Source organism: Molossus molossus, unplaced genomic scaffold, assembly GCF_014108415.1.
Source record: "Molossus molossus isolate mMolMol1 unplaced genomic scaffold, mMolMol1.p scaffold_m16_p_18, whole genome shotgun sequence".
Lineage (NCBI taxonomy): Eukaryota > Metazoa > Chordata > Mammalia > Chiroptera > Molossidae > Molossus > Molossus molossus.
The window spans coordinates 52,600,433-52,705,254 of record NW_023425353.1 but is presented as its reverse complement, the minus strand read 5'-3'; the positions used below and the strand labels follow the sequence as shown (position 1 = coordinate 52,705,254).

Sequence of the window (104,822 nt, the reverse complement as noted above, 5' to 3'; positions counted from 1 at the left end):
CCGAGCCGTCGCTGGGGTGAGCCTCCTGGGATGGTGTGTGGGTGCACATGTGTGCCAAGAGCACCTACTTCATTGAAGCATTAACTTACATACACTGAAACGTCCAAACAGGGAGCAGCTCCATTAACTTTTCTTATGTGTCTATCCCTGTGTAGCCACCACCCGGATCAACAAATAGAACATGCCGATACCCCCAAATGTTCCCCGGTTCTCCTTTTTAGGCTACCTTCCTTCACTGCGCTCCATTTTCCTCCAAGCCTCAGGCAACCAAGATAGTCTGCTTTTTTCACTGTGGTTTTGCCAATTCAATACCAACAGGGTGCAGTGAAGAAGGAAACTTTATTCAATACAAACAGCTCAACCACGATACAGCAGCTCAGTTGTGATACAGCACAGCTGTGGAACAGATCACTGGTGTCACAGCTCAATTAGAAAGCGGCAAGGATGTGAACGGCATGGCTGTTTGGATGCCGAGGTGAGACAGCTCTACTCTATTCTATGCTGCTCGCCCTGTTGTGGTCCCAGAGGTCTTTGGTGCTCCATCTTTGTTTCAGCTCCAGCCAAGGAAAGGCAGGCTTCAGCAGAAAGGGAAAGTATGCTCTCAGAGCAAGCAGGGAGCTGACTTGTATAGACAGAAGTCCCCAACCCTGGTCCCTGATTGGTCCATCATGATGGACTTTATTTTAACTTATCTGTATTGTTGAATGTATTACAGATGTCCCCCCTTCTTCTCTATTCACCCCCTCCTCCCCAATCCCACCCCCCTCCAGCCTTCCCCACACTATTGTAGGTGTCCATTGTTTATGCATATATGCATAGAAGTTCTTTGGTTTATCTCATCCTGCCCTCCCCCCCTTCCCTTTGAGGTTCATCAGTCTAACAAACAATTTGTTTTTTTAAATCCTCACCAGAGGACATTTTTGCATTTATCTTCAAATAGAGCGGGAGGGAGAGAGGAAGGAAGAGAGGAAGGGAGAGAGAAAGAGAGAAACATTGACGCAAGAGAGACACACCGACTGGTTGCCACCCACACAACCCCAACCAGGGCCGGGGACAAACTGCAACCGAGGTACGTGTCCTTAGCAGGAACTGAACCCAGGTCTCTCTGGTCCACGGGCGGATGCTCTAAATGCTAAGCCAAACCGGCCAGGGCCAATTTGTAGTTCTTAATTTCTTCATCTTTTTCACCCATCCCCCTAGCCCCCACCCATTTGGCAAGCAACAAAAGTTCTTAGTATCTGTTTCTGCTTGCTCATTTTGTTTGTAGATTCAATTGTTGATAGATATGTATTAATTGCCATTTTATTGTTCATACTTTTGTTCTTCTCCTTCAAAAAGACCCTTCAACATTTCATATAATAGTGGTTTGGTGGTGATCAACTCCTTTAGCTTTTTCTTGTCTGGGAAACTCTTGATATGTCCATCGATTCTAAATGAAAGCTTTGCAGGATAGAGTAGTCTTGGTTATAGGTCGTTGCTTTTCATCACCTTGAATATCTCTTGCCACTCCTTTCTGGCCTGCAAAGTTTCTTTTGAGAAATCAGCTGAAAGTCTTATGGGAGCTTTTTTGTAGGTTATAGACTGCTTTTCTCTTGCTGCTTTTAAGATTCTTTGTCTTTAACCTTTGGCATTTTGATGATGATGTGTCTTGGTGTGATCCTTTGGGTTCATCTTGTTTGGGACTCTGTGTTTCCTGGACTTGTATGTCTGTTTCCTTCACCAAGTTAGGGAAGTTTTCTGTCATTATTGTTTCAAATATGATTTCAATTTCTTGTTCTTTCTCTTCTTCTTCTGGCACCCCTATGATGTAAATGTTGGCACGCCTAAATTTGTCTCAGAGGCTCCTTATACTATCCTCATTTTTTGGGATTCTTTTTTCTTCATGCTGTTCTGATTGGGTGTTTTTTGCTTCCTTATATTCCAAATCGATGGTTTGCTTCTTGGCTTTACCGACTCTACTGTTGATTCCCTGTAAATTATTCGGTATTTCAGTTAGTGCATCCTTCATTTCTGACTGGTCCTTTTTAATGTTGTTGATGTTCTCACTAAGTTCCTTGGAAGTCTCCTTAAGTTCCTTGAAGGTCTCACTAAGTTCCTTGAGCAATCTTATAACCTGTTTTCTGAACTGTGTATCTGATTGATTTCTTATCTACATTTTGCTTAATTCTTTTCCTGGAGTTTTGTTTTCTTTCATTTGGGTCATGTTTTTTTGTCCCCTCATTTTGGCTGCTTCCCTGTGTTTGTTTGTTTCCATGTACTAGGTAGAGTTGCTATGTCTTCTAGGATTGTAAGGTGGCCTATTGTTGTAGGTGTCCTGTAGGATCCAGTGGCACAGCCTCCCTCATCACCCTAGCTGGGCCCTCAAGGTGCACCCCTAGTGTGGACTGTATGCCTTTCTGTTGTAATTGAGTCTTTTTTTTTTTTTTTTTTGGTATGTGCCCCTAGGGGAACCGAACCCAGGATTCTCTGGTCCACAGGCCGATGCTCCAACCGCTGAGCCAAATTGGCCAGGGCATGTAATCTTGATTGCTGTTGGCACATCAATGGGAGGGATTTACTCAGGTTGATCAGCTGCAAGGACTGGCTGTGCCCACTGACCTCTGGCCTCTGACTACCTTGGAGGATCAGCTGTGGAGGGACCCACCACACAGAGCAAGATTTACTTCATCAAGGCTCTGGTACCCACTGAGTCCACTCATTGAGTGTGTCACTTGTGGAGGTGGTTGGGTGGTGGTGTTTCGATGTGGTCTGGAGTTGTCCACTGGGTGTGCTGGCCCTGGGGCAAGGTCAGCCACTGCCTGTGTTCTATCTGGGGCCACCAGGCTTAAGCTACAAAGTGATCTGCTGATGGCTGCTTCTTGTGCTGGGCTTGAAGGTACCCAAGATAAACCAAGTTGTGAACCAAAGCTGGCTGCTTCTAGTGCCAGGCCTGGGGCCATTTAACAAGAAGTATGGGGCTTGCTGAGACCAGATGCTGCTTGTTTGAGAGATTTTAGGAAACTCTGAAGCAGGATCCCAGACAGGCCAATCCTATGGTAAAGCCTTTGGAAACAGCTTGGGTGGGCCCGAAAGTTGAGTGGGGGCGGGGGGCAACAGTGTGAGCCAGGTTGCTGGAGTCCAGATATGGCGGCCATCTGCTTCCCCAGGGAAGGGCTTACCAAAGGAACATCAGCCTCTGCCAGCACGTCTGTCCAGGAGAAAGCTGCCTCTCCAGCCCTCGTCCTGAGGCCAAACAGCTCAGTTCTTTCCTGTATGTCTCTGGCGCCCCTCAAGCTGCCTCCCCTCCAAGCTTACAGGGAGCACATCTGAGTAAGTCCATGTGCGGGCCCTTTAAGAGGAGCCGCCTGGGGCTCCAGCAGCCACAGCCTCCCTCAGCCTCATTTCCCATTGGTTTTTCCAGCCTGAAGTTATGGGGATTCTCTTCCTGGCACTGGAACCCTGAGCTGGGCGCCTGATGTGGGACAGGGACCCCTCAGTCCTCAGGGAGGACCTTCCCAGTCAAGGTATCTCCTGATTTTTATCCGCCACACGTGGGTGTGGGACCAGCCCGTCGCGCCTCCGCCCCTCCTACCAGTCTCGATGTGGCTGCTTCTGCTTCTTTAATTTCGTAGTTGTAGGACCTCCATTCAGTTAGATGTCAGGCAGTTCTGAATGATGGTTGTGTTGTAGTTTAGTTGTAATTTTGATGTGGTTGGGGGAGGAGGCAATACAGCGTTTACCTACCTGCCGTCTTGACCCAAAGACCCATCATGATGGACTTTAAATGAGAACTTTAAATCCTCACAGTTTGATTGGTCCAAATGAAGCCATTCTGATTGGTCAGTGAAGATGCTGATGCTGAAAGCCTCAGACCTATTGGTGGAAATACAATTCCAGGAACTCCTTTATAAGGGCTGGCTCAGATGGCAAGAACACAGTATAGGAAGGCAGGCAGTTCAATGCAAGCTTCTCCCTGAAATATGGTTTGCGTGAGAGGCCCCTGTGTAGACTGGTAAGCTCTGTGTACTTGTTTTTGTTTTTTAATTTGAGTCCAGTTAGCTCCCAGGAGCCCTTCAGAGGGTCCACAATATACTTGAAATAATACACAATAATCTCATTTGTGTCTGGCTACTTTCATGCAACACAGTGCATTTGAGATTCATCCTGTTGTACCCAATAAAGTTGTGATGAACATTCTGGTAAGATTTTTCGGTGGACATAAACTCTCATGTTTTGGGGGTAAATACCAATGAGTAGATTTACTGGGACACAAGGTGAACATTAGAAGCTGTCAAGCAGTTATTCAAGGAACATACTGTGTTGCATTCCTTCTGGGTTATTTCTTAAATGAAGACAGGTCCGAACAGGGCCAGCACAATGAGATACATCATCAGTGTTCTTTCTGAGCAGAGTGTCCCTGTGGCAAAACTTTATTTGGAGATAAACTTTAAAAATCTCCTTTCCGAGATTATTGGATGCCAGAGCTGTTCTGTCACCAGAAGACTGTCGTCAATGTGGCTGTCTTGATCATTCTAGAAGGTGGAGATATTAATGCAACCTCTGTTTTGACAAGACTCCCAGCAATTCCAGTAGTTTGAGAACTAGTCATTGCCAAAGTTGAGACATTGTTAGTTTTCATGACTAAAAAAAAAAGTATCTGTCTTCTTTTTAGACAGCAGCACCACAGTGCCTGGCACATCCATTTCTTTCTCTGTAAAACACATACTTTCACGTAGGGGCTGTTGTGACAATGCAATAGACATTTCCAGCTCTCTGCCCCCAGGCATGAAGTTGGCATTGTGGATCATTTTTCGTGTAGATTTACATTGTTACTCATGTACTTGTCCCAGGCTTTAAAATCCTACAATGGAGATGACAGGGAGTCTTTGTTGAACTGAAGGCTTCAGGGAAGCGGAAAAGCCAAGCACTGGATGATTTTGACTCCTCTGACCGACCTTCATCCAATTCTAAATCAGTGATTTTCAGTGTGCGCTCCCCACACCAGAAGCACCTGGGAGCTTGTGGCAAATGCAAATTCTTGGGCCCCCACCCAGACCTGCTGAGTCAGAAACGCTGGGCATTGGGCTCAGCCATGTGTTTTGATGAGCCGTTCCCCCACCTCCCACGTGATTCTGATGAACGTCGGAGTTTGAGAACCACTATCATTTCCTGATCCCACTAGAGTTGAGACTTTGCTGGGTTTCTCCGACTGCTGTTGGCCAGTGTGCCACCAGCTCAGAGAGGAAAGAATGGCAGGTGATGGCCACTCCGTGTTGATTACTTAATCACGTGCACTTAAGAGCTTGAGCACGATGCTTGGCAGTAAGGGGCCATGTGCTGGCCTGGTGTTCAAAAAAAGTCTCCACAGATCAGACCTGCTGCCAAGTACACTGAGGTGTCTATACTGGTGTGATGGATGCCTTTTTGGTGTGAGGGGCTGCCCCTTGGGGGAGCAAGGGCTTAGGCAGAGAATTTCATAGCCCCCCTTTCAAAGATTTCATACTCAAAGAGAGAATAAGCCAGATGAGTGGTCTCTGAGTAGCTGGTGAGAATTCAAGAATTTTCAAGTTCTTCTTCATCCCTCTACCCTTGGGGGTGCACGTTCCAAGGCTTCAATTAACGTGTCACTGTCTGACTGCAACTCACACCAATGCGATTATGATGATGTAGCTGGTCAGATATAATAAAAAATAATAAAATGAGAGTTGACTCTGGGTTAGGCATAGCTTTTGGTTGCAAACGACAGAAACTAAACTCAAGCAAAAAGAATTCATTGGTTTGTGTAACTGGTATGCAGACATGCACCTATTCAGACACAGTCGGATCCAGGTGTTCAAATCAGGCAGTCAGGACCTGTGTCTCCTGGTTCCACACTCCTCTGTGTTTGCTTTACTGTTAGGCAGGCTCTCATGACCTCTGGTAGTATATGTTTCCTGCAGCTAATAATCCCACCTCTTTACAGAGCACCTCTTTCCCAGGGGCTCTGGCGCAGTATTAACCTGCTTAAGGTGTGACAAGCTACCAGTCTATCTGCACGTGGAGCTGGGGGTTGGTGGTTCTCCGGAACCACGGGAACTGAGTGAGGGAGGGGTGATTTCCCAAAGAAAAACCACGGTGCAGGTCCCAGAAAGGGGAATGAGTATTTGGCAGTGTTATGGATTGAATATGTACCCCCCCCCCCAATTAAAAAGTTGAGGCCCTAACCTCTAATGTATTGTATTTGGAGATGAGGCCTTTGGGAGGTAATTAAGGTTAGATAAGGTCATGAGGGTAAAGTCCTTATAATGACATCAGTGCCCTTATAAGCCATACCAGATCTCTCTGATTATGAATCTATTTCCTGCTCATTATAGAAAATTGGGGGAGGTTTAGAAAAACAAAGAAAACAAAAATCACCCCATGATCCCATCACTCTTTACAATTGGGTTTGCTCTGCCTTTTGTAAACTCCAAGTTATACCATAGACGTTTCCTATTAAAAATTCCTCACAGTTATCAGGGGCAGCATTGATTGTGTGTGTGTGTGTGTGTGTGTGTGTGTGTGTGCGTGTACAACTTACTTTTCTCCATTACGTATTTTTAGAAAGATGGCATTTGAACAGCTGATCTTCCATTTAATCACCAGTGTTGCAACCGAGGTTCAGCACAGCTTGAGAAGTGTGTTCAGAACAGAAAGTTAAATCATTAATGATGGTGCTAAGTGATTCTGATTCTGAATAAACTTGGGAGGGGGTGCGTTGTAGTGCATTAATTTCTAAAGTCTTGCTCAATGGATTTAATTACTTAAACATTCTCCTACTGTGAGGGTTTTAGGCTGATTTTCCCCCTTATACATGGGGGGGGGAAGACCAGGATTATAACCTTTGTGCATGAATCTTAGACTCCTAAAAAAGGCATCCCCAAGTCCAAGGGAATGGACTTTTTTAAAAAAGAGATTTCCTTTATTGGTTTTAGAGAGAGAGGAAGGGAGAGGGAGAGAGAGATAGAAACATACATGAGAGAGAACATCCATTGACCGCCTCCTGCATGCCCCCCACTGGGGATCTGGCCCACAACCTGGGCATGTGCCCTGACCGGGAATAGAACCGGCATCCTCTTGGTGCATGGGTTGATGCTCAACCATTGAGCTACATAGGCTGGATGGGAATGAATCCTTTTAAAGGCTCTTCATATATATTGCCAAATAGATTTCCAGAAATCTTCACTGCAGCAGATATTTATTGAACACATACTATGTCCCACACACTGGGCTGAGCTCCAGAAGATGGAAATGAAAATCCACCATCCCAACTCTCCAAAAGGTCAGAAACCAGATGGGAGACAGGTGGCAATAACCAATCCCACACCATAGCAAGCAGAATAAAGGCTGTAATGGACATTTTAAAATATGCTACCTTTTTTTCCCCTTTAAAAATCAACTTTTATTGTCTGGCCAGTGTGGCTCAGTGGTTGAGTGTCGACCCATGCACTAAGATAGTGGTTCTCAACCTTCCTAACGCTGCAACCCTTTAATACAGTTCCTCACGTTGTGGTGACCCCCAACCATAAAATACTTCTTAACTGTAATTTTGCTACTGTTATATCTTAGGCGACCCCTGTGAAGGGGCTGCAACCCACAGGTTGAGAACCGCTAAACTAAGAGGTCGCCAGTTCGGCCCTGGCCGGTTTGGCTCAGCGGTTAGAGCATTGGCCTGTGGTCCTGAGAGACCTGGGTTCGGTTCCCGCTAAGGGCGCGTGCCTCGGTTGCAGTTTGTCCCCGGCCCTGGTCGGTTGTGCGGGTGGCAACCACTTGATGTGTTCCTTTCACGTCGATGTTTCTCTCTCTCTCTCTGTTCCTCTCTCTCCCTCCCACTCTACCTGAACAAAGAAAGGAGGAATGTCCTCTGGTGAGGATAAAAAAAAAAAAAAAAAAAATAAGAGGTCGCCAGTTCGATTCCCGATCAGGGCACATGCCCAGGTTGTGGGCCCGATCCCCAGTGTGGGGCATGCAGGAGACAGCCAATCCAGGTTCTCTCTCATCGATGTTTCTATCTTTCTCTCCCTCTCCCTTCCTCTCTCTAAAATAAATAAAGAAAAAAAAATCAACTTTATCAAAGTATAATTTACATAAAGTGAAATACACCCGCTTTAAGGAAACAGTTTGTGAATTTTGACAGATGTACAAGCATAATCAAGATGTTGACTGGTTCTTTCAGTTCAGAACGTTCACGGTGCCCCTTTCCAGCCAGTCCCTTCCACCTCGACCTCAGGCAACCACCAGTCAGCTTCCTGTCACTATGGCTTTGTGTTACCTTTTCGTGAACTTCATATAAATAAAATCAGACATATTTTTGGTCTGTCCTGTTTCATTCAATATAATATTTTGGTGATTCATCCACATTGTTGCATGTATCCACGGTTTGCTCTTTTTATTGTTCAGTAGTATTCCATTGTACAAATGCATCACAATTTGAACATTCACCCTTTGATAGTCATTTGGGTTGTTTTTAGTTTTGGCCAGTTATGAATACAGCTGCTCTGCGTATTCTTGTATTCTTGCATAAGACTTTTTGTGGACAAATTTCTCTTGGTTAAATATCTATGAATGGAATTGCAGACTCATAAATGTTATCTTATTAAACATGAAATTGTTTATTTAAATTGCACCGTTTGACAGTCCCCTCAGCAATGTATGAGAATTCCAGACGGTCCACAACCTAGCCAACACTTGGTATTGTAGTCTTTTCAATTTTAGCCATTCTAGAAGGTGTAGCAGAACATCTCATTATAGTTGTAATTTGAAAAAACATCCCACCTTTGATTTATTTCTAAGCTCTTTTTATTCTGTTAGGCGTTTAGGTTTAATCCTCACTTTGATAGGCTCAATGTTCTTTGGCACGTAACGTCCAGTTCACTTCCAGAGAGGGGAGCCACTTTTCAAAAGTGACTCTTTGTCTTTCAGACCCAAGATGTTCTCATTAAATTCCAATGGTTGGAGGCCAGGTTGTTTTATGTTCCTACAGCAATGGCCAAAGTCAGGTCGTGAAAACTCCTTTGGGAACCCATCCTCCCCGTGGCTTCTTTCTAGGAGCTCCCCGTGCTATCACCACCCTCAAACAGCCTCGGGAAGGCCTGGGTCACTCTCTCAAGTGCGCTCTCAAACTTTCCTTTTTCTACCCTACTGATAATGAGCACGGTGCTAACGCTGATCTGTCCCATCATTGCTGCCAGCGGCCTGAGGCCCTGCGGTGGCTTACTGTGAGAAAGTAAATCAGAACCAGGGCTGCATGCCGTTGCTTGAGAGCCATCTGCCAGGATGCCCTGCGGATGGGTTAGGAGGCATACTGCTGCAAGTAACAGAAATTAGTTTAAGCAAAGTGGATATAGTTGCCCATGTACTTGCAAAGCCCAGAGTGTGCCAGCATTCAGGGTTGAATTAATTCAGTGGCCCAATGATGTAATCATGATGAAGTAGCATCTTCCTTTTTCTTCCATTTTCCGCCTGTGACTGGCTCCTCCTTGTGGCCACAATAAAGTTTTTGCCAACAATTTGCTGCCTACATATGTCCTCAGAATTTCTCTTCCGGAACGCCTGAGCAATCCTTGGGTCACATCCCATCCTTGAACCAGTCAGTGTGGCCAGGGGATGGAATTACGTGGGCAGAACCACATGTTCCTAGAATCACAGTGCAGTTGGCTTCCCCGAAATAGCTGGGGAGTTAAGTGGGTGGTGTGGATACTGAATAGTAACGAGGGTAGTGAGATAACAGGAGGAGGGAGAACAGATGTGAGTGAGCAGTGGCTAGGGCTGCTACGTTCTCAGTTTAGCTTTTCTGAATATTCTATTTTTTTTCTTTTCTTTTTTAATCCTCACCCAAGGACATTTTTGCATGTATCTTCAGATAGAGTGGGAGGGAGAGGGGCAGAAGAGACAGAGAGAAACATCAATGTGAGAGAGACACATTAAGTAGTTGCCACCCACACGACCCCAACCAGGGCCGGGAACAAACCGCAACCGAGGTACGTGCCCTTAGTGGGAACTGAACCCGGGATTCTCCGGTCCACGGGCTGATGCTCTAACCACTGAATCAAACTGGCCAGGGCTGAATATTCTATGTCAAAGATCTGCCACTGACATGGGTATTTTCTCACTACGTACCTTCTAAATGAATGTCTCCTCGGGCAGCAACTTTCTGGCCACTCACCATTCCGAACTGTCATCATCTGAGTCGCCAGGCTCTTGCCCCCAAACCCTGTCCTCCTTTAAACAGACACCAAACACCTCCGAGTACTTCCTCCCTAACGTGGAGCTACGTCGTGGAACCTGCCCTGTTGTCCGGTCATCCACACTGGCACGCTGAGCTCACTTTCCCCCACGGCTGTCTGCTTCCAGTTCACATGGGCAGAACTTTGCCAGCAGAACTTCCATGAGGCCACGTTAACAAACGCTTCTTCGGGTGCCACCTTTCTGTGCCTGTCGTGCACCTCGCTCAATATTTATTTTGGGGGGCTGTGCTTTGGAAATAGCAATGGAGAGATGAATTGCCTAAAGCATTTCTTTGCTTGGCCACGAGTGGGTAAATACATCAAATTAAAAACCCAGCCAAGCCCGGCTGGTGTGGCTCATTGACCCATGCAGCAAGAGGTCACCGGTTCAATTCCTGGTCAGGGCACATGCCCAGGTCATGGGCCAAATCCCCGGGGGGGCATGCAGGAGGCGGCCAATCGATGTTCTCTCATCGATTTTTCTCTCTCTCTCCCTCTCCCTTCCTCTCTCGCAATAAACGTGCTGCTTTCAAAAGGGCTGAGGGTGCATGCAGATGGCGCTCACTGATGGCAGAGAGGAATTTAAACGCTCTGTATACCATTCCTGTTATATTTTTTAAACCCTGTAAACCTATTCTTCTTGTTATGTTGACTGTGGTGTCAACTCTCTTATGCGCTGCATGTGGCTTTGTTTCTGTATTTTCCTTCTTTCTTAGGAGAAAAATTAATGCAAACCCAGTTTAACATGTACAGCTTCATCTGAGTAGAGACTCGTTTTGTTGTCTAAAAACCTGCACTTAAAAATTATTCTCTGAACAAAGTCTCTCGGTAGTCAAAAGAGGAAATAATAATTTCCTTTCAGTTAAAAATAAATGCTGTTTTTTGTTTTGTGTTGTGTTTTGGTGAACTCTCAGGGCAACACAAAGGATCATGCTTGTGAAAAACCACCAATAAGGACGAGACAGCAAGGACCCTGCATGGACAGGCAAGTCATTGTTCTCTTGGAACAGGTCTGTTTGGTGCTACCGGTTCAAGAAAGACCTACAGTTGTAGTCTATTTGGAAGATATTCCAAAGTGGTTTATGGAACTTTTTACCCCAGAAGTTACTTCCTATTAATGCAGGCATGATTACAGGAATCACACACGCATGTGGGGGAAGTGAGGGAGAGAGTGAGAGAGAGAGACAGACAGACAAACATAAAAGCAGGCTTCTTTCCTTTTTTTAATCCTCACCCGAGGATATTTTTCTGTTTATATTCTGAAAAAGTAGGAGGGAGGGAGAGAGAGACAGACAGAGAGAAACATCGATGTGATAGAGCCACATCGGCTGGTTGCCTCCTGCACGACCCCAACCAGGGCCGGGGACGAACCACAACCGAGGTACGTGCCCTTGACCATAACTGAACCTGTGACTCACTGGCCCGAAGGCCGACGCTCTAACCACTGAGCACACTGGCCAGGGCCAGGCTTCTTTCTTTATGACTGTTCCAGAAACAGATCTCTGTAAGTAATAGATAGATTTTCTGCCTTTGTGGACTTGACTGCAGTGTAAAGTACTTAAAAAACCCCCCAGAGCACATGGCAGATGAACACGCCTCTGGAGTGTGAGGAGCAGAGCAGAACACACACACTCTGCTGAGTTATTTCAGCTTTTCCTGCAAAATGAGCGAGCCAGAGGCTGTCCCGGGGTGACCGGGAACAAGCTCCAGAAAGATCGCAGCCCAGTCACGTCGCTCCAGCCCAACTTGCACCACTTGCTAAATGTTGGATTCAGAGTGACCTCCTGTGTCCCCAACACCCACCCACTCCCACACATCTGAACCCTGCACCACCTCTCGTTTGCAGCGCTCCCTGCCCACAACCTCCCTGGACCCACAACTCCAGAGCATTCTTCACTGTTTCCTTCAAAGGTCTGGGTGGGTGTTACTAGACACCAAAGCAACCCCACTCTCCTCCCGAGGGTGAACAGAAGATAGGGGATTCGGATCCGATAAACAGGAGGGCCAACACAACACACAACAGGAAGAAACAGCTCTGTGAGTCAGGAGCAGAGGTCACGGGGGTCACGTCTTCAGGGTGAGAATGCAGCTGAAACTTCACTGCCATCAACTCGACTAACGTTTCTGTGGTTTTTTGTTTTTCAAAAGAAGCTCACGTTGAAAAGTCACCCGAGATACACTGCTGTGCAAGAACCGCCCTGCCTGAAAACACTTCCCCTAAGTGCACATCTGCCTCGGACTGCATTCTTCCCGCCGTCCGGTAGTACCTAGTGACAGTGTGGCAAGGGATTAGTGCTGGAGCTGGACGCTGCAGGGGTCTGGTCCGGTATTTCCCACAAAATATGGTACACGTGTCACTGTGGTCAGCCAGATGATTTTAAGGTAAACATGCAACTATTTAGTCTTTTAATGGTTATGCACTGATTTTAATATGTATTAGAAAAAAAAAAATACCATGAGTACATCAGTCATTGGACTCCAGCACCACTTAGGACAAACTCAGTACCAAACTCCAAGACTAGTGTCTCATGAGATGCTCTCTGGGCCTACTGATTAGCATGTGAGAATCACGGACGTCACTGACCCCCCGAGTTGGGGAGATGGATCTCTCCTACACCCTGGCCTGGTGGCCATGGACAAGTGTCCCCTAGCAGTATCATACCTGGACAGTCCTGAGAGGATGAAGGACAGCACCCCACCTCGGGTTTCAGCCATAGGTCTTCCTCAAATCAATACAACATTATCCAAGGTTTTTGAAACATTTAATCAAAAAACAAAATCTGACATTTTCAAAGTTAGGTTTACAAACTTGACACATTCTTAATATTAGCATTTTATCCATTTATACATTGTCTAAGAAAATAATAATAAGGTCTATCAAGACATTAACAAGATCTTTAAGAGCTGTCATTATAACCTGTAACAAGTATCCCGTTTAATTGTAACAAACCACTGTGAGCAAAATTTAACTAAGTATATAAAAACATTAGTTAAATACAATTCTCTGGAAATATACATTATACCTACAGCTGTTTTTACAGTGAGATTCTCCCCCCAACCCCAATAATTCTCAAAACGGCTAATCACTGTGCGGTCCTGGATCTCCAAGCTATAAAACTGAAATATGTGTTCCCAGCATAGCAGATGGTGACCAGGAAGGCGAAGAACTGGAGAAACAAAGCACAATAGAAATGGGGTTCAGGGCACATTCTAATCAGCGACAGCTCTCACTTCACCTGCGCTGACTCGTGTGCTCACAGTGGCCCTAGACGCTGTCTCATCTGAAGCTGCTTTATTGGTTCAATTACCTTCCTTCGGAAACGATTTCTGGCTCTCTTTCATTTTTTGGAGCATCGCTGGGAAGTCTATAGTTTAGCTCGAATAACCCGGGGGTATTCACTTCAGGGGTGAACATGGTTGTGTGCATCTGAGAAAAGCACGTATATTTCTAACTTAGTACAGTAGTTCCCCCTTGTCTGCAGGGGATACATTCCAAGATCCCCAATGGGCACCTGAAACCTATATTGGGATGGTACCAAACCCAATATATACTGTGTTCTTTCCTATACCGACATACCTATGATAAAGTTTAATTTATAAATTAGGCACAGTAAGAGATTAATAATAACTAATAATAAAATAGGACAGTTATAACAAAATACTGTAATACAAGTTACGTGAATGTGGTCTCTCTCTGATACCCTAACTGATAACCAAGAAGGCTACTAAGTGCTAAGGGACGGGGAGCCTATACTTAGATACGAGGGGCAAAGGGATGATTCACGGCCCAGGCAGGAGCGGTGCAAGAGTTCATCATGATACTCAGAATGTATGCAATTTAAAACTTACGAATTGTTTATTTCTAGAATTTTCCATTTAATGTTTTTTGGACCTCGGTTTACCGCAGGTAACAAACTTCAGAAAGCAAAACCACAGAGAATGGGGACTACGGTGTAGGCAATTTTAGACCAGGGCTTAACCTCACATTGCTACAGGGCCAGTTAACATAAATGAGTCAGATGGGCAGGGGGAAGCGCTGAGCCCGTCTGGGGTGTGGGGTGTGAATGGTGAGCTGGAAAACACAGGCCCCTCCTATGGAGCAACCGCCACCCAGTCCAGCTGATGCTTGCTGTGCTGAACTTGAGCCCAGCGCTGCCAAAGCTTGGGGTTCTAAATCTCGTGCACCCCCATGCTCTCTACCTTTCTTTACACAGTGGTTTTGAAATATAAGTAAAGAATATAATGAATCCCCATGCGCCATCGGTCAGCCTTAACATCATCGCTCCGGCATTCCTGTCTGACTGCTCCCTCACCCCTTACCCAACACTTCTTTTGCAGATGGAATCTTTTAGACAAACTTTTAAAATTTGTGTTTGTTTTTTTAATGAGAAAAACAATACATGCTTATGGTTTACACATGCGAAGGTACAGGAGCATAGTAATTAAAAAGGAGAAGGCCCTCCTTCCACACTCATCGTCTCCTCAGAGGCCCTGGAAGGAACCCTCTGGGGGGGTTTCCTGAGCACACTCAGTGCATCCACACACATTCCCCTCAAACACACGAACAGAACCCACGTGCGCTCCTTGTCTGCGGCTCGCCCACCTACACTGCAGCCGGGACAACTGTTCTTAGAAGGCCTCACGTTCATTTCCTCCTCAAACCCTCCCTCAAACCCTTCGCCGGCCACCGCCCGCTCTGGAGCTCCGCCTGCCGCCTCCCTGCGCTCGGCCACCAGAGGCGCACCGGTGAGCCTCCAGCCGATGCCCCGACGGCCACTGTCCTAGCGCAGGTGGCGCTTTCTCTGCGGGACGGCTTCGCCCTGCCCCGTCCCCAGAGGGCCTGGGCGGAAGGAGGGGACCGTGGGGTGAGGGGCTCACTCACCGAGGAGGCTGCCCAGCTGTTGAAGTTGTGGCTGTCTCTCTCTGGGGACACGGAGGACGCGTCCACAATCGCGGCCGAGAGGTACAAGACGAAGGCACTGCCGTTAAAGCACAGCCCCTGGGGAGACACGGGCCGGGGTTTAGGCAGCGTGGGGAGGTCTGCGCACCCCGGAACCTCAGAACGGGGCAGAGCTGTACCCTGGGTGTGGTAAGAAGCTCCTCTGGACGCTTTGGGGAGGGCAGGGGACAAGGGCTCTGAGAAGGCAGCCACCCTGTTTGGGGCGGAGGGGGCTTTTGTGCCATCTCAGCCACCGCACACCCAGGCACCCCTACTTCTCCCCCCCACACCCAGCCCCTCCTTTCCCTCCATTTGCTCTCGATCCCTGTTTCCTCCAGTGTCAGCCTTGGTGGCACACTGGCTGAGGAAGGAAGACTGCGGAGGTGCCACCAGGGAGAAGCGCCTCAGCCGGGCCCCCGGGGCTGCACCTTCGGCACCCGCCCTGGCAGAGAGCTGGAGCCAGCTTCCCCAGAGCAGCCCCCCGATTCCTGACCCCCCACTGTAGGCAGGGAGGGGCACTTCGGTAAGTCCTCCTGCACTGGATTCTTAACAGTGAGAAGGAGATTATACACATTAACAGAGCCCTTCGGGAACTAATCTCATCCATGGCTTCACCTTATTCCTATTCTTAGAGACGGGAGACAGGTCAATCCAAGTAGGTGTCTGGTTTTCGGTTACATTTAAGCTCTAGGAAACCATCATCTGAAATGTGCAAAGCTTGGTCTTTTCTGAACAAGAGTGGGGGGAGGGGCAAAATCAATGCTTCAGGCAAGTTAGAAGGGGGGTGATTCTCCAGGAGTAGGCCCCCTAAGGTCTAACATCTGTCCCTCAGTAATTCAGACACAGGGATGCATAGGGAAAAGGGGAGGAGGCAGTATCTTATTCTTCTCAGAGAAAAAAAAGGCACACAGAATTTTCCAGAGCCAGGCGCAGCACTGAGATGGGCAGCGTGTCCCCGTTCCCACCTCTGCGCTTTGCTCACGCTGTTCCTGGGTTAGGGTGACCCGCCTGTAAGAGGAGGTCAGTCCCAGGGTTCAGGCCACCCAGGATGCTCATCTGCCATTAGAAAAGGGGCCCCAGAAAGCTCTGATTTCTCTGGATGACTCAGTAGCTTGTGGGTTGTGGGTATTTTTTGGGGGGTGGGGTGGGGTCCAGGAACACATGTGTGCATTTTTTAAAAGCTTTACTTTAAAAGAAAAATTGCACATTACCTCTTGAGTTTTACTCATTTGCTATGTGCCAAGTAAAGGACTCCCCACCGTCTTTAAGATGCAGGACCAGTTACATGTGGTTCCCTCTCAGGAATGGAAAACGTTAGTTTTCATTTTGCACCCTTTTACAGGTGGGGGTTAAACTTATTTTTCCTTTTTTCTTTTTATCCTCACCCGAGGACATTTTTCCATTTTTTGTTCAGATAAAGTGGGAGGGAGAGAGAGGAAGAGAGAAAGAGAGAAAGAAACATTGACGTGAAAGGGACACATCGAGTGGCTGCCTCCTACGTGACCCAACCAGGGCCAGGGACAAACTGCAATGGTGGTATGTGCCCTTAGTGAGAACCGAACCTGGGTCTCTCTGGACCGCAGGCCGACGCTCTAACTGCTGAGCCAAACCGGCCAAGGCAACTTATTTTTTCTTTAGTAAAATAGTCATATATTACTTTTGAGACATTAAAATACTTAAAAAAAAAAAAAAAAGTAATGAATGTTCCTTGTGCCCCCCCAAAATCCAGTTCTAGGCAGACCAATGTGGAGTAAAAAGCCAGTACCTCTCTGTCTACCTCAACCCTGCCTCTGAGGTACAGGCAAACACTCACTTTCACAAAAACGGAGCCATATAGTTATGCAACCTTTTTTCTCTTTTTTTCATTTAAAAAGATACCAAGGGCATCTTTCATGTCAGTCCAGACAGACTGACCTCATTTCTTGTCACGGCACTAACACCTCAGAGTGTAACTTTCCCCCATGGACAGGCATTCTGGTGTTCCTAGTGTTTCCAGGATGATAAACACTACTGTAAGGAACATCTCCGGACATGTACTTTGGGGCACCATGCATGTCCCGTCCCCGTAAAAGGAATCAGGATGAACGAGAGAACATCAAAGAGAGCTCCACCTGGCCAGAATGCCTTGACATATCGACACAGGTCGTGGGTCTTGTCCCTGTAGCCACATGGGTGAAGGGGCCAAAGAGAAAATGGGAGAAGACTCCCCAAGGATATGACTTGTGAACTCCCGGAGAATATGACCCTGTCTCTTATTAACCGTGGCCCAATCCAGTTTTCTAAGGGAATGAGAAACTCCGATTTCCCTCAGAGCAAAGTGGGGTAAGGGGGGGTAGAGAGGTAAGTCAGAGGTAGAGGCCTTCTCCATACACCACCCCACTGGAGGCCGTGATGGTTTATCTCGTCCAGTCAGTGGAAGACCTGGGTAGAACAAAAAAGTGGACCCTCCTGTGAGTCAAGAGGGAACTGCTCCTGCTTGAATGCTCTGAGCTGGGACATCAGTCTTTTTTCCTGACCTTGAACTTGAAAGGAAACATTGGGTCTTCTTGAGTCTTGAGCCTTCCAGCTTTTGGACTAGTTTACTTACACCATCAGCTCTTCTGGGTCTCCAGATCTTGGGACTTCTCCGACTCCATAGTCATATGAACCAGTTCTTTATAATAAATCTCTCTGTATACTATATACACAGCCCGTGACTTTTGCTTGCTTAGAGAACCCTGACTACTACAGCGTTTGGTACCATGAGTGGGGTAGAAAGATTTTGGAACCAGGAGTGGAGTGCAACTGTGATAAATACCAAAACCGCTCTGGCCTGTTTGCTCAGTGGTTAGAGCATTGGCCTGCAGACCGAAGGGTCTCGGGTTTGATTCCTGGTCAAGGGCACATATCTGGGCTGCAGGTTCAACCCCCGGCCCCAGTCGCGGTCATGCGGAAGGCAACCAGTCGATGTGTCTCTCTCTCTCTCTCTCTCTCTCTCTCTCTCTCCCTCCCTCTCTTCCACTCTATCTAAAAACCGATGGAAAAATATATACTTAGGTGAGGATTAACAACAACAACAACAAAAATATATAGATATAAATAAACACCCCAAACTATGGAATGGCTTTGGGGCAGAGAATGGGAGAGGTGCATGATGGGAACGTGAACACTAACAGCGCGTCTGGTGAGGTCGAAACAAAGACAGGAAAGCTGGAGAGAGAGCTCCCATCTTCTTAGAAAACACACAAACAGTCAGAAACAGAATGTTGGTGAAAACACGGGTGTGCAAGGTGACTCTGCCGAGGGCCCAGACAGAAGTGAGGGACATGTTCCCAGAGCCTGGAGGAAAGGTATTCCTCGTAATAAAGTGGAAAAGGACTTGCCAAACGGTGTTCTAGTGTTTCATGGAAAGTAGAACTTGCAAGCTATGAATGTGGATCTTTAACAGAGGAATTTTTAAATTGAACTTATTGGGGTGACACTGATTAATAAAATCATAGAGGTTTCAGGTGTACAATGCTATAGTACATCATCTTTATCTTGTATTGGGTGGTCACCACCCCAATCAAGTCTCCTTCCATCACTGTTAATCCCCTATTACCTTATAGCACAGGACATTAAAACTTTTTTTTCTTTTCTTTTTCTTTATCGATTTGAGAGAGAGAGGAAGGCAGAGGAAGAGAGAAATAGAAACATCGATGAGAGAGAACATCGACCAGCCGCCTCCTGCATGCCCCCCACTGGGGATCTGGTCCACAGCCTGGTCATGTGCCCTGACTAGAAATGCAACTGGCGACTTCTTGGTGCATGGGTCGTCGCTCAACCACTGAGCCACACTGGCCGGGCTAGCACAGGAAATTTTTTTTTTTTTTTTTTTCTTTTTTTTTTTTTTTTTTTTTTTTTTTTTTATAGAGTGGGAGGGAGAGGGAGGAAGGGAGAGAGAGAGAGAAACATCGACATGAAGGGACACATCGAGTGGCTGCCACCCGCACGACCAACCAGGGCCGGGGACAAACTGCAACCGAAGTACGTGCCCTTAGCGGGAACCGAACCCGGGTCTCTCAGGACCGCAGGCCGATGCTCTAACCGCTGAGCCAAACCGGCCAGGGCGGAAATTTTTTTTTTTTATCCTCACCCGAGGACATTTTTTTCCATTTTTTGCACAGATAGAGTGGGAGGGAGAGAGAGGAAGAGAGAGAGAGAGAGAAACATCGATGTGAAAGGGACACATCGAGTGGCTGCCACCCGCACGACCAACCAGGGCCGGGGACAAACTGCAACCGAGGTACATGCCCTTAGCGGGAACCGAACCCAGGTCTCTCCGGACCGCAGGCCGACGCTCTAACCGCGGAGCCAAACCGGCCAGGGCTAGCACAGGAAATTTTTAAGTAAAATGTTGGAGTGGCTTGGTTCCTGCTGACTGTTTCCAGTGAAATGAAAAGTTGACCAGAGGACTAAGTTGCACCCTACCTAGTGGGCAGTGGACAAGAAGAACGCCGGCCCCCTTACCACGGTTGTCCAGGGCACCTGGGGTATCCTGGTGTAGGTCATTGTAATGTAGAGGATGAGGAAGAAGACGGTGAGGACCCAGTAAAACACAGCTACAAACATGACCCAGCCGAATGCAGGGACCCGGAAGTATTCGGTTCCAGCGATCAGTGTCCATACCAGCAGTCCCAGAATCTGCGAAATGACCGAGGTCGTGGAAAGGGGGATGGAGGAGAAAGTAAAAGAAAGAAGAGGACAGAGAAAAAAATAATTGCATAGTCAATTACACCTTTCCCCCATAGTCACACATATTCATGACTTACAGACATCAGGGGGACAAACGGACATGCCTACAAAAGCCAGGAGGGTGCAACAGGTGAGCCCAGCAGGCCGGGCAGAGACCACGGCAAACGAGAACGGTGTCTTGTCTTAGGGGCAGTCTCTGCTCCGCTCCAGCCAATTGTGGTGGTTGGTTTTGCTTTTTTTTTCCCCCCAGGAGAACACGGAAACTCAAGTTGCTATATGACAATCTTACTTTTTAAGTGTTGGCACTAATAAGAGTTTTGAAACATCACGAAGGGAAAACAACACACCTCCGCGGCTAGAATTTGCTCACAGCCTGCAGCCGGTCCAGGGAACAAGGCTCAGGGCCCCTGGAGGTGGTCCCTGGGCCGCTCTGCTCCCAGGGCTGAACCCCGAGGGTTCCGCACCTGCCAAGGCGCGCTCCTCACAGGCGGCCTGGGAGCTCTCAGAAGGCAGGATGAGCAGGGGCCCAGCCCAGACAGGGCGCCCAGAGTTTTAACGTAAGCCACACGTTGATCCAGCGACAGTCATCACCGCTTCATCACGGCTGATGAGCAAGGCCAAACCCAAAGCCACATCAGTGTCACCACTGACTAAAGAGAAAAGAAACGGATCTAAATCCTAGACATGTTTAGTCCTGAACAAAGAAGACCCGAGCAAGGCGCATCTCACGTTCTAGCACCTTTCAAGGACCAGACGACTTTATTCCTAAGCCATGAACAGGTTAGACAAAATGAAAGACACATACACCCCGAAAAAATAATACAAAGGAAAAAGTTAGTATCTAAATGATACCCCCAAGAGACAGCATCAGGGGTCCAGGGTGGGTTCTGGTCTCAAGGTCTAGCCTGCAGTGTGACTCAGGACAAATCATTTCTTTCTGTCTTAGCTCCTTTCATGGTATAGGGAGCAATTTTAATCACAAAGCCAGGAGGGTCGCCGTCATCCATTTGTCAGTGACTGAGAGCACCTGAAATGTGACAGCTTCCTGCTGTCAGGCCCAAGGACACAATGGGGCACAAGCACAACTTACAGTCTGGTGGGGAGAGGTGTGTGAATAAATACAGCTATGAAAACAATGCTATAAAGGGAAATGAAGGGTGTGACAAGGGACGATTCCAGGGAGGGTGACCTTATTGGCAGGCATGGGGAGTGTCAGGGAAGGGCACGCTGAAGAGTAAGCTGAAGTCGGAGGGGAGACACATTCTACTAGGCGAAGAACAGCACAAGCAAGTTCTGGAGGAGGGAAGGGGCTTCCGCCTTCTAGACCATGTAAGAGAGTGTAGTAAGTAAGGACATCGGTGCGAAACGTTAGAAAGGTTGGGGAGGGTCAGATGATGTGGGCCCAGGGTGCCGAAGGAGATCCTAAGGGAAGTGGGGAGGTTTTGAGTAAGACACTGATGAGATCGAGTTAAGTTTTCACGCGACCACGCTGGCTGCATGGTGACAAACACACACGGGGGGGGGGGGGTAGGTGTGAGGGTGTCACGATAATCCACGTGAGGGAAGGTAATACACAGTCGGCCATCTGTATCCAAGGTTCCACATCTGCGGATTCCACTGACCGGGGATTGAAAATATTCGGGGGGAAAAGTTTTGTTGATGCTGACGTGTACTCTGTAATTGGACCTATGATGGTTGTGTCTGTACTGAACACGTACAGACTTTTTTCCTTGTCATCGTCCCCAAGCAATCCAGCATAACAACTATTTGCACAGCGTTTACATTGTATTAGGGATCATAAGTAACCTAGACGTGACAAAGTATACGGGAGGATTGTGTAGGTTTTATGTAAATACTGCACAATTTTCTATAAGGCATTTGAGCATCCTTGGATTGTTCTCTCTTCGGGGATCCTGGAACCAGTCCCCTGCAGGTATCAAGGACAGTTGTATCCAAGACCACTGCGATGGCAGTGAATACTGAGAAGTGAGCGAGTTCAAGACAAACTTCAGAAGCAGACAGGACTTTAATCGATTAGATTAGGATACAGCGGAATGGCCCCCAGGTCTCTAGAAAGATTTAGAAAATGGATGAGCACGTCATCTCCTCAACAGGGAGAATAAAACAGGAACAAGTGAAGGGTTGGTCTGAACAACGGTTCACGAGCTCAGTTTGCAACCCACCCAGTCCAAGGTAGCCGGGCCCTCCGGAGAGGGATCAGGGGAGGTGGTGGCTGTAAGGAGATTAGTTCAGGCCCCTGTTGAGGAAGGAAGACGTACTGGGAAGATCAATAAGCCCCCAGACAGGTTTCCAAGGGAAAACGGAGACCGCTCCTGGGGAGAAGCCCACTTCCCTGTCACAGTTTGGCTCTCTGTGCTGGGGAGCAGGGAACAGACTCAAATGTTGGCATTTCCCTCTCTAGAGTCCAAACTGGACATGCTTTCATCTGCTTGATATTGCATATGCATTCCAAAGAATGCTCAGTGAAGGTGTGTTTTTGTGCTTACATCTGTAGCAACAGAATTGACGGGAAGTAAAAATGCACAAAATGGAACAGAACCCCAGAAAGCGCCAAGCCTCACACCTAACGGTTCACCCTCACTGACAGGTATTCTATTCACGTACAGTTGACATGCACTGGATCAGGAAGACGGGGAAGAGACGGAACCCAGCATGGCAGGGTCTGAAACAGCATCGCAGGCTTCTCCATGCAAACAGAAGGGGTCAGCGCAGCCCTTCACTGACGGTCCACACAGCAAAGGTAACCGCTCAGCAAGACGCACTGCAAACGGGGCCAGGGCGTCTCCAGGGGCTGCAAGTGTCTAAGAGCTTCCAGCACAAATTCGTGTCCAGCTAAACAGGCTCAGCTACCAGCTCTTGGCTCCGGGAGAACGTTTTCCATTGTGGTTTTGTTTTGTTTTGTTTTGTTTTTTATCCTCACCAGAGGACATTTTTCCATTTTTTGTTCAGATAGAGTAGGAGGAAGAGAGATAGAGAGAGAGAAAGAGAGAGAAATATCATGTGAAAGGGACACACTGAGTAGTTGCCACCAGCACAACCCAACCAGGGCCGGGGACAAACTGCAACCAAAGTACGTGCCCTTAGTGGGAACCGAACCTGGGTCTCTCTGGACCGCAGGCCGATGCTCTAACTGCTGAGCCAAACCGGCCAGGGCACGTTTTCCATTGTTTTTTGTTTTGTTTTTTACCCTCATCCGAGGACATTTTTCGATATTTTGTTCAGACAGAGTGGGAGGGAGGGAGAGAGAGAAACATCGACGTGAAAGGGGACACATCGAGTGGCTGCCACCCACACGACCAACCAGGGCCGGGGACAAACTGCAACCGACGTACGTGCCCCTAGCTGGAACCGAACCTGGGTCTCTCCAGACCACAGGCCGACGCTCTAACCGCTGAGCCAAACCAGCTAGGGCACGTTTTCCATTGTTAAAAGCAAGCCGGGTCCACTGTCTAGAGATGCTGGTCTAAGGTGCTGGCAGTGGTCACCTACACACAGGGACAAGCTCGTTGAAGAGCCATCTCTCAGGGAGCAGGACCCATGACCCACCAGCAAACACAGCACAAAGAATGCCCCTGTCAAGAAAAGAAATGTTCTACCCAAGTGAATTTCCGAGGTAACCGAAATATCTCAGAAGCATCCTTTCGTCTCTCACTGTAACCGACACTGAGGAAAACCACTCCACCCAAGTGTTATTCACCTCCTGCTTCGTGTGTGTGTTTAAGACAAACTCTAGATCTTAGTTTGCTTGCACTACAAAAATGCTGTTTGTTTTGTTCACCAATAAGTATTTTCTTAGGCTAAGATTCTTCTGAATGGCAAAGCGAAGACGGAAACTTTCCAAAGTGATAAATGCAGGTAAAAATAAACACAGAAGAACATAACATGTATATAAAGTAAGCAAAGAAATGACAACCGCCCTCCACCAGCTGTAAATTCTCAAGAGAAATCAATATACACATTTTATTTCTACCTTAGCTTCTTTCCCTTGCACGTATACCTACCACCTGCACATGCTTTTCTTTCTGCCTTAAAAGCATGGCCACACTGCCCAGGGTGCCCCAAACTTGCTTTCGGTCAGCAATGCCACGGAGGGCTTCCTTCCACGTGGCCACATGCAGATCTGTGCCGATGTTAACAGCTGCTCCTAATTTAACAGTTTTCCACAATTCAGTTACCAGTTCCCTACTGAGAAAAATTTAAGTGGTCTCCTTTATGTCTGTACAAAAATGCCCAGGGAACAGTCTTGTAATAGCCACCTCTGCCTGTCTGAAACCCAGGAGGGGTCCCTGAAGTGGAATTTCTAGGCTATTTTAAGCTTTCGAGGCTCCACCAAAGTGCTCATCAAGAACTTTGTACTAATTTATCCTCCCATCGGGGCAACCACGCTCTTCCCTTCCACCCTGACTACGCTCCCATGTTTTAAAGGATTAAAAACCCAGTCAAGGAAACAGAGAGCTCATGTTTCGTCTTTCACTGCTACTGAAATACAGCACAGAATAAAGTCTACAAATGCTAGGCGAACAACAGCTGTGAGTTTTCCCAAGCCCCACAAACCCCGCAACCAGCACCCACATCAAGAAACAGAAGGTGACCAGCTCGAGGAAGCTTCATCCTCACTTCTGGTTGCTCCTTCCCTCCTCCGGGACAAGAGTCCCCCCGACTTCTCTCATCCGAGATTAGTGTTGCTTATTGTTGAACTTCACATACATGAGACCCTATCACATGTAGTCTTATATTTGGGTTCTTTTACTCAACACTGTGGAATTCATCCATGGCACTGAATGTCATGAATTCGTTCTCTCGGCCACACAGCAACGATGATCCAACAGGAGTGAGCCCTGGAGCCACCTGAAGGGCTTGGGAGACGCAGAGTCCGGGATTCAGCAGGTCGAGGGTGGGATCTGAGCATTTACATTTCTAACAAGCTCCCAGGTGCTGTTGCTGCTGCTGCTGCTGCTGCTGCTGCTGGTCCAGGGGCCACAGATTAACCTGTTAACCGAGCGGGACGTATAAATACGTCAAACGTTGCATACAGTGGAAAGGGAATTCCCCGGTTAACAGGTTAAGAATCACTGGTATGATATTTTCCTTGTTTCAGTTGGCATCTCCCTGAGCAGTGGCAAGGATGGCAGAGCATGTTTTCAAATGCTTATTAGCCACTTCTAGTGCTTTCCTTATGTATTGATAGGTTTTAAAAAAATCACTTTCTTACTGATTTGTAGAAATCAAAGAGGGATGGTAACTAACTCCATGGATGGCAACATTTTCCCCAACCAGCTTTGTTTTGTAACTTCACACTGTTGGCTGCTTTTTCAGCCTTCTTCCATTCCATCAGTTTAGAAAGGTCTTCTTCAACACAAAATATTCTCCCATGTTTTCTTATCGTTTTGCATGTACATTTAGATCTTTCATCCCAGCCTAAATTGAGTTCTACATATGGGGTGAGGAAAGATTAAGTTTATTTTTCCTGCAGATGGTCAATTGATCCGTTGTCACTTATTGGTGACTTCTCACATACCGGGTCACTTTCTGGAATCATGACTCTTCCACTCCTCTGTGCTGAGGGTTGTGCCTATGACTGTAGCGTCCGCATGTGTTTTAGGCTTCTGGGTGAAGATGTCATATTGAGCACATGAATCTAATTTTGCTCACCCTTCTAAAATTACCATGAGAATGGGACAAATAGGAAAGGAGACCCCAGGGACACATTTTTGGAAACTTGGAAAACAAGTGGATGAGGGGTCACTGACTCAGCCACCCTAAGCTGGTTGACAGGAGAGTAAAGAACCAGCCGAGGCTCGCTGCGAAGTCTGAAAAGACCCCGGGACCTGTGGGGCCGGGAGAGAGGGGGTGGGGTGGCTGAAATCCGGAGGGTTTGCGGAAAGCTGTTTGAAAGAGCTCCGTCCTCGTCCTCCACCCGACTCCAAGCTGCCGGGCGACTCCCCCACCCCTGCCATTAGTCTGGATTCCGCAACCTCAGCCCCAGTAACATTTGGGCCAATGATTCTTTCCAGGAGGGCTGTCCTGTCCATGGTAGGACATTTAGCAGCATCCTGGCCTCTACCCATAGACATCCGCAGCAAGCCTCCCCCTCTTGCTCTTAATGACCATCAAAAATGTTTCCAGCCCTGGCCAGTTTGGCTCAGTGGTCAGAGCGTCAGCCTGCGGTCCAGAGAGATCCGGGTTCGGTTCCCGCTAAGGGCACGTACCTCGGTTGCAGTTTGTCCCCGGCCCTGGTTGGGTCGTGCGGGTGGCAACCACTCGATGTGTCCCTTTCACGTCAATGTTTCTCTCTCTCTCTCCCCCTCCCACTCTATCTGAACAAAAAATGGAAAAATGTGCTCGGGTGAGGATTAAAAAAAAAAGTTTCCAGAAATTTCCGAGTGTTGGGAGACAAAAATCACCCCTAAAGAAGGTAAAACAAAATAGAGGGTCTCTAGATTGAACGATGGAGGCCAAAGTTTGAGTATCACATAGAAAACGAGAGGCTTAAATGACTCTTCAATGTGAAGATGACTATTCAGTGTGAAGACGGCCACCCTTCCGACCCCTAACCTTTCCCCTTCTACGGGATTCTCAGAACACTGGCAGCCGCCGCCACCAGCACAGAAGAGAGGACCCGCAGACATTGGCTTTGGGGTTCCCCGACTCAGCCCAGCCAGGTCAATCCAGAGTGAAGTGCAATGCAGACAAGCTATGTGCTGTACTCTTCAAACACAGCCAGACAACCAAGGTTACCAGATCTACTGAAAGAAACGCCTGTAACACAGGGCAGGAGGCTGAGACCAAAACACACACTGGAAGAAAGTAACTTTGAAGAGGGAGGGGGAAAAAAAACATTTAAAAAAATCAGTATCCTCAGGGAGAAGAGATAGCACACTCGCCAAACACAAAAAGGAGGTTCCAAGGAGGACACAAATATCTTGAAAAACAAAATTTGCTTTCAGATAAAAAAACAGGACGGCAGATATGAGAAATGGCATGGAGGTGCTACCTGGTAAGATGGAGAAAAGCGTCTAGAAAAGACCGCAAAAAGACAGACAGATGAAAAAAACAGGAGAGATAAGGTAAGAAAGAGTACAGGCTCAGGAGGTCACATGTCTGATTAATACGTCTCTCTCTCTCTCCTTCCCTCCCTCCCTCCCTATTTCACAAACACAAAACAACCTGGAGGCAAAGTCATGTGAGCACACAGCACTGGAAGGCAGCTGTCTGCCACCCAAGGGAAAAGGCCTCACTGGACACCAACCCTGCTGGCACCTTGACCTCGGACTTCCAATCTCCAGAACTGCGAGAACTAAGTTCCTGTTCTCTGAGCCACCCAGTCTACAGTATCTTGTCATGACAGCCCCAGCTACGGCAGACGGTAACAGGAAGTTCCCAGTTAGCATGTAAAATGGAATCAGAAGAGGGCAGCACACATGTTACTGGTAACTATGAGTGTGAGTAAAGCCGGAGGTGTCTCCCGTGGCTGTCCGGGGAGGGAGACCCCTGGAGGAAGGGGAATGGGGGTGAGAACTGCTGTTTGTGATCAGCCTCTTAGTTCTCCAGGTTTCTGACCACCCTACTGACCTCAGTGGACTCCGAGAATTTTCTGGCTAAGGTCCTTGTCATAATAAATGCTATTTTTGATGCTTTCCAATATTTATACCACTTGCTTCCTTTCTTGTATTAGACAGTGACCATCCTTATTTTATTCTGTTATTGCTCACTTGGATGATTCATGTTGGTATGACGTGTTGGGAATAGCTGAATACCCTTTATCCAGCTAAAGCTTTCTACTGTTCAGTGAACTGCAAGCTTCCTTCTCCCAGCTCCTTCCCAAACAGGGCAAGGGCTTAGCTGAATGCATCATCTGTGTCTCCCTTTTACAGTTAAGTGCAGTACTCCTACCACAGCCAACCCTTTTGATGACCCAGGGTAATCACAGACAGAATATTCCAACTGCTGCCTTGCGCTATGATATGAGATTGCTTGCCCCTCCTCTGAATGGTACCAGCTGTGTTTTTCTTTTTTTTTAAATTGAAAATCATCATCCTGACCGTTTTGGTTCAGCGGTTAGAGTGTCAGCCCGTGGACTGGAGAGTCCTGGGTTCAGTTCCCACTAAGGGCACGTGCCTCCATTGCAGTTCGTCCCCGGCCCTGGTTAGGGTTGTATGTGGGTGGCAACCAGTCGATGTGTCTTTCTTACATTGATGTTTCTCTCTCTTCCCCCCTCTCCCTTCCACTCGATCTGAAGATAAATGCAAAAATGTCCTGGGGTGATGATAAAAAAAATCTAAAAAATAAATAAAAAATGGAAAATCATCAATGGTCACCTCTAGAGGCTCACAGTCGGCTGATTTCATGAGCTCTCCTCTGACCTTTGTGTACACACGCCCATGGACATCTTTATTCTAGTATCCTATGCACTAAGAGTTGTCTTAGATTTTTAAAATCACACCGAAAGACCCCGAGTCTGTCTGTGAAGACTCCATTGAGGTCGAGTCTGTGTGGCCCGTGAGCTTGGTGGCAGCTATCCTGCCACTCGGAGGAATTCCCTGACGGCCGTGCTGAAGGGTCCGTGTGTGAGCTAGCTGCTGAGCGTTCACCACGGGCCCGGGGTCTCCGGGCACAGGAGCAGCAGGAAATGCGACGCTGCCACGCACACAGGCTGCAGATTTCTCTCACTTCAGCCTTGACTGTCACGAGCTCCATTTGTACTTCAGTCTTGAACACAGACAGGTGGCTTCTGACAGTGAACGAGGCTGCCCTAGGAGCACCGTCCCAGCTGGCTTTGCCAGGGCAGCTGCGTGGCCCCAGAGGCGGCCTCTGAAACACCTCACTGGGCTCTAAACCATTTACCACATGAATTCCTTGCAATGAAGTGGCATTGGAAATCAGCTATTGTAGATTTATTCTTAAAAAAATTTTTTTTTCCTTTATTGATTTTAGAGAGAGAGGAAGTAAAAGGGAGAGAGATAGAAACATTGATAAGAGAGAACATCGACTGGCTGCCTCTTGCACACCACCCCCCACTGGGAATCAGGCCCACAACCTGGGCATGTGTCCTGACTGGGAATCAAACCGGCGACCTCTTGGTGCATGGGTCGATGCTCAACCACTGAGCCACACCGGCCAGACTAGATTTACTCTTCTGTGTCCTGCGATGAAGGACCCAAACAGAATTATCATGCCTGGCCACTCTCCTCCGGGCACTGTTTAATATAGCACACACGGGCAACATTCATTCATTCAAAAGTCTTACTCAGTTCTCACTCACTGGTAGTGCAGAAGTGGGGGGAAGGACAGACATGGCCTCTGCCCCTGGAGAAGGCACATCAGTGGATGGACTGTGATAAGTCCTGTGAAAGGAAAGTAGGCTGATGGGAGAATGTCCAGCATAAGGACCCAATCACGTCTGGATGGTCAGAGGATGTTCGAGATTTAAGTAGGTGACTGGGCGTTGCATCTATTTAACAAATATTTATCGAGCACCTACTATGTGCTCAAGCCCCAGGTAATAGTAATAGCATAATATCAATTACAGAGTAAGGAGTGCTTTACATCATTGAACCCCACCTGCCCTCTGAAATGACTTTTATCATGACCATTTTACAGGCCCGGTGAGTTACATAACGCAGTTCAAGCTTCTCACTACCGTGCTACACAACATATCATGCCCCCATCAGTGAACTTTTCTGTGCCTGTTTCTTCAGGACAGGGATAACATGTATTTTCTAAAATCGACATGGTGAGACAATATGCTTTATAAATGAGTTTCTACTGTCACTGGTAATGACAAAAACAGAGTGGTTTGGCAGACCCCAAAACTGCCCTGGAGGAACAGCGGGTACAAAGCTGAAGAAGCAGGTGCTGGAGACAGGGAAGCTGACTCTCGCTGTTTTCTTGCAGTGTTGGGGGTGTAGTACGACCTAGAATGCCCCCCACCATCCCCCTCTCAAGTGCAAGTCTCTGGGCAGAAGTAGGTTCTGGAAGAATTGGCAGATGCCTCCTGCAACAAAGACGGCAGGGACATTGGGCCGCCAGGGACAGCCACCCTCAGGGTAGTACGGGGCTGATCATCACAAGGCCTTCCGATCTCTTGGTCTCTCATAGGGCACCTGGGTTCATTGTAAATAGAGACAAACAGAAAGAAAACGGGGATGGCAGCTAATCCCATTTGCTCTGGTGGTTTAAACACCCAGTTCAGAGAGTGTGCTTCTTTTCACACAATGAGTTGCGAGAAATCCTGGAAGAAAGTTGCTATACCACAGAGGCCAACACAAGATCCATATCAGGTCAGCAAACATGTTCCGAGCCTCTGCTACGTGCCAGACACGGGGCTGGGTGCTCAGGGTTCACAGGTGAGCAAGGCCGGGAGTCCCGACCCTGAGGGACTGACCAGCTGGTGTAAGAGACAAACACAATTCAGCTCCTTCTTCTTCACCAGTGGGTGGACAACTGTGGCCCGTGGCCAATGCAGTCCACTGCCTATTACCTACAGCCCGTGAACACAGCCATGCTCATTCACGTACCTATTATCTATGGCAGCTTTCATGCCACAGTGGCAGAGTACGTGGCCTTTGGCTGCAAAGCCTAAAATATGTACTCTCTGGCCCTTTACGGAAAACACTTAGCCAGTCCTGGCGACCATCGCAATGCTCTCTACACTGAGAAATATATACATACACAAGCATATATAAGTGTACTCACATTTTTGTTTCCTGGGTTCTTTCAAATAAAGCCGACTGTTAATGTAGGGAGCCAGAGAAACTGACAGGACAAAAGCGTGTATCCCTTCCCTGCACCATCAGGGGACCGCAGCATCCTGAAGCTGACTGCTCCCTACACCTGCCGAGCATTTGCTCTCCAGAGTCAAGGGGAATCCCCACGCCAGTCCTCTCCGATCTGTTCAGCAAGCTGCCGACCGGCTCCACTTATCCACTAGAGGGTGGCCAAACCCTGCTTATGAAAGATGAAGGCGCTACAGTCCCTGTTCAGTGGAGGGAGATCAGAGCTGACCATCTGGCTGGATGAGCTCCTACACTGCACACATTCCACAGAGGGGGCAGCACGTGGGAGGATACCCTGGGTCTGGTGCTCGCCCATCAGAACCAGACGCTGCCTAGAGACGGATCTGACAAGCAACGCTGTCGGCTGGCTGAGATAAGGATTCATTAACACGAAAACCTGGAAGGGCGAATTTAATCCACAAGTTCATGGCTTCCACATGCCCCTGCAAGGTTTTCACTGAAGTGTGCTCGATACTCTAGAGGAGGGGCTGTGAGGAGTACTGACCAGGGCAGCCCAGGAGCCTCGGGCTCCGCTGCTTTCTCCAATGAGAACTCTGCCTCTTTGAGCCTCTCCCTGACCAGGGAGGGGCATACCTGAACCACCCGGGGGACTTCTAACCACCTGGTCGTCTTCCTACTTCCACACGGGCCATGAGGCAGGTGCTCCCCCTGGGCGCCCCTGACTCCTCAGGTACCTATAGGAGCCTGGGGGTGCTCCAGTGCAGAACAAAGCTTGAGGCTTAGGTGAAGCTCGTGATTTGTGACTCAACCTTGCTCTTGCTTAGGGCGTCGTATGACATTCTATGATTACATTCAAAAAAAATTTTTTTTTCTTTATTGATTTTAGAGAGAGGAAGGGAGAGGGAGAGAGAGACAGAAACATTGATGAGAGAGAACATCGATTGGCTGCCTCCTGCATGCCCCCCACTGGGGATTTGGCCCACAACCCAGGTACGTGCCCTGACCAGGAATCGAACAGGCGACCTCTTGGTGCATGGGTCAACGATCAACCACTGAGCCACACCGGCCGGGCTATGATCACATTTTATGATCAAGTAGCCCTGCACTGAGACAGTATGCCAGGACCCCAATATTCCCAGCAGGCAGTGGAGTGGAAATCTGCATGCTGGGCTGGTTTTTAAATTTGGCTACAATTCTTTGACACACAACTTGAACATAGGCTCCTCTTGCAAGTAGGGACTTGGTTCTGATAAAGAGCATTGGCAGAAACAATGCATGTGACGTGGGAGGCCAGGTCATAACAAGGACATAGCTTTCTCGATCTTGGATCACGTGCTCTGGGGACGTCCGAGGTCTTGTGGGGAGGCCCCTGTGGAGAGCCTCCCGCCGACAGCCAGCACCTGCTTGCCAGCCAGGTGGGCGATCACCTTGAAGTGGACCCTCCAGTCCCAGTCAAGCCTTAAATGACTGCAGCCCCAGAGGACATCTGACGGATCATCAGGAAAACATCTGAGTGAGAACTGCCCAGCCAGCTTGACTCTGAATTCCTGACCCACAGACACTGCAAGTGATTATGAATGTTTACTGCTGTTTTAATCTAAGTAACAGATGACATACACCAAGTTCCACTCCTTTGGGGCTTGTATCCAAAGGGCACTGTGGTAGGTAGAAAGGACAGAAGACCTAGGTCTGTCACTAACTTGCTGTGTGAACATGGGTTAAGTCATTTCCCCTCTGGGCCTCAGTCTGTACCTCCCTAAAATGGGCACAGCACCATCTAGGTTGCTGCAGGATCTAAAAGGTAATTTGCGATCTGCAAAGATCTAGGTGAGCCCTGACCGGTTTGGCTCAGCGATTACAGCGTTGGCCCAAGTGTTGATTCCCTGTCAAGGGCATGTACCTCGGTTGCAGGTTCAATCCCCGGCCTGGTTAGGGTCCTGCAGAGGGCAGCCAATCAATGTGTCTCTCTCATATCGGTGCCCCCCCCCCCAATACCAGTCTGTCTGAAAATCAGTGAAAAATATCCTTGGGTAAGGATTTTTTAAAAAAGCAAGCCCTGGTCAGTTTGGCTCAGCGGTCAGAGCATCAACCTGCGGTCCAGAGAGACCCGGTTTGGTTCCCGCTAAGGGCATGTACCTCGGTTGCAGTTTGTCCCCAGCCCTGGTTGGTCGTGCGGGTGGCAGCCACTCAATGTGTTCCTTTCACATCGATGTTTCTCTCACTCTCTCTCTCTCGCTCTCTCCCTCACACTCTACCTGAACAAAAAATGGAAAAATGTCCTCAGGTGAGGATAAAAAAAAAAAAGATTTAGGTGAATAGCAGTGACCACTAGTCTCATGTTTTTTCCTTCCCGGGAACATGACTTAATGGTTAGCGGGTGTCTTGGCAGGCAGGGTCCTAGAGTTCTCAGCCCGTGGAAGAAAGGGCGCGTCTGCTTACAATCAGAGCCACTGGGCTCAGGGTGCCGAGGACTCGTGAGAGCAGCTGGCACACGACGTCTGCAAAGGGCCAACTGGTAACTGCTTCCAGCTTGGAGGGCCGTACTGTCTCTGTCACAACCACTCAGTCCTGCCACCGCAGCGTGAAAACAGCCGTCCACACTGTGCAAATGATGGGAGTGACTGCTCCCCTGGACAACTGTGCTCACCAGAACAGGAGGCAGGCTGGATTTGGCTGGCGGGCTATCCTTTGCCAGCCTCCGCCTCCAGCCTTGCTTCTCGAAGTGTATGGTCCCAGGGCAGCAGGATCGGCAGCCCCCGGTGCCTTGAGAAATGCAGCCTCGCCCCGGCCGGTTTGGCTCAGCGGTTAGAGCGTCGGCCTGCGGTCCAGAGAGACCCGGGTTCGGTTCCCGCTCAGGGCATGTACCTCGGTTGCGGTTGGTCCCCGGCCCTGGTTGGTGGTGTGGGTGGCAGCCACTCGATGTGTCCCTTTCACGTCGATGTTTCTCTCTCTCTCTCCCTCCCACTCTATCTGAACACAAAATGGAAAAAAATGTCCTCAGGTGAGGGTTAAAAAAAAAAAAATCAGACAAGGAGGATTATGAAATGCTTCCCTCCGCCAAGGACGCCAAGCGCTTGCCCCACCGCCGCCAGGTGTGAAAAGCCACACCCTCAGGTGCAGAATCATCCATCTCCAGGTGGGAGGCTCACCAGCTCCGTCTTGGTCTTGCTGCTGTTCTCCGGGGTCTGTCCTTCCCTGGATATCGAACTGCCTCCGGGTGTAGGAAATAAGACCGTGATCCCTCTGGTTCCCCGTTGAGGGGAGCTCTGCCCGCACAGCTGAGGTCTCCGGGCTCCCCCAGAACCGAAAGGGCCCTGCAGGCACGCTTGCCTCTGAGGACTCTCCACTGCTTTGCTGCATCCACTCTTAGCTCTGTTTCCTGGGTTATCAGGTCTTTGTTGCAAGCAGAGGGAAATTTAGGAAGAGGGCATAAATCGTAACAGTCAATCCAGTAAATGCCTGGGAACAGGCAACCTGCAACACGTCTGTTCTACCCAATTAGTCTTTGCCCTGATGGCACCAGCTGGACCAGGCTCAGTGGGGTCCAGTGGCTATGGTCAGTGAAGTCACAGCTGGAGCTATGGAGAAGGGGAACCATCTGGCCCCTAGAAACAGCTCAGGAGTCTCAAGCTTACATGGAGTTCAGCCTGATCTCTACGTTTTCAAGCAGGTTTTCCTCTGGGCAAGGTGGTCTGCCTCCGACCGGAGATGTACACCTCACCGCAGAGGCCTATGGCTCATCAGCCAGCACCCCTGACCACAGACAGAATGGCCCTAATGATTAGTGATGTTGAGCACCTTTCCAGATGCTTCCTGGCCATAAGTATACCTTCTTTGGGGAAATGTCTGTTCAAGTCCTCTGCCCGTTTGTAACTGGATTTTGTTGTTGTTGAGTTGTAAGAGTTCCTTATATAGTCAGGATATTAACCCCTTAGGGGGTACTTGATTTGTAAGTACTTTCTCCCATTCTGTAAGTTGCCTTTTTTACTCTGTTGACTGTTTCTTCTGCTGTGAAGTTTTAAAGTTGGATGTGGTCCCATTTGTCTATTTTGGCCTTTGTTTGGGGGATCACATCCAAGAATCGTCAGTGAACACAGTGACACGCCCGGGTTCTCTAGGTGGAGGACAGCGTGACGCTTGGCTGAGGCACGCCAACCCCAGACCGAAGCCGAGGTTCGCTGGAGCTTGAACCCACGTAGCCCGTTCCCCGTGCTCCAGATTCCACCAGCCTTCAGGAGCGCAGATGAGCAGAGGCTGCTGCTAAAACACGGCCCTGAGGACACACTGGCCGACTTTCATCGGCGGGGCCAGTGGCTCAGGTGAGCCCCCATTATTTCCTCAGGGTTTCCTGGGGTAGTAATTTGTGAGGTTCAGCAGGTGACTTATAGAAGTCCGCTAACTTTGTTTTTAAGGATAAAACCCATGTTTTTTGGTGACAGAAAACTTGGAAAATCCAGAAGAGCATTAAGAAAACAAATCATCCATGCTCTTTTATAACTCAGAGACTACCACTGCTAACATTTTGGTAAAAGTGCTTCAAACGATTACGAATTTTTCCAATAGAAACGTCGTGACATAGTACTTCCTACCTCGTGTCCGTATGAGAATTAAGGGCTGGCACCTCTAAGGCTCCTGGAACAGTGCCTGACAGTAAGCTCCTGGGAGACAGAAATTCAGATGCCTGGGCTCGCCCCAGACTAGCAAAGCGACACTTTGAGGAAGGCCTGGGCGGCTGCATTTTCGGAAGCTCCTCCCACGATCCCTACCCCGGGTATGTGGGAGCGTCTGCACTCGGGCTGCTGTTAGAAGTCTTGTTGACAGCCTCCTAAGGAATCTTTGATCTGAAAAAGGCCTCGTCTGCCTTTAAACTTAACTGACAATCAGGCTGGATGTAGAATTTTTTTGTTTTTTTTTTTAACTAATAGCTCTGAGCTATATAATTATATAATTCACATACTATGGAATTCACTTAAAGTGTACAGTTCAGTGGATTTTAGTATATTCAGAGTTGTACAACTATCACCACAGTCCATTTTAGAAGAGTCTCATCATCCTAAAAAAGAAACCCTGTACTCACAGCTGTCACCTCCACTTCCCCTTGACACACCCCATCCCACCCCATCCGTCAGGCCTAGGCAACCATGAATCTACTTTCTGTCTCCACAAGTTTGCCTGTTCAGGACTTCCATATAAATGGAATCATTCAACATGTGGTCTTTTGTGATGGGCGCCTTTCACTTAGCATGTTTTCAAAGCTCATCCATGAGGTAGCGTGTACTAATATTTCTTCTTCTTTTTTTTTATCCTACCTGAGGACACTTTTCCATTTTTTGTCCAGGTAGAGTGGGAGGGAGAGAGAGGAACAGAGAGAGAGAGGAACAGAGAGAGAGAGAGAAACATTGATGTGAAAGGGACACATCAAGTGGCTGCCACCCGTACGACCAACCAGGGCCGGGGACAAACTGCAACCGAGGTACGTGCCCTTAGCGGGAACTGAACCCAGGTTTCTCTGGACCCCAGGCTGATGCTCTAACCACTGAGCAAAATCGGCCAGGGCACGTGTACCAATATTTCAATTTCTTTTTATTTATGAATAATATTCCACTGCATGGATATGCCACATTTCATTTATCCATTTATCAGCAGATAGACATGTGGCTATTATGAATAATTCTGCTATGAATATTTGTGTACATGTTGTATGTGGACATCTTTTCAATTCCCATGAGTATACGCCTAGGAGTGGAATTGCTGGGTCACATGGTAACTCTATGTTTAACCGTGTGAGCTAATGTAAGACTGTTTTCCAAAGTGGTTGCAATATTTTATATTCCTCCCAGCAGTATGTGAGAGTTCCGATTTCTCTACATTATCTATTTGATTCTAACCATCCAAAGTGAAGTGGTATCCAACTTTATTTTGATTTGCACTTTCTCCAATTGCTAAATATATTGAGCATCTTTTTATGTGCTTATTGACCATTTCTATATCTTTGGAGAAATGTTGATACAGATCCTTTGTCCCTTTTTAAAATTGGGTAGTCTTTTTTAAAGCATTTTTTTTTTCCTTTATTGGTTTGAGAGAGAGAGAGGGAGAGAGAGATAGAAACATTGATGAGAGAAAACATCGATTGGCTACCTCCTGCATGCCCCCCACTAGGGATCAGGCCCACAACCTGGGCATGTGTCCTGACCAGGAATCGAACCAGCAACCTCTTGGTGCATGGGTCGATGCTCAGTCACTGAGCCACACCAGGCGAGCTAAATTGGGCAGTCTTTTTATTATTGAATTGTAAGACTATGTTTTATTTTTAAATGTAACAATCATCAATATTTTCCTTTTAATCTTTTAAAAATGCTTCGACAACTATGTTTTTAGATATAGATGAGCCCCATCGCTTTAGGAGCTTTTTTTCTAAAAGACGTCATCAAGTTGCTATAAATCAAAATTTATTTTAAAAGCCTTAGACAGTACTATTCACAAGAGGATGCATACAACTCTGCTTGGGAGAATAATCACTTTCCAGTGAGTTTCCATGTGAACTGAAGTGTTCCTGGATTGCATTTATTTAAAGCACATCTGTGTAAAGCTCCATTTTTTTTTTTATTCTTCCATCAGCTGAATGAGGGCCACTAAGGTTGCCGGACACCAGGACAACCAAACAGACCAGCCTTGCACCAGGTCTATGCATACAAGAAAGATGACACAGCTCTTCCCCTTGGAGAATGCTCAGTGTGGCCAGGGAGGTAAATAAACAGAAAATAACACTGCAGCACAGGCAATGTAAGGGCCAAGACAGCGCAATCATTTTAAGAACTGCCAAGTCTCATTCAGGACGAGTAATAAATGACTCTGGGTGCTCAGAGAGGACCGAGGGCCCCAGGAACACCAGATGTGAGTAGTCACACTCTAGGCAGAGGTGACGCTGACACCTGGCACCTACCTGCTTTACGGATGTGGGCAGAAGACCAGGAGGTTGGCAACACTTGGGATGACATTGAGATTATGGGGGTGGGGGGTAGTTGGGATCACACTGTGGGGAGTCTGACATGGCAGGTTAAGGAGTTTGGATTTTAATTTTATTCACTGGGCAGATGTGATAGAAGCAGAGGGAGGTTTTGAAACAGGTATTTCTAGCAACAGTGTTTCGGAGTTGGCACATCTTTAAAATCTCCTTTGGCAATGGCTGTATTGGGAGAACCAGTCATAGGGAAGATCTGTTTCAATCTAATGCTGCCCAGAAGGCCAGCAGATGGGCAGAGTGCAGGTCGGGGCCCCTGCCAGGCTGGTGGCCCTGCCGGCTGGTGGCCCTGCTGGCTGGTGGCCCTGCCGGCTGGTGGCCTGCCAGGCCAGCCTTTGCGCCTCTCTGGCTGCCTTTGCATCTTGGGAGCAGACCCACATTTCTGAGAGAAGATTCTGTCCCCAGCCAGCTTATTTCTCGGGTCTTGTGAAATGCCTCCACCCTGGCTAATGCCATTGGCTGCCACTGCTCCTGGGAGAGTAACATCCCTCTGCTTATTGGCTGAACACTCAATCCAGAACATTCTGCCACCGGTCCCTCGGGACTTCCTTTGCGACTACTGACTGAGGAGAACGGATACTGTACAGTGTATGACTGGTCTAGGGGAGGACCTGGCCGTGTGCTGGAGCATGGGAAGCCACATTATCTTAGCAACAGAAAGATTTGGGGGTGAGATAGGAGAGAAGTACTATCGCAGATAAATGAAGTACCTGCTATCGACTAAATGTTTATGTCCCTCCAAAATGCATGTGTTGCGATCTAAACCTGAATGCGAGGTATGTGGAGGCGGGTCTTCGGGAGGCGATTAGGTCCTGGGAGTGGAACCCTCATGAATGGGATTGGTGGTCTGCTGAAGGAGACCCCAGGAAGCTCCGTCTCCCCTTCTGCCACGTGAGGACACAGGGACAAGACAACCGTCTGTGAACCAGAGAGCAGGCCCTCACTAGACGCTGAATCTGCTGGCACCCCGGTCTCGGAAACCCTAGCTTCAGAACTGTCAGAACTCAGTGTCTGTTTCTAAGTCACCCAGCGGAGGGTATTCTGTTCTGGTAGCCAGAGCAGGCTAAGACAGTATCTCTTCATTGAAAATCAAACAGAAACATTGTAGAGGAGAAGACAGCTCACGGGAATTAAAAAAATAAAACATAAAATGCTCCCCCCACCCCAATTCTCCTGGGCAGGTTCAGGCCTCATCCTCAGATCCCTAAGTAAGTTCACTCTCAGAAGTTTGGGATATTTTGGTTGAAAAACCAGATTAAGCCCAGGCTTACAGAAACAAGACTCATTAATTTAGACACCTACTGTGATATTCCCCTTCCGTTGAGTGTTAAAAAAAGAGAAGTCGCTTCCCCTACTCTAGGAGCAGTCATAACCCTGGGGGCTCAGCGTGGTCTTCACTCTGAAGAACAGACCCCCGGGAGGCTTTTTAAAGCCTGCCAGTAACCATGCATCTCTATTATTGAACCCCCCACCCCTGTAACTCAGTTACACCAAAGCACCCCTTGGTCTGTTTCACAATGTAAATTGTCATCGTAATGATCCACTGGGGACATGAAAGGCTCCCAATAACACTGAAGTAAGAGGCTGCTGCCAGTTGAGCTGAGATTTTGAAGAGTTCACCAAGTTCCTTCCAGGGCAAGACGACACCAGGAGACCCCAACCTCCTTTTTCCTTAAATGAGTTTACCAGTTATAATTCCCTAAATGAGGAAAGTGAGGCCGTCTGCTACTTTCTCCACCCTCGCAGAGAGGCACAGCAAGGCTTGTGCAAGCGGACAGCCCGCAACAAGCCTGCAGACCTCGGACGATTACAGTAGTCCCCTCTTATCCACGGGGCATGTGTGCCGAGACCCTCTGTGGATGCCTGAAACCACCAACGGTACCAAACCCTATATATACTACGTTTTTTGTGGGATTTTTTTGGTATGTGCCCCTAGTGGAAACTGAACCAGGCACTCTCTGGTCCACAGGCTGACGCTCCAACCACTGAGCCAAATCGGTCAGGGCTATACTACATTTTATCCCACCTATGATAAAGTTTAATTTATAAATTATGCCCAGTAATGCCCTGGCCAGTTTGGCTCAGCGGTTAGAGCGTCGGCCTGTGGTCCAGAGAGGCCTGGGTTTGGTTCCCGCTAAGGGCACGTACCTTGGTTGCAGTTTGTCCCCAGCCCTGGTTGGGTCGTGCGAGTGGCAGCCATTCTGTGTGTCCCTTTCATGTCAATGTTTCTCTCTCTCTTTCTCTCTTCCTCTCTCTCCCTCCCACTCTATCTGAACAAAAAATGGAAAAATGTCCTCGGGTGAGGATAAAAAAAATAATAAAATAAATAAATAAATTACGCCCAGTAAGAGATGAACAACAATAACAAATAATAGTGAAATAGAACAATTATAACAATACCCTGTAATAAAAGGTATGTGAATGAGTTTGGGGCTATTAGCGAGTAGAGTAAGGATTACTTAAACACAGCACTGTGATAGTACAACAGATGATTTAATAACCAACACAGCTGCTAAGTTGCTAACAGGCTGGACAAAGGGATGAGTGGAACAGAGCCGGATGGCATGAGATTTCATCATGCTCCTCCAACGGTGCACAGTTTAAAACTTATGAACCATTTATTTCTGAAATTTTCCACTGAATAATTGCAGGCCTCCTGTTGACCACAGGTCACTGAAATGGAAGAAAACGAAATCGCGGATAACAGGGGACTACTGTAATTGGTGGCTTGCCCAATGGAGGTAGAAACTATTAGCAAACAGGTGTTGTAAAATAGTTATAACAAGCCCTGGCTGGTTTGGCTCAGCGGTTAGAGCGTCCACCTGCGGTCCGGAGAGACCCGGGTTCGGTTCCCGCTAAGGGTATGTACCTCGGTTGCAGTTTGTCCCCGGCCCTGGTTGGTCGTGTGGGTGGCAGCCACTCGATGTGTCCCTTTCATGTCGATGTTTCTTTCTCTCCTCCCTCTCCCTCCCACTCTATCTGTACAAAAAATGGAAAAGTGTCCTCAGGTGAGGATAAAAAAAAAAAAAATAGTTATAACAAGTCCATATTCTCTTTTGGAAGGAGGCACCCAGAGAACATATTTTTGCCAGGGATAACTTGGAAGCATCTGCGGATGAAGGTAGGTTTTCAGAACTCACCAGGAGAGGCTCCCAGACTGGAAAAATGTTTTCACATTATAAGCAAATGCTTCACAGCCAGACGCCCAATGCCACACTTGCTAGTTCTTAAGTAAATGGTGCAATAGGTCATGCTGCAAACTACTGGTGAAAATAAAAGTCTGATCATTGTGGACTACGTGAAAATGAAGGCAAGGGTCCCAATGGAAAGTTTAGTCAACTCGATTAGTTACAGGAACACGGGCTGACATAGCCAAGTCAAAGTTTACCAGAAATCCCCCAAATTCACTTCAGCAGTTTTAAAACCATTCACTGCTATTTCCACCCAAATTTTTGCAGGGCTGTTAGCAGTTAGCAGAACCAATCTGTCTTGGCCTTGGCCTGCATCATTTTACAGGGGAGAAAAAAGGAAACAGCTAGTATTCGTGGAGCCCTGCCGTACCTTGAAGGTTCCCTAAGTATCACCACCTATCTGTGTGAAAACTTGACCATGTTGGATAACGTTGTCCACATTTTTAAAATGGAAAAACAGAGGCAACGTTGGCAATCTGCCCAAAGCCAGCAACAGGTGGGGGCAGGGTCTGCACCTGGTTTTCTGACCTCTAGGGGCGCAGTTCCAGGATCTCCGGCCACCTCTGAGTTATGCTGAAAGAGCCCGAAAGGGAATTCGCACTTCAGACTCTCGGGGTGACAGACACCGCTCCGGGCAAGCTCCAGCAGGGAGCTTTGTCACAAAGCTCTGGGGAGTCCTCGGGGGAAAGGCTTATGATCACCTGGCCCCTGGTTCGGGAATAACAGGGAACGTTTATGGGGAATAACAGGAATAAACGCTACAGAGCTACATTCTGGGTAAGATACCAAGTTTGGAGTCGCAGTCTGCCATGCTGTCAGTGACCTAAAAATACATTTTTTTAATGCACAGAGAAAGTAAAACAAGTAGCCAGTAAGTACACAGATGGGCGTGGCTGTGTTTGAACAGGAACTGAGATCCCAGCTGGACCGCCAGCTCCTGGCGCAGCAGATCGCGGCCTCGGTCCCTTCCTGTCCGGGGCGGCGGGCACACAGCTCCTCCCCGTGTTCCACGGACAGGCCTCGCCGCCCTCCTGCCGCCCCTCCTCCCTCCCCAGGTCCAGGAGGGACGGAGGAGTCACCCACACACTCACACACTCACGTTGCACACGCATTTTGCCAGCTGGGTGTCCTTCCCTCTCTCCCACCATGGCTCTCCGTTCTGTTTTTAGGTGAATAGCTGGCATATGACCCACGCCGCACGTAGGTCCCTGCCGCCGGCAGTGCCACGTGTCCCTGGGACACAATGCTGGTATGGCCCCTTCACTAGCAGGGAAATGCACGTGTGCCCTGGGGGTGGGGTTTAACCCCTGCCTCTTTGTTCAGTCATATCTAAGTGAAAGGGCCCGTCTTTAGCTGATGCCAGCACTGGGTTTGAAGACTAAGGCAATTCCGGACACGGGGACACTCCAGGAAAGGGGGAAGGGAAGTCACTGATCGGATCTCAGGAGGAAAGAGATGCTTCACGTTAAGTGTGGGGGTGGGCGGAGAAGGAAGGGGGCATCATCTGCTAAAGGAATGGCTGTCCTAACCCCAAATGACGGTGCAAGTAAAATACCATCACAAGGTCAAAGAAAGTTGGTACTGTTTTCCATGTGGTTTTGCGGGGGAGAGAAACTAAGTTTACATCAAGTTTCAAAGGAGAAAGGAAACCATCCCCTTCCTCGCTTACCTACCACATCCCCCACCCCAGGCTCACTGGACCCCAACTCCAGGAGAAAAACAAAAACAAATGCCAAGGAACAGATTTAAGTACACCTTGACATATCGTAACTTAATCAAATCTGATTTTTTGCTTTATTGAGATATAATTTACACACCATAAAACTAACCCATTTAAAGTGTACAGTTCAATGGATTTTAGTGTACTCGCAGGTGTACAACCATCACCACAATCAATTTTAGGACATTTTCATCACCCTAAAGAAACACCTTATCCATCAGCAGTCACCATCACCGCCCCTTGCCCTAACAACCACTAATCTACTGTCTCTACAGAGTTGCCTATTCTGGACATTTCATATCAATGGGATCATACAATACACAGCCCTTTGTGTCAGGCCTCCTTCACTCAGCAGAATGTCAAGGTTCATCCATGTTGTAGCATGTGTCAGTAGCATGCCTTCTTTTTACGGGCTGAATAATACTCCATTGTATGGATATACCACTCTGTGTTCTTCCATTCATCAGCTGATGGACATTTGGGTTATTTCCATTTTTTGGCTGTTATGAACAATGCTGCTACACACCTCATATAGGGCATACATTTTCACATTTCTATTTCTATGAAATCCAATCGTATATGTGATGTACAAGGGAAGCTTGCTAGGGGTCTGGGGGAGTGACCCTGTTTGGGGTCACATTAGATTTTTCGGTGACAGAATTGTAGGATCTCTAGTCAGAAGGAGAAGTTGTCCCTGGAACTCCCTCTCCTACACAGCTGCCCAGAGCACAACACACCTATATGAGAAAATACACATGAACCTCGACTTTCAAGTTCCATTTTGCACACTATTAATTGTAACCACCAAACACCCTTTGCGCCAAGCATCCTGACATCAGCCGGCGAGCCATGATGTGCACCAAGGCTGGCTTTCTCGAGGGCTGTTTTGGTAGCTCTGGCACACATATTTTGTTGTTGTTAATCCTCACCTGAGGATTGATTGATTTTTAGAAAGAGCAAAAGGGAGAGCGAGAGGTGGGGGGAGAGAGAGAGAGAAAGAGAAACATCGATGTGAGAGAGACACATCGACTGGTTGCCTCCCCCATGTGTGCCCTGAATGGAGCTGGGGATTGAACTCGCAACCTAGGTACGTGCCCTTGATTGGGAATTGAACCCGTGACCCTTTGGTTGGCGGGCCGACACTCTAACCACTGACCCACACCATCCAGGGCAAAATATATTTTTAAGTTCCCATCTTTTAGAGCTACATACTAAAATATTTATAGATGAAATGATATGTCATCTAGGATTTCCTTCTAAATCATCTTGGAGAAAGAACGGGGAGAACATAGACCAAACAATGTTGACCATAAATTAATAATTACTAAAGCTGGGAGGTGGGCAGATGGGAGTGGATTATGCTCTTTGAAACTTTCCATAATAATAAAATGAAAATAAACCCACACATTCCTGAGACTGAAAGGCAGAGAGAAATTCCCCGGGTCTCAGCACTCTTAACAGGCAACAGCTCATGGCAGATGCCTTTATCAGAGGAGGAGGGTTGAAATGCCTTCTGATTATTTCAACTCTTCTTACAGGTAATACACTGACATGGTTCAGAAATGGAGAGGTACAAGAAGTCAGGCTGCAGAAGTCTCCTTGTCCCCAGGACCCCCTTTGGGATGTCGCTCTCCACAGCTTTCCTTCCCTACCCCTAGAGGTAAACATTGTCATTAGTTTCCTGTGTACCTTTCCAAAGTCATACGTAACTCCCCGACTGCTTGGGGTCTGTCCTGACTTAATGCATTTTGGAGATCTTTTCTAAGTAGAGTATCTTAGTTCTTGTTAAACTACTAGTATTCCCGAGTACACATTGTTTCCACTAGTTCCCTGTTGGTGGACTTTTTTGGTTGTTTCCTGTCCCCTGCTACTGTAGAACAGAACCACCTCGTGCCAATACCATCTTGTGTGTGTTCAGGTTCACTGCAGGGTACGTGTACACAGAAGTACAGCGACTGAGTCCAAGGATATCTGCATTTGTCATGATGATGGCTATTGCTAAATGGCCCTCCATAAAGTAGACCTCCATTTACGTTTCTTTACTTCCCGCCAACAGTCTGTGAATTCAGAAAGACAACCCGAACAAAGTCACAACCATCTCTTCCTCCCCTTCAGCAGGAAGTCTCTCATCCAGTATTAATGTTTATTTTCCCACCAAATGTCATGTTGAGTAAGACAGACTAAGACATGAAGAATTTTCTTTAGAAAAGTAATCACATGACTACTTAATCTATATTCTAAGTACTTACATAAAAAAATAAACATTTACTGAGCTACCGCTAAGGGCCAAGCAACTCTCTGAGGCTTTTCTGTGTATCAACATGCTTCATCCTTGCACAGCCTTGAGGTCAATTCTACTACCAACACCAATTCAGATGAGAAAAGAAGCCCAGACGGGAGTCCCTGTCCCGGGTCCCACAGCTTGAGAGTGACAAGCAGGTGTCAGATGTGGCCCTGCCTCTCCCTCTGGTGCTGTTTGTACACAACCCCCTGGAGGGTGGGGAACTTACACAGAACCCAAGCTCCTTCCCAACAGTCAGGTAGCTCTCACAATAATATCAAGTCTGGTTTTCAATTTTCAAACACTGGCATGTCCTGCATTGTTAGAAATAAATTATAGCCCTGGCCGGTTTGGCTCAGCGGTCAGAGCGTCGGCCTGTGGTCCAGAGAGACCTGGGTTCAGTTCCCGCTAAGGGCACGTACCTCAGTTTGTCCCCGGCCCTGGTTGGGTCGTGTGGATGGCAACCACTAGATGTGTCCCTTTCATATCGATGTTTCTCTCTCTCTCTTCCTCCCACTCTATCTGAACAAAAAATGGAAAAATGTCCTCGGGTGAGGATTAAAAAAAAAAAAAGAAAAGAAAAGAAATAAATTATATACAAAAGCCTTTTCTTATCACAGGAAAATATCTACTACCGTACTGGCAAACAGACTCTCAAATCTGCTCACGATTAGTCAGGGATTTGATCTGAGTGTTGATAATATTGATAAATATTGATAATGGAAATATTGATAAATGGAAAATATTTCACATTAAAAGAATAATAAAAAAAAAATCACAATAGCCTATAGATTGTATAACTGAGACAAAAAGTATCGAAACAGCCCCAAGGAGCTCCCTGTCCATATAACCACCTGGTTTCTAAAATCTTGACTGAAACATTCGGCTCTCATGTCAACTCATTCAATTCGCCTTCCCACCTCACCCTCCGGCACCCTTCCCCTCGAATACGCTTTGAGTCTCCATTGAAACGGTTGCTGTCTCGGAGGAAACAACCCCCAAACGAGCAAGCAGGCACTTTTATATTCAGCTTTTCATTTCATACCCAGGGAGCGTAGAGGTGAACGGATGATCCGACGTCCTCAGCCGGCCCTCCAGCCGGCCCTCCACGCAGAGCCGCAACCCCCCATAAGAAAGGGCACATTCTTGTCATGCCTTGTTCACCATCTTCTACGCTGCCCTAAAAAAGCTGCCCATCTGCCAAGGTTCAAGACCTCATGTGTAAACACTGGGCATCTGGAAAAGCCTGCGTCGATCTCTGAGGAATATTTTTTAGAAAGACAAAGGTCAAAGCGTTGTCAAATCTGCTAAACCCGTGGATGGAGGTGAGCCAGTAAAAAGGTGAAGTCGAACCAAGTACTGAGTAACAGTTTGAATTCTGGCAATTTTCTTTGTAACTTACTGGAGGATGTCTAGTTGCTACAAGGAATGTCAACGGTTTCTCAAAATAGAGCTAATACATTTAAAAAAGAGTGAGAGGTAGTTGGCTTTCTTAAAAGGAATAAAGTATAGGTTGTCAACTCCAAATGATTTAAAATTAATTTCTAACACCACAAGGCAGCAAAAAACATGATGCCTGCTCCATAAGTCATTTTTTTAAAAACTAACTTTCAGTTATAGTTGACCATAAGTCACAGTTTTCAAAGTATGTTCTCAGAGGTACTCCATGAAACAGGGTTTATGGGAAAGGCTGGACTCTAGCCATGTCACGAAATGTAGTATATTAACGCCTTTGAAGAGCCTCACAGTAATACAATTACTTGTCTAACCTGGCCTTTTCCAAACTTACTTGGCCACGGAAATCCTTGCCCTTTAAACACAGTATCCAGGGGTCCCACTCTAGGAGTCCTCTTGGAGCACCTGGCCAGTGACACCTGTGTTCTAGCACTTTCTTCACCTTGCCAGTGCTTCATGGTCAGTGTCTACATCTTTGTCCCTAAACTGGAAGGTTCTGAGAACAGGGGCTGTGGTTTGACTACATGGTTCCCCACACAGCACTTAGCTCACCGGCTGAGCAGATGACCAAAGGCTCACGGTGGCCCTCAAAAGTCAGGACGTTTGAACAGAGAAACCAGAGAATGGTGGGAATTCTCGACACTTAATGAAAGCGTTAAGCTACGTCCATTAGAACTCAGAATTCAGGATCTGTGTAAAAGGCTCAATATCTCCATCAGCAAGGCCCAAATTGGACTCCTAAAACCCACCCCAGAACATTCTCCCTCCTTCCTGACACCACAAGGCAGCAAAAAACATGACAAGGGACAGAAAGAAAACATATAGTAGGAAAAAATTCCTGTCTTGCTCTCCTTACCCACACTCTCCTGACTTTACACTGAGGGGTCCCTGAAGGGCTGGCTCCTCAACTTCTACAGAGTGACTGTGGGGAGCTCCCACTCACCCAGCGTATCCCCTCCCCCCAGGCACCCCCCAGCCAGCGTCTGCTCTCACCCAGGCATAACCTGCATGACAAGGCTGCCCGAATCACGCTGCTCCCCTTTTTCTAGGGGGCCACTGGCAGGTGCAGAATGAAGCATCGATGCTCTATTTTGCGGGGTGTGGCCGGGCCTGCAGAGGTACCAGCCCCCAAGGTGGGAAAGATCTCCCGCAGAACCTTTTCAGGAACTAGCCTCGGCAGCCCCTCCGAGACGGAGGCGTCTTCATGTAAAAGGAAATGGTGCTTAGACTATCCACATCCAGATCTCCTGGGGAGCCTGTGAAATGCAGACGCCTGGGCCCCATCTCAGAACTACTGGGTCGGAACCTCTGGATGGGTGGGTGGGGTGCTCGGGAAAATCCACTTAACAGTTTACATGGGACTGAAGCATAGTATTTGGAGAACCACTGCTTTAAAAGACAGAGTGGGAGAAGGGGCGACTCATTGTGGTAGAAAAAATAATGCACCCCTCCACAGACACCTTCGATCCAATCCTGGAACCTGTGACGTTACCCTACATGGCAAAGTGACTTTGCAGATGTGATTACATTAAGGATCTTGAGATGGGGAGAGTATCCTGGATTATTGGAGGGACCCAATGGTCCACAGGATCCTTATATGTGAAAAACAGATGCAAGGAAGAAATTTGAAGAGGGCTTTGTAGATGGGGCAGGGAGCCATAAGCCAAAAAATACACCTAGAGGAAACAGAGTCTCCCCTAGAGTTGTCAGAAGGGACAGCCCTGTCAACACCTTGACTTTTAGCCCAGTGTGACTGAGTTTGGACTTGACCTCTAGAACTCCAAGAGAATAAATCTGTACTGTTTTAAGCCACTAAGTTTGTCATAATTCGTTACAGCATCAATAGAAAACTAACACATTAACACCCTGGCTGGTTTTGCTCAGTGGTTAGAGCATTGGTCTGCAGACCAGAGAGTCGTGGGTTCAATTCCCTGTCAAGGGCACGTACCTCGGTTGTGGGTTTGATCCCTGGCCCTGGTCAGGGTTGTGAGGGAGGCGACCAATTGGTGTTTCATGTTGATGTTTCTCTCTCTCTCTCTCTCTTTCTCTCTCTCCTGCCTTCCTTCCCACTCTAAGAAAATCAATGGAGGGAAAAAAATATATATATATTTTCGGGTGAAAGTTAAAAAACAGAAAGAAAGAAAACTAACACATGAAAAACCAATGAGAAACCTGGAAACACACACACACACACACACACACACACAACACAGTGCTGTAGTAGGCTTGTAGTCCAGATGTTAAATGTACCTCTTGTCTATGATGTGTTTTAAGTGAAAAAGGCCAGCCAGCCAAAGAACAGAAATGCCTCTGGCCCTAAAGACAGAAGATAGGCGGGGACAGCTGTGGAGCACGACGACAGTGGCAGGGATGGTGATAGTAAGCATGGCTGAATTCTTACCGGGTACACTCCCATGTGGAGAAATCATTTCACCTTAACAATTCTATGAGGCAGAACATTTTCACTACCCCCCAAAGTTCCCTGTGCTCTCTGCAATCAACTTCCTCCTGCCCCTCCTGCCTGCTCCTGGAGACCCACTGATCTGTTTCCTGTCCTGTCGATTCATCTGTATTTTCTAGAATTTTGCACGAACGGAATCATCCAGTTCAGGGGCCAGCACGTCTTCTCCCGAAAGGGCCAGACAGTAACTGTTTTAGGCTTTGAGGCCAGACAGTGTTGGTCACAAGCCGTCGGCTCTGCCCGAGGAGCACCAAGCAGCCGGAGACGGCACACAAATGGTGAGTGTGGCCGGGTTCCAGTAAAACCAGCGGTGGACATGACGTTGAATTTTATGCAATTTTTACAGATCGCAAAATAGTATAGTTATTTTTATTTTTTTCTCAACCATTAAAAAAGTTAAGTCATTCTTTGTTTGCGGGTCATACAAAAGCGGGCAGCGGGCTGGGTTTGGCTGGTGGACTGTGGTTGGCTGACCTCTGACCCAGTCTATACTGTTCTGTGTTTGGCTTCTCTGATTCAGCATAATGTCTGGCATTCATCTGTACGGCTGTGTGTGTCACTGGTTCACAGGACTGTGCAGCATCCCTTTGTACGGCTGTGCCATCGTTTACTCGTGCAACTATTTATTATCGCTGATAGAGAGGCTCACCTGTTGACATCTCCTCTATCATGATCTTTATGAATTGTTAAAACATTAAGTCTATGGTCTATAAAATGTCCAGTATGAAAAGCAGCAATTGGCCCTGGCTGGGTGGCTCAGTTGGCTGGGCATCGTCCCGGGCACCGAGGGGTTGCCTGTTTGATTCCTGGTCAGGGCACATGAACAGGTTGTAGCCTCAATCCCTGGTAGGGGGTGTCCAGGAGGCAGCCGATGGATGTTTCTGTCACACTGATATTTTTCTCTCCCTCTTCCTTCCTCTCTCTCTAAAAATCAATAAAATATCTTATTTTAAAAACAGCAGCAATCCTGCTTTGGCCGATTTTGCTCAGTGGTTAGAGCATTGGCCTGCGGTCCAGAGAGACCCAGGTTTGGTTCCTGCTAAGGGCGCGTACCTTGGTTGCGGTTTGTCCCTGGCGCTAGTTGGGTCATGCAGGTGGCAGCCACTCGATGTGTCCCTTTCATGTCGATGTTTCTCTCTCTCTCTCTTCCCTCTTTCCCTCCCGCTCTGTCTGAACAAGAAATGGAAAAATGTCCTCGGGTGAGGATTTTAAAAAAGCAGCAATCCTAGTTAAACTAGCATAGATATTTAATTTTCTGCATTTCCAAATTTCTATATATTTTTTCCAAAATATTGCAATTCTTTGTAATGGTATGCAAAACAATACCATTGAAGAAGCCAGAGTATTTCCTAAGTAGTTTGTGTAGCGGCTCAGAGGCACACCGGGAACCTGGCACCATCCGAGCCCGTGCCCACGGCTGGGATAAAGGACTGCCCACGGCTGATCCCGCAGTGGAATTCTCGGGCACCTCGGAGAAAAGCACTCACAATTGCAGTGTTGCCCCTAACAGTATGATTTCTTCCTTGCGTTGCAGGAAACTAGCCCCAGAAAACAGCGGTGACCGGCTGCTTTTAAGTCCAGCTATTTTCATTGAACTCATTTCTTCCTCTGGCACCCTCGCAGGCGAGCGCAAGGCCCCCGATTAAGATGTTATTTACTGGATGGGAGATTTCTAAAGCGCCTGCAGACAGCGTATCCACAAGTCAGGTGTATTTTTTCTTGGAAGAGAAACACGGCTGGACTGTCAATTCAAGCTGCAGCCCAACAGTGCCAGCAAACGGCCTGTGCTCTCTGATGGGCCCTTCCATCCAACGAGGCCACCTCCCAAACCTTCCCCAACATGAGTTCGGATGTGGATTCCCCAAAGCCACATATTAACCTTGAATTATGTGAGTTATTGAGAAGAGAGCCCACAAAATTTTAAAAAGCATTTACAACTCCATCGCTCCTTTCTACGCATGTAACTGAAGTGGTGAAAACGAGACTGGATGAATGTCCCAGTTTGAAATGCCCTTCACTTCTTCCCTTTCTCTCTCCTAAAGACTGAGCTAGAGAAACACAGTCTGGCTGTGAGCATCTCAAACGATCCTGCAGAAAGCAGGGTTGACCCAGCATGGTCAAGGGTGACTGGCCACAGTCATCAGATGCCTGGGGGAGCGAGCAGACTCTCCAATCCCAGACACGAAGAGGCCCGCTGTACGCCGCTGCCGCCTATAAAGCGCCTGTTCCCTGTAGCGAGTTGAGAAATCACAACGCCTGGAGCACACAGACAGGCCTAGTGCAGAACCGGAACACCTCCTCTGGCCTTCCTGATGGACCAAAGGCGTGGTCAGAATAGCTGCATTAATGAAAACACAGCCGGGCTCTCACTGGGCTGGCCTTTGAGGAAAAATGAGACACCAAGATGCTCTAATTTTCTAACAGTTTGTAAGCAGATAAGTCCAGCCTGGGGGCTAAAGAAGAAACTGATTTTCAGCTCAGGCATGCATGAGCCCTTCCAAGTTTGTTTGTTTATTGTTTAATCCTCACCTGAGGAAATTTTTACATTCATCTTCAGATAGAGTGGGAGGGAGAGAGAGGGGAAGAGAGAGAGAAAAACATTGACGAGAGAGACACATGGAGTGGTTGCCACCCACGTGACCCAAACCAGGGCCGGGGACACACTGCAACCGAGGTACGTGCCCTTAGCGGGAACCGAACCCGGGACTCTCTGGTCTGCAGGCCGACGCTCTAACCGCTGAGCCAAACCGGCCGGGGCAACTAAGTTTAAACTCAAATCAACTGGTCTTCCTGCAGCACCAGGAGAAATCGAGGGAGGCCCAAGACATACTTTGCACCACTCGACATTTCTGTGAGCCAGGAGTGGGTTTAAGATGTTTGTCTAGAGAGAAGCAGCTCAGAGAACAGAACCAAGACACAAAATCTCCCCAGGATGCCCGACTATCGCTGCTTCTACCTATAAACATGCAAACCTACTAATCCTCCCAGTCCCCTAATGCTGTAACCCCACAGGCAGGGGCTGTCCCCAGGTGGCGCCATTCACTGCTAGTCATTGTTGATTAAAGACCTATGATGACAATTTCCCAGCAGAGTATGGAGCAAGGAGCGTCTCTAATTGGCAGGGCTGCTGAAACAGTTTGGACTTCTAAAGGTGCTACCACCTTAGTTTCATGAAAGGGTTACACCATGGAATCTAACAGATAATATATTAAAATTCACTAAGCCCCACTGTCTCTATCTACCCATATCAAAATATAATCACAGGTTACATTTATTTTGAGCACTTACTATGTGCCTGGCAGTGTTCTAAGGACTTTGTACATATTCTCGGTTATTCTCCATCATGATTCTGGAGAAGAATGTCCACTTGTGTGTTAAAGAACTGTCTTGAAAATTTTTCTTTTTTAACTTTTTTTTTTAGAGTGGAAGGAAGGGAGGGAGGAAGGGCAAGGAACATTGATATGAGAGAGACATATCGAGTGGTTGCCTCCCACATGACCCGACTGGGGCTAGGATCAAACCTGCAACCCAGGCACATGCACTTGAATGGGAATAAGACCCAGACCCTTCGGTCCTCAGGCTGATGTTCTAACCGCGGAGCCAAACTGGCCAGGGTGAAATTTTGTTTTCTTTTCAGTATATACACACATAAATGGGGGTAGGATTATACATTAGTTTTTTCCGATATAGAAAACCCAATATATTTCTCTGCAGCCTGATTTTTTTTCTCTACCATGTATCAGTAACGTCCCTAACGACCTGCAGGTACGAATGAAGCAGCTTGTGTTTTCCGAGGCTGCTGGGAGCAGCACCCTGTACTCCACAGGTCTTCTCCTGCCCATGCCAATCGGAGACCAGCAGTGGGGCGGAGTCGGAGAGAGCTGTGACTCTTCACCTGCTCACTTATCCTAAGAGGATGCTCAAGTCTCTTCCACACTAAAATAATACTGTCAATCACCACCACAATAAGGCAGCACGGAAAACATGCTTCTCCTGGATGTTCCTCTCTTTTCTCTTTGCCTTTTGAACTTAGCTCCCAAAGGAAGGGCCTTAACATGACAGGGCCATTCCTTCTAAAACCGTTGATGTCTTCTAAGGGCTTTCGCCCTCTCCGATCCCTTTGCTGCTTTATTTCCCTTTGCCCATTCCTTCCACACGGTTCTCCAGGGCCTCATTCATGTGCGCTCTTGACCCACACTGGTGGTTCCCGGAGTGCTGGCCCCAGACCAGCGGCACCAGCATCATTTGGAAGCCTGTCAGAAACGCCAATTTCCCGGCTCCACTCCAGACTCACTGAATCAGAAACTCTGGGCGTGAGATCCAGTGATTTATGACTTAATGATCTTCCAGGTGATTCTGATGCTTGTTTAAGTTTGAGAACCACTGCCCTAGACAAACTCGTGTCTATTAGTCACCTCCTTCATTGTCTGGCAGTTCCCTTATCTTCACCTTTAACCTCAACTTCTTGTCAAGCTGCACATCACACATGCAGGTAGACATCTCTACCTTGTCACTCCCCAGGGCTCTGCAGACTTAGCTCGGCCCACAAAGGGCTGCTCTTCTCCTGCAGGGTCTGTTCCTCCCCCATATCCCCACCACCCAAGACAGAAACCACTAAGTCCCTGCCTCCCTCTCACCTCCCCCATCCAAGCAGCTTCCAGGCCGGGTTGATTCCACCTCCTCTCTCCATTTCTACAGCCTTGCCGTTTCTCAGCTTCCAGGACGCAACCTGGCACCTAATAATATAGCATCTGTTCCTTCCGATCCTTCCCACTACTGTCGAGAGAGTTCCTCTAAAACATGAACCTAAGTGCAAAAACCCAAGGCTGCCCACTGCCCTCAGCACCGAGTCCCCTGCCTCATCTCCTGGTGTTTCAGCAGCCGTCCCAGAGAGATGTGGCCATTTACCCATGATGCTTCCCTCTTCAATGTCTTTTGCCCAGGAGACCAGGAGGCTAATGGGCATATGAAGAGATGTCCAAACTCAGTAATCAGAGAAATGCAAAGCAATTCATGACAGTAAGATATTACCATACACACATTACACCAGTCAACATGAAAAACTTGGACAATGTTAAGGGTTGGCTGTGGGAATATAGGAAGCCTGAATACTGCTAGTGGGAGTTTGGACAACAGCAGGCATCTTGGAGAATGTCTACATCTAGTCAAACTAAGTAGAGGTATATGCTATACCTCAGCAATCTCATTCCTGGGAATACATCTCCAAAATTCTCACGTAGGCCCAAAGATGACATGTACAAGGATGTTTAGCACAGCATTAGGACTGCAAGCAACTTGGACAGGTGTCCCTGGGAGACTGATGGATGAAGGCACACTCTGGTTGACTAACTGCATCAATGGCCCCTTACCCTCCTTATAACCACACTCTTTGCTCTGTGACTTTTCAGCTCCTCCCTTTAAGAGGTGGATCTATTTCCCCACACTCTGAATCTGGGTTGGACTTACTTGTGACTCTTACCTGATAGAATATGGTGTAAATGACATACAAGTTCCAAGTCTAGGCCTTGAGTATTTTTCCCTCACTTAGATTCCTGCCCTGCCACCATGTGACCAAGCTTGGGCTGGCCTGATGGAGGATGACAATAATGTGTCAAGGCCCTCTTAAATTATCCAGCCCCCAGCAGGCCACAGATGAATAAGTGAAAGAGCTGACATAAGCAAAGCCAGACACAGGTCACCCAAACCACTCAGCCCATCCCATAGATTCATGAAAAAGGAATCGCTATGTTTGAGTTTGTTTATGGCAAGCATAACTGATGCATACTCTAGGGGGTACTATGCAGCAAATAGAAGTAACCGATTGGTGGGCCCATAGCAACAGGAATTGATTTTAACTGCATAGGGCCAATTGGAAAAGATACCAACTGAGATAATTTATACAAACGCAACTGTGTTACTATGTCCACACAAGTCAATAAAACACTTTATTTTTTAATGAAAAATCAAAGATTTACATTTACCCATAAATGTGGTTGCCAATGATGCGGAGGGAAAGGGTAAATGGGGAAATAAGAGGCCTCGAATTTGCCAGTGGCAATGCTGTGTGAACTGGGGCATGTGATCTCTCTCCCCTCCACAGTCAGTAATGCCCCTCACCCTGTAAGCTCCAGCCCAAACGAGGCTCGTTCAGAGCCCACTGCACCATCTTTTCTCACGGTTGTGGTGGCGTGTAAAAGCGTAAGTCCATTTACTACAGCTTCGTGACTGTAAACAGGTCTGTTTTCCTAACAAGACCATGAGCATCGAGTGCAGTCTTATTTTCTTGAAACATCCAGTGCCTCATATACTGCAAACATGGGTCGAGGAAAGAACTCTTACCATCCTGTAAAAAAGCTTTTCAACCTTGGCACCACTGACATTAGGACCTGGTATTCTTTGCTAGTGGTGTGGTATGTGTGTGTGTGTGGGGGGGGGGGGGGGAGGGTAGGAGATCCTGTCCTGTGTACTATAGGACATTTAGCAGCATCTCTGGCTTCTACTTACTAGATGCCAATACCATCCTCCCAGTGTGACAATAAAAAATGTTACCATGCCTGGCCGGTGTGGCTCAGTGGTTGAGCATCGCCCCATGCACCAAGCAGTCGCCGGTTCGATCCCCAGTCAGGGCACATGCCCAGGTTGTGGGACAAATCCCCAGTGAGGGGTATGCAGGAGGCAGCCAATCCACGTCTCTCTCATCGATGTTTCTCTCTCTCTCTCCCTCTCCCTTCCTCTCTCTCTAAAACCAACAAAGAAAAATAAATTTTTTAAAAAGGTTGCCATATGTGTTCTGTGGGTCAAAACCTGGTCGAGAACTCCTGCCATAAAGGACTTGGCTACATAGCGCTACAGTTCCAAAACGGCAGTGTAGAAACACGCAACATGTTTGAAACAAGTAATGCCTGAGATTACTAAGTGACACTCAGCTCTATATAATATTCTCAAGGAGGATTCGACTGCCCGAATTTTTCCTTCTTAGATGGTTCTCTTTCATTGGCCCAAAACTAATGTTTTACTTCACTACTCTATGGGGAAAGATGAAATACAAAATTCACTGGAGTTTTCCCATCCATGCAGAAACACGAATCCTCATAAGTCTGCGTCAAGCCTTTTATTTAACTCTGTCTCTTTAAGTCAACAGCACATGCCGCTGATTCTTCTCTCTGACACCGCAGCGGCTGTTTATCTAGCTGGGGCTGCTGAAGCGGACGTTCCTGCTCTGTACTATGAACTAAAACATGAACCGCCGCCGTGTCACCAGGCTAAAAGAATTCCACCTCATTTGTCTTGTGTGTGCCACCAGGACAAACATCAGGCATTTTAATAACCTCATCCAGACCTTCGGTAATCATTGAGGCTACTGACTCCAGACAAATATTTGCCTTGAAGGTCTCTGCAGGGTGAAACAGAGGGAAACTAACCTTTTGTTCATGTGTAACAATCGGGAAAACGCGGAGCACTTGCACCATTCATTTCTTGCAATCATGCAAATAAAGGAGCAATAGGGACGGTTCTACACAGGTCTGACCGGACACCCTTCCCTTATACATTTTCTCTCCCCTGTGCCACCTCTAACAACAAATCAAAATAAAGCTAAAAGGAACATCAGTGGATGCTAAAATCAGTGGGTAAAAGGCTTTGGGGGAAAAGTACATTTACACGGTCTCAAAATAGGCCCCCGTAGACTTATTATAAGAGAAAAGGGTCCTCTTACATAAGATCTGACAGGTACCCTTGTAACCAAGTGCCCAAACTTAGCAACCTGATGTGGGACACACCTGTTTTCACATGCCTCCTGATGGCAGGATCAGATGCTATAGCACCACCTGGGTGTTCTCCTGCCGGGCTGTTGAACCTGAAGCTCGGCATGAGGAAACAGACAAACCAGGCTGTGGAGCACCCCAGAAGAAAATGGCTTGGACTCTTCTAAAATGTCAGTGTTGTAAGACAAGAAAAGCTGAGGGCGGGAGGGTTTCTAGATTAAAGGTGACAAGAGAGACATGGCAACTAAACGCCATTTGTTGAGCCTGATTAGACCCTTAAACCAAAGGTGGAGGTAAAGACATTTTGAGACATTTTGGCAAATTGGAATATGGGTTGCATCATATAGCATTGAAACGATGTAACTAACTTCCTTCAGTGTGATGAAGGTATTGCGATTATGTAAGAGAGTATTTATGTTCTTGAGAGGTACATACTGACTTTTTTAGGGAGTGTCATGTCTGCAACTTACTTCATAGAGATGAACAAAATAAAATAAAAATACATATACACAGAATCCATGGAGTGGAGATAAAGCAAATATGGCAAAATGTTAACTGGCAAATTTCAGTGAAGGGTCTACAAAACTTAAGTGAAGGAGTTGGGACAGTTCCTTCAGTTTTCCTACAGATTTCAAAATTTTCAAAATTAAAGTTGGTGGTGGTGGTGGGGAGGGGTGCTGGGTTATATGTCTGTTGCTATCAATCTGTAATCAAGCCAGAATGTTTCAGAAATGCATCACACGGGGGAAAAAAAGTATTAAGAACCAAATACTATTTTCTGCCTCAAATCTAAAGATAAGTAACCTGAGTTTAAGTGTTTGGAAGCATAAAATTTTTTAAAAAGTCCGGCCAGTGTGGCTAGTGGTTGAGCGGTGACCCATGCACTAAGAGGTCACCAGTTCGATTCCTGGTCAGGGCACATGCCCGGGTTGTGGGCCTGATCCCCAGTAGGGGGCATGCAGGAGGCGGCCAATCGATGTTCTCTCTCATCAAAGTTTCTATCTTTCTCTCCCTCTCCTTTCCCCTCTCTCTAAGATCAATAAAGAAGAAGAAGAAAAAAATCCCCAGATCCAATCAAACATGTTTTAACTCTGTCACCAATTAAGAATGAGCTGAAATCAGAGGTTTTGATGCATCAGAGCTCTCCAAATTCTAAAATTTTTCATCCATATGCTAACAAGCTGGAAGACTTATGCACGCACTAAATGAAATCCAAGCAAAGATTAGAGTAATCTTTGTAGCTTGTTAGTACGAGTGCTCTCAGGAGAATTGACAGAAATCTTGCCAGAAAAGGCCTCCACTTCCCAGCAACCAGTGATTATCACCAACATAGAATAAGAAGACAAAGATTCTCTTCAGAAAAATCTTACTTGTTTACCACCTACATTTATTTATTTTGGATTCTGGACTTGTGTAATTTGGACATTCAGTTTAGAGTTCATGTAATAGTGATCAAGAACAATTTGCTGGAGCCCTGGCCAGTGTGGCTCAGTTGGTTGGGGGTGGTCCCATTTCACCAAGAGGTCGTCAGTTCCATTCCATGTCAGGGCACATGGCTGGGATGTGGGCTCGATCCCCTGTAGGGGACGTGCAGGAGGCAGCCAATCAATGTCTCTCTCTCTCCCTCTCCCTCTCTTTTCCTCTTTCTCTAAAATAAATCACACAAACACACACACACACACACACACACACACAGAACAATTTTCTGGAAAAGGGAGAAAGCTGCACAATTTGGTATGTGGTTGCTTGTAAGGGTTGGGGGTTAGAGAGACAAAATTAGTTTAGTAGTTTAATAAAGGCCACTTGAGTATTAAAACTTGAGACCAGATCCTTCTTCAAAGACACGATTCTATACCAAATGCCCTGGTTACTTTGTTCAAACTCAGCAAGTCAATCTCTTGGTGATCTGGGGTCTCAAAAATATGCTGAAATTACAGGCAAAATTTGGGGTGTGTGTGTGTAAGGAGAGGGACCTTAGCTGTCCTCAGTTCCCAACAGATTCCTGACCTCCTAAAGAAGGCTGAGGGCCAATGCCTTTTTTTCCTTTATTGATGTTAGAGAGAGAAGAAGGGAGAGGGAGAGAAAGATAGAAACATCAATGCGAGAGAACATCGACTGGCCGCCTCCTGCATGCCCCCCACTGGGGATCGGGCCCACAACCTGACTGGGAATTGAACCAGTGACCTCTTGATGCATGGGCTGACGCTCAACCACTGAGCCACACTGGCCGGGACCAATGCCTTTTGAGATTTGCTATACTCTCCTCTCCAGGCCTGAAATACGCAGGGCATTTCAAGCACCCACAAGTTTACTTTTAAATTCAAAAGGGCTTCTGATTGATTCCTTACCATGTTTCCATCTCTCACCAATGTTCTGGCTTGTCAGGGTGCCAACCTGACTTTCCAGAGCTTTGTTTCATCTTATCCTCCCTTAACTTTGAACTTGGGAGTGACCCTAGGTATAGGGAATAGAAACATCCTGTTAGAGGCTCTCGGCACCATAAACTGAACAGCTGACAATGGCAGACGATTCCAATTTTTACTTTTCCACCACTAATTTTTCCAAGTAGAAAATTAACTTGAAAATGTTATTTTTTATGCTTTATACATGATTATATTTTATTTTAGGTAAAAAGTCAAACCTGGAAATCTAGACTCGGAACACAGACTATGCTCTGTTTATTTAGGGGGAAAAAATTAGGAATGAGGGATCACTCCATTCTGATAAAAACGCTCAGCAATGTGGGAATAGAGGGATCATATTTCAACATAATAAAGGCCATATATAAAAAACCTACAGCCAATATCATACTCAATGGGCAAAAACTAAAAACATTTCCCTTAAGAACAGGTGCAAGACAGGGATGCCCACTTTCGCCACTCTTATTTAACATAGTATTGGAAGTCTTAGCCATAGCAATTAGACAAGAAGAAAAAATGAAAGGGATCCAAATTGGAAAGGAGGAAGTGAAACTGTCATTATTTGCAGATGACATGATATTGTACATAGAAAACCCTAAGGACTCTATCAAAAATCTACTAGACTTAATAAATGAATTTGGCAAAGTAGCAGGGTACAAAATTAACGTCAAGAAATTGATGGCATTCTTATACACCAACAATTAACTCACAGAAAGAGAAACTAAAAAAAAAAATCCCATTTACCATTGCAGCATAAAAAATTAAGATACCTAGAAATAACCAAAGAAGTAAAGGATCTCTTCACAGAAAACTATAGGCCATTGAAAAAAGAAATAGAGGAAGATATAAAAAAGTGGAAGCATATACCTTGTTTGTGGATTGGAAGAATTAACATCATTAAAATGTCCATACTACCCAAAGCTATATATAGATTCAATGCAATCCCCATCAAAATACCAATGATATACTTCACAGAACTAGACCAAGTAATCCAAAAGTTTATATGTAACCAAAAAAGGCCCCAAATAGCCACCGCAATCTTGAAAAAGAACAAAGTAGGAGGAATCACATTACCAGGCATCAGGTTATACTACAAAGCCACTGTAATCAAAACAGCCTGGTACTGGCACAAGAACAGGCACATAGATCAATGGAACAGAACAGAGAACCCAGAAATGGACCCAAGACAATATGTTCAATTAATATTTGACAAAGGTGGCAAGAGCATACAGTGGAGTCAAGACAGCCTCTTTAATAAATGGTGTTGGGAAAATTGGACAGCTACATGCAAAAAAATAAAAAAGCTAGACCACCAAGTTATACCATACACAAGAATAAACTCAAAATGGATAAAAGACTTAAATTTGACTTGTGATTCCATAAAAATCCTGGAAGAAAATGCAGACAACAAAATTTCAGACATCATATGCTGCAGAGTTTTCACTGATACATCACCTAAGGCAACAGAAACAAAGGAAAAAATGAACACATGGGACTACATCAAACTAAAAAGCTTCTGCACAGCAAAAGAAAGAACCATCAAAATGGAAAGAGAACCCACTATATGGGAGAGCATCATTGCCAATGATACATCAGATAAGGGGTTAATTTCCAAAATATATAGAGTACTCACACAACTAACAAAAGACAAAGAACCCCATTAAAAAATGGGCAGAGGACCGAAAGACACACCTCTCCAAACAGGACATACAAATGGCCATGAGACATATTAAAAAATGCTCTACGTCACTAATCATCAGAGAGATGCAAATTAAAACAATAATGAAGTATCACCTCACACCTGTCAGAACAAATCATCAAACAACAAATGCTGGTGAGGGTGTGGAGGGGACCCTAGTACACTGTTGGTGAGAATGCAGACTGGTGCAGCCACTAGGGAAAAAACTATGGTGTTACCTCAAAAAATTAAAAATGGAACTGCGATTTGACCCAGTGATCCCACTTCTAGGAATATACCCTAAGAAGCCTGAAACACCAATCAGAAAGAATATATGCACCCTTATGTTCATAGCAGCACTAGTTTACAATAGCTAAGATCTGGAAAGAGCCCAAGTGCCCATCAGTAGATGAGTGGATAAAAAAGCTGTGGTACATGTACACAATGGAATACTATGCAGCTGTAAAAAAGAATCTCTTATCCTTTGAGACAACATGGAGGAATCTGGAAAGTATTATCCTAAGCAAAAGAAGCCAAGCAGAGAAAGACAAATATCACATGATCTCACTTATTTCTGGAATATAATGAACTAAACAAACTGATGAACAAAATAGACCCAGAGGCATAGAAGCAGGGTACAGACTGACATTCCTCAGAAAGGGGGGTGGGGGGGGATAAACCACAGTACTTATATGCATGTGTGTATAACCGATGGACATAGACAACAAAACTGGGGGTGAGGTGGGAGGGGATCGGGAGGAGGGAGTCAATGTGAGGAAAAAGGAGAAACATCTGTAATAAAAATAAATTACTAAAAAAAAAAAGAAAGAAAATTCAGATACAAACAAAGTGAATGTGCCACAGGGCAAAAGCGATACCCCTGATGGTCCTCTTCTATCTGGGAGAAATCAATTGCGTCTTAACTGGACAAAAATCATGTGCAACTTATTAATATCAGCCATCTGTTTCCAGAGGGCCTGTGAGTGAAGAATGGTTTTTATATTTTTAAATGGCTGAACAGAATCAAAAGAATAAATAGTATTTCACAACACGTGAAAATCTCATGAAATTCAAACGGCAGAGCCCACAGGTAAAGTTTTATTGGAACACAGCCACGAGCATTTGTTTATATATTACCTGTGGCTGCTTTCATGATACAATGGAGGAGCTCAGTGGGTACTACACAGACGACAGGGTTTGAAAAGCCTAAAATATTTACTATCTGGCACTTTACAGAAAAAAACTGCTGTCTTCTGTCCTAGAACATCAGATGATCTCTGGTGGGCTTGTTAGACACTGCTCCAGCAGGCACTCAGTAACCTTTTATTTTTGCCTTATTTCTAAGTTTCGGATACATTTTTCTGTTTTTTTTTTCCTTTAGAAAATTTTTTTTTTCTTTATTGATTTTAGAGAGAAAGGAGGGGAGAGGGAGATAGTAACATTGATGAGAGAGAACATCGACTGGCCCCCTCTTACATGCCCCTCACTGGGGATCAGGCCCACAACCTGGGCATGTGTCCTGACTGGGAATCGAACCAGCGACCTCCTGGTACATGGGTCGACGTTCAGCCACTGAGCCACACTGGCCGGGCTGGAAACATTTTTCTTAAAACTAACTTTCCACCAGTTTATTACGTTTTACCCATTGGGTCCTTGGGATAGCTGAGCTAGACAGAATCCTGGCATTCCTCGGTCAAACCCAAGCACTCCGACGTGTTTACAAAATACTGGGTAACCTAAGCCAGTATTGTCATCGATTCAAACCAATCTCCCTTCTGACCTCTTCTCCAAAAAGGAGGGGTAGAAGGAAGACACATTTACATTTGGACATGGTTCCTTGACATTCTCTCACCTCCCACTAAGTGTCTAGGTCCACGAGCTGTTCTTGATGGAAATATATCAGGACCCTTTGAGGTGTGACCCCAAGATAAATTTAAATGAACAACTGGACGAGGAACTGAACGATAGGAGAGCAAATAAAATATGAAATCAGGATTTTTAGATTTAATAAGCAGAAGTTGGATGTAAGGAAAATTTGTAGCTAGGGTCTCCCTGGAAACAAAGTTGTAACTGATTTTTTTTTTTTAATCCTCACTGGAGGACATTTTTCCATTTTTTGTTCAGATAGAGTGGGAGGGAGAGAGAGGAAGAGAGAGAGAGAGAGAGAGAGAAACATCGATGTGAAGGGACACATCGAGTGGCTGCCACCCGCACAACCAACCAGGGCCAGGGACAAACCGCAACTGAGGTACGTGCCCTTAGTGGGAACCGAACCCGGGTCTCTCTGGACCGCAGGCCGACGCTCTAACCACTGAGCAAAACCGGCCAGGGCTGATTTTTTTTTTAAGAAAAGAAAAAATTTCAAAAAGCAAAATGTCACATGTCTATAGCATGTCTCAATATTAACAAAGTCAGGAGACTACAGAGATGCTGTTGGAATTAGATGAACAACAAACACCGCTAATAACCGTGAAACCTGCTGGAGAACTTTTGCCCTCGAGTTTCTCATCATTTTCCACTTTTAAAATGTTACTCTCATCCAGGGCTCCCTCATAAACAATCACTTCAAGTCCTTAAATTGTACCCAAACTATTTCCCCACATCCTTCCCACACACAGATCGTATTTTCCTAAACTACGGCCTTTGTGCTGAACTGCCAAATCCCGAGTGGAAGAACTTTATTTTCCCTTAACTGCCAAAAGATGGTAATTAAAGTGTTCCTCCTGGTGCGGCTGGCGAACAGAAGAAATGGTCTCTGACACCACCATTCGCACACGGTGCTGCAAGGACACTGCTGGGATTTCGGACAAAGTGGCCTGGACTGTCCACCCCAGCAGCTAGCAGGGCTGACACCTACTATGTCATTCTCTGGGTGAAGCCACCATTTACTCCACAGGGTGAGCTGGAGTCACAAAGGTTGGTTCACAGAAGAGAATGGCCTCATCAACATTTAGGTACAGATTATGTCCATTCAAGGTGAGGAAAGGGTGGGATCCCTCTTCAAAAACAGAAGGCAAATTTCCTAAATCCATCTTTTTACACTAACACACAATAGGGGAATTTATGCTCTGGGCAGTGGCTAGACCACAAATCTTCCAGAAAAACAACCATCTTTGGGGAGCAAGCACATGGGGCATGAGTTGAAAGGGTATCCTCTTGATGGTTTATTAAAATAATTAAAATGTGAATATGATGGAGGGCTGCTCTGCTGCCCTCTCCTGGCTAAGATCAGCAACACAAAGAGGTACCCATAAGAGTGCACGTGCCCCTCCTGTCCCTCTGTGGTTGAATTAGGCATTGCTTACTGAGAAAAAGCTGGGTGAGAAAGGCAGGGGGCCCGACCTATGGAACCTCAAATCCAGTAGGAATATGTGGAGCAACACAGCACATTATGCAACCCTAAGGGCAGCTCTCTCTGGGATACAATGTCAACAGAGCCCTCAGAGTTAAGCAATCCTGCAGCCCCAGTAGGTCATTTAATAAATGCTCCAAAAGAGTGAGCAGTCTCTCCAGGGCCATCCGGCCAGTAATGGGGCCAGGAGCAGAACATGTTGTGTTCCAAGGAAGTGGCAAAGAAAAACCAGAGTCCTACAAAGGGAAACAGGTTCCAGCTGGGCTGGCTCATTGACTAAAGACAGATCAGAACATGTAATCACCCCCCATCCTATGCTGCCACTATCCATCTGTCCATCCATCCCTCACTGTATCAGGCACTCATTACAAATGTACTACTAGATGAGAGATATGTGCCCTTCTCCTAGCCAGGGAGGGGCGAGGCTGCTAAATAATTAGGGAGATTCAGACGAGTAAATCAGCCATCACAAATACAAAGCTGTGGAAGTCTGAAGAGAGGAAGTCCTGATTGTTAATAAATACAGAGGAAGGCACATGACCCAGACTGGGGGGGGGGCGGTGTCGAGGCTGGCTTCCTGAAGGAAGTGACATCTAACACAGACCAAGAGAATACTGTCCAGGTGAGGCAGGCAAGGAAACTATTCCAGGCAAATGGAACAGCATGTGCAAAAAGCAGAGATAAGTCATCATGGGCATTCTAGATCTCAGAGGTCCAGAGAAGTTGGGGTGTATGCAGGATTCAGGGGTCGGCAAACCACCGGACGACGGATGAAGCTGGAAAGGAAAGCAGGCCCCAGGCCACCCAGGGCCTTCCAGGCCAGGAACAGGTCTGGACCTCACCCTGAAGGCCACAGGAGCTGTGGAGGGATTTAAGCAGTGGGTAGACATGAACAGATTTGAGTTTGGATTTCCTCCATCATATTAGGCCCGGAGGAAGTTCCTTAAAGAGCAGTCCTTGCCCAGGCCGGTTTGGCTCAGCAGTTAGCGCGTTAACCTGCGGACCAAAGAGTCATGGGTTCAATACCGGTCAAGGGCCCTGGCCAGTTTGGCTCAGCGGTTAGAGCGTCGGCCTGTGGTCCAGAGAGACCCAGGTTCGGTTCCCGCTAAGGGCACGTACTTCGGTTGCAGTTTGTCCCCGGCCCTGGTTGGTCGTGCGGGTGACAGCCACTCGATGTGTCCCTTCACGTCGATGTTTCTCTCTCTCTCTCCCTTCCTCTTTCTCCCTCCCTCTCTGTCTGTACAAAAAATGGAAAAATATCCTCGGGTGAGGATAAAAAAAAAAAAAAAAAATACCGGTCAAGGGCACCCACCTCGGTTGTGGTTTGATCCCGGGCCCTGGTGGGGGGTTGTGCGGGAGACAACCAATCGATGTGTCTCTCTCATGTTGACGTCTCTCTCTCTCTCCCCTCCCATCTATCTTAAGATAAATGGAAAATCATCCTCAGGTGGGGACTTAAAAAAAAGCTCGGGCCTCATCTCTGCCCCCAGGGAAGCTGCAGCGTCAACGCCTGTCCGTCGCTGCACTTCGTGCGGGGTCTCCCGTTACTCCTCTGTCTCGTGTACGAGGGAAGCGCCGTCCCATGTCATCGGTGAGAAAACAAAGGCTCAGGGAAGTTAAGAAACTTGACCAAAGACCTGCAGATGATAAATGGCAAAGCTGGAATGAAAAGCAGACCTGTCTGACTCTGGACTCCCACACGACCCTGGGCAACCTGACAACTAGGGGTCGGGGGACAGCACCATGCGCTGCAGCGGGGCGGAGGAACCGCGGAGAAGGAAATGACTGGACAGGGGTGGGGTGGGGAGGTGGAGGGGGGAGCAGGAGCAGGAAGTTCTGCAGAGAAGAGGGCATCTGACGCCTCAGAGGACGGTGAACATTATGCAAGTGAGGAGGAAGAGTCGGCTGGTGGAGGACCCAGCAGGCGCCAGGGCTGGAAACAGGCCGCACAGGCTGCTCGCACTCAGGGCAGCCGGCAAGGCCAAGTTTCACTGAGCTTCTTGTTCAATATGAGTAAGACTATGAGAATCAGTGTGATGCTATCTGTCGGGAAAGTGAGGCCTTTCTCACCTACGGAGCTGGCAAGAAGCCAGAGGTTTCATAACAGGGCTGGTAAGGCCTGGAGAAACAGGGCTCTCAGTCGTGGCTGATGCAGTGCCTAAGGCATGGCCCACGTGGGGGAATCTGGCGGCAGCCACCAAAATGAGATGCATTTACCCTGGATCCAGCCACTCGCTTCTGGGGAGCTATGCCACCGATACACCTGCCCAAGGGAGAAGGCTACATAAACAAGCTTCCTCGCTGAGCACAGGTGGGCAGACTGGAAGCAAGAGCCCAGCCAGAGGGGACCGGCTGACAGCTACGGCGCCCCCACTCCACGGAGCCCTATGCAGCTGCCAAAGTGAGGACCACCTCCGCGCACGGACCCATTACATTTAAAAACATTTTTTTGCCCTGGCCGGTTTGGCACAGCTGTTAGAGCATTGGCCTGTGGTCTAGAGAGACCCGGGTTCGGTTCCCACTAAGGACACGTACTTGGGTTGCAGTTTGTCCCCGGCCCTGGTTGGGTCGTGCAGGAGGCAGCCAGCCATTCCATGTGTCCCTTTCACGTCGATGTTTCTCTCTCTCTCTCTCCCTCCCACTCTATCTGAACAAAACATAAAAAAAAAATGTCCTTGGGTGAGGATAAAAACATTTTTTTTCCTTTCTTGATTTTAGAGAGAGGGGATGTGAGAGGGAGAGAGAGATAGAAACATTGTTGAGAGAGAACATCGATTGGCCGCCTCCTGCATGCTCCCCACTGGGGATCGGGCTGCAACCTGGGCATGTGCCCTGACCAGGAACCGAACTGGCGACCTCTTCTTGCACAAGTCAATGCTCAACCACTGAGCCACACGGGCCAGACCAGACCCATTACATTTATACTTTTATGTTTATAAGTGTAAAAGTATCAAATATATACAAGGTGGGGGCAAAAGTCCATTTACAGTTGCGAGTATGTGAAACACAAAGTTTATTCTTTTTTTTAAATCCTCACCTGAGGACATTTTTCCATTTTTTGTTCAGATAGAGTGGGGAGGGAGGGAGAGAGAAACATCGACATGAAAGGGACACATCGAGTGGTTGCCACCTGCACAACCCAATCAGGGCCAAGGACAAACCGGAACCGAGGTACATGCCCTTAGCGGGAACCGAACCCAAGTCTCTCTGGACCACAGGCCAACGTTCTACCGCTGAGCCAAACCGGCCAGGGCCAGAGTTTATTCTTGTATTATTATTATTTATCGATTCTTGTATTATTTATTTGTATTACAGCTATAAACCTACTCTTGCCCACCCAGTATATATAATTAGTAATTATATATATGAAATCAAAAAGAAGAGCTACGTATAGAGGTTGCTACTTTTAAGTTAAAAAAGAGAGGTGGGACATAAAGATATATCATCACATTTGCTTCTATTTGCCTAAAGCAGTGGTTCTCCTCCAAAGACAGTTTTGCCCCCCAGGAGACATTTTTGATTGTCATGCCTGGGTGGGGGGTACTCTGGTGTCTGGTGCGTAGACGTCAGGAATGCTGCTAAGCACCCACAATGCACAGGACAGTCCCCACAACAAAGAACTACCCAGCTCCAAATGTCAACAGTGCTGAGGTCCAGAAACCCTGGCCTAAAGAAACAAGAGAATGGTAAACAAGAAACCTGCATAAGAGACGGGACTAATGCCTGGGGTGAGACAAAGGGGGAGTAGCAAGACTTCTTTCTGCGCACAGCTTTTTATAATGTTGCCTTTTGACCAGTAGACATAGTAACTAGTACATGCCTATTTGGCAATTAAGTTTAATTAAGAAAAGCGAAACACCAGGTGTGACGTGTGGGCAACAGGAGGGGCTCTAGACTAGGACTCGGTCACCTGAGTTTTGGAACCAACTCTCAGAAACTTACAATGTGTCCCTGTCTTCCGGCCCCGGCCTTCTTTTTTTTTTTTTAATCCTCACCCGAGGACATTTTTCCATTTTTTGTTCAGGTAGAGTGTGAGGGAGAGAGAGAGAGAGAGAGAGTGAGAGAAACATCGATGTGAAAGGAACACATTGAGTGGCTGCCACCCGCACAACCAACCAGGGTCGGGGACAAACTGCAACCGAGGTACGTGCCCTTAGCGGGAACCGAACCCGGGTCTCTCAGGACCACAGGCCGACGCTCTAACCGCTGAGCCAAACTGGCCAGGGCCGAACCGCGGCCTTCTTATCTGTGAAACGAGGCATCTCTGGAAGAGGAGCTCAAGGCCTCTTGGAAATCTCCAATTTCAAGAAGCTCCGCACGGTGAGGGGGCCACAATCCAAGGTGATGCGGGTTGAGTAAGGGAGGCAGGCATTTCTACAACACGCAAACTCAACCTCAAGAATGCTTCCTTTTTTCTGAATATTTTCTCCAATAATCCCCTTGAAAGATGTGAAACATTCTGTTTCCAGACCACGGTTGTTAAAAACTCAACTGCAGGGTAAATCCAGACAGAAGATAATGACAGGTATAGATCCCTGGAGGGGTTTAAGGCAATATAATCTCATCCAACATTGTTTCAACTTCCAAGAAATAGTTTACAACCTATGTTCAATCACCAAGCAATAAAAACCAACAGGAATACAGGCCGTGAAGCTACCTCCCACTAGCCACACAGAGTAGCAACAAAGGCCACCTCCTCCTGTAAAAATAAATTCAGATGAGAGGAACTAGGATTAAAGAGGCAAGGGTTTGGGACCCTGGTCTTCTAGCGCCCAGGTCACTGCCTTAACTCACCATCCACCAGGCAGGTGCTGGGTACTTCAGCCCTTCAGGTGGGAAAAGGAAAATTCAAGAAATAAGGTTTCCAGCTTCATTCCCTTCTCTGGACGCGCTGTGCCCATCATCCCGGTAGTGTCGTAGACAGGGATGCGGTCTGAACTGACATCTTTCCTGTTTCACTTCCAGCTGTGTGGCTTTGGAGAAGTCACTTAACTTTTCTGAGCCTCAGCTTCCACATTTATAAAACTTTTTTTTTGTAAAATGAGGAAATTAACTCATAGGCTGTTCTAAGAGGATTAAATGAAATGCTTAAAAACTTGTCAACAGTTAACCTTGAACAGATATTCTCTACCTGGGTTGCAGGTTCAGTCCCGGCTGCAATCAGGGTTGTGCGGGAGGCAACCAATCGATGTATCTCACTCACACTGATGTCTCTTTATCTCTTTCCTTCCCTAACCCTCTCTCTAAACGTCAATGGAAAAAATATCCTCGGGTGAGGATTAAAAAATAATAAACACACACAAAAAGGTTTAAATCCTTGAAAATATAAACACTGACCCTAGCCTAAGCAACACTGTCATGTTAGATCAGATCTAAATTATAGCACCAAAGTCCTCTAAATTTGGCCTCAGATGATGTCACATGCAATATATTTTAGAATCAGCATAAGTTACACATATCTTACACTTCCCCAGGAAAAATATTTGTGATTTGCATGGTAATTATTTTTAGTGTATTTCATTGGGAAATAATTGACATCTTTACAATATTGATGCTTCCTATTCATGAACATGGTATAACTTTCCATTTATCTTCCATGAAATTACATAATTTTGCTCCATAAAGGTCATATATATTACGAGTTTTAAAAATTATATTTGCAAACAACTTATTGCATGTATATAGAAATGGAATTGATTTTTACATTATGATCTTATTTCTTTTTCCTGTTTTACTACACTGGTTAGGGCCTCCAGTACTGTGGTGAATATAAACATCCTTATGTTACTGATTTTAGAAGAGAATGCTTTTAAAGTTTCATTATTAAGTACAATGTTTGCTGGAGGTTTTTAGTGGCTGGTCTCACATTCTCTACGCGTCCATTTCAGTCAGACTGGCTTTCTTGTTAATATTCCATTAAAAGCATATTGGTATCACTGTTGATATTATTACTTTGGCTAGTATTCTGAATGTCTTTGGGCTCAGCACTTACTATACATTCTCTCTCCTCTCACATCATCCCTCTTAGCCTGGAAGGACCTCTTCTCTCTGTTCTACTATCCGTGCTTAAAGGGCTCTTTCAGATTCCACCTCCTCTGAGAAGCCTTCTCTGACACATGGCTCTCTAAAGCTCCCTGACTTCCTACTCATTTGGGGAAATGCCATCAGAGTTTGTTCTACAGGCCACAGAGTATACAGCAGATTTCACTCTCAAACTTGGGGACCAATGGCCAATTCTGTTTAGCAGACATAGGGTTGGTCAACATAGTATTGTTTCCCCACCCCCACCCCCAATTTTTCAAAATTGTGGTAGAGTACATACAACCTGAAATTTACCATCTTAGCCATTTTTTGAGTGTACATTTCAATGGTAATAAATACATTCACATTGCTGCGAAATGACCACCATCCATCTCCATAACTCTCTTCATTGTGTAAAACTGAAACCATCTATATTCCTTAAACAATAACTGCCATTCCTCTCTCCCCACAGCCCCTGGCAACCGCCATTCTATTTTTGTCTCTATTATTCTGACTGCTGTAGCTAGCTCATAGAAATAAAATCATACAGCCCAGCTGGTGTGGCTCAGTGGATTGAGAGCTCAGCCCACGGACTGAGAGTTCCTGGTTCAACTCCTGGTCAGGGCACATGCCCGGGTTGTGGGTTTGATCCCCAGACGGGGGCATGTAGGAGGCAGCTGATAGATATTTCTCTCACATAGATGTTTCTCTCTCTCCCTTCCCCTCTCTCTAAAAAAAAAAATCAATAAAAACATACTAAAAATAAATAGAATCATACAGTATTTATCCTTTTGTGACTGGCTTATTTTACTTAGCATAATGTCTTTAAGATTCATCCATGTTATAGCCATGATAGAATAGCCTTCCTAAGGCTGCCGAATATTTCATTGTACGTATATACCCCATTTTGCTTATCCATTCATCCATCAAGGGGCACTTGGGTTGCTTCCATGTTTTAGTTATTATGATTTATGTTGCTATGAACATAGGCATACAAATATGAGATACAAATCTGAGACCCTACTTTCAAATTTTTCTGCTCTAGCCCCAGAAGAGCCTTCTATTCCTCCACGGCAGCGATCAACTGTAGCCAGGTAGCAGTGCTCCCTTTACATGGCAGCTGCCGTCCCTGGTTCACAACAAACTCACTGCTGCGAGCTGCCTTATAACCAACCTCCTTTGCTCATTTACACTGCCTCCCTGGCTCCTGTGTGCAGGTGATTTGTGACTTCTGCCATGAGAGAAACAAAGGATCAGGCCCGGCCGGTATGGCTCAGCGGTTGAGCGTCGACCCATGCACCAAGAGGTTGCAGGTTCGATTCCCGGTCAGGGCACATGCCCAGGTTGTGGGCCCGATCCCCAGTGGGGGGCATGCAGAAGACGGCCAATCAGTGTTCTCTCTCATCGATGTTTCTATCTCTCTCCCTCTCCCTTCCTCTCTCTCTCTAAAATAAATTTTTTTTAAAATTTTAAAAAAGAAAGAAACAAAGGATCAGAACTCTGGCTTTGTCACTTGCTGGTATGACCTTAGGTAAGTTGCTAATTCTTTAAGCTTTGGTTTCCTCACCAGGAAAATGACCTAATGGCATGCACCTCAGCTAATTCATAGATTTAGAAAATTCAAATGAGAGCCCATTTGGAAAAAAGTGCTTTAGAATAATGCATGTATGTTCATCTAGTTATTCTCATGCATGAAAGTCAGTTCCTCAGCTAAATTCTAAGCTCCCCAAAGGCAATGATTCATGATCCATATAATCCTGTGGTTGAGAGTCCTGGACACAGAGAAACAAAATGATGTTGTAAAAAGACCGTGGGTTGTAGAGTCGGCCTCATGGGTTCAGACCCAAGGACTAGCTATGTGATATCTGGCAAGTGACTTAATCTTCTGGAACCAACCAATTGAGCCGACCTGGTCAGAGCTATTCTACTAAACTTTTATTTCCCTAAATCCAATGTTCTAATTTAACTTTATTCTGAATGGAGAAAACAACTGTAATCCCTATCTTACATAAAGACAAAATATGAAAATATTGATTCACCCAATCAATCTACCCTAAATTTATCTGCCCACAAAGAAAACAATTCACCTAGTAACACTTTAACAGTATTAACAGCTGAAATGTTTCACGATTTTAAGAGTAAAAGCGGTATCACACTGATCTCCAACCTGTTTAGGAACAAATATCTGGGAGGCTTCAGTAACATTTTGGAGGGAAAAAAGAAAGACTGTCGGCTAATTTTGATAAAGACAAAAAACAATGGAAGAAAAAGTTCAGACTGAGAGAACTAAGTGGTGGTATATGTGCATGTGTCTAAAAAGGATGGGGACAATCTTACCTTATTCCATTCTAGTTGGGAACTCCCCTACCTCATCGAGGTTCAAATATTACAGACGGTGCCCAATAAAATGGCTGTGAAGTGCTTGTTTTCTTGTTTTTGTGCCAGTTCTCAAAGCAACCTGTTGGTGTATGGGGCAAGTATAACTACTTAAGGCAGACAAGGGAATCGGATGGATATTAGCCTCAAATAAAAGGTGCGAAGCAGCCACAAACAGGGCTTCACTGCACATCACCGTTCCAATTTTAAAGTGGAGGCAACTGGCCCTGGTCGGTTTTGCTCAGTGGTTAGAGCATCAGCCCTTGGACCAAAGAGTAATGGGTTTGATTCCCAGTCAAGGGCACATACCTGGGTTGCAGGTTCGATCCCTGGCCCCAGTCAGGGTTGTGCAGGAGGCAACCAATCGATGCGTCTGTCTCACATCGATGTCTCTCTCTCTCTTCCCCCTCCCTCTCTCCTTCCTTCCCACTCTAAAACAAACAAACAAACAAACAAAAACAATGGAAAAATATCCTTGGGTAAGGATTAAAAAGAATAAAGTGGAGGCAACTGAGTTCAGGAAGGTTGAGTGATTTGCCCAAGCTCATGGATCTGGAGAGGCTGTTCAGACAGGTTTTGAGCCCAAATCTATCTGACCTTTCCACCAGACGTAATGGAGAGTTTACCAGGAGCACACTTTACAGCAAGAGGCCTAGAGCAGAGAGGATTTGTATTCGATCTTCACATGGGAAACGAGGAGAATGCGGGCTGGGTTTACTTAGGCTGCATGAGCAGCTCCCTCCCAGCCCAGAGAGGAACCGATACACAGGTCCAACTCTGTGGGAGAACATCAACTCTGCCACCACCGCAGTATCTGGTTTCCACCACATGTGTGTGCCTGTGGCCAGCAATGTGGAGGATGAACTTGCCCAAAATGTCTGTGCCCACCGAGGTGAGCAAACGGTGGCCTCAGGCCAAATCCAGCCGGCTTCCTATTTTTGTATGGCCCACGAATTAAGAGTGGTTTTTATATTTTTAAATGGTTGGGGTGGGGGGGAACAACAACAAAAGAATACTTTGTGCTGTGAAAACTACATGCAATTCAACTTTCCGCATTCACAGGTAACATTTCATCGGCACAAAGCTACACTCCTTATTTACATATTGTCCACGATTTCCTCTGGGCTCCAGCACCAAGGTGAGGAGCCGCCGCAGATACTGTGCTGCCTGCAAAGCCCAACACAGGTGCCGCCCGACCCTCCGCAGAGTCTGCCAGCCCCAGAACACAGCACTGCTCCCTCTCGGGCCGCGTCCACTACTCATTTAATCCTCAGTGTCCGAGGAGGTGGCAATGTTCTCTCTGAGGACAGAGAGCTTCAATCACCGGTGCTAACTTTATTTACACATTTGAGCAAAGAAAATGGGTCCCAGGCACTGGCGAGGGCCCGGGGAATTTAGCAGTAAACAAACCGGATCCAGTTACTGCTTTCAAGGGGTTCACAGTTTCTTTCTTCCAAGGGGAGAAAGGCAGACAGCAAACGCGCAGATAAGGGCCAAGAGAAAAGTCAAACCTCAGCAAAGGGTAGTGTGGGATTAAAGCCAGCTGTTTCCACTGTCCCTGATTTTATTAAAAACAAACAAAAAAACTTAAAAAAATTAATTATAGAGTTATAAGAAGTTGCAAAAATAGTACAGAGAGGATTTCAGTACCCATCCCCCATCTTCTCACAATAGTGGCATCTTACATAACTGGAGTACTTTATCAAAAGCTGGACATTGATATGGGCACAACACACTTAACCGGTCTAGAGAGCTTACGTGGACTTAACCCTTTTTTTAAAAATCCTCACCTGAGGATACATTTTTATTGATTTTCAGGGAGCGAGAAACATCAATGTGAGAGAGACATCAGTCGGCTGCCTCCCATACACACCCTAACTGGGGTCAAACCCGCAACCTAGGTATGTGCCCTGACTGGGAACTGAACCTACAACCTTCTGGTGTACAGGACAACACTCCAACCTACTGAGCCACCCGGCCAGGGTGCATTCACCCATTTTTAAGGTATAAATTTATATATGATTCTACGTAAGCTTCCTGCTTTTCACTCTACACCATGTACCTTCCGCTGGACCACCTCTGGCTGTACCCGCCGCTGCCCGGAGCTGGAATGTCTCGAGCTGTTCCCCATCCTCCCTAGGGGTCTGAGCTTCATTCTGGATCAGGCCAGCTGATCAGAGGTATGTACCTGGACTGTGTCACCCGCGGGGGCCTCTAGGACTCTTCCATTCAACTGCCCTTCAGCGTCGGGCCTTCAGCTCCCCCTCCACAAGGCAAGGCCACAGGAATCCTGTGTTTCTCCCGCGTCTTCTTGAGACTCGGATCCAGGGTACCAGTCCCCGTTTCTCATTTAACCACCACATGGGCGAACTCTCCATGTAGAGCCAGAAAACTGAACACAAAAACTCTCCTTCAAACAACTGCCTGGCTCCTTCCTTTCCAGGGAGGGGAACTGTAACACCATTCCCTTATCAATGAAACATTTACTGAGCTCCTCCTGTCTTCCAGCAACTGGAGTCTAAAGACGAGTCCATCTGGTCTGTGGCTTCTGTGTGCTGGGATCACAGTCCGGTGGAGGAGACAGACGCAAATCATCTAGAATGTCCACGAAAAGTCCCGTATCCACTTTCAAAGCCACGCTGTGGAATCGGTTACTTAGATGTTTCGGCAGAAAAGACCGTGAGGGTGATGAGAGGGGCACGGCCGCCCGACGCAGAGATCCCCGCGGCTCCCTGGCAACTCCGCAGCACGCATCGGGCCGCGCGGGATCCTCCACGCCGGGCTGTCCTAGTCCTCAGGGACCGCTCACCCGCTGCTGCGTCCTCCTGCTCTGGGGCTGGCTTTCCCCCACTTCTGTTTGTTAAATCTAAGTGTGTATTTGTGGGGGGTTATATACACTCATAAAGCCACTTCAAACCCTCCTTAGGAAGAAATGGGCTATAAATAAAACACCCAGTGAATATTCAGAAAAGACACCAAAGGCAAATAAACAAATCTAGAGCATCGCTTTCTGGCCCTGAACGAGGGTGTATTCGAGCCTCTGCCCGGATTGCCTTCATTTCCTGGTTATCTCCGGGCCCCTCGGATACCTCAGTTCTCAAAGTGGGGTGTGTGGGGACCCGTGTGAAACATATCAAAGACTTTTTTGGTGTCAAGATAAATCCTGGAAACCAGAGGTGGTAAATATTCTGTCGTGGGGGGACAGCCCGCACAATGGTCACCTGCCCAGCCTGAAATGCCAAGTGCCCCGAGGACAATGGCACTGTGGGAAACTCCCCCAGGACCACTCCGCATGCTCCAGTGGGCACCAGGAAGGAAGCTAACTCCCTTACTGGGTGCTGGTCACTGATGTACATTCACTGTGGGTGGGAAGCTTGTCTCTCCAGGGCTGCGACTTCTCCAGAGGGCACAGCATGCCGATGCCAGCTGCAGTTCCCACCAAGATGAGCCACACAGGAAAAGCTCAAGAGATCATGGCTCAGTGCACAAAGAAGAATTCCAAGGTCTTTCCCCACTTAGAGCCAATCGGCAAAGTTTTGCTGTGTGACATGTAGGTGTCGCAGATAAAACAACACAGACTGTCCCAGGATGGGAAAAGAGAAAAGAGAAATACAGTAAAGAGTCAGATCAGGCCTGAGACGACCCCATGGCTCGGGACAAAGCCTTGTTTCTCGACCTTTTCTCATTATTGCCTCCCACTTCCAAAGAACCTTTGTAAACATTTTTTTCCCTAATGCCAACTCCCGACCCCACTCCTCCCTCCATGAAATTTTTTTTCCTTTAACATTTATTTAGTGCCTATTAGGTACAAGGAGCTATTTTAGTCCTGAGGATATAGTAACGAACGGTACCGTCTCTACTCTCACATGGTTCACATTATAGTGGGAGCATCAGACCAAACAAAAAGAGTACATATGTCAGACTGTCAGATGGAGGTCAGTGTTATGGAGAAAACTAAGGCAGGCACAAGGAGGCCAAAGTGGCCGGAGTGGCTGACCCAGGACGGGAGCAGGATGCGGGGTTCTGCAGATCAAACAGACTTTGGCTCTGACCCCGGACGAGATGGGAGAGGCAGGCACGGCACATCTGAACGGATCTCTGCTGCCCTGCTGAGAACGGACTGGGGGCAGGGGGAGGACAGAGTAGAAACAGGGAGACCAGCTGAGAGGATGTTAGTCTGGCTAAGGTGGTAATAATGGAGATGGTGAAAATTGATAACATTCCGGGTAGAATTTTTTTGAACATTTTTTTCCCCACTATCACCAAATCACCATGATCATAGCAATAATAATAATAATAATAACAATAATTATTTCATATAAAGACTTAGTCAATATTCAAATATCTCTGATCGTCTTCTAGTTTTTTTCCCAACATTTTCCCACATCCAAATAAGGTCTATATACAGGATGGGGCAAACATAGGTTTACAGTTGTGAGTCACAAAACACAGTGACCGGCTGATTAGAGTGGGTTCGAGAATGAACAGGGCAAGAGGAGTTAGGGAATAATGACATTGCTTTCAAGAAGTTTTGTTGCAAAGGGGAATAGCAAAAACAGGTGAGAAGTGAAGGTCTATGGAACCTTGCAGAGGATTTGTTTTTGCTTTCAAGAGGGGATCCACCATAGCATCTTCTCCTCGTGCCAGAGATAAACTGCACATCTGTTTATGTGCTATACGTATAGATGTACTTTATGCACACAAAGAGTAAGGTTTTTTTGCCTCCCCCCCCCTCTTTGCTCCCTTGCAGGCAAGATCATTTCCATTGAGAATCCATGCACTAAACACAGAGTGACACAGGCTTGCAAAATATTGCAAGAAAAGAGAAGAATCTAGCTACCTGACTCTTGTCATTAATGTGAAATGAGTTCCTTCGCCAACTAAGGGAAAGGTTTAGCCATTGCAGATGCTCCAGGGGAAACAGAGAGCTTATAGCTAAATTTGTACTTCTACACAAAATCCTGCCATGGTGGGCGACAAGTTATTTCCATATGCTGACTGTCAACACAGCAGCACCAACCCTCAGAGTTCTCCCCATATGGAGACAGGGGTTCCAGGATCAGTCACCCCAGAGACAGCTGAGTGTAGGGAATTAAAAGCCTACCATTCTAAGTCAGAAAGACTTGGTTTGAACCTACCTCTGTTACATCCTTGTTGTGACCTTAGGCCACCAACCTCTTTTAGCCTGTTACTTTCTCTGTAAAATTATACTCCAATTTTACATTTTGGCCATTGTATTCCCCCTCCCTGGCCTTATTGACTATGCCAGGAAGGGCCAAATGACCCAAGCTAGGCCACTGAGGGACCTCCAGGATTTGGTTACCACTATGAAGAAATAGATTCATGGCCTTGGTGTTGTTGTTGTTTTCCTGGAATCAGTAGATTGTAAGAATAATATAGAACTGTCAGTGGCGTCTTTATTATCATAGAGAAAAAGCCTTCCTGAGAATAAAGTCTACAGAGAAGAAAACATGACCAAGAGATGAAGAGAGACTGAAACTCCTATCATTTGTGCTCCTGGTTCCAGCCATACCTGAAGCTAGAACCACGGCTCCACTCCTCAGATACATGAACCAATAAATGCTCCTCCTTTCTGTTGTTCAAGTCAGTTTAGGCCAAGTTTCTATCATCTACAACTGGAAAGGCCATGACTTATACTTTAGTTCACTGTGGGGTATTAAAAATAATGTTTATAAAAGTTCTAGAAACTGTCTTTCTCTGAACGAATACTCATTAGTCTCTTATGGTCCAAGTGCTTTGCCAGGCATTAAATACGGAAAGGTAAGTAAACAAAAAGGCATCATGTAAATGAACAGTTTATGTGTTAGAATGAGACAAAGACGTAAGAATTCAGTTTGGGAAAGGAAGGAGGGGACTGAGCTATCCTGAGAAGTTTGCCAGGCCCGAAAGGAGGGAAGGGAATTCTAAACAAAGGCAACAGGAAGTATGAAAGCATGCAAGTGTGTTGAAAGAGATACTCAGGGCATAGCTGAGAATGCAACGCCAAGTGCCTACAGGAAGCAAGCAGGTAATAGAAATGAAGGAAACACACCAGATATCATGCAAAGAATGGCAATGACTCTTGGCGTCAGTTGTGAGAAGACGAGAGTCCAGGACTGCAGCAAACAGGTGAGTGCAAGGCCATGCACAGTATAGAACACTAGTTGTCCACACTACCCACTCTCGCCTTCTCCTTTGAGAAAGAACTGGATCTTGGCCATATAGACGCAGACCATGCATCCCCAGCCTTATCTGCAGCCAAATGTGGTCACACCAGTACATTCTGGCCAACAGGATGTCAGATGAAATGATACATACAACTTCCAGGCTGGGTCTTGAAGGGGTGCATCCTCCATTTCCCCTTCCTATTATAGCCCGGAGCAGACATGATGGTTGGAAACAAAGCAGCATCTGGGACCACAAGGTGGAACCCACTGCAGAGGACAGAGAAAACAAGAGAAGCAGCTGGACCTCTGGCACCCTGGAGCCATCAGTCATACCTGTCCTGGGAAACTACTGCTTTGACTGTCAAACGAGAGAAAAATAAGTCCACCTTGTTTTTAAAGCCACTGATTTTGGTCTTTGTCACAAGAGTCAAACATGCACCTTGACCAACGCTCTTACGTGCGTGTGGGCAGCTGTTTCTGGGCTCCAGTGAGGGATTGTGGGCCTTATGTTATGCATTTGTCCAATTTTCCAAGAGAATGTGGAAATCTGGATTTCCTTAAAATATCTGACTTTTACATATTGACAACTAATTCTGATTTGCAACACTGCATAGGCCAACACAACTGCTCTGGGGACCAGTCTCATTTCCGTCCCACAGGCTTCTCAGACACAAAGACTTCCACTTGGACAACTAACATCATTTAGGGTGATTACAGTGACTAGATAGTCAGAGTCCTGCAAGTTTGGGCGACACAGGACAGTCCCACGACTGTCGTCTCCCTCAAGCAGTGTCCAGCCCCCCTGCCCTGGAGAACTGAATGCCCAAGCTCATGAGTCAGCAGCAGCGACAGCCACGGGTCTCACCTTGCCTGCTGCCTCACTGTGTGAGCCTCCCCAGGTACCAATGGCAAACACTGTCCCCGTCTTTCTTCCTTTCCCCCTTTTGTATAAGATCAAACAATTTCTCACGAGACAGATGGACAAGAGTATCGTGGAAGTGTCACCCATCTATGCAAAAAAAAATCGTAGGTGAAAAAGACATCCCTCAGTTTCATATGGAAGGTCTGGTAGCCTCACCAAACAAGTTCACCCAGACAAACCGCTCCCTGACAGAAGAATGGGAGGAGGCATAAGACACAGTGGATGTAACATCTAATGCTCGTTTTGTGGGACCCACTGATGAGACAGGTTACAAAAAAAACAACCTAAGTGGCATCGGCACTGTGCAGGGCCCCAGCTTATAGTTGCATCTAAAAGGCAAAATCCCATGTGATGCAAGGTCCGCTAAGCCCATCTTTCTCCCTGGGAATTTAGGTGAAAGGTCTACACAAAAGTTCATGGTTAGCCACGAGCAATGCTCTAATTGTCAGCAGGGCAGTAACTCCGTCAAGGTGTTGCGCAAAGAGGTTCAAACCACGTGCTATCCTCACAGATGATATAAAGATAAGAGAAATACCATGGCGTTACTGTTACACAAGTAGCACAATGAACAGAATGAAAACAAGGCATAGAAAAAGAAGTTCCTATGTATCACACCGTCCGCCCTCTAAGGAGCTGGTCCTTGGTTCAGCGAGGAGCCTTGGTTCCTATGGGACCCTCGCGGGGCTAAGATATCCCAAGTGTGAAGTCAGGAGCTGCAGAGTGTTTCTCTGCATAGAAGAGGGAGAAGGATTTGGAGGCGGGGAGGATGAGTAATCCAAGAGGGAAGGTGACAAAACAAAACAAGAGGGCGGAGAGTGGTGTGGGAGGTCTGATGTGCACTTGCCAAGAGCCTCTGCCCCCATCATTGGCCAATACCCCAAACTACCCCAAACTCGGGCAAATGGAGACGGACTATATAGCAAAGCATAGAGGGGGTGGGTGAGAAGGCAGAGGAGACCAAGGGAACACTGGCTCTTTGCAACTTAATGGAACTACATGGGAGGTCTTTATGCTCCTCATACAGAAACACTGAGATTCTGAGCAATATCACCAATACCCTCAAAGAACAGGGAGGCCCCTATGACACTTGGGTAAGACCACCTCCCCCCAAAACAAGAGTTATGAGTTCTTACTGTGCCGCTGTGCTAAACAATTTTACAGGGATTTGTATTTAATTGCTCAATAATCTCAAGATGTAGGTATTATTAGATATATTTTTACAGACAGCTTTAAAATGTTACATAATTTGTTTACAATCAGAAGCTAGTAGCAGCCAGGGCAAGACTGACAGCCAGATCTGGTTGAGCCCAAACTCTGTCATTTCTGCTCAGAAATGTGCCTATAGTTAGCTTTCAGAGAAAGGAGGAGGGTTAGCCTCTCGGATCACGAGACGCCACCATCCCGTGCCTCCGGATAGGCGGCGCTCAGAAGGACGTCCCCTCAGTAGCATTCCTGACACCGTGACCTGGGTCTACTCACGAGGGGATATCAACAACTCCCCTGGATTCTTCAAAACTGTCAAGGCCTTGAAAGGAAGAAAAACTGAGGAACTGCTCCAGGTTAGAGGGCACTAAGGGGACATGACAACTACATGCCAATGCATGACCCCGGACTACGTCTTAGGGAAAAAGTGAATATGAAGGACGTGATGGGGCTATTGGTAAAACCTGAGTATGAACTACGTTAGTATCAAGGATAAATCTGCTGAACCTGATGGTTATACTGTGGTTATGTTAGGAGAACAGTCTTCTCCTTGGGAGATGTGCTAAAATGCCTGGGGTATCTGAGGTCACGGTGCTTGTGACCTACTCTTGAACGGCTCCACAAAAATATTACGTAGACAAGGAGGGAGGAAGGATGAAGCAGGATATTTACATCTGAGAAATCACAGTGAATGGAGAGGATTCATGACACCATTCGTTCGATGTTCTTGAGCAACTTGAACGTTTTCAAATTTAAAAATTAAAAGGGTCACATGTTCGATTCCTGGCCCTTGTTGAGGTCGTGCAGGAGGCAACAGATCTATGTGTCTCTCTCACACTGATGTTTCCTTCTCTCTCTCCCCCTCCCTTCCACTCTATCCAACAATTAATGGAAAAATGTCCTCGAGTGAGAATTAACAACAACAACAACAAAAGTTAAAAGGATTCTGCCTTCAATTTCTGGTGCTATGACAGGGCGGGTATTCTCCCAAATGAAACAAGTACGGGTAGAATATAGAACATTTTAAAACGTGTTGCGGAGCTGGCATGAAAAGAAGGAATCCTGAGGCCCGAGGTGCAACAGACGGGAGTCCTGAGGAGTGACTGGAGGCCAAGGCCAGTTTTCATGCTGAGAGTTTGGGGACACAGAGCTTCCGTCATTTGTAAAAGCTTTTTTGAGACTGAATTCACATATCATAAAATCCACCCTTTTAAAGTACACAGTTCAGTGGTTTTTAGTATATTCACGGAGCTATGCAACCATTACCACTATCTAATTTCAGAACACATCACCTCCGAAAGAAACCCCCGATGCCATTAGCAGTCACTCCGTATTCCTCTCTCCCCCAGCCCCTGGCAAGCATGAATCTACTCTGTGCTTCTAGGGAGTAACCTATTCTAGACACTTCATATAAATGGAATCCTATATAACATGTGGCTTTTTGTGGCTGGCTCTTTTAACTTAGCATAAGGTTTTCAACTGTCATCCATGCTGTAACACGTATCAGTACTTTATTCCTTTTTATTGCCAAATAACAATGTATTGTATGGGTATACCATGTTTTGTCTATCCATGTATCAGTTGAGTTGTTTCCACCTTTTGGCTGTTATGAATAATGCTGCTGTAAGCATTCATGTACAGTTTTGTGTGTGTGTGGAGACCTATGTTTTATTAAATTTTGGTGATATATACCTGGGGATGAAATAGCTGGGTCATATGCTAACTTTGATTTTTCCTTTTTAGGAACTGCCAAATTGTTTTCCAAAGTGGCTGCACCATTTTACAATCCTAACAGCAATACATGAGGGTTCCGATGTCTCCATGTCCTCACCAAGATTTGTTATTGTCTTTCTTTTTCATTACAGCCATCCTACTGGGTGTGAAGTGGTAGCTTCCGATGCACATTTCCCAAAAGACAGTAATACAGAGCATTGCTTCACATCCTCATTGGCCCTTCATATATTTTCTTTGAGAAATTGCTATTCAAATCCCTTTCCAAGCTTCCATTAATGTGCGGGATGGTAGAACATAATTAAAGCCAAGGGCTCACCCAAGATGAAAAGTCTAACAGGGACCACCCTCCCGCCCCCATATAAAGCTGAGATCTTAAAAGGCCATCCCTTCAAAGTGAGGGTAGATAAGGAAAGAACTCATTGTTCAGACGGATGGCAAGATAACCGCTATCTCAATCTTGGAAATGAATAGAGAGGAAAAAATACCCCTTTCAATTTAGAGCTACACTCAGTCTCTCCTTTGGGTTGGGTCTGAGTCTGTGTAGGCTAAGAAGAGCAGAGGAGATCTGAGAAAGTGAAAGGATTTCTAGAAATGTAAGAGAATTGACATGAAAAACTGAAGGTATGGATTAAACAGCCAATGAAAGGATTATTAAAATGAAAAGTATAGTAGCAATAAATAAATAAATAATTATAATGATCAATTTAAAGGACATGGAAGACAGAGTCTAAGGACCTAATACATATTTAATTAGAGTTTCAGAATGAGATGAAATAAAAATGAGAAAGACAATATTCCCAACATTTCCAGAGATACGTCCGAGAATTTCCCTATATTGTTGTAAGATCAATAATTGAGTCCAAGAATCCCAACGAAACCCAGGAATAAATAAAAAGAAATCCTCAGACATATCATAACGAGACTGGTGTACACAAAGAAAAGACCATTTTAAAAGCAAAAGCAGCTAAATTAAAAAGGAATGACAAATTGCAATTTGACTGCCAACGTCCATAGTGACCATGGAAACCAGTAAGACAAACGAATGACACCTTCAATGAATGGGGACAAAAATAACTGTCAACTTAGAATTCTATAGCCTGTGTAATTACCTTTCAAGAATGAGGAAAAAAAAGATCTTCAAAAAACAAAAACAGATGGTGGGTCTAAGATAGAAGAAAGGACAATGAACAAAGACATCAGGCAACGATGTGGGATGTAGATAAAACGAAATTATTGACTGTGTACAACAATTATAATGCCTAGCTTGTAGGTGGAAAAGAAAATAGAACTAAACAACTAGAAAATATTATAAATAGTGAGGGACGTCATCAAAATTAGAGTTCTTTGTTTGTTTCACTGCAGGGTAAAAATACTGATTAATTTTAACTTGTATCAACAGATTAAGTATGCATGTTGAATTAAGATAGCCAGGGAATCCACTAAAGAACAGAGCAAACCTTCTAAACTAATAAGAGAAAGAAAACAGATGAGAAATACAAAAAAGATAACTTTATCATTCTAAAACATGGCAATATAGGGGGCCATCAACATAGAAGGGCAAATTATGGTACATTCATATAATAGAATACAATACAACTTTAAAAGTTAATGAGCCCCGGCCAGATGGCTCAGTTGATTGGAGCATCATCACATACACCAAAATGTTATGGGTTCGATTCCCAGTCAGGACACTTACCGAGGTTTCGGGTTCAATCTCTGGTCAGTGTGCACACAAAAAGCAACTGATGGGTGTTTCTCATTGGTCTTTCTCTTTCTCTCTCTCTCTCTCTCTCTCTCTCTCTCTTCCTCTCCCTCCCTCCCTCCCTTCCACCCTCTCTAAAAATCAATGGAAAAAATATACTTGGGTTGAGGATTAACCCCCGTCCCCCCAAAAAAAATCCTACATTAGTTTCCCAGGGCAGTGTGAACATAAGCTTGGGATATGAAGTGTGAACGAAGAGAAAAACCACTCAAGATTCTGGTCACAGTTAAAGGAACCACAGAAGCGATTTCGGAAGTGTGAACTAGTAGAATATTAAATATGGCCATTACAGATCTCCTCAGATATCTCCAATTCTAAAGAAATTACTGGGCCTGTGAACCTAGAAGAAGGCCAAAGCCTCAAACAGCACAGACTTTCCCCCTAAAGTAAACCAAAGCTGAAGCGAGATCAGCTGACGAGACCTCACTACTTTCTCCTCTTGACTATCTGTGCAGGGTCAGCAACCCAGCCGCTTTCTGTCTCTAAAGAATCTTACTCAAGGTGCCCCTTCAGCCTGGCTGGTGTGCCTCAGTGGTTAAGAGTCGACCCTGCCCCAACAGGTCGCCAGTTGGATTCCCAGTCAGGGCACATGCCCAGGTTGTGGGTCAGATCCCCAGTGGGGGGCGTGCAGGAGGCAGCCAGTTGATGTTCTCTCTCACTGATGTCTCCATCTCTTTCTCCCTCTCACTCTAAAACCAATAAAAGAAAAAAAAGTAAATCTTAAAAAAAAAAAAAAAGATGCCTCTTCAAATCTATCTGTTCATGGTTTAGTGTTTCAGACTGAGTTTTTCTTTTCTTTTTTTTATCCTCACCCGAGGACATTTTTCCATTTTTTGTTCAGATAGAGTGGGAGGGAGGGAGGGTGAGAGAGAGAGAGAGAGAGAGAGAGAGGAAAACATCGACGTGAAAGGGACACATCGAGTGGTTGCCACCCAGAGGACCCAACCAGGGCCAGGGACAAACTGCAACCGAGATACGCGCCCTTAGCGGGAACCGAACCCGGGTCTCTCTGGACCGCAGGCCGACGGTCTAACCGCTGAGCCAAACCGACCAGGGCTGAGTGTTTCTTTTCTAAAGTGATCTTTCATGCCCGTCAATCCTTGACTAATATAAGTTTCGCGTTGCATCCTTTAAAACCTCAATGTACAGATTCCTGTCCTGCCTCAAGTCCTTTCTGGAAACAAGGCAGGTTATAAATCCACAATAAAGACATCTTTCACCTCTGAGTTCTTTTCCCCCGGGAAAGTGGCACCTCCTATAATCAGATTTTGGATAGATGAAGGAAAGGCTAAGGCAAGATAAGCAGCAAGGTCAGAGCCTTGCATGTTTTCCAAAACAGGCCACTAAACTCAGACCTCCGGGAAACTGACCCGGCCCTTGGCGTTCAGACCTTCTTTGAATCAAATCTCCTCAGGAACACAAATCGACGAAATCTTTCCACAGCACCTGCAAGGCGGGCACCATTCACAACTGTGGGAGGATCCGTCGACTGGTCGCTCACAGTCTGAATTAACTGATCACATTAAAGGTGAAAGTGAGCAGGTCTTTGTAGTTCTCCACGTAGCCTTTAAGCTTTCTTTAGTTAAAAGTATGACCCTAATCCTAACCCTACTACATATAACAGAGGCTCAGTTCTGTCTTCACGCTCATTACGGGGTACATAAAACCTGACTGGAAGCTAAGATATGGCCATTCATTCTAAATGCAGCCCTGTCCAAGGGGGGTTCATCTACAAAGTATGGGCCTGCTGAGGGAAGGAGGGAAGACATAAGCCTCCATTTACCCAAGAAATTGACTAATATTTGCCCCCTGGACAGGGTTCACATGTATTTTAGCTCATTTTATCTTCTGCTAACCTGTGAAATCATCATCACCGTTCTCGTTATTATATATGGGGGTTCCGGAAATACAAGATCAGTTGTGCCAAAGCCACACAGCTAGGTATCAAACGCACGTCCAGACTGAAAAAGGGCAAGTCCTTCGAACGTTCTAGAAGTACGACACATCAAAGGAGGTCTTCCACTTCTAACACAGGGATCCTTGTAGAATCGAATGAAAGTGGCACAGGAAGTACTACATGTGGATCCCCCAACTCTACTCTGTTCCCCGTGCAGTACGCCTTACTGCTCACTGGAGGCTGCAAGCCGGACTAGAGCTCAGGGCCCACACAGGATGTGGCGTTGCAGACAGACCCAGCCAAGACTTAGAAGGCACAAGACAACATCATGGGCTGGAAGACGCGCTTACACTGCCTCTGTGTGCCCCCTGCAGACTCAGCCAAAAAGTCAGTGTGTGTGTGTCGGGGGGTGGGGGGGGGGTGGGCAGCTCTAACTGAAGTCCCAGTGTCCCATCCCTAGCTTCATAGTGTGGAGAGGCGAGTCAGGGGGCAGCCATTTGGAGCCATGTGTCACACAACAGAGACAATGGAGGCCCAGGACCCAGCAGCTGTGAGAGTAAACCTCGTGTCCCTGCTTTCCTGCCTGTGACAGGCCAGTTTCGTGGTGTGATTCTGGGAGGTTTGGCTAGAAGCTCACCCTAGAGCCTGCTTTTCTAGTCCCACCCAAAATTTTGGAAGACATCTAATAATGTACAGTAAGTAAGTCTCTTGCTGATTGAACTTGCTAAAGTGGATGCGGCGTTTGCAACTGAACCTTGATAAGACAATGGCTATCCTGCTTTCTCACAGAAGGGAGATTCTGCTGGGCTGGTTCGCATGAATCTCACGCGTGGGTATGGAAGAGGGAGAAGCAATCAGAGGGGACTGGTTTCGCCTTGCACTCCACAAGGGTGTGGTTGACTCACTCATATATGATTTAGGAAGTGTATCCTCAAGTCAACTAGAAATATAAATGAAAGAAGGGATTCCCCCAAACCTGGGCTGGCTTAATATCAAGTGAGATAATAAATGAAAATTCATTTAGTTTTAAATGAAAATTAATGGTAACACGCGCATCTAAGAAAAAGTACTGCCACCTTCCTGGGAACAGCTCTAGTCATACATCTTAGCAAAAAAAGAAGAAGAAGAAATTGTATTTGGCATCTGTTAAATTTTAGATTGAATTCTGTGAGATGAATAAAGGACAAAAGACTTAAAAGAAATCAAAGCCTCTTGAATTTCACCTCAGATTTTAAAACTTGAGTTTTTTTGCCCTGGCCAGTTTGGCTCAGTGAAAGAGCATCGGCCCACGGACCAATAAGTTGTGGGTTCAATTCCAGGCAAGGGCACGTACCTTGGTTGCAGTTCATCCCCAGCCCTGGTCAGGGTCAACCAGTCAATGTGTCCCTCTCAAGTAGATGTTTCTCTCTCTCTCCCTCCCTCTCACTCTATCTGAAGATAAACAGAAAAATACCCTCGGGTGAGGATTTTAAAAAACTTGAGTTTTTAAAAAACTATCCTTCAGTAAATTCCTAAGCATATTTTTCTTTTCATGTCTTACATCCTATCATTGATCATTTGTTTAAATAAAAGTAGAAAGATGCTACACCACTATAGTCTAAATGTTAGACAAGGATTCTGGTACATAATGACTATTCAAAACATATGAACAATTGAGGAGTTTTCTTCTTAGAAACTAGTGTAAATCCCTTTCCAAAAATCAATTGATTGGATTATATAGTAAGTCAATCAAGTGACAGGAGAGGGGACACGGTGACATATGACTTTTAAAAAATTATAAAATTTATGGCTGGGGTGGTTTATGCTATCAGATGTTAAAATGTATTCTAGCCCAGCCAATGTGTCAGTGGTTGAGCGTCAACCCATGCACCAAGATGTTGCCAGTTCAATTCCTGGTCAGGGCACATGCCCAGGTTGTGGGCCTGATCCCCAGTGGGGGACATGCAGGAGGCGGCCAGTCAATGTTCTCTCATCGGTGTTTCTCTCTCTCTCTCTCTGCCCCTCTCCCTTCCTCTTTCTCTAAAGAAAAAAAAAATCCTCACTCAAGGATATTAAAAAAATAAAAAGTATGCTAAAAGCAGATATTAAAACATGGGAACAAAGACTAGAATACACCAGAAAGTACAGCATTGAACCAAAATCGATACAAAAATTAAGTAAATGAAGAACATTCGAGATCTTGCTTTCTGGCAACTGTTGACAGTTTTGGCTCAAAAAGAAAGAAAGAAAAAAAAACATTTTTGAAGAAATAATGACTGAAAACTTCCCTAACCTGGTGAAGGAAATAGACATACCAGTCCAGGAGGGGCAGAGAAGCCCAAACAAGAGAAACCCAAAGAGGCCCACACCGAGACACATCATAATTAAAATGCCAAAGGTTAAAGACAAGGAGAGAATCTTAAAAGCAGCAAGAGAAAAGCAGTTAGTTACCCACAAAGGAGCTCCCATAAGACTGTCAGCTGATTTCTCAACAGACACTGCAGACCAGAGGGTCTGGCACAAATTATTCAGAGTGATGAAAAGCAAGGACCTATAACCAAGACTACTTTACCCAGCAATGCTATCATTTAGAACTGAAGCAGAGATAAAGAGTTTCCCAGACAAGAAAAAGCTGAAGGAGTTCATCACCACCAAACCAGTATTATAAGAAATGTTAATGGGATTTATTTATTTAAGAAGTAAAAAAAAGTATGACAAAGATATACCTCCCAATTCTTTTTTTAAAATCCTCACCAGAGGACATTTTTATGCATTTATCTTCAGATAGAGTTGGAGGAAGAAAGGGAGGAAGATAGAGAGAAATATCGACGTGAGAGAGACACATGAAGTGGTTGCCACCCACACCGGGGACAAACCGCAACCGAGGTACATGCCCGTAGTGGGAACCAAACCTGGGCCTCTCTGGTCTGTAGGCCAAAGCTCTAACAGCTGAGCAAAACCAGCCAGGGCCCAATTTTTTTTTTTAATCCTCACCCAAGGATATGTTTTCATTTATCTTCAGATAGAGTGGGAGGGATAGAGGGAGGGAGGGGGAGAGAGAGAGAGAGAGACAAACATGCAGTGAGAACACGACCCCCACCAGGGCCGGCAACCGAATTGCAACTGAGGCAGGTGCCCTTGGCTGGAATTGAACCTGTGACTCTTTGGTCCATGGGCCGAGGCTCTAACCGCTGAGCCAAACTGGCCAGGACTCCCCCCCAATTCTTAACTGTCACACATGAGTGTGGGAGCAGCCCATTTAGAATCTCTGCCTTTCCTACAAGTCTCAACATGGCTTCTTCTTTATATCCTTCTTTATATCCTTATATCCTCTATTCAGCTGGTCTTCCGGTGGTTGTCAAGGGTGGTTGTTCTATAATTTAGCTGTAGTTTTGATGTGGACGTAAGAGGAGGCCAGCATCTTGACTGGCATTTTTAATGTATATAAGGAACATTGACTTTCTGTGTTGTCAGTATTCTTCCAGCCTATTTTTATTTACAACACCAAAAGCTTATCTTTAAATCTATCAGTCTTATTTTTCCATACAGTTGGTGTCGTACTTAGAAAGTTCTCCCTCACTAACAAAACTAAATATAATTAATTATACATTAATATTTAACCTTAAATTAATTTAACCTTAAATTAAATATAAATGTAATATTTATACCTTATTTTAGTATAAGGTATAAAGTTGGGCTCTAACTTTGTTTGCAAATGTCTATTCAATTGTCCCAACATGATATATTGATAAATTTGTTCTTCATTCACTAATCTGGGGGGGGGGGGGGGGAAACCACTTCATAAGCTATATAAGTGTCTAACCACTATGTTGTACACCTGAAACTAATGTAATATGGAATGTTGACTGTAATTGAAGATTTTTTAATTAAAAATTATTTTTATTTTTCTTTATCCTCACCCGAGGATATTTTTCCATTTTTTGTTCAGATAGAGTGGGAGGGAAAGAGAGGAAGAGAGAAACATCGATGTGAAAGGGACACATCGAGTGGTTGCCACCCTCACGACCCAACCAGGGCCGGGGACAAACTGCAACCAAGGTACATGCCCTTAGTGGGAACCAAACCTGGGTCTCTCTGGACCGCAGGCCGACGCTCTAACCACTGAACCAAACTGGCCAGGGCTAATTAAAATTTTTCAGTAATTGGATTTAAATACCAATAAGTAGATGACAAAACAGCTGAACATCTCTTTCAAGGTAGCTAACAAAACCTGTATATTCACTTCTTTATACTCCCTAAATCTTACTGAAATGACAAAAACAAAACAAAACCCCCAAAACAACTCCCCCACCCCCACACACCAAAAACACCCTCACAAATAATATAAAAATACAGAGCAGTGCTAAGAATTCAAAAGATCCACAGTAGCAGCCTGGAGCAGTGACGGATTCCCGGGAGGCATGCAAGAACAAACTCGTGATTAAGTAAGCAACGGGATTTCCAGTCTTCAGGAAAACAGAGAACCTAGCAAAAAGGTGAGTTTCCAAGCAGACCACAGATTAGAGGTAACAACAGAAGTGAGAGAAGGAATGGGCCAAGGGTCATCTGCTAAGGAATACATATAAAGGCTTAGAAGCTGTCAATTTAATCATTCCCTCCCCAGCCCCTCCAGCAGTTACTTTTGGCATAGCCCCCAAATAAAGGTTCAAGACTGCCAGATGCTTCAACAAGCTATGTGCACACCTCAGAGGGAAGCCCATGCAGCTACACTACCCCCCATGTCTCCCTGCAAACACACACACACACACACACACACACACACTCTCTCTCTCTCTCTCTAATATTTCTTGTTCTCAGGAAAAAACCACTGGATGCAGGTCATGTGATGAAAACCTGCATTCATGCCCGGCCGGTGTGGCTCAGTGGTTGGGCGATGACCCATACACTAAGAGGTCGCTGGTTCAATTCCCAGTCAGGGCACATGCCCAGGTTGTGGGTCCGATCCCCAGTGGAGGGCATGCAGGAGGCGGCCAATCGATGTTCTCTCTTATCGATGTTTCTGTCTCTCTCTCCCTCTCCTTCCTTTCTCTCTAAAATCAATAAAGAAAAAATAAAGAAAACAGTTAACAAAAACAAAATCCCTGCATTCACTGCCAGGGGCTCAGGGATTCTCACTTAGGTTGAGCAGACACTGTCGAGCCATCTCATCTCCAATTACACATGAACAATCACAAATCACCAGATGGTTGAAAAAACAGCCAAATGAGAAGCAAAGGACTCAACAAGCAGAAGTGGTCTCTCTGCAAACAAAGAAAAGCTTAAATATACTCAAGATTCTTGGGGATTCAATTTTTAAGAAGTGATCATATTACAAAGCAAAAAGAATGACAAACCGTTGGGGATGAAAACTATTTTATGGGCTAAAAGGTCAAGGATATAGAATTCAACTGGATTTCTATGATCTAGCAATGAACAATTCAAAAATGAAATTAAGAAAGTAATTTCATTTGCAATAGCATCAACAAGAATACAATACTTAGAAATAACATTAACAAAACAAATGTAAGATATGTATGCTGAAAACTATGAAACATTGTTGAGAGAAATTAGAGAAGACCTAAATAAATGGAAAGACATTCATGGTTATGAAACAGAAAACTTAATTTTGTTAAGATGGCAATCCCCAAACTGATCTACAGATTCAGCGCAATTCATACTGAAATCCAAGTTGCCCTTTTAGGCAAAAATCAACAGACTGATAGTAAAATTCAGATGGAAATGCAAGGGACTCCAAATAGTCAAAATAATTAAAAAAAAAAAAAAAATGAACAGGTATGATAAACTCACAGTTCTGATTTCAAAACTTTCTACAAAGCTATATTAATCAATACAGTGTAGACATATAGATCAATGAAGTAGAACTGAGAATCCAAGTAAAACCTTACATTTCAGGTTATCTGATTTTTCACAAGGGTGCCAAGATGATTCAATGGGAGAAAAATAGTCTTTTCAATAAATAGTGTTGGGACAATTAGATATCCATATGGGAAAGAATAAATTTAGACCCCTACCTCACACTATATACAAAAATTAATTCAAAATAAATCATAACTTTCTATGTAAGATATAAAACTATACAACTTTTAGGAGAAAACATAGGAGCAAGTCTTTGTGACCTTAGGTTAGGCAAAGGCTTCTTAGATATATCAAAAAACAAGCAACAATAGAAAAAAAGACATAAGTTGAATTATTTCTAATTAAGAGCCTTTGCGCCTCAAGGAACACCATCCACAGAACGGAAGAAAAGTATCTGCAAATCATAGATCTGATAAAGGACTTGCATCCAGACTATATCAAGAACTCTTACAACTCAACAACAAATGAAATTCATGTAATCTTTTAAATGGCAAAGGATTTGAATAGACACTTCTCCAAAGAAGATATACAAATGACCAAAAGGACATGAAGAGTTGCTGGCCATCATTAGTTGTTACAGAAATAAAAACTAAACCACAGTGAAAAACCACTTCACACCTTCTAGGATGGCCAGGATAAGAAAAGACAGAGAAGAACAAACCTTAAGAGAGGATGTGGAAAAACTGGAACCCTCGTGTTGCTGGTGAGGTTGTAATGCAGCGCAGCCACTTTGGAAAGTCTAGCAGCGCCTCCAAGTATTAAGCAATGAATTACCAGATGAACCATCCCGTTCCTAGGTAAATGCCCAAGAGAACTGAAAACACACGTCCACACAAAAATTTGAATGTGAAGGTTCACAGCAGCATTCTTCTTCAGAGTCACAATGTAGAAACAACCCAAATGGCTATCAACTGATCGATGGATAAGCAAAATATTGTATACATCATACAATGGAATATTTGTTAATAAAATGAATGACGTGTCGATACATACTACAGCCTGGATGACCTTGCAAACATTATGCTAAATGAAAAAAGCCAGAGAGGGTCATATGTTGTAGGATTCTGTTTGTGTGAAATGTCTAGACTAGTAGATACGCAGAGACAGAAAGTAGATGAGTGGTCACTAAGGGTTGAGGGAAGGGAAGAATGAGGAGGGGCTGCTAGAGGTGCAGGGTTTCTTTCTGAGGTGACAAAAATTAGATAGGGATGACAGTTGTACAATTCTGGGAATATCCTTAAAAAAAAAAAAATCCCTGGATTGTGTGCTTTAAAAAGATCAATTTTATCATATGAATGACATCTCAACAAAGCTGCTTTTAAAAAATGCAATGCCAAAACTCAAAGAACTTTATACTAAAGTGAGTAAATTTTACAGTATACCTCAATAAACTCGACTTTAAAGAATATTCACATACCTTTTATTCAATTCTAAGTACTTGTCTCTAGAAAAACATTAAAGACCATCTAGAGAGATTTAGTTTAAAGAACGTCAATTACAACATTGTTAAGGAAACATAAAGTGAACTGTAGCAGACTGGCTATTTATGGAATACTATGTGACTATTAAGTATATTATAAGAAATTAATCATTGATGAGGAAAGGCAATTTATCAGGTCTCAACAGGAAACTGGGCACATTCAGAATGGGTCATTTGAGTGGAGTTTAATAAAAGCATTACTTATAAAGCAGGATGCTGGAAAACCACAGGTGATAGTGCGGTACCTGGCAATAGTAATCACCTGGGAATGTACAGTTATCAGAGCCAGCTGGGTGGAGAGGGCTGCTAGACAGCTGGCCCTCCTCGGAAGGACACAGCCAGCCTGCTGAGACCCAGCAGGGAGGGATCCTGGGAATGAAGACCCAGGACCTACTCTCCCCTGCCGCTACAGTCTCCTGCAGGTACCACCTCTGGAAAAACCCAGTGGGACATCAAAAGGAAGCCGTGGGACAGTACATGTCTGTGTGCCTTCAGGGTGGGGAGCAGGACAGCAGGGTGGAGTGTGGACTGAGGGACAAATGGAAGATATCCAGCACAGATGGCCACAGCAGTAAACAAAAAGAGTAAACAGAACGTAGTTTACAAGTGACTACATTTTTTAAATTACAGAAAATAATGTATGACCACTTGAGAAATTCTGGAATGGTTTACTCCAAGAGGTAAACTGTGGTTCACTCAAGAGCTCCTTAACTATGGTGCTGTTGGCATTTGGTGAAGCAATTCTTCATTGTGGGAGACTGTCCTATGCACTTCAGGACTTTTAGCATACCTGGCCCCCGGGGCACTAAACACCAGCGGAAAAGGCTCCAGGCATTACAATAAACATTAAAAAAAAAAAAAAAAAAAACCCACCCACTTCCAGATAAGAGGTTGTACCACACCCATTAGGGACTACTGTGAATGCTAGAATTACAATTTTTTTCTTACTTGCATTTTTCTGCAAAGATTAGGTATTGTTTTTGTGAACTGGAAACTATGTTTCCCATTAAAAAAAAAGAAAGAAAGAAAAAAAACTCAACAGGATAGAGTATTAGATTCCAGCCCTCAGAAAACCCTAATCCTCCTTCCCCAACTATGTTTGTTCATGACCATGAGTAAATGAAAGGTGACCTAACATTATCACACAGGTGTTAAAATCATTTTGAAGCCACCAGTAACAGGAAGGGTGTAACTCCCTCAGCTTCCGACAAACCACTTTTATTCTTCAGGTACTAGATTCAAGATCGCTGTGAGCTCTCGGCATCCTACAAATCACAGGTCAAGGACTGGATTGCTTTTAGTTTGTTACATTTTATTTATTTTTAACAGTTTTAAATAATTTTTTTTTCTTTATTGACTTTAGAGAGAGAGGAAGGGAAAGGGAGAGATAGAAATATCAGTGAGAGAGAACACAGACTGGCCACCTTCTGCATGCCCCCCACTGGGGATCTGGCCCACAACCTGGGCATGTGCCCTGGCCGGGAATCCAACTGGTGACCTCTTGGTGTGTAGGTCAACGCTCAGCCACCGAGCCTCATCGGCAGGGTTACACGCCCTGGCCGGTATGGCTCAGTGGTTAGAGCGTCAGCCCTTGGACCAATGAGTTGCGGGTTCGATTCCACTCAAGGGCACATACTTCAGTTGCGGTTCATCCCCAGCCCTGGTTGGGTCCTGCCAGAGGCAACCAGTCAATGTGTCTCTCTCACATGGATGTTTCTCTCTCTCCCTCTCTCTCTTTCCCTCACTCTCCCTCCCTCCCACTCTATCTGATGATAAACAAAAAAATATATAATACCCTCAGGTGAGGATTAAAATAAATAAAAGAAAAAGGAAACAACTACAATTTGATTTCAACATGGTGTTCTGCTGGCACAGCCTTGAGTATTTAGTAGGTTAGCTGCTACCACACAGCCCTGTGAGAAAGCCAGGCCAAGCGATTTTGACAGCAAATTGGAGAAACGTTGTGTTTTGTTCTCTATTATTTCATTTCCCCCGGGGTGGTGGGATCAGGTTCTTAGTTGTTCTTTGTCTCCGTATTTTGTTTTTTTTAAGGCAGAAAAGTTAACATTCTTCTGGGGGTCGGTCTATCTTAATCTCTGGGTTGGGACAGCAATAGTTTGAAACCTGTTCCCCAGCCCCAGATAAATAATCAGTGGTGCCATATTTCATTAGAGCCAAGAAACCATCCATTGTCAGCTACATCCTGCCTCAGATACTAAAATATGAACAAAAAAGTATCTTAGAGTCAATAAAACAGTATATCATTTAAGGTGATCCTAAACATTTTTATTTTTTTTATTATTTATTTATGTTTAAATCCTCACCTGAGGATACTTTTTTCCCATTCATGTTCACATGGGAGAGAGAGACACACACATTGACATGAGGGAGACACATCGACCTGCTGCCTCCTGCAGGACCCTGAGCAGGGCAGGGGACCAAACCGTAACAATGTATGTTCCCTTGACTGGAATCGAACCCGAAACTCTGTGGTCCGTGGGCCTACACTCTAACTGCTGAGCCAAGCTGGCCAGGGCTTATTTATTTATTTATTTATGTTAATTATCACCTGAGGATATTTTCCCGTTGATTTTTTTCTTTATTATTCAAAGTATTATAGATGTCCTCCTTCCCCACCCCCACTGACACCCTCCTCCTTGCTCCACACCCCCCACCTTCACAGAACTGTTTTCTGTGTCCACTGGTTATGCATATATATACATATTCTTTGTTTTATCTCTTCCTGCCCCCCCCCCCTCTGAGATTTATCAGTCTGTTCCCTAATTCCATGCCTCTGGATCTATTTTGTTTGTCAGCTTATTTTGTTCATTATATTCCACAAATAAGTGAGATCATGTGGTATTTGTCTTTCTCTGACTGGCTTATTCCGCTTAGCATAATACTCTCCAGGTCCCTCCATGTCGTCTCAAAGGGTAAGAGATCTTTCTTTCTTACAGCTGCATAGTATTCCACTGTGTAAATGTACCACAGCTTTTTTATCCACTCATCTACTGATGGGCACTTGGGCTGTTTCCAGATCTTAGCTATTGTAAATAGTGCTGCTATTAAATGAAAAGGCTCCTGCACAGCAAAAGAAACCAGCATCAAAATGAAAGGACACCCATTGTCTGGGAGAACATATTTGATTTTCCAATGATACACTGGACATGGGGTTACTTTCCAAAATATATAAACTCAACAAAAGGAAGACAAACAATCCAATTTAAAAATGAGGTCTCCCTGGCTGGTTTGGCACAACATTTAGAGCCTCAACCTGTGAACCAAAGGGTCATGGGTTTGATTCCCAGTCAAGGGCACATACTGAGGTTGTAGGTCTGATCTCTGGTTTGAACCCAGTCGGGGTTGTGCAGGATGCAGCCAATCAATGTGTCTTTCTCACATCAATGCCCCCCCCCTTCCACTCTATCTAGGAAAATCAATGGAAAAATATCCTTGGGTGAGGATTAACAATAACAACAAAAATGGGCAGAGGACCTAAATAGACACCTCTCCAAAGAAGACATTACACATGGCCAAGGGACATATGAAAAAATGCTCAACATCACTAATCATCAGAGAGATGTAAATTAAAATGACTATGAAGTATCACCTAACACCTGTCAGAATGGCCGCCATCAACAAATCATCAAACAACAAGTGCTGGCGAGGGTGTGGAGAGAAGGGGACTCTAGCACACTGCTGGTGGGAATGCAGACTGGTACAGCCACTATGGAAAACAATATGGTGTTTCCTCAAAAAATTAAAAATGGAACTACCATTTGACCCATCGATACCACTTCTAGGAATATATCCTAAGAACCCTGAGACACCAATCAGAAAGAATATATGCACCCCTATGTTCCCACTGATTTTTAGATAAAGTGGAAGGGAGGGAAGACAACAGAGAAACATGGATGTGAGACAGACACATTGTTTGGCTGCCTCCTGCACATGCCCCAACCGTGCTGGGGACTAAACCTGCAACCCAGGTACGTGCCCTTGACCGGGAATCGAACCTGAGACTCACACATCTAATGACAGTTTAAAGTAGTACAACTATGGGGAAAGATTATTTCAGAATATGTAACAAAACACTTATAATTTTGTGCAGCCTTTGACACAACAATTCTACAGTAAGGAAATTTCCCTCATAAAAATCACTGGACAAATGTGGAAAGAGGCACAAACAGGAAGATTGCTGCAGCACTGGCTATACTAGTAAAACCTAAAAACATGCCAGTTTGACCATGGAAAACAAAGGAAATCAAAACAGGACTTATGACAGAAAATTAATAATTCGAGAGACCCCAGACCCTGAAAAATGCTCATGGTGTAGTAAGTGAACATAGCAGGTCTTTAATCCATGAAAAAAAATTATAAGAAGATACATACACGGGGGGAAAAAACTATAAAGGGAGTTTTAGAAAACTGAGGAAATACAAAGATAAAAATAAAAAAAGATCCATAAGTTTTCCTGATTGAGAGAACACACCGGGTACCCAGTATAATGGAAGAAAACAAACCCACACGAAGGCACAGGACTGTGGTATCATAGAAGAAAGAAGATTCTACAGCTTTCAGAAGAAAAATTTAAAAAGGATCACAAACTGGAATAAATAGGGCATTTGAGATCTTTCCCAGCAACTGTTGTCAGTTTGGGCTCAAACTTTTATAAAAAAAAATTTTTTTTAAAGAATTGAAATAAAGATTTAAAAAAAATAAACAGAATAACTAGAAGACAACAGAGGAACACGTTTTGAAGAAAAACAATTTCCACTCTAACATTCTTTAGCCAAACTATTAATTATGTGTAACAGTTGAATCAAGACATTTTGAAACATGCAAATGTCAATTCACACATGCATGCTTTCTTAGGGCACTACTGGCGCGTCCCTCCAAGAGGAGGCAGGGCAGGGAGGACACTGCTCCAGGGAAGCAGGGGATCAACCCAGGAGAGGAGGAAGAGAATCCCCAGTGTGATGGTGCAGGAGACCCCAGGCCATCAGTTGTGCCAGGTGAGCCGGGAGCAGGTCAGAGGCAAGGTTGGTTGTGAGGATGACCCTGATAGAATCCCTCCCAGTTTTGTCTCAGAATGTGTCTCAGTTTTCCTAAGGGGAGATTTCGACAACTGAGGTAAGATTAGTGACTAAATATCTAGAGAACTAAAAAATGGAAAAAAAGAATTACTAACTCCAGGGAAAACAAGAAATTGGGCAGGAATGGAAAAGTGTTCATAGACTACTCAGTGGCTCAGTGGCTCAAGGTCAACACTTGTTATGGATTACACCTACAATTCGAAATATTTGTATATGAAGAAACCGCATTATAAACACATTATTTAGAGCTCTAAGAGATTTGAATGTGCATACCTCTAAGTATGGAGGTGGTGGGGGAAACATTTCTGCCTACAGGACTATTTGACTATAAATGCGCATATATAGCTCTGTGAAAAATAAAAACTAAAAAAAAAATAGTAATGAGTAATTTTTCTTACACGTTTTTCTGTCTTTTTCAAAAAATGTACTGAAATCCAAACGTATACATGCCAATACATCAACAGTGATTATTTCTAGTGATGGGATCTTGGGCCATTTACATTTTTTCCTTCCCTTTTCTATTTTCTGAAAAAGTGTGGAACACAGAGCGAATTGATCATAAATCAGAAAACAAGAGGCATTTTACTTTATGATGGTAGAAGCCCCATGTCTGTCAGGGGAAAGAAAGAATAAAAGGGAGTTTCAGAAAACTTCTGAAACTTCTGTTTGCTTCGAAAGAGCATGGGAGCTTGCCAACTCCTTCATTCACACAGCAAATATTTGTTGAATTCCTATAAGCCAGCCGGGTAGGTGACTCCAATCCCTCAGTTTTTTATTGGATCTTCTGAAGTCCTTCAACACCAGCTGAGGGAACAAGCTGGGGGATGGGCTGAGCCAACACTTCTCACACTTGAAGTGCACTGGGACTACCTGGGATTGATTCAGTGGATCTGGAGTGGGGTCAGAGAATGGAGGAGCACGTAAGCGATACACTCAGGTTTTGCTGAAGGTCTTAGTCTTCAGTCACTTCTGCACCATCATGCTTCCCATTCTCTACCCCCATATAAGCCAGATTTTCATTCCACAAATGTTTACAGGAAAGTATGTGATACAGGCGGAAGGGGCACTGGTTAGACAACCGGATGGGATGCCCATTAGCTGTTAAGAGCAGATTGCTCGCAACAGTCAGGCCTGGGGTTGAATTCCAGCTCCTCCACCTCCAGGTGTGACTTACTTCCCCCCTCTATGCCTCAGTTTCTTCACATGTAAAATGGGATAATTACTGAAGCCACCTTCACAGGGTAGGGTTGTTGTGTGGCTCACAGGAGGGCAGAAGGCACCTAGAGAGCTTGAGGAGACCCTGGGACATGGTGAAGACTCAATAAACAGTGGCCACCACTAGCTGTTAATGGGGTTCCAGTCATTTTTCAGCCATCAAGGACAGGCTAGGACTTCGCAGGAAATCACTTGACCTCTCAGCTTCCGCATCCTCCTATGAAGAGGAGAATGCACATGCCCACCTCCCCAGTAACGTGCTCAGCCTAAAGCAGGATGCGCCACAGCGCCAAGCAGGAGACCCTTTGGTCCTCGGAGGTTGAGGCCCTTATTTTATTAGGTAAGCATTTCTTGACTCACCTCAACTTTATTACCAGGGAGATAATTAGGAAAAGGAATGCATCCTCTCCTCTCCCCTGATCTTTAGAAAGTTCTGCTGTGGGGAGGAGGCCACCCACGTGGAGACCAGGTAAGGGCGGCGCCTGGTGTCCGTGGCACTCGTTAACATAAACTCCTTGCCCACCAAGCATCCTGCTCCCAGGATACGCCGCGACCACCGACAGGGCCCAGCAAACTGGGCGTCTCCCCCCACGGCCATCCGGAGGGTCACAAGCCTCTTCCCCGAGGTGACCGGAGCTCGTTCAGAGACGTGGTCTCTGAGTTTTGCACGCTGGGAAGAAGGCGAGGCTGAGCAAACGGGGCTCCTTCGAAGCCGGTCTGCGGACCCGAGCGGCTGCCAGCCGGGAGCACGCCCCGGTCCGCCTGCGCCCCCTGCCTCCCGGGCCCCAGGCACTCACGATCTCCGCCACGATGAGGAGCCCCGGCAGGGTGCGGAGGAATTCCCGGTCGTAGGCGAAGCTGCTGCTGGTGGTGGAGAAGTTCTCGGCGAAGGAGCTGGTGGTGGTGGTGACGGTGTGCGGGCGGGCGCGCTGCGGCTCCTCCATCGTCGCGTCCTGGCCGGGCTGGTGCCTCCTCGGGGACCCCCGGCGCGTCCGGAGCTGGACGCGCGGCCCTGAGCCCGGGGGACCCCGGCGAGGGGGAGGGGAGCGCGGCTGGCGCGGGCAGGGAGGCGACGGGGGCGCCAACCGGGGCCGGTCCCGCGGCGGCGCGTGTCCTGCGAGTGCGCGGCGGCCCCGGCACCTCGGCGTGCGGACTCTCCGGCGGCCAAGGGCCCGGGAGGCGGCGGCGGAGGAGGAGACCGAGCGAGGGGAGGCTGCCCGGCGGCCGTGGCAGGCGGGAGGGCGGGAGGAGGGGAGGGGGCGTGGAGAGGGGCGGGCGCCGGGCGCGCAGGCAGGGACCGCCCCGCCCGGGCTCCGCGGCCGGCCGCCTCCACCTGTGGCCCGGGGCCGTGCTGCCCGAGGGCGCCGAGTCGCGCCCGGGTCGCGGGGCTGCCGCGCCGAGGAGGGGGCGCGGGGTCCCTGCCGCCTGCTGCCCCTGCCCGGCCCTGGCCTCCGACAGGCTCCGCCTCCCTCGGGCGGGCGGCCCCTGCTGACCTGTCTCCTGCCACCTGACGGCGGCCTGGGCTTCAGGGCCCCTCGGGGCCACCTGGGCTCCGGGAATGAGCCCTCTGAGCGGCGACCGAGGCAGGGGGCGGGGTGGTGACTCGCGCGCGAGGACGCGCGGCAGGAACTCTGACCCGGCCGGACCTTAGACCTGAGATCGATGCGAGGCCGCCAGGACGGCTTCTCCCCCGCCCGCTGCGGCCGCCAGCACAACCCGGCATTATTTCCTGCCCTCCTGCTGGGAACAATGTGAGGAACCGACTTAACCTCTGGGCTTTGTGGGCGAGACGCCTCCAGGCGCACGCAGTGGCTCTGTCGCGGGGATCCATGGAGCCCAGATGGCTCCTGGCCCAGAGACGAGGGGGAGGGGCGTGTGGGTCCCTGGTCAAGTTCATCAGTGTGACTCTCCCGTCACCCTCGAAAGGAAAGGTGCAAAGTGAAGTTTATGACACACGGGCTGTGCTTTTCGCATTCAGTGTTAGAATATGCGCCTCCGCACGCCAAGATGCAAAGGGCAGCCAAGCCATTTCATTCAAGCAACCAGGCAGGGTCTGTAGGGAAAATTTGCAGGGTCGGGGTTTCAGGAAGAACTCAGTGGCTCTGTCGGGGATAGTGGAACCCAGGTGACAGCTCCTGGCCAGGAGATACCAGAGTCCTATTTAGTGAGTACCTTGTTATAGGTCGAGGTCGACCTGAGCTTCAACACGGAGGCACGGGCCTTTCTCAGCTGTATGACTATGAGCAAGCGGCTCCACCTCTCTGGGCCTCAGTGGGACCACCTGTAAGATGCAGGTGTTGATAGAGGAACCTCTCACCAAAAACAGCGTGTTCTGGGTGGTTCCTCCTGTTTTGTGAAAGGATGGCAAGAAACGCATTTTATTTGAAAATCACCAAAGGGAAAGGAAATAATCCTTGGTCACAAATAGAGGATTGCTTTGGAGTCACAGTGAAGGCATTCCCTCTGATCTATTCGAAGACAGGTTAAAAAAAAGGTCAGAAGGGACAATGTCCTATCAGCTGAACTAAGAAGAAAGCAAAAGCTACAATCTGAGAAAACAAGGAATTCGTTTCTTTTAAGTTTAGAGCCTAGCCCGGGGACCTCAGGAGTAAAAGTTAAGGCTTCAAAAGCAATGCAAAGATAAGGATTTGGGAAAATTCCACCCATGAGCATTTGCTAAGCACCTTGCACTGGTGGACAAATAGAACAAAAATGAAAGCATAGCACTCTTCGCTAGAGGAGCGGGTCTCAGAATGTGTTCCCTGGACCAGTGGCATCAGCATCACCTAGGAAATTGTCAGAAATATAAGTTCTCAAGCCCCACTTCAGACCCACTGAGTCAGAAACTCTGGGGGCAGAGCCCAGGAAGCTGTGTTTGAACGAGCCCTCCAAGAAACTCTGATACATGCTGAAGTTAGAGAACTCCTGATTTAGAGAAACTGATAATGTAGCTGGGGAAATGAGAGATACACACGTGAAATGCCTGGAGGAATCTATGGCATCATTCATGACATTTTGGGAATGCAGGAAGACAGGAAGGAGGTCTAGACAACTCTATTTCTGTAATACAAAGGACAATTCTCTCAAAAAACCCTTGCAGCCAGATGGATTTCAACATTCAGATTTCTTTCTTTCTTATTTTTTTAAGTTAATCCTCACCTGAGGATATTTTTTCCATTGATTTTTACAGAGAATGGGAGGGAAGGAGGGGGAGAGAGGGAGAAAGACATTGATGTGAGAGAAACACGTGGATCAGTGGCCTCCTGCATGCACCCCAACCGGGTCTGGGGATCGAACCTGCAACCCAAGTACATGCCCTTGACCAGAAATCAAACCCATGACCCTTCAGTGCACAGGTCAGCCAGGCCAGATTTCTTTTTTTGAGAAAGGTAAAATGTATATACACCAAAACACCTTTGGTAAAGGCTGGCATGGCCCTTTAATCAAATACACTGATTTTTCTTCAGTGAAAATATGTGAATGACGTTAAGTGTGTGTGTGTGTGTGTGTGTGTGTGTGTGTGTGTGTGTGTTTTATCCTCACCCGAGGACATTTTTGCAAAGAGCAAGAGGGAGAGAGAGAGAGAGAAACATCGATATGAGAGAGACACATGGACAGGTTGCCACCCACATGACCCCAACCGGGGCTGGGACAAACTGCAACCGAGGTACATGCCCTTAGTAGGAACCAAACCCGGGTCTCTCTGGACCGTGGACCGACGTTCTAACTGCTGAGCCAAACCAGCCAGGGCTTAAGTGTGTGTTTGAGTCACCTGTTGCAATGTAATAGACACTCCTGAAACATTAGTGATGTAAATTGACAGCCATCCTATCTGATCATGAGTCTGTGGCTCAAGAATTTGGGCAGGGTTTGGCTGGTAACTCTTCTGTTCCACGTGGTGTTGGTTGGAGTCATTCACTCAGCTGCTTTCGAATGGGCAGGCCTAGAACATTCGAAAAGTCTTCACTCACGGTCTGGCACCTCGGTGCTCTTCCACCCAGCCTCTCTCCACAAAGCTCAGGCTTCCTCACAGCACGGAGGGCCCAGGGCACTTCTACATGCTAACCGGCTCCCAAGAGGGAACACTCCAGGACGGGCAAAAGCAGAAGCTGCAGCTCTCCTAAGGCCCAGCCTTCGAAGCCACACAGCATCATTTCTGCCACATTCTGTTGGTCAAAGCCAGGGACAGGGCAGCCTAGATTCAAATGCAGGTGGGGGTAGGTGGGGGCAGAATACAAACCACCTCTGGATGGGAAGAGCAGAAAAGAATTGTGGCCACCTTTTAATTCAGGAAGTGAGATAAAAAAAAACAATACATAACGTCACATCTGTTTAAGTCAGGTTTTTCTACCAAATAAATTGTCTGCAAACGTTAGAGGAAACTCTTGATTTTCAGCTTTTTAGATTTCAGAATTACAAAGAAGCAGTGGGGCACTGGTTTTGACCAGTTGTCTGCTCCTTTCCACCCACATACTGTGTAAATTCAGGTTTTCAGCCCTGGCTGGTTTGGCTCAGCAGTTGGAGCATCGGCCCATGAACCAGAGAGGCCCGGGTTCAGTTACCGCTAAGGGCACGTGCCTCAGTTGCTGTTTGTCCCCAGCCCTGGTTGGGGTTGTGTGGGTGCCAACCAGTCAGTGTGTCTCTCTCTCACATCGATGTTTCTCTCTCTCTCTCTTCCTTCTGCTCTATCTGAAGATAAATACAAAAATGTCCTTGGGTGAGGATAAAAATAAATAAATAAATTCAGGTGTTCATCTTCTGCCTGGAACACTTCTAATTGGTGTCCATTCCTCCAATGACATCTTTACCCACCCCCCACCCCCTTCCCCATCTTCCTGCAAGAATTATCGTCCTGAAACCCCAGGCTCAAATCTGGGCTAACATCCCGCTCTACACAGTATAAAAGCCTCTATAAAGTGGTTGAATCTTGCCCTGGCCAGTTTGGCTCAGCGGTTAGAGCATCGGCCTGCGGTCCAGAGAGACCCGGGTTCGGTTCCCGCTAAGGGCACGTACCTCGGTTGCAGTTTGTCCCCGGCCCTGGTTGGTCATGCGGGTGGCAGCCACTCGATGTGTCCCTTTCACGTCGATGTTTCTCTCTCTCTCTCTCTCTCTCTCTCTC

At 46.3% G+C, this 104,822-nt stretch overlaps 1 protein-coding gene across 1 annotated transcript; it reads right to left on the bottom strand.

The window, feature by feature from the left end:
• Positions 1–13,077: 13,077 nt before the first annotated feature.
• CMTM8 (CKLF like MARVEL transmembrane domain containing 8) lies at positions 13,078–100,647 on the bottom strand. The gene is made up of 4 exons (XM_036267226.1): positions 100,501–100,647; positions 19,651–19,824; positions 15,106–15,222; positions 13,078–13,390 (listed from the first exon to the last, which is right to left on the bottom strand). Exons 1-4 carry the CDS (start codon positions 100,645–100,647, stop codon positions 13,307–13,309), a joined length of 522 nt encoding a protein of 173 aa, XP_036123119.1. The 3' UTR covers positions 13,078–13,306.
• Between the last annotated feature and the right edge of the window lie 4,175 nt (positions 100,648–104,822).

What these genes read in the sequence shown, in the direction of transcription:
- CMTM8 (XM_036267226.1), bottom strand. Translation starts at nt 100,647, where the DNA reads ATGGAGGAGCCGCAGCGCGCCCGCCCGCACACCGTCACCACCACCACC. An exon ending in TCCTCATCGTGGCGGAGATC is followed by an intron (nt 19,825 to 100,500) that starts GTGAGTGCCTGG and finishes GTCATTTCGCAG; the next exon opens with ATTCTGGGACTGCTGGTATG. An exon ending in AGGTGCCCTGGACAACCGTG is followed by an intron (nt 15,223 to 19,650) that starts GTAAGGGGGCCG and finishes GTGTCTCCCCAG; the next exon opens with GGGCTGTGCTTTAACGGCAG.